A 144179-nucleotide genomic window follows, 5' to 3' on the forward strand; every position below is an offset into this window, starting at 1 on the left:
TCGCAGGCGAGCGCAGATGCGATGCTTTGCGTTGCGTCGTTTTCAGGTTGTGACGGGACCTCCGGAACAGATCCACACCGTAACCTGAGGTTCCACTGTAGTGGATTTTAGTCTGATCTAGGAAAGTGGTTCATAAGTACAAGCGCAGACTTGGGATCCCTTAATCCAGATTAGTTATGCCTGGCTTGAGTAAGTGCCCTACTTTAGATATGCAGTACACACACGTGTGTGTGTGTTTTAAGCAGACCATACAAAACTGAAAGTCAGTTCAAACCCCGGAATAAAGAAGATGAAAGAATGTTATTTGCTCCATTTCCACACAGAAATTTCCCTGCTGCACTGCCTTATAAAAGCTTCAAAAGGAGGAGGCTATAGCCCGATGTACAGAACGTTACCTTTGGAGTGGTAATGCACTTTCTGGCAGCTCAGAGTTTTGGAGGGCGGGGAACAGTCCTTCAGCAGTGGCCTTTCAACCAATCCATGAATAAATGAAGCCTCTAGATCACTGGAACACCAGAGGATGCTTCAAAATAGCCTCCTTGGTGCAGTGCATTAGTTGACTACATAGCTTCAGTGTGTGTAATGAGCAATATATTAATTTATAATTAGTGTAATACAGTAGAGCTCAGCAAATAGCTTGGTGCATCCTGGATAATTCATCAAGAAAAAGAGCAGCCCTTAATGGGTTCGAAGGTTTGCCTGTCCCCTGTAATCGGGAAGGGCAGAATTTATTGTGATTCCTTTTACGGGGCAATTTGATTGCAGCCACACATCTTCATTTCGTGCCTCTTTCCTGCTGCTGCCGCTGCATCCTGCACAGAGAAGGCTGCTCCAAAACTAAAGGACTCCACTGTACCTTCTGTGGCCTCATTTGCTAATACGCATTTGCAGAGTGTGCTGCTTCACAGAACCTTTGACCTCAAGGACTCCCTCCAGTATAAACTCTTTGCTCCAAAACGTTGTCTTGTCACTTTCATAGCAGTTTCCCAGAAGTGTGCTTTCGCTCTCTCTCTCTCTCTCTCTCCCCCCCCCCACTCTTCTATTTTATTTGCATCCGCCCTACCTATTCTGTTTTATAGGATTTTGGAGTCATATCCTGGTGGTTCTGATATTTTTATGATCTGATCATAGGGACAGTAAAATGTTGAAATTGAGACCACAGGGGAAACACTATGCAACTGTAGTTCCCGCTACTCATAGATCCACTAATGGCAATTTTCTCAGCATTCTCGCTGCAAGAAGTGAAGTTACAAGGAACCAGGCAGAGGGCCTTCTCAGTAATGGTGGAATGGCCTTCCACCAGATGTCAAGGAGATAAATGACACAACTTTCCAAAGACACCTGCAGGCAGCCGTGTATCAGGAAGTTTTTAATGTTTGATACTTCACTGTGTTTATTTTATATTATGTTGGACGCCACCCAGACAGGCTGGGGCAACACAGTTGAATGGGTGGGGTATAAGTAATAAATCATCATCATCCAAGGGAGGAGCATTAGTAGCAAAGCATTTGTTTTGGATGCAGAAGGCCTCTGGGTCAGTCCCTGCTATTTCCTGCTAAGGGACACCGGATTTAAGTTCTGAGAAATATCCCTGCCAGACAGAGTAACTGGCACTGGCAAAGATGGACCAATGGTCCAAGTTGGGGGATGATTTGCCTCTAAGACCTTGTTAGGGTTAAATCTTAAACAATCTTACAAGTGGCTGCAAACCTCCTTTGGCCCAGTCATGTCTTTACCTGTCCTGCAGTTGACATTATGCATGACATCAGGAGTACGGCAGGTGGGTGTGGCCAAAACAGTATTGCGGGCGAAATGGGGAGGCCTGGAGGGTCTAATTATGCTCCCGCCCTTTTGTCCCAAAATGGTTATGTCAATCAAGCCCTGTTCTGTCCATCAATAGGAAGCTCCCCACATAATTCTTGATTTCCGCCTCCTGCCACCTGACAAATAGCAGCTAGGAGGCAAGTTAGATCAGGAAAATGGCACTGGAGAAACGTGTTAAATAACTCCCCCTTCTGCCAGCAATGCTATACTGATGAAAAGTGTAAGGTCCTAGAGAACAAGGAAACTACTGAGACTTATAAAAAGCTGTGGGAGAGGGACACTGAGTGACATCATGGGAGGGGTGTTTCTAGGACTAAGGTAAAACTGTGAAGCCCCCTTGTTATTTTTCCAGTTGGTGGTGGTTTAAGTAATCTTCTGTAATGCTTGCTTGGAATGCATTCCCTTTTTTCTTTGTTGTAAGCTGCTTTGAGCATGATTTATTGATGGAAAAGTGGCATATGAATGAATGAATGAATGAATGAATGAATGAGCCGGCAGAAGAGGGAAGTGGGATAGCGCAAAGGGACACTTCCTTGCAACCAAATATAGTTATATAGTGACTCCCCTATGAAGAGAGGTTGCAGCATTTGGGACTTTTTAGTTTAAGAGAAAAGGCAAATAAGAGGTGGCATGATCCAGGTTTATAAAACGATTCCTGGCATGGAGAAAGTGGGTACAGAAATGTTTTTCACTGGTCCAGCACCTTGTTCTCGCGGTGGCCAACTAGATGCCCATGGGAAGCCTGAAATCAAGACCTGAGCACAACAGCACTCTCCTCTCCTGCAGTATTCAGACGTATGGAGATCAGTGAAGGTAGAAAATAGCCAGCAGGTTTAGTAGCCATTGTCGCATCTCTAGCCAAAGACTCTATGTAAACTTGAACAAGCCAGTTAATTTTTCTGGGCCTCTTATACAAAACCCATTGATATGGGCTCCTTCTGTACAGCATTAAATGTAGAAGACCATATAAGCCAAACTTAAGCACTTGACCTTTCAAAACCTTAGGAGGCAGTTCTGAAATTGACAAGATCACTTAAGTACTGGTATAAAGAGCAGTGTGGTTTTTCAATAAAATCTACATACATAAAATCAGCGGTTTTGTCCTAAAAGGCCACTTTTGGAGTTTTGGATAGAGTGAACTTCATTAGGATTTCATTTTCTTCCTTGCCTGGGGAGCTGTTAGTTGTGAAGAATAAAAACTACCTTGGCTCAGCATGCCTTTTTCTGTACCGAAAGAACTTCGTGAAATCTTGAAAGCTGCAGGCTTCTGTGGGAAGGGGATTTCATTTTCTGTGAAATGATTTGGAAGCAAACATATTTGTACTTACAGCAATGAAATTTTAATTGTGCAGGCTTCATCCGGTGAAAAATCTGGTCTAATTTAACAAGAATTTCAGTGATTAAAAAAAAGAAATTTATCTGATTTGGTTTCACTTTTCACGACAAAAACATTTTTATTTTGAGAGTAACACACTATTGGCTTGTTATCACAGGACTATTAAGGGGTTTCCCTCAATTATTTGATTAGTATTAAAGATGCATTCGATTTAGCTCCCTTGTTCAATAACCATTAAATTGTTATTGTTGTCTTTTAAGCTTTATGATCTTGGCATCCTGAATAGTAAAATGTTAGAACCACCCAGGGCCCATTTTAAGTGTGTGCATTCTTGTGATATATTGCTCGGCCAAATAATGTTTAAATGTTATCTCACGCTACACATTTGCTCTACAATTGTGATTATACCAAGCATGGGGGGGGGCATGTTACACTGTTTATCCAAATACATACTGGGAAATGGCAGGGACTAGACCACTTACCTACGTGTAGAATAAACCAGGTTTTGTGAACCGGTTTGAAGTTGCAGTCCATCCTGGCCCCAGAAGCCCATCAGCTAAAGTAGATCTTGCTGTAGATATGTCTGCATCAGGTCATAATGGACTGCCAGCCACTCTGCAGCAGCAGCAGCCTGCCTGCATCGACCACCACCCCACTCATTGCAACGGCAACGGGAATCCCCTTCCTGAGCTCCAAGCATCATGCAGCTGCATTGGTCAGAATGGCACTGAACAGCTGGGGCTGGAAGGAGACAGAACCAGTCCCTTTATATTTTCTTCAGGCAGCAGAAGGCTGTCAGGAGGAGGAGCAAGAAAGGACACAGGGAGGGAGGCTCTGTAGAAAGCAGGGAGAGTGGTCAGCCATTATATTCTTATTTTGCATTTATATCGAAATTGTGACCATAGAAAATATTTCACATGTATTCTTGGACTCTTTACAACACCCCTGCAAGGCAGGCCAGTGTGATACTCCTACCTTGTGGGTGGGAGGTGGGAAACAGAGAGTTCCTAATGCCATCTAATGTGTTCAGAAAGTGAACCAGTGACTTATTAGGCTTTGCACTATGCTAAGAAGTCCTAGCCTAGTGTCTTCTATTTTTCTGCCAGTCTGGCTCTCACTGACATACTGAGCCAATTAGTGATTCCTCTCTCCCAACGTCTTCCACTAAATTCATTTTATACTTTGAAATTCAGCGCTTTGCCTTTGTTCTCCTTTAAATTTGGCACAATATGCACGCACCCCTGATCCTGTCCCGTGCTGAACCCCAACCCCAATTAAGCTCGGATGGGAACGCAAACTTGATCGACCTCCAGCGACCCCCAAGATGCAGCTCCTCACCCAAAGGCAAGGAAGGAAATGCATCTCCTTCCTTGTAGCCTTGGAAGCGAAGGGACAACGCAGGCTCGCCACTTTTGCTCTCGAAACAGCCTCGCGTCAGGCAGACAGTCACGCTTCCCTTACCTCTGCACCAGCATGCCAGAGGAAAAGCTCCACCTGTTGAATTTCTGCCTGCCACACCGCTGATGATGAAGGTGCAACGACTCTTACCTGCCGCGGGAAGAAGCACAACGCAGCCCCTACGCCCAGACGGAAGGGAGGAATCTAGTAAGGGGACCTCCCTAGATCCCTGGAGCCTAAGACGCTCCTTCACCTCCAAAAAAGGGAAGAACGCCCCTGGCGGCCTGTAGGGGTCGCTGCGGTCCTTCCGTGCGCCCGCCTCTGCGCGCCCAGCAGCCCCCGGAGGAGGCTGAGGCTCAGGCTGGCAGCGCGCGGAGCAAAGGCAGCCGGATGCCGTGGCGAGCGGAGCCTCCTGCAAAGGCTGCGCGCGCGTGCCGAGCGGCAGCAGGGAGACGCCGGGCAGCCCCGCCGGAGAGACTGGCCGAGGCGATGCCAGGCGGCCCCGGGCGCCAGAGCCGAGGAGGCGCGGGCACGAGGCACCGTTGCTGACTCGCGGTCGCGACGGACGGATCCCAACGGCCCTCCCGGGGCGCAGCAAGCTGGGTAGAGCGAGAGGGGCGCCAGAGCCGAGGGGGCCCGCCGCCAGGACGCGCCGCCCACCGGTAAGGGAAGCACGTCGGGGATGGCTCGGCGCGGCCGCTTCGGAGGGGGGCGAGCGCGCCAAGTTTCCCCGCGGGCTCGACGGGGCAGCGAGCCGCTTCTGGGCTCCTCTCGCGCAAGTTTGGGGGCTTGGCGGTGGTCCTGCAGCCGGCTGGACAGCGAGAGCTGCGCCGCTCCGTCGCGCCTGCTTGTGCCTGGACGGCTCACCGGGGACGCGGTGGTTTCGGCCAGCAGGCTGGTCAGGGTGCCTGAGTTGCGCGCTCTCGGGGTTGGAGCGACGGGCGAGCTAGTTTGGGAACTGAACTTCAGCGTTCTCAGCGCCGAGCGCGTTGTCGAAATCGGATCTGGGATGGGGGTCCCTTCGCTCTTGCTTCAAGGGAAACAGGAGCGCCGGCAGTCAGAAGAGCGAAACGGGGTCTGCTAAGCCAGGCTCCGCTTGTAAGGGACGGGCTCTTGGCAACGGAATCGAGGGCTTCCTCGCGGAGTTCGCGGCGGCTCCGATGCCGTCTGGGCAGGTCTGACGTGCACTCCATTTTGGCTGGGCTTTGGCAGTGCGCACGTTTGAAGACAACTGGTGTTCTTGAGAGGGGTGTGTGTGTGTGTGTGTGTGTGAGAGAGAGAGAGAGAGAGAGAGAGAGAATGATTTAAAGCTTTCCGAACACGGTGGCAAGCAAAACTCCGAGTGCTGGCACCGGCCACTAACAAGAAATCCAGAAAATCTAACAACAGCAATTGCTCCTAATATTCCTCGGTCAGCCCTACTGTTAATTCAGCAGTCTTCCATGCGTAGAATAGGAAAGCACAGTACGGGCGGGGTATCTGCAAGAGGCAGTGAATCTTTGGAGGTCTTCATACCTTCCCCAACAATGCTTGCAGGGAGATTTGTTGAGTTCTGGTCCTTAGCATGCAAAATCAGCACCTTGCTCTCCGCAGAGGTCGACCTCGGGCCCGCATAGAACATAGGAAAGAACATTCCTGCCCCACTTGTGTCCTGCCAGTCCCAGATTCCGTTGCTGACTTGCATTCCCCTTGCAACCTCACCCTCGTGCGATGGAGCTCCCTAGCTGGCACACAGAAGCAATGGACAATCTCAGGAACGGTAGGATGGAGGCTGTTGACATCAACCACAGAATGGAGAGCACCTCCTGGGTCCCCTAAGGGTACAGAGGAGAAGTGTTTACCTACAAGGGGAGTTGCCCTGCCTCACCCCTGATTATTATTATTTTTTCTGGGGGGTGTGTGTGTGTTGGATCAAGGTAATTTCTTCTGCAGCGAGAGTGGCATTTTGTTGCATCACTTTAAAGATAACCCTGATGTCACAGTAGGTGTCAGAGAAGCAGGCTGCTGCTGAGGGCTGCAGCACAGCCACATGGAGGGCACCCCTAGCTGGGGCCTCCCTGTTTCCCCTGCTGCTACTTTCTCTCAGGACCACCCAACCTGCAGGTTAAGGCACCTGCTTCACTGGATGCTGTTGCAGGGCCAACCCTACTATTAGGCAGAGGGAGGCGGCTGCCTCAGGCAGCTGATTGTGGGCATTGTGAAAGGGTAGCAGATTCGTAATTAGGTGTGTTGTTGCATTTGTAGTTCCAGGGAGGGGAAGAAGCAGCACGTGCTGGATTTTCTGCCTCAGATGTCGAAACAGCTTGACTTGCGTGGAGTGTGTCACTTGTGATCTGCCCAGGTGGCAAAATGTCTTGGGCTGGCCTTGGAAGCATAAACCAAAATAATTTTGTTTCTCAAATTACACTCAAGGCATCTTGTTACTTTCTAGAAATGCTTCCCCCCTTTATCCTATTATGCACTTAAAGTCCCTGTTTACATGTAGGCCTGTTTTGGGTCTGGGGGCATCTAATCCTACAGTACAGGTGAACTTAGGAGGTGCTGGACCACCCATGCTTGAGTGCGAGACCCCCCTGAGCCTCATGGAGAGCCACTCTCAAGGAAGAGCAGGACATAAGTAAGATGATGATGATAATATAGGCCAACTCATGAAAATTCTGTGGCTTTTGTGTGGTCTAGTGGAATGATGATCTCCTCACACCACATTGCATTCCTTGGAATGTGAGTTCTGATGTGCACCATCCAAATTCAAATTCCTTTGAAAGTAATGCAGTGTTGATAGACATTCTCCACTGGGATGTATATTTGGAGATGCATACTGTTATTACTAATAATTCTAACAGTGGAGGAAAGTTGGATTCAGAGAATGTCTGCTTAAAGCTGTGTATTTTCCAAGACTTATCTCCTCCTTTAATCCTTTCTCTCTCCCTCCTTCCACCAATCATTTAAGTTGTATGGGAGCAGTCCTCCTTGCAGCTTAAAACATTGTCCATTGTCTAGCAACCTCTTCTCTTGACTAGCAGAAACTGCTGGTCAAGAGGACCTCAAGAGGGCCATACTGGCCAAGACTATGTGCCCAGTTAGCCTCAGCCAGCACAATTTCCCTGCAGCATTTCAACTGCATTCCCTCTCTTTTCCCTGCCTAATTTCGTAGATGCATGAGAACACCTGGCTTAGCAAAGCAATTGGTACAAGTGGCAGGTGCTCTAGGGCTTCTCAAAAGTTCGCTGCTGCTCAGAATTGACAGCAGCTTGTGGCTGCAGTGAGCTGGGCACAGAATGATACCCTGATCTGTGCTTAAGGGCCACAGGTCTCTCCTGTGTGATTTCAGGAATTGCGAGTCCAATTCTGTGTGCACTTGTATCTGTATAAATGCAGAACATGTTTTAATTTTTCTTTTCTTTTTAATTCATGGGCAGTAGCAGATGAGCCTATGTTGATCTCTACATTTCCTTCCCCCATAAATAAATAATGCTGACACCTTTCCTTGATAGGAGGGTGACATCATGGGGTAGAGACATTGCTACTACTTTTTCCTGGAGAAAATATGATGTTTGGAAGACTGCTGTAAATCCACCTCTTTGGCCCTGCAGGTAGCAGCTGAGCCCTGATGCCATCTTACTCAAAATCATGGCTGTCTCAAATCAGGTAGTCTTACTGAAATGAGTGGCTTATGACCATCAGAGTATCTACAAAATTCAGAAATCTTGAGTCGTCTCCTCCTTTTGGCCATGATAAATATATTCAGCTGCCAAAGACTGAACCATCACAAAATTGACTGAGGGCAACTTCATAGCCAGATTCCAAAGAAAAGTGCTTGCCCCAAAATGGCTTAGCCGGTGGTTGAACCATAACACTCTCAAGCTCTTTATCACATAGTGATGGCAGCAATGGAGCTGTAAGATGAAAGAGAGAAAATGGTGGTGGTGATTTGTTAGCATCCCCTGCTCAAGGTTTTTTTTTAAATGGGATCACCTGCAGCTTAAGGAGGATACAGTTGAGAACCAGGAGCTCACTAAATTTTGTAGTGTACAAAATTGAGAAACTGATTATTTTTCATAGCGACAATACTGTCTAAGGTGCCTGACCCTCCCACTTTTACCACAAAAGTGTGCTTCTGTAGGTGGTATCCAATTTCTTCATCTCACCAGTACACAGATTTCTGCTTGCGCAGTGGGATCCCTCCCATCTCCTCCCCCTGTGTGCCCTGTACCCTCTCTAAATCTGCTCTGGAGATTTCGGAGAACCCCCTGAACAGACGTAGGGGGCGGGTGGAGGGAGGAGGGGAGAAAGTCTTGCGACCCAAGTGAAAATCCTTGCCTTGACAGGACAGTTACTTACTGCTGCAACTGGATACTGTATAAGCCCATATTTTTCTGTGGTTGTTTTCTATATATTCCTATATACTATTGGAATGTGGGCTAGAAAGATGGAAATGGAGCGACCGTGAACATAGCAATGAGTAGGATAGTTTCCAATCCTGAGGAGTGGAAGGGCTTTGGGAACTGTGTTTGTTAAGCTGAAAACAGAACAAAATGAGTGAGCACTCTATACTGCAACATTTTGCTGCAGTCCCACTTGTCTGTAACTATTTTAAGGCATGACAGCTTACAAACACAAATTTCCCTTACATTGTTTGATTTTTATAAGGCCAGGGGAGCTGGAAACTGACACTGGGTTTCTAGTGCTGCTGTCAGTATTTCCAGTATTCCATGAGTGGGAAGTGGTCCCAGTCTGTAGGCTCAACTCTCTGGCTCTCCCCTGGCTAAGAAGAAGAAGAAGAGTTTGGATTTGATATCCCGCTTTATCACTACCCGAAGGTGATAAAGCGGCTAACAATCTCCTTTCCCTTCCTCCCCCACAACAAACACTCTGTGAGGTGAGTGGGGCTGAGAGACTTCAGAGAAGTGTGACTAGCCCAAGGTCACCCAGCAGCTGCATGTGGAGGAGCGGAGACTCGAACCTGGCTCCCTAGATTACGTGACTACCGCTCTTAACCACTACACCACACTGGCACCACACTGGGATCTAAGGATGCCATGAGGCTATTGCAGAGATGCTGATGGCAAAGGAAACTGTGGAGAGGGACGATGAAGCAAAAGCATAGCATGTGCTGGGAGATGTGATGGTCTAATTTCTGTAAGCCTGTCTGCTCTTGTTTTTATTATGGAATATTCCTTGCAGAATGGCCCTGGAGCATGTGGTGCTTTCTAGGCTGGATCTTTCCAGCAGCATTACAAAGAGACTCCCAGGTTCTCCACAGCTACCTGTATTTTGTGGAACTTGCTGCCACAGAATGGCACTGAGGTTTAGGATTCAGCTGTGGGTCCAAGTGGTCATCGGCTGGATAGCCAGTATAGGAAAGCTCATATTTTAAATATATGAGCAACCTTGCATGTAGACAGCTGTGTGGAAAATCTACTTTGTCCTGAGTGTGGACATTAAGGAAATAATGGTGTGTTTGAGGTATCCCTAGTAGTTCAGATTAGGGCTGCCAAACCCTCCCTCATGGGTTCTGTATATGGGTGTAGTTTCAGCTGCTGGAGTGGCTTGAGAGATTACTCTAAACCTCTTACTGACTAGAGCAGGCATGGGCAAACTCGGCCCTCCAGATGTTTTGGGAGTACAATTCCCATCATCCCTGACCACTGGTCCTGTTAGCTATGGATGATGGGAGTTGTAGTCCCAAAACATTTGGAGGGCCGAGTTTGCCCATGCCTGGACTAAAGGCTTTCCTCCCTCTCTTCCCCCCATGAAAACCCTGAAATTGGCTCTCGGGGCCCCACCCCCTCTCAGAGGCCCCACCAACATGTACTTTTGCTGGGCTGAAATACGTCCCTTGAACTGTATTAATACCTCTTGCTTGCCTGAAAGGAGGAAGGAGAGGTGTGTACCTCTGTCTTTTGCATGGCTGAGATGTAACCTACCGTACAAAAGCAAGGATTACATCTATTGTTGTGTCCATTTTCATGTCTGGACCCTTCCATCCCTTGTATTAGTGCCACAGAATGTTATCCACAAGGAAATGTGACCTCTACTTTTAAGGCAATTTGTTGAATGACATTGTATGGTGGTTATTGTTCCAAAACATGTTAGTTGGTGTCTTATTGCTGGCAGTTTTGAGGGCCATTGATGGGAAAGTGCACCATTAAATAGAATAAATGAAGAAAGCATAACGAGGAAAACATGATGTACCAAAGTGGAGAATGGTGCAGAACTGGCACTTTTTTACTTTTGTCCAAATAATGATATAACTAGCCTTGCCATAATTACCTTGGAGACATAGTCAGTGATTCATAATTTGTAGGTTTAATAATAATAATAATAATAATAATAATAATAATAATAATTTATTTATACCCCGCCCATCTGGCTTGGTTTCCCCAGCCACTCTGGGCGGCTTCCAACTGAATATTAAAAACAGTACAGCTTCAAACATTAAAAACTTCCCCAAAGAGGGCTGCCTTCAGATGACTTTTAAAAGTAAAATAGTTGTCCATTGCTTTGACATCTGCTGGGAGGGCGTTCCACAGGGCAGGCGCCACTACCGAGAAGGCCCTCTGCCTGGTTCCCTGTAACCTTACTTCTCGCAATGAGAGAACCACCAGAAGGCCCTCAGTGCTGGATCTCAGTGTGCGGGCTGAACGATGGGGATGGAGACGCTCCTTCAGGTATACTGGACCGAGGCGATTTAGGACTTTAAAGGTCAGCACCAACACTTTGAATTGTGCTCGGAAATGTACTGGGAGCCAATGCAGATCTCTCAGAACCGGTGTTATGTGGTCCCGGCGGCCACTCCCAGTCACCAGTCTAGCTGCTGCATTCTGGATTAATTGCAGTTTCCGGGTCACCTTCAAAGGTAGCCCCACGTAGAGCGCGTTGCAGTAGTCCAAGCAGGAGATAACTAGAGCATGCACCACTCTGGCAAGACAGTCCACGGGCAGGTAGGGTCTTAGCCTGCGTACCAGGTGGAGCTGGTAGACAGCTGCCCTGGACACAGAATTAACCTGTGCCTCCATGGACAGCTGTGAGTCCAAAATGATTCCCAGGCTGCGCACCTGTTCCTTCAGGGGCACACTTACCCCATTCAGGACCAGGGAATCCCCCACACCCACCCGCCCCCGGTCCCCCAAAAACAGTACTTCTGTCTTGTCAGGATTCAACCTCAATCTGTTAGCCGCCATCCATCCTCCAACAGCCTCCAACAATTAGAGAAGGTTTTCCCCCTAAAGGTTACTGCTAGGTTTGGTATAAATCTAATGCTGGCATCATGTTTTGTGGAGAAGTGTTAAAGCCCGTAATATGCCACTCATCCATTTATGTAGAAGTCCTTCCAGTTGTTCATCTGGAGTCCATTTCTGCAAGGTGCCAGAAATGACAGAAATCATACTTGGAGATGTAGCTTGGATTGCGTAGACCACAGAATTTCAGAGTTGTTGTTGTTGTTTAGTCATTTAGTCATGTCTGACTCTTCGTGACCCCATGGACCAGAGCATGCCAGGCACTCCTGTCTTCCACTGGCTCCCGCAGTTTGGTCAAACTCATGCTGGTAGCTTCAAGAACACTGTCCAACCATCTCGTCCTCTGTCGTCCCCTTCTCCTTGTGCCCTCCATCTTTCCCAACATCAGGGTCTTTTCCAGGGAGTCTTCTCTTCTCATGAGGTGGCCAAAGTATTGGAGCCTCAGCTTCACGATCTGTCCTTCCAGTGAGCACTCAGGGCTGATTTCCCTAAGAATGAATCATAGAATCATAGAATCATAGAGTTGGAATAGACCACAAGGGCCATCGAGTCCAACCCCCTGCCAAGCAGGAAACACCATCAGAGCACTCCTGACATATGGTTGTCAAGCCTCTGCTTAAAGACCTCCAAAGAAGGAGACTCCACCACACTCCTTGGCAGCAAATTCCACTGTCGAACAACTCTTACTGTCAGGAAGTTCTTCCTAATGTTTAGGTGGAATCTTCTTTCATGTAGTTTGGATCCATTGCTCCGTGTCCGCTTCTCTGGAAGCAGCAGAAAACAACCTTTCTCCCTCCTCTATATGACATCCTTTTATATATTTGAACATGGCTATCATATCACCCCTTAACCTCCTCTTCTCCAGGCTAAACATGCCCAGCTCCCTTAGCCGTTCCTCAGAAGGCATCGTTTCCAGGCCTTTGACCATTTTGGTTGCCCTCCTCTGGACACGTTCCATTTTGTCAGTGTCCTTCTTGAACTGTGGTGCCCAGAACTGGACACAGTACTCCAGGTGAGGTCTGACCAGAGCAGAATACAGTGGCACTATTACTTCCCTTGATCTAGATGCTATACTCCTATTGATGCAGCCCAGAATTGCATTGGCTTTTTTAGCTGCCACGTCACACTGTTGGCTCATGTCAAGTTTGTGGTCAACCAAGACTCCTAGATCCTTTTCACATGTACTGCTCTCAAGCCAGGTGTCACCCATCTTGTATTTGTGCCTCTCATTTTTTTTGCCCAAGTGCAATACTTTACATTTCTCCCTGTTAAAGTTCATCTTGTTTGTTTTGGCCCAGTTCTCTAATCTGTCAAGGTCGTTTTGAAGTGTGATCCTGTCCTCTGGGGTGTTAGCCACCCCTCCCAGTTTGGTGTCATCTGCAAAATGGATAGGTTTGATCTTCTTGCAGTCCATGGGACTCTCTAGAATATCCTCCAGCACCATAATTCAAAAGCATTGAGAGTTGTTAGATGATCCCTATTCCCTTCACAGAGCTACATTTCACAGAATTCCCTGGGAAGAATTGTAGCTCTGTGAGGGGACTAGGGGTCTCCTAACAACTCTCAGCACCCTTAACAAACTATAGTCCCTAGGATTGTTTGGTGGAAGCCATGAATGTTTAAATAGTTTTAAATGTGTAATGCAGATGGGCCTCACTTTCTCAATATTCTGTGCCACTGAGTTCTTATGAGGTTGTTTTGAGGGGCTCCCCTTTAGTATTCTCCCACTAACACATTCACAAACCTCAGGGTTACTTTGAGTCTGCTGGAACCTTTCTCTTGTGTGTGGGTGGTGCAGCTTTGGCTATATAAACACAAGCATGAGGTGACCTGAACTGAAATTAGAAGGAATTGTGATGAACAACATAAGGTGTGATACCCGATTGCAGAGACCATTTGTGTGGCCCAGCAAAGCTGTTAACATAGGCTTGTTTGCAGCACACAGAACTGCACTTCCCTGAACCCTGAGCATAATTCAGTGTGATAGGTAAAGGTAAAGGGACCCCTGACCATTAGGTCCAGTCGCAGATGACTCAGGGGTTGCGGCGCTCATCTCGCTTTATTGGCCGAGGGAGCTGGCATACAGCTTCCGGGTCATGGCCAGCATGACTAAGCCTCTTCTGGTGAACCAGAGCAGTGCACGGAAACACCGTTTACCTTCCCGCCGGAGTGGTACCTATTTATCTACTTGCACTTTGATGTGCTTTCAAACTGCTAGGTTGGTAGGAGCAGGGACGAGCAACGGAAGCTCACCTAGTCACGGGGATTCGAACCGCCAAACTTCTGATCGGCAAGCCCTAGGCTCAGTCCCTCATTTACATCACGTACAGCCCATCAAGTAGAGTCCTATGCAGTCTGGTGGTAAGTGGAGGGTGTATGTTTTACAGCAGCTTTTTTCCATCAGTGGTGGAGGGATGACTTGTTTTTAATGTTCACTCTGGACCATATAACCTTTTAGAAATGAAATCAACACTTTAGTGCTGAGATCATAATTTTCCTTGACTCTTGGTGATTAGCCCCTGCTAACTCACTGTAGCAATTTATTTCTCGCAGTTCAACGCTGTGGCTCTTTTGAAAAAAGGACTGCATTGAAAAATTAAATAAAATACTTTAATGATGGTGGCACAATAGGGGCTGAGTGGACCAAGGCTGGAAAATGGAATTTTTTATTATTATTATTTTAAAAAGTGTGCTCTATCGCTTAGTAATTATTAGCCTTTGCTGGAATGGGGGCACTAGATGTGGCTTCTCTTTTATCTTGATAATATAATCTCATCAGTGTCTGACAGCCTCGCTAGCAGCACCCCTGGGGTATTAAATGCTTGGGGGATGAACACATGAAAATCATAAAAGTAAGTTGGAAAGCTGTGAGGGATAGTGAACCCTAGAAGGCATTGTGCCTCTCTGTCTTTAATATTCCTGTCAGAGTCCCTTTTGGCAACTGAGCTGACAGGAGCCCGTAGTATCTTAACTGGCATTGTCACAAAACACATTGTCTGGCTTGCAAGTCAAGGCTCCATGCCTGGCTTGCCTCATTTGCTGATTACAATAGAGCATTTTGGCAGTGGTCATGCAGGCTTGGGGCTTTGAAGATTTAGGGGGTGGGGAGAAGAGGGGGTGGGCCTGTCACTTCTCCTTCCTGTTTTGCTTTGGGCAAGGCATCTATTCCTATCTGGTTTGTAGGGAGTGAAAGTTCCCCCAGCAGGGATCATGAGAAGCATTATGCACAGTTGTGTGTGGGAAGGAGGGAGGAGGTTTTCCCTTCCTTTTTTATATTTCTTAAAAAGGGAATCTGTAACACAGGGGCCAAAGGTATCATGTTGATATTGTCTGAAGACACAAATGGTACGCTGATAGGCCAATTTTACTATGTAGCTCAAGAAATGGGTCTCAGGCTGCAGATCCTGGCTTACCTGTGGACTCTGACAAATGGATTCTGCATAACATGAGGCATCTGTTACAGCTGGTGGTGCCATAATTCAAAAGATGACATCCCCACAGAAACAAGTAATGCAAATGGAGTGCAGCAGTATCATTAATAACAGGGCTGTATCTTCCAATGTGGGGGACGCGGGTGGCGCTGTGGGTAATACCTCAGTGCCTAGGACTTGCTGATCGCAAGGTCGGTGGTTCGAATCCCCGCGGCGGGGTGAGCTCCCGTCGTTCGGTCCCAGCTCCTGCCCACCCAGCAGTTCAAATGCACCCCTAAGTGCAAGTAGATAAATAGGTACCGCTTTATAGCGGGAAGGTAAATGGCGTTTCCGTGTGCGGCGCTGGTGCTGGCTCGCCAGATGCCGCTTAGTCACGCTGGCCACGTGACCCGGAAGTGTCTCTGGACAGTGCTGGCTCCTGGCCTCTTGAGCGAGATGAGCGCACAACCCTAGAGTCGGACACGACTGGCCCGTACGGGCAGGGGTACCTTTACCTTTACCTTTTATCTTCCAATGTACCTTGTAAAAGCTCCATCACAGGTCTTTGCATGGCTGTTTCCTATGCCCACAACTCCAAGTGGTGGGAGTTGTCTTTGAACTTGTTGTGGAACAGATCAGTGCCAGGATGGACGGATCTTGGGAGTCCTAAATATGCTTCTCCAAGCCTCCCAACAGAAAGAACAGGATCTAATCTTTTTGCCACTGTTTCATGGGCCCCACATCACATGGGAAATGTGTGCAGAAATGGGAGCCAATATTCCCTCTGTATGCCTGGGACCCAGAGGACTGTCTTTGGAAAAATATTCAGTGTAATGTATAATAATAATGGTAATGTGTATTTATATCCCGCCTTTCTCCCAGAACTGGGACAAACCGGGACTCAAGGCAGCTCACAAAAATCAAAACAAACACAAATAAAACTCAAAGCTAAAAGCCTATAAAAGATAATAGTAAAAAAATTAAAGTATATATATGTCAAATTCAGATATCCAAAACTCCCTTGCCAAACTAATTAGTGAAAACTGGCTTTTATGATGTGTTCTGCTGCTTTTCTTTTTCTACATTATCTGCTCTGTATTTATTTGGAAATTACAACCTTTGTGCTGCTCTTGTGTTTTGTAACTTAGATTATATTTTGCTTGTATATTTGGTTTTATGTTGAGGAAGAATAACAATAAAATAAAATGCTCAAAGCCAGCTGCAAGTGAAGCCAAGAGGACACAAGGCACAAAAACATGCAGTAATTGGTAGGATAAGGGAAGTTGGGAGGAGGTTATTTCCACTGAGCTTGAGATTAGCCTAGGACCACTGTGCAAGCCTCCAGGACTTCTCTTGCTCTTCTCTTGCCTCAAACAGGTGCTCTGGTTAGCAAATGTGAAAATGGAACAAAGACTGTTGCAGTCAAGTTGAAACCCCCTTCGGATCTAACAGTTGATTTCAGCTGAAGGTCTGCCTGGCCCTTCATTACAGGAAGGTGGTGATAAGGCTCCTCTTCCTCCTCCTCCTCCTTCACATTATTTTAAGCACTGCCTGTTGATTAACCCATTTTAAACACATCTTGCACAGTCTTGTGGCTGGAGCAAGAGGTCTTCCTTTAAGAAATAATCTCTTGCTCCTGCCACATGGCTGTACTAGATGAATTTAAAATCCCTGAGTCTGGTCACCATGCTAGGTAATGAGGCTCAACATTCACTCAGAATGGGGAGTGTCTTTAGCATACATTATTTTCCATGTATTTGGAAGGAAGGGGGTTGAGAGTAAGAGTGGAGGGTCAAATAGTTGTGGCTGATGATGGTAAGATGCTTTCAGGGTGCAGGACAGCATGTGGCGTAAGCTGCCTCCTTGCTCTGTTCTTGCAACCTGGCTATCCCTGTGAGAGAACTGAATTGGCTGCTCTATATGCAGATGCTGCTGCTCAAGTAATTCATTCATGTGATAAGCATTTCTCCGACTTGCTCAAGGACAGAGGCTCACATTTCAATTGCCTGGAGGATCTGCGAACATCTGGCTGTTATTGACTGACCTTCAGCAGATGGATGAGGCACCCAAGCAGGGAAAGGTTGGGAGTCCCTTATGAACTGTTGTGCCTCTTGGGGCTCAGAATAAGGAGGCAGGCTCCTTACTAGAGATGCTTTGAAAAGTGTGTAATTTTCTGGCTACATTCTGGTATGAGGGGAAGAGAAGAAATCAACACTCTGCATCTAGGCAGGTCCACTTCTCTTCTGTCTGATAGCAGAGTACTCTATTGCAACTGCCACATTGCCATGCTATAAGAACATATACAGTAGTTTCTGTGCCCCTTCTGCTGCTCAGCAACAATAAATGGCATACTCATGTATTTTTTTTTGGAACTGGAAGAAGGGGAAAGTGAGTTGGAGTGGCACTATTTCCTCCATCCTGCTATACAGGGCAAGAGAAGAGCCTTTGCCCATCCCATTTAAACCTCTGCCAGGTGTTTCTCTTCCAGATGCTCTCAGTTTCTTTTCTCTTGGGCCAACTTGGTATGTAGGCAGGACACTGCAGTGTGCAAGAGGATGTGGCTTTGTTCTGCCTTCAGCACCACTGGCTGTGGACAGCTGCCTGACTTCAAGTCCTATTGTAGAAGCAGGAGTGTCCCTAGCTCAGGCCCTCCAGCTGTTTTGGGACTACAATTCCCATCATCCCTGACCATTGGTCCTGTTAGCTAGGCATGATGGGAGTTGTAGTCCCAAAACAGCTGGAGGGCCAAGTTTGGCCATGCCTATCCCTAGCTGGTCTGATGCATTGTTACTACTTTTGCATTTACCATGTCAAATTGTGAGGGTCTTTCCAAATTATTTCCCCTTCCCAGTACTCTTACAATTATACTGGCTCTAATGCTAATTCAGGCCTGTTGTGGGTGGGATAGGTGGTTAATCCAGAGGTAGAGGAAGAGATTCAGCAAGGGCAAGCAGACTTTAAAGAACCATAATATTTGCTTTTCATGGAGGTATAGGGAACAAGATTCACTTATGAGGCTGAGCACCCTTCTTCTTCTTCTCAAAAAGAGCCAGTGACTGTTTCTATGCTTGAGTGCTAGTACCATCTTCTTGCTCTTCCTTTCAGAGAAGGGATGGGTGGACACCAGGTTTTAAGGATCTACTTTTTCTTTTTAACCAGACCCCTGAGTTTTATCAACCAGAGCCTAGTGCAAAGCAGGGGTGGGCTAAGAAATAGAGAACAGGGTGCCTCTGAGCACATGCTCAGCTCAGAAATTTTGCAGTCAGTTCCAGAACCAAGCCCAGAAGTCCCTTTCATGGAAATCCACTCCATTTCTTTTTTTAATGTTCTTTTTCAGCCACCTAATTTTGGGGATAAACTTTTTAGTTGTTGCTATTGTTAGACAATTGGCAGCTGATCTGCTGCAACTCACTCAGAGATATACTAGTAGATCTCAATCTACCTTCTGTCCATCCCAGTTTTAGAGAATGGGTCTCTTCCCCCTCCCCCCAATTCCTGAACTTGCTATCAATTTTTGATACCCATTCCTTGATACTTTCATCATCCCTCTCAAGCAGGCATGCTGTTTTTTGGTTGTGGGGAGCCCCTTTCACTCGGAGTACAGTGTCTTCTTCCTGTGGCCTGCAGGCATCCAGGAGCTCTGATGGGAAGCTGATAAATCAGCTGTAACATCCCTCTTATAATGCTGAACTGTGGACGACCTTGACAGAGACAGGCATCTGATGGCAGGTTGGTAAGTGCAGCTGACAAGATGTTTAATCCTGCAGAAATAGTGCTATGGAGAAGAGCTCTTGTGACACTTCGTTCCCCTGCCTTGGTGGATAAAATTGCTGCAGAGGTCAGGAGGTGGTGCTTCATGAAAAAGAAAACAACTGGGATGCCTGAAAGTAGTTTGGCCACTTCCTCCTTACTCTCTCTATCCTAATTGCATCTCAATAGTGCTGAACATGGAATGCACAATGACTTCTTCACCCTTTTCACAATGGTGTTTATGTGTGAAATAGATTGTTACACAGACAGGCTTTCACCCAGGGCTGTTTGTCACAGGAGAGATTGGAGATGCATATGGAGTAAATGTTTTGCGAGGGGCTCCCTAGTGAGTGGGTCAATTCCTTCCCAGCCACCCACAGGTCAAAGAAAGCGTATAATGAATTCTCTGCCTCCCCAGAACTGACTTTTCAATAAAGTCTTTTCCCTGCCGGGACATCTTTTGTTCATTACTTTTCTCTCTCAGAGAGAGCAAGAGTAGGGTGGGGAGAGAGAGAGAGATCCTTTTTCTCTTGAGTTTCTCTTGTTCTAATTCTCTTTTTCTAAATCTTTTCTATTTCTATATTTTCCATCAATGATTTGGTGATACTTGGGGGTGGGGGAGAGACTGAGCAAAGGAAATAGGACATGAGGAGAAAAAGGGAATCTTGACAGGAATCCCACTGAAGTTAGACACCAGTAAAAACTTTTTTGCTTTTTGCCTTCCATGATCATTGTCAGATTTTTGGGATTCAGACACTTCTGGAATATGCATGCATGTTTATTTTATAGACTTTTTCAAAGTTGATCCTTGTACAACCAAATCTCGTGTGTGTGTTTGGAGAGTGGGGTAAGAGTGGTAAGAGTATCTGGGGAGGCATTGGTTGAAGTTCCCATGCATCCACAAAATCCACTGTGTCTTTGAGCCAATCACTATTGGGATACCTGACAGTGTTCTTGTCAGGATAAAGTAGGTTATTATTATTATTATTTCATTTCTACACTGCCTCATTGCCAAGGTGGTTTCAAAATGGTTTGCAAGTGTAAAACCAATTACAGAAACACACATAATTAAAATGCATAATAAGGCATTTTCATCAAAACATTAAAATAAGCGCCTGCAATTAAAATGTACAATGAAACAATCCCACTCAAACAGCACAACAATCAGAAACTGTTTAAACAACCATAAAAACAGGAGTTTCAAGTCAGGAGATCAGGGGAATGCTAACAGATGTGTCTTCAAGAACTGACAGAATGTCAATATCAATGGGCTTTTTATATTTCAGTAGGGAGAGCATTCCACAACACTGGTGTCACCAGTGAAAAGTCCTGCCTCTTTGTCAGCGAAAGCCAACAATCATCAGGTCATGGCAAAATGGTGTGCTGGGTTTCATTTGTTTATCATAATACCCTTGCTGTGGGTTGAAGGGGAAGACACCCTGCCTCTTTGGAATAAAAGTGGGGGGGGGGACCTGACCCAACAGTTTCTGACCCTTCCAATGCATGCTTGGGACCAAGTGTGGGTCATGGCTTCAGCTGAGTTCTCTGAATTCAGAACTGGGGTAATGCGGCTTAGCAGTGGTTGACTGGAAAGGTGTGAGGGACCATGGCGGCTGGAGTGTCAGACTTGGATCAAGAAGACCTGGGTTCATATGTGAGCTCTGCCATAACACTGATTGGGTTAGCCAGGTTAGGCAGTGATGATAAAGTAGCAGTAACCCCCATGTATGCCATCCTCAGCTCCCCATAACGTCAGGATTGTTCTTTGATGAATAAGCAGCTGGAAGGATTATTATTTAAGGGCAGCTAACCAATGCAAATGTGTTAATATCCTATTTCACATGCACTGGGGATTATATGTGGCATTGAAAATCTATTTGGGAGCTGAGTCCTGGTGATTCAATCAAGCCTGGAGGAAAAGCTGCGTGGGGATTTCAAGTGACTGCAGCTTTCTTTGGACTTTGATGATCAGGCCCGAAGCCCCTGCAGAATTGCAAATGGTTGGTACAAAAATGCAGTTTAGTGGCTCTAGTTTGCTATTCCAGACTGTCCCCAGCCTTGGGCAGCTTTGTCCCCAGCCTGGCTCAAGTCTTGTTACTCTCCAGTGTCCCAGATGATTCTTTACAGCCAGGTAACTCCCAATTTATGTGGGGATTACGTTCTGGGGCATCGCGCATTTCCGTGAAATTGTGTATACTTGAAAACACTATTGGAAAAGCCTGCAAGCACCCTCTAAACTTCTGGAATCCCTTGAAAAACCCGCAGCGCATACTAGATGCCAAACTTTACTGCAATTGCTCCATCCCAACCTCCTTGCCCAAACTCCCAACTCTCCACAGGCATCAATAGTCAGAACAAAGGCTCCTGGGATTGCTAAGTACTGTTTTCACACATTTCCTGCCCTTTCTGGACTCTTTTAGGGCTGTTTTTGCCAGTCACTTTCAGTTTTGGTACGATGTGTGCATAAATTGGTCATTGCCTGTAGAGAAAGAAGCACAGGCTTTGCTTTGAAATGTAATGAGCCCTTCCTGAGCAGTGGTCTTTCCCTGCTGCTTCCACCCAGGAATCTCCCTGGCTCAGCTGCCTCCCCTCTACAGCTCAAACCAAGCCTCTCTTTAAAAACAAAAAATAACCCTTTCATGGTGCATGCTTGCCCCAAACCACCCCCCCACCCCATAGCTAGAACCCCACATGCACATCTATAGGTGGACCTAGCATGGGTTGCTCCCCAGTTTCAGAGATGCTCTTGAAAATGGGTTATCTGAGGGGAAGCTCTTGCGATAAGCATTCAAGCTACAGTTCTTTTTAGCTTGTCATTTGAACCTCCTGCAAAGATTGCAGTCTCTGTATATTGTAAAAAGAAGACCAGGAATCCCCAGAGGCTGGGATAATATGGAACATGCCACGCTGGAGTAAGGAATGCAGAAAAGAACATAAAGGGCTTTTTAAAAAGAAAACCAGATCCCTTTGTCATCAGTTAAATACATCAAGCAAGAGGGGTTGCTTTTCTCTTTGGCTTTTTTTGAGGGGGGTGTATGTGACTTGCTTCATTGTGTTGTTATATGCAACTAAACTTCAGAAATATAGAGCCAATAGAATTTAATATGAGGTCTTCTTAACATGAGGAAATTCTCTAAAGTACAGAATCTTTATTGCATTGGGGAAAGAGCTGTTTGAGATAAATATGGGTTTTTAATGCATATGTGGAGAAAACAAAACTTGGGGATGGGCTGTAGCTCTGTTGTAGAGCATGTTCTTTGCATGCAGGAGGTCCCAAATTCAGTGCCTGCCATCTTCCAAGTAGGGCTAGAAAGGAAAACCTGCCTGAAACCCTGGAAAGCTGATGCCAGTCAGCACAGACAATACAGTGGTACCTCGGGTTACATACGCTTCAGGTTACATACGCTTCAGGTTACAGACTCTGCTAACCCAAAAATAGTGCTTCAGGTTAAGAACTTTGCTTCAGGATAAGAACAGAAATCGTGCTCCGGTGGTACGGCAAAAGTGGGAGGCCCCCATTAGCTAAAGTGTTGCTTCAGGTTAAGAACAGTTTCAGGTTAAGAACAGACCTCTGGAACGAATTAAGTACTTAACCCAAGGTACCACTGTACTGAGGTAGATGGACTGATGGTCTGTTCTGGGTCTGGTTAGCTGTGCTTTGGATCTGAAGCTGAGTACAGTGTTACAGGGTTACATACGCTTCAGGTTACATACGCTTCAGGTTACATACACTTCCGGTTACAGACTCTGCTAACCCAGAAATAGTGCTTCAGGTTAAGAACTTTGCTTCAGGATGAGAACAGAATTCGTGCTCTGGCGGCGTGGCAGCAGCAGGAGGCCCCCATTAGCTAAAGTGATTCTTCAGGTTAAGAACAGTTTCAGGTTAAGAACAGACCTCCAGAATGAATTAAGTACTTAATCTGAGGTACCACTGTATACAGTATTGTTTACTCACTCTCTCACTGCTGGCGTTTGAAACTGAGAACACATTATCATTATTATTATTGAGTTTAATAGATAACAGAACATTCTTATATATGGTATTTCAAAAAAGGATTACAAATAAAAATCAGTTTGTTCATATACAAAACATTTCACCACACATTCTTACATGAATACGTATGACTTCCCGCCACCCCCCCAACATATTCACATTTTCTATTATCCATTTATACAAATAACTATTGCTTTATTCTAGTTATAATATCTTGTAATTTCTTACTACTTACAAAACCTTTTGCTTTGGTTTTATAGTTCATATATACAGAAATAATTCAAATGCTGTCATAGACGCCACACCACTATTGTATTTCATTAAATATTTCTTAAACATGTCCCATTTTTGAATAAAATTTTGATTTATATTGCCTCTCAGCCTGTTTGTCATTTGAGCCATTTCAGTGGACTCTACCAACTTATTTAGCCACTCTGTTTTTGTAGGAACCCTCTCCCCCTTCCAGTTCTGTGCAATTAGGATTCTTGCAGTAGCAGTTGTATATAAAAAAGATTCTTTTAAGTTTCTTGCTATCTCTCTATTTACTGTTCCAAGTATAAGAAGGTCTCAGGTTTTTGGGGAAATGTTACTTTTATAATTTTTTTCAGTTCATCATATATAACATTCCAAAACTCTTTTATTTTTGGACATGTCCACCACATGTGGAACAAGTTTCTTTCAGATACCCCACACCGCCATCATTTGTTTGAACTGTTTTTGTACATCTTAGATAACTTTGATGGCGTCAGGTACCCATCTAAACTGCATCTTCATGAGAACACATGTTAGTTGCAATCCAGATCTATCCTGTGGTTTCTTGAGAAATACTCCTGTTGGAAACTCGGTTTCCCCTTGAACCAGTTTCCATCTGATTGGAAAACTTTAGCCACATACTCACTTGGCAGTGGAAGCTGAGGTGTGTACAGTTGAGACAGCCATTACACACATGGAGAGGACAGGCCATGTGTATGGAACAGCTGTATGGGTTGGAGTCTGATGGGGTTGCAGAAGTGGAGAAACAAATCAAGTAATGTACATCACAGGAAGACATCCCTGCCCCTTCTGTGATGTGTACAGCAGCGTGGAATTGTAACCTGAAAAACCAGAAGCATTTCTATTGGGTATTGTTGGGAGTGATATAAATAGAAATGAATGTAAGCTCTTTTTATATGTAATAACAGCAGCAAGAATATTGTTAGCCCAAAAATGGAAGCAAGAAGAATTACCAACGATTGAAGAGTGGAGGATGAAGTTAATGGACTATGCAGAATTAGATAAATTAACAGGAAGAATTTGAAACCGGAGGGACCAGAAATTCACGGAAGACTGGCGTAAATTTACGGGCTATTTGAAAAGTATTTGTGAAGACCAGACGACGTTTGTAGGTTTACAAGAAGTTCTGTGAGGACTATTATTGGAAGTATTGCAAAAATAGATAAAGGAAAGGATAATCTGTTAAGAGACTTAAAGGCAATATAAAGTTGAGAAATGTATAAGAAGTGGATAAAATGGTGGATTATCAGAGGTGCTGATGGAAGTCTAAAAAGATTGTATAAGTGATAAGTTTCATGGTACATTTTATAATTTATATGTTAAAATCAATAAAAATTACACACACACACACACATACATATATGTATGTGTGTGTGAGTGCGTGTGTATGTGTATATATATATATATATATATATATATATATATATATATGAATTGTAACCTGAAAAGCAGCAGGGCGTGTGTGGAAGCAATAATACTGCATTTCAAGCCACTAATGTATACATACTCTCCCTCACTCCCTCTCTCCTCTCCCTCCCCTTTCAACCATATGCTGCAAGGCAGCTCACGATTTACTTTATGATATATTGTTTTCCAACAAAAACATTTTTGTTAAAGCCAAAACAAACCAGCAATGGCTACTGTCTTAATCTCCTGAAAGGACATCATCACATGCCTGGGCAACCCCCCCCCCCAAACCTGTATGTTTCTCTAGCCTGAAAGCCATCAAATTCTATGTCAGTCCAATAGATATGGGGAGGGAGTAATTCTACACATGTTGGACTGCAGAATGAGGCTTTCACAGTTGTGGTTGTCTTCTTCCCAGGGCTTAACTGCACTGAGAAGCATGTCCAGGTCCATCCTTGCGCTCTTTTTGCCAGCAAGTGAGTTTAAAGCTGGACTGGGGAGGAATTCAGGAAGGTTTCTCAGCATAATGCTGTTAAATAGCTTAAGTTGAGCTTGATTTTAAATGGAGATTTTATTGCTGCTGGTTCGCTAAACAGCCACTGGTTTGTTTGTTTTTTAAAGAATGCACTGTGTTAAACAGATGCATCTCCCTCCCCTTTTGCTTTGCTTCAGGTGTTTTCCAGAGAAGGAGCTAATGCCTTTTTATGAATAAAAATAAATGCCGAGAGAGTATGAATCTTAACCTTTCAGTGGAAATGGGGTACTTTGTAGCAGGGAACGGAAATTGGTTCTGGGAGTTTTGTTTGCTGCCATAATGCCTTTTGGAAGCAAGAGCTCTTGGCTGCTAAAGATGGGCAGGCCTAATCGGCCTAACAGTATAATATCTTTTATGAACACAATGGTATTGGGGTGGGTGGGAACTGGCCTTGCTACAGTAGAAAACTCTGAGGTTTACTGCATGTTTGACCATTTCAGAACCATGTTAAAAGTGTGCTTAGTCACTTGAGTGTTTAGACAGCCGCCAGAGGCCCTGTTTCTCCCCCCCCCAGTCTTCCCCCCAAAAGTGGGGCAGACCTTGTTAGTGGTTATGCCCCAGCAACTTCCTCCCTTTTTAAGGCTTTCCAGTGGAGGGGAAAGTTGCTATTTCAGAATTATCATTATCATTATTATTTCCCGCCCATTTGGCTAGGTTTTCCCCAGCCACTCTGGGCAGCTTACAGTGCTTCTGTCATCAAATTTCCCATTATTTGCTGGTCATAGTTTTTATGTTGCTATGTGGGTGAGTTATGTTCTTTGTTGTCACGTTAAATTTATGTTTGTTTGTTTATATTTTTTTAAGGAGAAAATCCTACGACCTTCACATTTTTATTTATGTTTCTCTTATTTAACAAAATTTATACACTGTTTGATGGTAAGAACCTCTTAAGTGGTTTACAAAAAATATAAAATAAAGCATTTTAAAAATAAAATAAAAATAAAAACAGTTAAAGAGGGTATCTAAAAAACTTCAAAAGATGATAAATGTCAAAAAAGCTAAAAATAAATAAGCATGTAACTTCTACATGTCTGGATAGGCGTGCCTAAACTAAAATGTTTTTAGCAGGTGGTGAAAAGAGTACAGCGAAGGCACCTGCCTGATGTCAATAGACAGGGAGTTTCAAAGTGTAAATGTTGCCACGCTAAGCAGTTTCTTACAAGTGCAGAACGAATGTTATGTGGCGCCTGTAAAAGTTCCAGTTCCACAGATTGAAGCAGTCATGTGGGCACATATGGGTAAGGGGTTCCTGCAAGTAATTGTGCTTGGAATTTTCAATTTGTTTTTGCCACTTTGAGGGGTTTCTATAGAAATATGGGCGAATTATGTTTTTGGTAAATGGAAAAGAGAGCCCACAGCCCCCAATGAGGCTGATGCTGGAGATTTATTTTTTTTTAAAAAAACACCTAAAACAACTTCATGGAATTAAGGGGTAATACTTCTTTTATCTGGGATGCGGGTGGCGCTGTGGGTTAAACCACAGAGTCTCGGACTTGCCGATTAGAAGGTCGGTGGTTCGAATCCCCGTGTCGGGGTGAGCTCCCGTTGCTCGGTTCCTACTCCTGCCAACCTAGCAGTTCGAAAGCACGTCAAAGTGCAAGTAGATAAATAGGTACCGCTCCAGCAGGAAGGTAAATGGTGTTTCCGTGCGCTGCTCTGGTTCGCCAGAAGCGGCTTAGTCATGCTGGCCACATGACCCGGAAGCTGTACGCCGGCTCCCTCGGCCAAGAAAGCGAGATGAGCGCCGCAACCCCAGAGTCGGCCACGACTGGACCTAATGGTCAGAGGTCCCTTTACCTTTACCTTTACCTTACTTCTTTTATCTATTTTATCTGTTTTATTTATTTAGGGATGTGGGTGGCGCTGTGGGTAAAACCTCAGCGCCTAGGACTTGCCGATCGCATGGTCGGCGGTTCGAATCTCCGCGGCGGGGTGCGGTCCTGTTGCTCGGTCCCAGCGCCTGCCAACCTAGCAGTTCAAAAGCACCCCCGGGTGCAAGTAGATAAATAGGGACCTCTTACTAGCGGGAAAGTAAACGGCATTTCCGTGTGCGGCTCTGGCTCGCCAGAGTAGCTTCGTCACGCTGGTCACGTGACCCGCAAGTGTCTGCGGACAGCGCTGGCTCGCGGCCTCTAGAGTGAAATGAGCGCACAACCCTAGAATCTGTCAAGACTGGCCCGCACGGGCAGGGGTACCTTTACCTTTACCTTACTTCTTTTATCTGTCAGTTTTCTCTGCTTCTGTATGTGCTTAAAAAGGCGCCTCTGGCTTAGTGCAGAACAAAGTGTTCATCCTCTGAGAAGAAATAGGAAAAGTCCATAAAGAATTCCTCATCTCAGCCTTCGCCATCATCCTTCCCTCTGATGTTTTGCATAACATGGATTGGACATCTAGCTGTTTTTCTTTTTGTAAGGATTTGAAGACTTGTCACCCTCTATCCTTAAACATGCTCTTCCTGCCTGTCATGGAATGCAGTGCATATGAAGGTTTTGATGTACTCAGGATAGGGCTAGCCATCAGGTAGATGACACTAAGGAAGTCCCAGTAGGTAGAGGCACAAGGACCTAGGGAACGTATGCAGATTATTGGTTTTCTTAGCCTGAGGGGGACACAATGGGAGATGCCAGCAGAATCAGGCACTCACCTAGTTTTCACATCATTATAGACCATAGCTAGTTGATTATTGTGACTCTGTTGATGTCACTGACTTTGCTTTTGACTGTGTGGAAGGAACACACCACAATCCCTGGTTTGGCGTTCTTGTTGTTACCTTCATTACCTGCCCTTCACCAGCATGGACTTTAGTGCGAATTTCTCCAAATAAATATTTTTTTGTATGCAGTTTCGCCTAATATACAGTTTCCCCAAGCAATTTCCCCTAATATAATGCATTTTTCTATGTTATTTTCACTAATGCACACTTTACTGTGCAGCGTTTTTGTATACCTTACTTGGCTGGAGAGCTGCACTGCAAAATTCGGAAAAGTGTGACTTTCGAAGAGTGGCTGTGTTTCAGTTTGCCTGTTGTTTCAAAAAGTGTGACTTCTGTAGGTTTGCCTTTAAATGCAGACTGAACCTCATTTCTTGCCCAGCCTTTCTTGGGAAGCCTGGGCTTGTGTTTTCTTATCTGAGGCATATGGCTTGTTGCCATCCGAGCCATTGGAGCATTCCCTTGTCCCCCTGTCTGCCCTAGAAATAACTCTCAGTGCCATTCTCCAAGCTTGACTGCTTTTTAAAAATAGCATTTGTTATCCCTCACTGGGGATCTTCTTTCCCCTGGTGAACCTCAGAGCAATCTTATTTGAGATGACCTTGAGGTAAAAACAAATATTTGGGTGATTCGGAGGGAATAAGCAGTGTGGTTGACTTTCATTGGGATCCCCCAGATTCCAGAGTCTGAGTTGCCTTTTCTTTGACACTTTCCAGAGTCACCTAGTATGCATTCCTCATTCATTAATATTTGCTGGGCATGGTGTATATTCCCATGCTTCCACAGTACTGTAATAAAATCATCATCTGGGAAGCAAGCAATGTCTGTTCAGAGTGGCTCACAGTGTACATTACATTTACCACTGCAAATTACCCACACCATCACTTAGCTCTGCTTGAATCATTTATTAAGTTAGGGTGCTCTGTAGCGATGCCTGGATGTTGGAAAGGATAATGAACCCTCCAGTGGTGAGAGTGCCTGAGGGTGCAGTGTGGGGAAACTATCCACACCTTACAGGCTAAATAGAGATCCCTTTGGGACAGGATGCACTTTTTGCTTAAGGGTCTGTGTCACCCCGATCTCATTTCATCTCTCTGCAGGCATAAAGGGGTGTAAATGACACTGACACTTGCTCTAAGCCTCTTTACACTGACAATCCAATGCAAAGCAGCCTTTGTGTAACCGAGATCTCATCGGCACTCTGTGTATGTGTTTTTTCTTTCCAGAGGATCAATTAACCTGCATTAGTTAATGCAGTTTCACCCTCCCTCCTCTTTTTCTGGCTTTTCCTTGGAGCCTTCTCCGCACATCACATATTTATGATGCACCCACAAATGTGGTAATGCAAGCGCACAGAGATTAATGATGGGTGACCTACCCACCACACAGTTCAGAATTGGCCTTGGCGAAATGAGTGATTTCCCTCGCCCCGAGAAAGTAAACAAAACCCCTTCATTATTTCTTGACCCTACTTCTGAATTCAAAACTGCATCGTGCTCCCTATGACATCGGGAGCACAACAGGACCCAGACACCTCTCCAGCCCAATCCTCCAGGTCTGAATTCAGAAGAACCCAGGGTCAATTTGTTATTGAACTGAGGCTGTTCAGACTTCAAGAGTTGGTTATTCCGAACTTCCCAAGTTTGGAATCTACTCTCATCACTTATAGAAAAACGTGCTGTAAGAATCTGACAAATGCATGTTCAAGTTGGTTGTTAGTATTCATCTGTCTTGAGAGACAATGGTGTGCCTCCGAGGGGGAAGCCAAACCACTGTGTTAGCAGCACCCAAGTTGTAGCACCACCAAAGTCTCCCCAGGACACAAGCCTAGGCAGTATGTATGGTGGTCCTGGGCTGCCGAGACAACACATTGCTGATGTGTTAGGGTGGCAAGAAAGGCTGCAGGGCCACATCTCTGTTCTAACTTATTCACTGTGTGGAGGATCCTCACATAATTTAGAACCCAGAGCACTCAAGAGTTCCAACTCCATGGGAAGCCCCCACATATGGAGAAGATACAGATATATCTAAATAATTGGTGTAGATATTGGGCTCAACACAGCAGTGGAAGAATAATAGGAGTAGAAGGAATGTGGAGTTTGGGGGCCAAACACATGGCTCCACAGCCCCATTCACTTTGCTTGCCCTCTGTGCACAAGTAAAAAGGTAAGGTAAAGGACCCCTGGACAGTTAAGTCCAGTCAAAGGCAACTATGGGATGCGGCACTCATCTCACTTTCAGGCTGAGGGAGCCGATGTTTGTCCACAGACAGCTTTCTGGGTCATGTGGCCAGCATGACTAAACTGCTTCTAGTGCAATGGGACACCATGACGAGCGCTAGAGTGCACATAAATGCTGTTTACCTTCCCGCTGCAGTGGTACCTATTTATCTACTCACACTGGTGTGCTTGCGAACTGCTAGGTTGGCAAGAGCTGGGACAAAGCAATGGGAGCTCACCCCTTTGTGGGGATTCGAACCACCAACCTACCACTCGGCAAGCCCAAGAGGCTCAGTGGTTTAGACCACAGCACCACCCATGTCCCTTAGGCTGGTTGCATGGCAAGTCCCCTCCCCCATGTGAAATGAAGACACTGGACACATTATTTAAGGTTAATGGGCATAAAAAGGCCACAACTTTATTGATTACAGAATTGAAAGGTATTGGCCTTAGGCATTGGCTCCTATCGACTACCCGGCATGGAGACCGGGAAGGATTATCCACAAGCCGTGGGAGTCCTGTTGAAGTACGCCAACTAGGATCCCACGGGTGTCACCGCTCGGGGGCGTGCTGGAGGCCCTTACCTCCGTAGGTTTCAGACAACGCAACACCCCCCCGGAGTCCTTTACCGGACTACCCTTTCCTTGGGGGAAGGTGATGGCACTTCCTTCCCCCCATTCATTTGCATAACAATAAACCTCTGCCAATGCCTAACCGCCAATACCGCGGAAGTTGTGACGTTTGCTACGAGGTAGGCGAAAAAACCAAAAGGCTGACAGTGCGCCAAATTGGAAAAATTCCTGCGAGGCCCCTTGCGGTGATCAACCGGAGTCCATAGCAAGGTCATAGCTAGCTAAGCCTAAGGGTGGGTGGGATGGGAAAACCGCTTGGCTGGAAAGGGGAAAGAGGGCGGTCCCCCGGGTGTGCCTGGCCTTAAGTAGGCTAGGCCACGTCTCCCCGGCCAGCCGATTGGCGGGCCGGGTCGAAGGCACGCCCGGGGATTCCCTGGATCTCGTGGGGGCAAAAGGCCAGCCCCCACGTGTGTGGGAGGGGGTAGCCCGCAACCCCCTCTCCTCGCAAGCTCGGAAATGGCTTTGTTAGCTATTTTGGACATCAGGCTTTTCCATGAATACAAACCCAGACAATATAGGTGCCCCAAGTGGGATGCTGGCCAAAGCCCTCCAAGGAGTGTTAATTTGATAGTAAGTAAGGTTTGCTGTCATGTAATGTACAGTGGAAGATGTCTCTCAAGTGAGTTCAAAAAGGTTTTGTTGGTTGCAGAGTCTTGGCATGAGACTGTATCCTTTGATCATCATAGCCATTTCTCCAATATGTGTTTTTTCTTCTTAAAGAAGGATGATTTGGCTCTTTTCTCAACCTTAATCCATTTAGGGCTGTCCAATCCACCACACACTGTAAGTCAGCACAGCAGGGGGAGGACTTGATGATGTTGGCTGATGTGGGCTTGCTTTCGGAAGGAAGCAAATTGATGGAGGTCCTTCCTTCTCCTTCTGTGAGCAACACATAGCATGGCAGTTTCCCCATATGGATAGGGTTCTGTATTTCTTCGGCTGCATCATATAATGATGTGTTATGTACTACAATCTACTTAGGAGATGCATATTTTGCAGTGCAAGTACCAGGTGATTTTGAGAGACTTTCAAACTAAACGGAAGTTTCACTGCAAAGAGAGAGGGACTGATCAAGTGCATGTGTTGTGTTCATTTATCTTTCCTTCATTTTGCTCTTTCACACAATGCTGGCATTTGAGCTTTAGATCTGTAGCGTTTGTAACATGAGCAGCACGCTTCTCATGATATGTTTGCAAGGGGCATTTCTGAGCAATCGGATGCAATCTTTCAGTTCATCCGAAGGTCACAGAGTGTCCATATTCAGTTGCCATTTGCTCTTGGTCTCTTTGCACTGTGTTATCAGACAGTCGTGTGATTGGCGGCCTCCATATGGCAGTCTTCTCCATTTGTGGGGGTGCTGTTGACAATGAGGGTCCTGCATATTATGACCCCACAGAACCTAGTCTTATCGTCCCCTACTGACACTCCCGTATCTGTCTGTGAGGTTTAACTGGAGATTATGGGACACACTACTCCATATTCAGAGCGCACAGGTTCTCAGAGGGTCCAGATTGTGCAGCTGTTCTTATTGTGTTGATGTGTGTAAGCTGTTGTATAATAACAGTTTTCATGCACTTTCTAAACAGCTGCTTCACCACTTTGATGCATGACCAGATTAGCCGCTCTTGTTGTTGTTTCAACGGACATATACCACACAGCAGGGTGTGAGCAGTCCAGGCATGAGAAAATAAGCCTAGCTTTTTTAAAAAAAAGTTTTAAGAGCTATAATGGAACATTCTGTATTTCTTAATTTTCTTGGCATTTTTTTTATATAAGCATTTTTTTATATAAGCATTTATATAAACTCACATACTGCTCATATAAACTAAGATATATATTTTTAAAGCATCCTATAGGAACATTTTATTATGAAGTATTGCATTATGAAATATATTGTATGTATGTTTATGTGTGTTATAAACATCTGTTGTTGTTGTTGTTTAGTCGTTTAGTCGTGTCCGACTCTTCGTGACCCCATGGACCAGAGCACGCCAGGCACTTTTGTCCTCCACTGCCTCCCGCAGTTTGATCAAACTCATGCTGGTAGCTTCAAGAACACCATCCAACCATCTCATTCTCTGTCGTCCCCTTCTCCTTGTGCCCTCCATCTTTCCCAACATCAGGGTCTTTTCCAGGGAGTCTTCTCTTCTCATGAGGTGGCCAAAGTATTGGAGCCTCAGCTTCACGATCTGTCCTTCCAGTGAGCACTCAGGGCTGATTTCCTTCAGAATGGATAGGTTTGATCTTCTTGCAGTCCATGGGACTCTCAAGACTCTCATCTAGCAGCATAATTCAAAAGCATCAATTTTTTGGCGATCAGTCTTCTTTATGGTCCAGCTCTCACTTCCATACATCACTACTGGGAAAACCATGGCTTTTACTATACGGACCTTTGTTGGCAAGGTGATGTCTCTGCTTTTTAAGATGTTGTCTAGGTTTGCCATCGCCTTTCTCCCAAGGAGCAGGCATCTTTTAATTTCGTGACTGCTGTCACCATCTGCAGTGATCATGGAGCCCAAGAAAGTAAAATCTCTCACTGCCTCCATTTCTTCCCCTTCTATTTGCCAGGAGGTGATGGGCCCAGTGGCCATGATCTTCGTTTTTTTGATGTTGAGCTTCAGACCATATTTTGTGCTCTCCTCTTTCACCCTCATTAAAAGGTTCTTTAATTCCTCTTCACTTTCTGCCATCAAGGATGTGTCATCTGCATATCTGAGGTTGTTGATATTTCTTCCGGCAATCTTAATTCCGGCTTGGGATTCATCCAGCCCAGCCTTTCGCATGATGAATTCTGCATATAAGTTAAATAAGCAGGGAGACAATATACAGCCTTGCCGTACTCCTTTCCCAATTTTGAACCAGTCAGTTGTTCCATATCCAGTTCTAACTGTAGCTTCTTGTCCCACATAGAGATTTCTCAGGAGACAGATGAGGTGATCAGGCACTCCCATTTCTTTAAGAACTTGCCATAGTTTGCTGTGGTCGACACAGTCAAAGGCTTTTGCATAGTCAATGAAGCAGAAGTACATGTCTTTCTGGAACTCTCTAGCTTTCTCCATAATCCAGCGCATGTTTGCAATTTGGTCTCTGGTTCCTCTGCCTCTTCTAAATCCAGCTTGCACTTCTGGGAGTTCTCGGTCCACACACTGCTTGAGCCTTCCTTGTAGAATTTTAAGCATAACCTTGCTAGCATGTGAAATGAGTGCAATTGTGCGGTAGTTGGAGCATTCTTTGGCACCGCCTTTCTTTGGGATTGGGATGTAGACTGATCTTCTCCAATCCTCTGGCCACTGCTGAGTTTTCCAAACTTGCTGGCATATTGAGTGTAGCACCTTAACAGCAACATCTTTTAAAATTTTAAACAGTTCAGCTGGAATACCATCACTTCCACTGGCCTTGTTATTTGCAGTGCTTTCTAGGGCCCATTTGACTTCACTCTCCAGGATGTCTGGCTCAAGGTCAGCAACCACACTACCTGGGGTGTACGAGACATCCATATCTTTCTGGTATAATTCCTCTGTGTATTCTTGCCACCTCTTCTTGATGTCTTCTGCTTCTGTTAGGTCCTTACCACTTTTGTCCTTTATTATGGTAATCTTTGTACGAAATGTTCCTTTCATATTTCCGATTTTCTTGAACAGATCTCTGGTTCTTCCCATTCTGTTGTTTTCCTCTATTTCTTTGCATTGCTCGTTTAAGAAGGCCTTCTTGTCTCTCCTTGCTATTCTTTGGAAATCTGCATTCAATTTCCTGTATCTTTCACTATCTCCCTCACATTTTGCTTGCCTTCTCTCCCCCGCTATTTGTAAGGCCTCGTTGGACAGCCACTTTGCTTTCTTGCATTTCTTTTTCATTGGGATGGTTTTAGTTGCTGCCTCCTGTATAATGTTGCGAGCCTCCACCCATAGTTCTTCAGGCACTCTGTCCAGCAAATCTAAATCCTTAAACGTGTTCCTCACTTCCACTGTGTATTCATAAGGGATTTGGTTTAGATTGTATCTTACCTGTCCAGTGGTTTTTCCTACTTTCTTCAGTTTAAGCTTGAATTTTGCTATAAGAAGCTGATGATCTGAGCCACAGTCAGCTCCAGGTCTTGTTTTTGCTGACTGTATAGAGCTTCTCCATCTTTGGCTGCAGAGAATATAATCAATCTGATTTCGATGTTGCCCATCTGGTGATGTCCATGTGTAGACTCTTGTGTTGTTGGAAAAGCGTGTTTGTGATGACCAGCTTGTTCTCTAGACACAACTCTATTAGCCTTTGCCCTGCTTCGTTTTGATCTCCAAGGCCAAACTTGCCAGTTGTTCCTTTTATCTCTTGATTCCCTACTTTAGCATTCCAATCCCCTATAATGAGAAGAACATCCTTCTTTGGTGTCACTTCTATAAGGTCTTGTAAGTCTTCATAGAAGTGGTCAATTTCAGTTTCTTCAGCAGCAGTAGTTGGTGCATAAACTTGGATTACTGTGATGTTAAAAGGTCTGCCTTGGATTCGTATCGAGATCATTCTATCATTTTTGAGACTGCATCCCAGTACAGCTTTTGCCACTCTTTTGTTGACTATGAGGGCCACTCCATTTCTTTTACGGGTTTCTTGCCCACAGTAGTAGATATGATAGTCATCCGAACTGAATTCGCCCATTCCCATCCATTTTAGCTCACTGATGCCCAGGATGTCAATATTTATTCTTGCCATTTCATTTTTGACCACATCCAACTTACCCAGGTTCATGGTTCTTACATTCCAGGTTCCTATGCAATATTTTTCTTTACAGCATTGGACTTTCCTTTCACTTCCATGCATATCCACAACTGAGCGTCCTTTCGGCTTTGGCCCAGCCGCTTCATCAGCTCTGGATCTACTTGTCCTTGTCCTCCGCTCTTCCCCAGTAGCATGTTGGACGCCTTCCGACCTGAGGGGCTCATCTTCCAGCGTCATAACTTTTATATGCCTGTTGTCTTTGTCCATGGAGTTTTCTTGGCAGGGATACTGGAGTGGCTTGCCGGTTCCTACTCCAGGTGGATCACGTTTGGTCAAAACTCTCCACTATGACCTTTCATCTTGGGTGCCCTGCTCGGCATAGTTCATAGCTTCTCTGAGTTATTCAAGCCCCTTCGCCACGGCAAGGCAGTGATCCATGAAGGGGCATAAACATCTACCATTTAGAAAAAGGGCAGCTTGCTGCATCTAGTTTCTGTAGCTCTTGTGTGGTGGGTTCCAGATGGACTACAACTCCCATCAGCTTGTATTGGTTGGGGCTGCTGTGAATTGTGGTCTGAAACATCTGGAGGCTATCACATTGGAGGATACAGTTATAACAAAATAAAGGGAGGGAAGGGGTCCTGGACCTTTAAAAACGCTTGCACAGAAGAGTACCATTCACAAGTACTGTATTTTATTATATACAATATGTTATTAAAATTGTCAGAGATTTCAAACACTCGATTAAAACGGCAATAAAAAATAATGCAACATTATAAATACAAAGGCTAAAATGGAAGCAGCAGCCGTAAAACAGAACAAGCGCTAAATACAGGAGCGCATTACAGTTACTCATTCAATGCCTGGACAAATAATAAATGAAAGTCTGCATTCCAGGTACCAAAGTGAGCCTCTGGCAAGCTACCCTGCATGGAGAGTTTTCCAAAGCTGCAATGTCACAACCATCAGGCTCTCCACTTTCTGTGGATGCCACTTTCGGAAGGACCTTGGAGACAGGGCTGCTGATTGCAAACAATTGATTTAATAAAATACCCTTCTTGTGAAGAGCTTTTTCCTGACCCACTGGTGCCAAGATGTACCCACTTGAAAGTGCAAGGACCTTAGCAATGGGCTTCCCTTGCTCCCTCACCACCGCCTTCCATCTTTTGTCTAAGGTTCTGCACTTGATCTTTGTGTGTGACTTTCAATCAGTCAGAGCCCTAATGGCCACAGCCTCGCAATCTCTCTTAATTTCAAGCATATTAGTACCGCATGCAATCAGCCAATCATGCTAGTTGCCCCCTCAGCAGTGCTAGGAATGTGAGAAGGGCATGTATAATGATAGGTACAGAGCAGAAAGCGCTCAGCTTGATTGCCCTTTGGCCAGTGTTAAATCATTTCAATGCATGCAAACTGTGCGCTGCAAAGCACCAAAGCCATGTGACAAGCCCTGTGCAGGATGATTCTGCCAGAACTTAAGAGTTGAGGGCATGTTTTTTAGTCTGGAGCTCCCAGTTGCTGTGAGCAGCACTGTTGAAAGCACAGTGAGTTAGGGCTACAAGTTTTCAAATAAAGCATTTATATAAATATCATGCCTGAGACTATAAATTTCCATCCGAACCAGGCAACATTTGGTCAGGAGGTTATAGTCTTTGCCGTGGGATTTCTAGTACATACGCCTATACTCTGTGTGGCTCCTTCTTTTCCCCAGCTGGAAACTCTTATGCACACTTCTCATTTTTGGGTCAATGGCTTCTATACTTTATGGGGCAGAGTGTGCATATATGTGTATCTACATTAAGAGTCTGATTGTGAACCTCTGCTTGGTTCAGATGTTCAGTGTTAGTGCTCAGTTAAATAGAGCTCCTCCCCTTTTCCAGCTCCAATCAGAATTAGGCAGAATAAGACTCTTCATTAAGTCAGAACTCTGGCTTAGCTCAATCAAGTTTAACACCCTCTTTAAATTGGTTAAAATTCATTCAAGCACCCCTGCACTATTTCAGGATCAAGACATACAGAATAATCAAAAATAACAAAATAATCAAAATAACAAATCCTGACCAGTAGATGAAGTAATATTAAATTAGCAAATAGCTGAGGTCAGCTGTGTCTTTGGGAGCAAGGCACATTTCTATTCCTTTGCAAAAAAAATTGCCAGAGTTTGCCAAGAAGAACAAGCAAATCAGCAGTGCAGATTTGCATCAGTGAGTTGGGGGGAAAAAAACATCCCAACAATCCTTTAAATTATTTCCAGTGGCTGTGATAGCTAATACAAACAATGGAAGAAGAAGAAGAGTTTGGATTTGATATCCCGCCTTTCACTCCCTTTAAGGAGTCTCAAAGCGGCTAACATTCTCCTTTCCCTTCCTCCCCCACAACAAACACTCTGTGAGGTGAGTGGGGCTGAGAGACTTCAAAGAAGTGTGACTGGCCCAAGGTCACATGGAGATTTGATCATGTAGGCACTGCTCTTTTCATACATTTCATGAAGAAGAGGAGCAGGTGAAGTTCAAATGCACTCTCTGGAGAATGAAAATATCTCACAGGGCAAGTCACTATTGTGATGTTTAATTTCATCCTAGGTGGGCTGGCTTAAAACTGTTTGTGGAGAGGAATGCTGCCAGGTTAAAAGCTGCTACCTGATAGCTCCCCTGGGTTGCCCTACCACCCACTCCTGCTCATCATGCTTTCTCCAATGTGGCATGCTCAGCACAGGATGCTCCAAGGAGCCGTTCACCTGGCTACCACCTCCCTTCGCCTGCTTTGCTCCTCTTGGGGTTTGCAGACACAGGGAAGTGCTCCAGCTGGGACAGAGCATTGGTGGGTGGACTAGCTAGCAGGCAACTGCCTCCTTGCTTGCTTGCTGCCTGCCTCCTTGCTTAGTGGGATTTGGCTGTGTTTTGTGCTGCTGTTGCCTGTAAGGGAGTGAGATTCCTAGCTGGCTAGGCCCACCATGAGTCCACTTCAGGGTACTGGGAGGCTAAAGACTAGCTGCCTGTTGCTTAATTGCAAAATGGAACGGAGAGGAAGTGGGAATGACAAATAGTTCAGAAAGAAACTGAATTGAGCTGGGCAGCCTATGAAGTGCCTTGGACTGAGGTAGGCTGTTTTCTGACATACCAAATCAAGGTCAGAATTTATGTAAAAAGTTGGGTCTCAGTAGGTGCTCCATTAACTTTTTTATGGTTGAGTGGGCAATGGATCTGTGTTGGTCATAGGTTTACCATTGAAAAAGTACATGAAAACCACTTGTTTTAACATGCATGGATTCACAAGAAAGCATTTAGAAGTTATCTCGTGTACACCTGGTTCTGTGATGGATTCTGCTGTTCCCTCTGTCCAGCATCCCCCCTCATGAGATTATCATTGCGTGAGAAGGGAGCGTGAGGCTCTGCTTCCTGGTTCCTTTCCTTCTGTTGCAATTCTCATAGCCCTCTATGTGTTGGGAGCTTTTTCTAATCTAGGCTCCCCTTGTGAGTTCTGAATAAGCTTGTAGCTAGAATCATATAAAATTGGGTCACTAAAAGGATCCCAAATGGCTGTGAGTCAACATTTTCCTTATTAGTTTGGAAATTCATGCAGAAACTTTTTATACTACCACTTTGCAAATGGATCTCACCATTGTCTGACTAGAAAAATAAACTTATGTGAACAAGGCTGTTGGAATGGAACATTAGTCTCTGTAATGTCTGTGTAAGTGATTCCTATGACATAACATGACTTGCATGTTATGAGACCTTACAAAAAAATTATCTGAGAATGGGGAAAAATTGGAAGGGTTTGTGATTGTGCTTGTACAACTGAGTGCCCACCTGTCAAGGCTTGACTCGGGTGTAGGTCAGCAACAAAAAAACAAACCACCCGAGGCCAGTTTTTATTCAAGAAAACAAACCACAGAGCTCCAGCCTAGTGGTCTCAGCAACTCTTCCTAGGAGGTCCTGCCTAGATGAAGCAGTTGCAAGCACCCTTCTCTATGACTCCTCCTTTTCAGAGCTTAACCCACACAGTCTCAAACTGTGTCTGTGCACAACTAACCTCTTTTCATTTCTCTCTGTGTTCTTGGAGACCAAGGGGGAAGGGGAGCTGGTCGCAGCAGGAGGGGGAGGCTTCCTGGATTCTTCAGCAAGCTCTTGACCCCCTCCTTTCCAGCCTCTGCTTCAGCCTTAGACTCTGAACTGCATTTTGTCACAGACTCTTCTTGTTCACTAAACCATGTCTCCTGTTGCTGACACCTCCTCCTCGCAGCCTTCTCCTTCTTCCTCTGACTGCTCATCATTGTTCCACCACCACTCCTCTGGTTCTGGGCCTTCCTTCCCATGGGGGTTCCCTGGCTGGTGCCTCCCACCACTTCTCTGCATCCAGCCAGTCCATGGCATCACCATAATAGCATAGCTATAAGACAGCAGGCGCTGGGGAGTAGGGATATAAGAAGGCAAGTTCCATTCCAACTTGTATTCATCATAATCCACATGGTTTCTGTTCTGCTGCAGTTCAGTTTCTGCCAAATACTGTGTTAGCCATCTCACAGTCTGCTAGTTAACATAAGTTATGCAACTTATGAAACTATTTGTGTAACTTGCATCCATTTCAATGTAAAGGAAATGTCAAAAACAATGTATTCAAAGTAATGAATTATGTATCCTTTGCATATTTAAAACAACATCAATGTGAATGACTACAGATTATATTGGCAGGATTGAGTTTCGTTCCTGACCACAGGTGAACATGCAACCTGCAGCTTTTGCACTTCCCTTTGCTGTTTTTTTTTAAAAAAAATTTTTATTAAAGTTTCAACATATTACAAAAAATAAGAGAAAAGAGAAAGAAAAGAAAAAAAGAAAAAAGAAAATGAAAATACAAGGTAAAAACAGTTAAAAACAAATCAGTCTTTCCATATCTTATCCTTCATTTACTTGTTTCCCTGACCTCCTCACACCTCCCTTTTTTGTATTCCAGTTCAATTAGTTAATTCAGCAAATCCTTTCCCTCTTTGATTTTATCTTAATCTTTTATCTTAATATATTATAACTTTAGATTATCACCTGTTAACAATCCATTTTTACATATTCCTTTATGACATTGCTGCTAAAAACCACTTAACTTCAATCCAACATCATTCTAACATTCATTAATTTTGCAGTATTTCTGTAGATAGTCTTTAATTTTCTTCCAATCTTCTTCCACCGACTCTTCTCCCTGGTCTCGGATTCTGCCGGTCATTTCCGCCAGTTCCAAATAGTCCATCACCTTCATCTGCCATTCTTCTAGAGTGGGTAAATCTTGTGTCTTCCAATACTTTGCAATAAGTATTCTTGCTGCTGTTGTAGCATACATAAAGAAAGTTCTATCCTTCTTTAACACCAATTGGCCAACCATGCCCAGGAGAAAAGCCTCTGGTTTCTTCAGAAAGGTATATTTAAATACCCTTTTCATTTCATTATAAATCATCTCCCAGAAAGCCTTAATCCTTGGACACGTCCACCAAAGGTGAAAGAATGTACCTTCAGTTTCTTTACATTTACATTTCCAACATTTATTATCGGGCAAGTGATAGATTTTTGCAAGCTTGACTGGTGTCATGTACCGCCTGTATATCATTTTCATAATATTCTCTCTTAAGGCATTACATGCCGTAAACTTCATACCTGTGGTCCATAACTGTTCCCAGTCAGCCATCATTATGTTATGTCCAACATCTTGTGCCCATTTAATCATAGCAGATTTCACCGTTTCATCCTGAGTATTCCATTTCAACAGCAAGTTATACATCTTTGACAAAATCTTGGTTTTGGGATCTAACAGTTCTGTTTCCAATTTTCATTTTTCCACCTGGAAGCCAATTTTCTTGTCCAAATTATATGCCTCCATTATCTGATAATAATGAAGCCAATCTCGCACTTTATTTTTTAGTTTTTCAAAACTCTGCAATCACTTCCCTTTGCTGTTTTTGTCAGAATCCTCCAGCATCTCTACTGAGGGGATGGTGCAGTTGGTCATCAAGTAAACAGCATCCATTGAGACTCATAGCTCTTCTCATATTCAGCAGCAAGCCCTCTTGCTAATGGGACCCTAATTTTGTCCCCATGCTACTCACAGCTGAATTGAACAAAGGCAACACTGAGTCTGTGGGGGATGAAACCAGCAGGCACTGCCATACCCTGGGCTACATCTAAGTAAGAAAGCAGGCAAGGGAGGGCTCTCTGAGGGCAGGTGGGAGTTGGTAGGGCAATGCCTCATCCACCGTAATGGATTGGGCCCCCACTACTGGCCTTGCTTAACAAATACAACTCAGTAACATGGTGCATACACAAACTATGCTCCCCCTTCTGTGAATTCGTTACAGCAATTTCAGAGTTTGGAAGGAGATTAGTTCTCATCCAAGAAGCCTTTCAGGCAGCCTCATAGCAAATACTGTACTGTGATTCCTGAAGAACAAGCAAATTAGAATAGTGGGCCACAATAAAACAAGAGTTTAAGAATTGCTGTCATAGAACGACAGATTAAAATGCTTACAGATAAATCATTAGAGATCCAGTGTTATGTTTTGACAAGGAACAGTTGTGAGCTGGCCCTGTGCCCAGGAAGGGCTCTCCATCACCACAAACAACATACACTCGCTCTCCAGCTCCCTGTTAATAAATTCTGATTGGGCACTAAAGTTTTACAGCTTCTGTGGTTGTTCACTCTGGACCCCGTTAAATCGCAGCAGGTGATATACAAGGCTGTGAATTGTCGTATCCCCCCCATCCCTAGTAAATGGAGACTGCACAGGCAAGAAGACTCTATGCTCTGCGACTGCTTGCTGTCCCTTAACATTTCTACATCCTCATTCATGGGACTGAAACTGCATTGTTCACGCTGGTCAATGATCTCCAGTGGGCTAGGGACAAAGGTGAAAGCTGTTTTCTATTTCTGCTGGATCTCTCAGTGGCCTTTGATACCATCGACCATGAAATCCTTCTGGACTGCCTAGAGGAGCTGGGGGCACTGTTATACAGTGGTTCCGCTCCTTCCTCCTGGGCCGTGTCCAGAAAATGGTGTTGGAGGATGAGTGTTCAGACCCCTGAGTGTTCAGACTTGTGGGGTGCCTCAGGGTTTTGTCCTCTCCCCCATGATTTTTAACATCTATATAAAGCTACTGGGAGAGATCATCAGGGGGTTTGGGCTGCGTGTTCATCAGTATGCGGATGATACCCAGCTCTACCTCTCTCTTAAATTTGAACCAGTGAAAGCGGTGGATGTCCCGTGTGAGTGTCTGGATGTGGTTGGAGGATGGATAGCAGCTATAGGCTTGCCGTAGGATCTGGCGCTCTGGACAGCAGGCAAAAAAAGAAAGGATACAAAATGCAAAAAGAACTTTAGGTGCTAGAAATGCACTTTACAATAAGCTCAACCTGTTTTGGGAAAAATCACTTCCGCAAGGGCCCATTTTTAACAACATTTCTCATATCCAAGGTATACAGCAGTTTGACTGTGATCCCCATATAGATGTATTCCAGCTGGAGTTACATGAATGGACGCCCCTTTCACCTATTGCCCTTTAACTGCTGCTCTCGGCCAGTCATTTTGTAGGGTACAGAAAGAACTGGAAAAAGTTCCTAGCAGCAAGCTGCCTCTTCACCCCAATCTGCCTCATAGAACGTGACACAGTGCAAATGTCCCATTTATCCTATGAGTGGGCTACCCTGGCAAAAATAGCTGCCACCACTGTCCTCAAGGGAAGAAGGGAAGAATAATACCTGACAGTCTTGCAACTAAGGAGGACAGAATGCTGGACTAGGCAGGTCTTTGGTTTCCTTCAGCAGTGATCTTGTGCTCTTTTATCACTTTCCTGCCTTCCCAGATTTCTGTTCAGGTGTTCTATTCAACCCTTCAAAGAGAGGACTGTCCTCTGTAAAATAGGCACCCATGATGTTAGCTGAAATACGAGGAGGGCAGGAGAGGGACTAATAATAATAATACTACTAATAATACTAATAATAATAATAACGCCACTGTTTCTGCAAAGAGGATTAGCCTCTGTTTACAAGCTACTGTATGTGTTATTCTAGAGTTTTGTCTTGGGCAGTACGATTCACTGGTGCTTTTAGGCAGACTGTCCACTGTAAATTTAAGTAGCTGTTTGTTTGTTTTCATTTTTTAGATGCCCTGATGTTTGCCCTTCTTTGCAAATACCGAGTCTATATGAGATTGGCCAATGCACAGACAATAGCTGTGAAGCCCCAGTAGGAGGTAAGTATCATTATTCAAATACCTATTTCTATTATTGCACAAGAAAGCCTGTTGTTAAAAGGCTGAATGAGTCTTGGCAAAATGGTGTGTTTTTTAAAGTGGCAGGAATCTATTTGGAACACACAGATCTTCCTTTATGCCACCAATTCCCTTTTCCTCGGCTGAATTTTGGACCAACTTATTTTGGCACCAAAAAGAAGCTCATTTTGCTCTGAAGTTATTTGGACTATATTTGTACAGCTACTTGTGAAAATAGTCGTTGTGTGCTATGGCTGTGTGAGGGCATGGCCATGTTCAGGCCTGGATGCAGGCCCTGCCCCACGCATCGCTGGACATACCTCTTCCTGTGTGTTTTGGCCTGACCTTCCCACTTTCAGAGGGAAAGGTCTTCCGGGACTTTAATTTACATTTGCTTGAAAGATAATCCTGGTTTATCAGGATCCCCAATTGTGCCATATGCTCCACTCGTTTAGTTTTGAAATCCTGAAATATGTTAAAATAAAGCTTGTTTGTTCCAGAAACAGCAACTTGATCTAGTCTGAGATGCTGGGATTTTTCTGACCTGATCCATGACATGTGGATCTTAATGCAATTTCTTTTTCCTTGGCAGAATGAGTGAGAGGGACATCCGAAGCTTGAGCAAAGGGGTATTGGTGCTCTCTCTCTGCCTTATAACGCTATGGGGAAGGCTGACTCTGGCCTCATCACACCACAGAAGCCATTCAGGTAGGCCAAACAATCTCTCTTGAATCTGCCCTTGTTTCTTATTGCAGTGCTTTGACTAAAAGTGTGTGCGCAGGATTAGACTTCTTGCATCTCCAGACCTTCTGAGGACTTGCAAGATGCTACCAACTGGACTTCTGAAGAAGGTTCAGTTTTTTATGTTGAGAGGTTTAGAGCAGGAGTCACCGGTGTGTCCAGCAGTACCTCCTATGGCACCTGCAAGAAGTCTCCATAAATACTCCTCAGAAATCTACAGTGCGGGAGAGATTGTTTTCTCTTCCAGTTCAGTTGCTGTTTACACTGGTTTGGCTTCTCCTATACACAGCATCCATTTTGTGACTGGTGCCCTTGGTACTTTCTCAGAATTTCAAGTCTGTTCAAAATTCCAGGTGTGAGAGGTGTACTCAGATGTACTCTAGAGTCAGAAGGCCACCATTATTTTAGAATTCCTTCTCAGAGCATGCTCTCTCAATGCTCTTAACAGCTGCATAAAGCCAGCAGGTATTTGACACTGGGCACAGAGGGAGGGGGAAGCCAGCCACTTACTGAACTCAGTAAATATGAAACTCAGACCCTCATCCCTTTCTCCTCTCTGCAAAAGGCCGTTTTAAGGATTGGAGAAGGTGGAAGAAACAACATCACATAGGTTCTTGCCTCAACACTGTCTCCTGCTGAGTGGAGTTCACATGAGCACATGAGGTTTGGCACCTGCCAATTCTCAAAGAAAAGAGCCTGGCTGCAGGGTGATTTCCTAGCTGCCCAAGCCAAGAAAGGCATTGGCAAATTGCAAGTGTGCCTTAGGGAAAAAGGTGCACAAACTTCAGAACCCTTTCAGAGTTTTTCCTCAGCATGAACCTCCTTTCTGAGACAGACTCAAGCCCTTTTCACACCTTATGATAATGTGCATTGTGGAGAATGGTGAGCAGCATTGCAGCAGTAGGCTTAGTCCCTGAATGACATACATTCATTGTAATGTTTGAAATGACTCCCACATATGTGACTGTACACATGGGCAGCTTTCCTCTGCATATTTGGTAGTCCTTTTTCAGGGTTTCCGAATGCATGGACAGAGTCATCTGTGTCTGCAGTTGTTCTCATAGTAGTGTTTTCAGAAACTACAATGAATGTGCATGGGGTGGCTGGGTAGAACTTGCTGGAATGCTGCAGGCACTCTCCCATTTGTGCTTATTGTACCTGATATAGCCTCTGAAAATGACATCAGGCAAATGCAACTCCCAAGTGGACATCTCTGCAACAGAGCCCAACGTTCCATGTGCAGAGAAGGGTCTTCTCCCTGCAAGAAGTGCAGTCGCTTTGCTGCAATCAGTATCTGGTTGACCACTGTGAAAACAGGCTGGTGGATGAGATGAGTCTTTGGCATGGTCTAGCGGGGCTCTTCTTATGCTATTATTGTGTTTTAAATGGAATGCAAAACTCAGCAAAATCTGATTCAGCTAATGATTTATCATGGATGTGAAGGTGATTCCTGCTTTGCTTCTCCCTTGCTGTCGGTGGGAGCAATAAACATGACCTCTGGCTTAGCTTTATGTTCAAACCAGGGTTGCTCCAAACAAACCATAGTGTGTAGCCAAGGTGTGTTATTCAGAGTTAAGAGTTTGAGCAAAATAAACCACTATTCCTGGTTCAGATGTCAGGATACTCCAGGTATTGTGTATTATTACTTGTGCTAGGCGAGGAGCAAAGCAGGAGTCATCTTTGCTCTTGTGGTGTACCATTCACTCAGATGTGTCAACTGGGCAATAACAAACTATGGAGAACTTATGCTCACTAAGGCATAAAACTATTGTCTGTCCCCCATCCCCCAAGCTTAGTGCTTTCAGCTTAAGCTTAGCCTTATGATATTTACATTTTGACCTGTTTATTGTGTCCAGTGGGAATACTGTAGCGACATGCCTTTTTGCCAGAACAAGTAGTAAATAAACCTCAGAAATTGACAAATGTTCCCATGATTCTTGTATTTTAGTTTTTGGATTTAAAAACTGATTCTTATGTTTTAATTCTAAGGAACTGGAAGTGTTCTTTAGTTGGGTTAATTCTTTATTTGTGTTAGTCATAGGGCTGACTCAAGTTACAAATCCCACAAATTTTCTTATCGTGGGTAGCCATTTGGTCATATCTGGTATTTTCCTCGGCTGTTGACTCAGTTTTGCAGCCTGTAATTTCTGTTGCATTTCTGGCCTGGTGCTGTATATGCAGGTGGCAGTTCTTGTCAAGAGTGCTTTCTACCCGTTCCAACTTACTTCAGCCTGCAGTCTGACTTGGAGAGATTACCACCATATGTATGTCTTTGCTGCAGCCAAGCTTGGTTATATTATGCCTTTATTCCTTGAAACTTCATCTGATGGAGAATGTGATGAGCTTTGGTATCTGGCACTTCCACAAACTGTACCTAGTTGCAAGTTTATTTTTCTGGCTATTTCAAGGTACAGTTCTAATGCTTAAAGCTGCAAACAGCTTTGAGTCAGACCCCGCTCCCAAATCACTAAACAATCTATCTCTCCTTGCCTTACTTACCTTACTATCACTAGATTTGGCCCCAAATTCTACCTTTAAATCTAAAGAATTAATTTATTTCCTGTTCAGAGCAGCTAAACTCTAGTTATTGCCCAACGATGGAAGAAAGCCTCTAATATACCGGTAACGGCTTGGATTAATAACACCTGGAACATTGCTTTATTAGAATGGCTCACATACCATGGGCAACTAATCAAAGGCATCTCCAAGAAAGATACCTTTGGCACGATTTGGTCTCCTTTTTTCTCTTTTATTGAAAAAGAACAGGATATTTCAATGCCACCATCATCACAGAGGTGTCTTTGGAGACGATATATTAATTTAAAATGTCCAGTCAACCAGATTGAGAGTATTTGGTGAGCCAGCATGACAGTGACAAGGGACTGAGGATTGGAGTGATCATTCTGTGATATTATGGTGATATTATGGCAGTGGACGAAGCTGTGTTGTAACTTTTGAATAAATGTGTTTTAATAAAGAGGGGGAGAGAGAGCTTTTCCTGGAGGCTTTAAAATGAGTGGCATTGGCAATTCGTGGGACGCAGGTGGCGCTATGGTCTAAACCACTGAGCCTCTTGGGCTTGCCGATCAGAAGGTCAGCGTTCAAATCCCCACGAAAGGGTGAGCTCCTGCTGTTCGGTCCCAGCTCCTGCCAACCTAGCAGTTCAAAAGCACGTCAAAGTGCAAGTAGATAAATAGGTACCGCTCTGGCGGGAAGGTAAATGGAGTGTGCTGCTCTGGTTTCGCCAGACGTGGCTTGGTCATGCTAGCCATGTGACCCGGAAAAACAGTCTGCGGACAAACGCTGGCTCCCTCAGCCTGTAAAGCGAGATGAGCGCCGCAGCCCTAGAGTCGTTTGTAACAGGACTTAACTGTCAGGGGTCCCTTTACCATTTTTTAATGGCAATTCCGGCATGTTTTATAGGAGCTACTATGCAATTATGCCAAATAAGGCAAAGGGGTCACTTGATGTTCTTTCAGACTGGGACCTGCATACAAAGAACAACAAGAATAAAGTCTTGAAATGTACTCAGCCTTAAAAAGCAGCGGTACAATGTGTGTGCTTTTGCTGTTAGGAATATGCATCTAGGAATAGGAATCTATACCTGACCTACTTGCTTCTGTCATTGCCAGCATGGGTCATTCCCAAGTATGCCGTTGGGTGGAGGATGAGCTTCTGCTACACACAGTCATCTAAGCATGGCAATGTAGAATTTAGATTTTTCAGAGGTGGGCAGTAGTGAACATAGTTAGCGCACAACGGCATTAATGTGTTGTGCATGCCAAAAACCTGTCCCACTGTTTTCTGCTGTATCTGAACCGAGAGCTATGGAGCTGCAGGCAGTTGGAGTTCAGGATATGAGGACTTCAAAGGATTTCTGCCTGAGACTTGCTTCCCTAATTGCTCCATGCTACAGGGAGCAATTAAAAGTGAGTAGCTGCTCTGGTGCTCTTCCTAGTCACAGGCTTGGGGGAGCCTCTTTAGTTTACCGCAGGTGCCTAAATCCCATTTCTGCTGTCTAGCATGTGTCTAGAAGTGTGGTTGGAATTTAGAGAAAGAGAGATGCATAATAAACACCTGTCTGCGGGGAATAAAGGCAAATGATGTTCCAATCTCAGAGGTATGCCTGCATTGTAGCCATCCAATTTGCAAAAACAACAACAACAAAACATTTCTGTCATTTTCATATGCAAGTTATTTTCCACATCATTTAAAAGAGAAGTTCTTTCTTTCGATGGAGAGAGCTGGTGGAATTTGGGCAAATTAATCTCCTAATTTGGATCTCAGTTCCATCCACGTCTGTGGCATACTTGCATCTCACACTGCAGTAATGTCTCTAAAGTTTGTGTTTCTGCCCTTGGTTTCTGCCCATCATGGTCTGGTATTAAGGCAATCAAGCCTGGTGACCCTTCCCTGCGTTTTGGCATAGGAACTGTGTTATAAACTTGCTTTAGTGCATAATAAAGGGGGAGGGCCATGTGCACACAGCGAGCTCTGTGAAAGGCACACAGATTATTTCCAAGATCATAGAATTGTTGAGTTGGAAGGAATCCTTAGGGTCATCTAGTCCAGCCTCCTGCAATGCAAGAATCTCAACTAAAGCATCCATGACAGATGACCATCCAACCTCTGCTTAAAAACCTCCAAGCCCACCACACCTTCCAAGGGAGTCCATTCCACTGTCAAACAGCTCATACTGTCAGAAAGTTATTTCTGATGTTGATTCGGAATCTCCTTTTTGTATCTTGAATCCATTGGTCCGGGTCCTGCCTTCTGGGGCAGGAGAAAACAAGCCTGCTCCATCTTTCATTTCCCCTAAAAGTTGCAATAGTCCTGGTTTTGCTCCACCCCGCTTAGGGCTATATTAATGAGTCCATACGTAGGAATTACTTACAAAAGTACTCCCATGTGTGGTGATTGATTATTTATTTATTTATTTATTTATTTATTTATTTATTTATTTATGTGTGTATCTATGTATTTATTTATCAAGTTCTCTGTACTACTTCTGTGGAAAATGTGGTACATAATAAACCAATAATGCACTGCATTCAGTTTTACATATGAGCACAGAAAATTGCTTTAGGCCTTTTCAGTCTGTAGATTCTGTTCAAAATCCCGTCTGCATCCACAAGCTGCTGATTTTACCATCTGTGGGACATATTTGGGCCACACATTGATGTTTTTCAATTTAATTTTAGCAATTTAAATTTGAGCATCAAGTATATGAGGGAAGATGCAGAACAGTTAAACTGCAGCTGCATTTGCTAATGTGTGACCTCACATAGACCCCTGTTCCACTTCTGCCATTCCCTGCTATAGATAAAACAATTCTAATCCTATAATCTCTAATATCACTGCTCACAACTAACCTATATCTCCCAGTGTGACTATTCCAAACAATCAATGAGCATTCAGCCCCTTTATCATCTTGCTAACCTGCAGCCATTTACATATGAAGATAAACGTAACAATGATAATATCATATTTGGAGAGAATGCAGAACTTGCCTACAATATTTGCAGTTTCTGCAAGTGATCTCATGGGCATGATCCATCAGGGGATTTCTAGGAAGGAGAACAGTTGCTGTAAATAAAGATAGCCCCAGTTTTGGGAAGATTTTGCATAGGGGGAACTGGCATTTTGTGGATAGGAAAGGCTTGCAGTGTTTAGATATTCATCATATTTGCATGTCACAGCAAGCCATAAGACATAGCTTACTGTGTGATTTGCTTCCTGACACTCCCTGCACTTGCTAGAAGGAAACAAACCATGACTGCTGACTCAGAATCATATCAGGAAAAAAGGGATTGAGGTTTGGTTTGCACTGTAGCTAAGGGTTGGTTTTTTTGGCTTATTGATTGCTGTTTGTTTGCATTTTGAGCAAAGCCATGATCCCTGATTTGGGCAAGGTGCTTAGCTTTGCTTCCGCCTTGTATCATCGTTACACTAGGTGACTTATCTTCAAAGGAAGTGCCAAATGTTGGAGGGATTAGCTCTGAAGGAGAAGTGATCCTAGTACGTAATGGATCCGATCTTTTGCTACCCTGTACAGATCTAGCCTCAAAACTCTGTGAACCACCCTGACATCTTATGATGAATGGCAGTATATAAATCTAATAAATAAAATAAAATCAGAATTAAAAATTAATTTGGCACCCAATTCAGAAGGCAAACCATTTTCATGAGTCCAATTGAGATTTCTTTGCAGGGCTTTTCTGAAGTGGGAGGAGGACTGGGATGAGAATGCAGAGCTTGGATCTAGGGGAAGGGCCCTGTGGTTTGGGAGATGCTGATCTGGATGCTAGGGAGAGGCTCGGTGAGTTGCCTGGAGACAGTCACAACTCAGTGTCATCAGATGCCCCAAATGTCATGGTATATCCTCCTGGTGTGATTGCGCTTCCTGAAGCTAAATTGAATAGTGAGCTGGCTATGCCGACTCCTTCTTGAAGGATGTTGTGATGGCTGAGACCATGCAAGTAGATCCAACCTACTTGCAGGAATGCCTGCTTGCTTGCCCAGTCCTGTGGCTTGGGACAACCACCACACGGAAACTTACTGACACATCAAATGTTGGGACCAAATCTTAGCATGCATCTAGCTTGTTCCTTAGAGCTCTGCTATGAACTTCTGAACCATGTAACCCAGGCTTCCTCAAACTCAGCCCTCCAGATGTTTTGAGACTACAGTTCCCACTATCCCTGACCACTGGTCCTGCTAGCTAGGGATTATGGGAGCTGTAGGCCAAAAACATCTGGAGGGCCGAGTTTGAGGAAGCCTGGTGTTACCTGTAGCCTGATCTATGTTTGGGCATTGTAGTGATTTTTGCAACAAAGCAACAACTGAGCTGTGAGTCCAAGACAGGCAAAAACACCCAAGCAGGCTGCAATGCAGGGCTAGGGAGGGGTGTGGCTTGGAGAAAGGGGGTGGAGCCTGGGGAGAGTCCTGAGCACCAGGTTAATAAGCTGGGAGGGCTGCATTTGGCCCTGGCCCTGAGATTCTCCGCTCCTGCTGGTAAATAGCTTGATTGCTTTGTGAATGTATCCACTAGATTTCCTGCTGCGGAACAGAGCACCTGTTAAAGATCTACCCACTCACACACTCCCCACTCCTCATCGACAGTGATGGATTTTTATTAAAGTAAGAATGGTATTATGATGAGGACTAATGATCGCAAGCCAAAGCTGCTTGACTGCATCCATTTAGGCAACTTAGGCTGGGAATTCATTGCCTTGCTGAGCCTAATGCCACCCCTATTTCATGTGGAAATACCTTAATTGCATTGTTTGATGTATGCATCCATTTAAATGCAGCTGCTTGTTGAAAGCAGCTCTTTGGTGCCTTCTCATCATGCACTGCTTGGGCCTGACTGATTGGATTCAGTTTCAGAAAACCGATTTTAGAAAAATGATTGTTCTTGAACAAGCACATGCTAAACAGGAAGGTGGCGATTAGACAAGGCGACAGATCTAAAAGCCCTAAACAGTCATCTCGTTTCCAGATTCCTAAGTAAAGAAAACTTTTGTGTTTAAATGCCATAGAATTAGTGAGGGTGTCTCCCTCTCTTAGCTCACATTGGATTGGACTGGAAAATAAGTATTTTTTATAAAAAAAAATTAAGGAGGGGGACATAATAGCTGACTTTTGGAGCCATAGTTTTGGATATCAAATTTGGAATTGCTGTGGAAATGGGAAAAATTACATGTCTGAAGTAGCCCTTTTTCCCTCGTGCACTAACAGCCTGATGGAAAGGAGAGGATAGTGAATGCTGGATATGATTGTTTGGCTGCCGCCACAGCTGGGTAAATGTTGTGGGAGGGGGAAGTGTATGGAGGCACTGGAAATGGTAGGTGAGTACACTGGAAATTCTTCTCTGGATTGGATTTTAATCTGAGACAGATAAGAATTTGGGGGGCCTCTCATAGACTCATAGAATTGCAAAATTGGAAGGGACCCCAAGGGTCATCTAATCTAACCCCTGCAATGCAGGAATCTCAACTAGTTTATACATGACAGATGGCCATCTAACCTCTCCTTTTGAAGTGACAATTATAAGCTCCTGAATCTTGTAATGCTCACCTCTCCTTTGAGCAATGAGATCAGTATCTAAGCTGGTGAACTTCACTAGCAGTTTTACTTGGAGTCAACAAAACCATTGTCCTTTTGCTGTGTAGATTTTGTACAGTGGCTCTGCATAGCCTCTAGTAGTATGTTTAAGCTGGGAACCATTGATTATGTTTATTGTAATAGGTTTTAGTGTTTCTGTTGGGTTCGTAAGTAGCTTTGAGTAATTTCTATGAATAAAGTGTCATTTCTGCCTCTGGCAGGGAACAATGCAGCTGCTCCCTTTGAGGGTCTGGATCTGGGCAAGAGTCTGTCAGTTTCAGGACCTCTACCACAGAATTTTCTAGAGGGGTATGGGTAGCTATCCTCTATGGATGATGGCAAAGAACAGAGAAATCACTCTGGTTGGAACCTGTAAGTCTAGAAAGAAACCCTTCTCCTGGAATAGAAGCTGTTGGGTTTGAAACTGTTTCAGAGAATCTTTGTACTGCGTGGCCACCCAATTCAACCAGTCCACATTTATTTATATATTTAAAATATGTTTATATTGCCCGTGGTCATACTGGATTACTGGAAAGCTGTGATTGGCAGAGAGGTTTCAGTATCTATATGTGAGATAAGATGGAATTTATGCATACAGACTTCACCCAGGATGGTTTATATGGTTTAGCTACAACTGCAGGACAACCATTTTGCCAGCCCGATGGCAGACATTCATGTGCATACTTCATATAAACTGTGGCAAAAAAGCTGAGTGCATGTATCATCCCCATGCAGATTATTTTTGCAATATGCTCTGCAGTTGATGCGACAAGATGATAAAAATATGTTTTCCCCCACTCTGTGCTCAGTTAAGGTGTTAGTAGTAATGAGCAGTAAAAACAGGTCTAGTTCTCTCTAGTAGCCATTTAATAATACATGTGTGAAAGGCAGAAGTGAGTTTAAAAACTTTAATTATTCATTGAATATTAGTAGTAGCGATGTGCTGTGCCGAGCACTGAATACAGATTTCTCACTTGGCCTCTAACTGGGATGGAAATGAGCGTGGGATCTTTCTACGGTAGAATTCATTATCTGATTTGATATTTGGCTGTCGGAGAGCTAAGGAGCAGACGTTTACCACATCTCAGGTCAGTAGCCTGAAACGCTTAGAATCATTAGCAGTGTGGTGGTAGTGTCAAAAGAAAGATGGGGGCCCCTCCAACCATGTACTGAAAAGCACTGATTCTACTCTGGAATGCATAAATCATGGCACAAATAGCACAGCCCCCATTCAGTTTGGGACCTGAATTTGGTGGTCCCAATCTGACTCAGGATGATCCAGCAATGACCCAACCTATATCCATGCCCTGAATCAAATAAAGGGGGCTTGCACAATGTTTATTTAGGGGTTTAAGCAACAATTAAGCATGTGGCTGGGAGTGGAGAGGGGAGGAAACACAGGCATCTTATGTTTCCTTCATTACCCCATTTCCTCATCACCCAACTTTTGACCATCCTGGCTTGTTCCAGGTGGATCTGATCTAACCTGGTGCAATTCAGGGCTGCCTCAACCTTCTCCGGCTTCAGGTTGACATGAATTCGACTGATTTGGTTTGGGGTCTGAGTTTTGGCTGCAACAGTTCCACAGAGCCTAAAAAGCAGCCTATTGTTTGATCTAGAGCAGGGGCCCAGGGTGGCCTGGGCCTGTTTTGCTGTGGTAGGCAGAATCCAGCCCACTTCGCTGCTTGCACTGCCGCTGGCTCCACCACCACAACTGCACCTCACCTGCAGCTGCGCCTCTTCTGCTGTCACAATGCAGTGCAAGCCATGATAGTGCCATGTTAGCAGTGACTGCAAAGGTGCTGTGGTGCCAGTGGCGGTGGCGCAACAGCAGGGAGGGGGAGGCAGTCAGATCACCCCAAGGAAGTGCCAGCCTTGGCAGGGACAGACAAAAACTTCATGCTTGTTGAATCTAATTCATATCATACTAGGATTCCAAGGGGTAACAGCTACTTTTTAAAAAAATAAATAAATGCTATAATTGCAAGTTTTAAATGTGTGTGTATTTTAACAAGAAACCCAAGATTTACCAAGCAGAGCCAGATGGAAAAGAGGCATATTTTGAAGAAGAGGGTTCCTTTGAACATATTATGAGTCAAGGGAGTTGTTTTCAGTAGCAGAACTGAACTGAGCTCATAATTCTTGGACTCAAAGTTCCACTCCTATTTATTTATTTCAGCAGCCTAATTTCAGTGGGCAAAGTAGTTTTATTGATGTTATTGTCATCATGGCAGACAATCTGCCCCCTTCTCTCAAGAAGGACCAGTGACAGAGTATCAGCTTTGCATGGAAGAAGGTCCCATGTTCAGTCTCTTACATCTCCCGTGCCTGACACCTTGGAGAGCTGCTCCCAGTCCTGCTGTAGGCAATACTGAACTAGATGGAAGAATGGTCTGACTCGGTATAAGGCTGAAGCAAGACTGAGCAAGCAGAGGGTTCTTGCTTTGGCTGCTGCTGATGTTTATGATGAATGAACATGCAATTCCTCCTGATGCTCAGCCTTGCTCCTATGGCTAGCCCTTCTCTTCTGGGACTAGGGGTGGAAACAGGCTACTGATCCTGTTTAAAGCAGCAGATAGAAGTGAATTAGTTGCTCCCACCTTGATCAGGCTTGCAATTGGGGGTGGGGGCAGGGGTTGCAGAAAGAAGGAAAGGCTGCTCCACCCCCCCTTTTTTTTTCCTTTTACCCAGAAAGGCATCAGTAAAACTGCTAGCACCGTTGCAAAGCTAGGCAGTGTCCAGTATGGTTTCAGATAGATAAATTAGATAAAATGGGGGACTGCATGTTGAAATTTCTGTATTGCAGGGGGTTGGACTAAGGTGATTCTCAGGATCCCTTCCAAATCTATGATTCTATGAGTAGTGTTCTGGAAGAGAAATTATCCCACACTGTATGTCAAAGGCAGAAGTGGTATTTCACACCCACTACAGACACCAGATATTTAGGGCCACCCCCAGCAAATGTTTCCATTCTTCATGTCTCAGATTCACCAAGCATTGAATAAGTAAAACTTTTTTCAAGTCAGAGTGAGGCTGGCTTGTGGGAAACCACATGAAAACACAGGGGGGTGGTTGTTTTCAAAGAAAAACTGCCTTTAGGTGCCTGTGGATCCTGGCTAACATCATGTGTTCAGGGCAGAAATGGGAACACACTGGATCCAGATTAACCACTAAGATTAACCACTAATGTATACAGAGCTGAAGACTATGTATCACACATGGGAGACAGAATTCCCCAGTGTGAGTTAAGTCTGGCAACACAGTAATTGTCTGTGCAGTTCTTAAAACAATTTGTGGATGCTGCTGTTTCACTGTCTGTATTTGTGTGACAAGTGATCTGAGGAGCAATTGTAGATCTCTGGAGAAAGACTTTGTCCTTCCAAGTAATGGCATAAAGAACGTGTTTGGCTGCTCAGTTAAAGGTCAGTCAGAATCGGGCATGGTTTTAATTTTATTTTGTACATTCAGGCTTCAAAAGCTCTGTGCTTTTACAATGTATATATGCTCCTGCAAGATAATGTGTTTTTTCCCCAAAGTTCTGGAGGGAAAATAACAGCTAAACTGGAGTGAAAAGCATTGCATACAGTGCAGGAAATTGTCCCAGGCTCTCAAAGGGTTTCCTGCTGCTCAGCATTAAACACTCTCTGATTTGCCTTCTCAGATAGAACTGATAGGAGGTTTCTTCCCACTCAGCAAGAAGCGGAAAGGGGGGCAGTTGCAGGAGAAGAAAAAACTATTACTCTCATTATACATGCTCTCTAGAGCAGGATCCTCTTTTTGCACAAATGCATAATATGAAATGAAAGCCGCATGCAGATCACTGAAGTTTTGTGGCAATGTTAGCTGCTACTAACAAGATAGACCCAATCCCACTGTCATCTGACCGTTACCATCTATGCCCCAATGTGTGACCATGAATATACTCCCTCTGACTAGGGATGTTTCAAGAATTTTTTTTTGCAAACATGAACCACTTGATCTGCATCTCTTCTTTATCTTATTTTTTATTAATTTTTATAATGAAATATTTTTAGATTGTGTGACTATTTGACTGTTTGATTATTTGATTGTTGTTAGCCGCCCTGAGCCTGGCTTCGGCTGGGGAGGGTGGGATATAAATAAAATTTATTATTATTATTATTGTTGTTATTATTATTTATTTATTTATTAACTTTCTATACTGCCCTTCATCCAAAAATTGCAGGGCAGTTTACAATATAAAAACACAAAAGCACATACAATTATAACAAACGAAAACACTATTCCCCACCACAGTTTAAGAGGCCATAGATTGTTTAATTAGTCAAAGGCCTGGGAGAAGAGGAATGCTTTTTCTGGGTGTCTAAAGATATGTAACAAAGGCACAGAAAAGGCCCCTTCTGTGTTGCCATTCTCTGAACTTTTCTGGGCACACAAAGAAGGCCCTTAGATTATATTTGCAGGGTCTGGGTCAGATACATCCTTGAGGAATTGTGGTCCTGAGCTCTTTAAGGCTTTATAGGTTGAAACAAGCACTTTTAATTGTGCCTGGAGATGAATTGGCAGCCAGTGCAGTTGGGCCAGGATTACAGAATTTTGAGGCTGCAAAATAATCTCTTGAGGCTGATTCAATTTAAGCACCTGGGATCCCACAACTGGATATTCTATATAATTTAAAGTCATGGCATTCCAAATCAGAGGATCAATTTGCTTGTTAATTGTACCCATTGTTATGGTATGAGGTTCCATTACACTATGCTTTTCAATTCTGGCATCATAGCCTACAGATTTAAGCTGAATATATCCTTTTTTCAAATCACAGTATGTTTCTTTCAAAGGAAACAGCCAATATAGCAGTACCTATTTTACTTGTTTTAACAAACCCCCTAAAGTTCTTCCAATTAAAAGTAGTTATTGAGTATTCTTGTCTCGTAGAAGAAGTGGTGGTTAAAGATAAACTGTCGGCAGATCTCCGCTCTCTCTTAGTTAAGACAACAATTTGGAACTGTACTGGAGAATTAGGTGCCCAGGTAACTGCAGAAACCACCATGATGTTGCAGAATGGTTCCTCAAAAATATAATATCCATGGGTGACATTAAACTGAGGATGACAGAGAAGCTTGGAATTCCAGGGATCATCCTTCTCCACAAAGCAATAGTTTACAGATAACTCTTCCTCTCCAAAAGTCTATTTAATCAGCAGGGTGTCATCACATTGGGTGCTATACACAATTGAAAGTGGATGTGGGGAGACCAGGAACTTTTGCTTTCATGGATTCTCTCATTGGGTTTGTCGGTTTGCATTTCAGCTCCACATCACTCTTCCATCCTCAAAACACTTCCAAAAATTAGCAATCTCCCACACCTCAAGCGTCACTTGTATTGGTGTAGGTATTATGCATCTGGGGGCATAATCTGTCCCTAAGGTGAAAAGTGTGTTGGTTCCTTGAGAGTGTTGATTAAGTCTCTTGGACTACTAATATGCAGATCAGGATGCAGCTTATCCTTCAGATTTCACACTTCTCTGGATTTTGCAAAGCACTTCTTGACTCAGATCCCCCCATCAAAATGTACTGTATAATTTACCGTATTTCAATATGCATATGTCACGAGATACGCATTTGAAAACCCTTTGATTAGGTTACCCCCCCTTTTCCTCCTTGCATGTGCCCCAGGTGAATGAAGAAAGGAGTGGTGATTGCCATCTTGGCATGCACCCACCCACAACATCACTGGGCAAGTGTGGCTACACGGTCTCCATTGCTGGGGGGGGGGGGTACATCTGTTTTCAAATGGACACACTGAAGGGTAGTGCAGAATCAGTCTGCAATGAACTTTTATTTTTTGGAATGAAACCAGTTTCCCGAAAAGCTCTTTTTAGGGGTAACAAATATGCAATAGATCTAGATTGTGTGCAGCTTATGTAGGAAAAAAGTACTTGGCCATCAGTGATTGCAGAATAAAACATTGTGCGTATGCAGCCCAAGTCATCTTATGATGCTGAAGCAGAGCTGGCATTTCTAAGGAGCTGATGTCAGTGGGTCTGGTCTGAGCATGACTTAGTCAAATACCACCCATTAATTATACAAGTAGCAGATAACACAAAGAGCAGATGAAAACCAGCACATGAATTTTTTTAAAAGTTAAGCTTCTACTTTTATCACATTCCACTCACCTATCTGCCAAATAATTCTTTAAATTGTCATAGTGCTGTGTAACAGCTTATCTTCCATTGTGAATTGAAACCCCTCTTCACGCTGGTTATGTGTACTTTTCGTAATGTTCCTTGCAAAACTACAGCAGACTATCTGTGCAATAAAGTTTGCACAGGGAAATAAAGTGTTCATGATTTTATGGATCCATGTTGTTATGTCTGCGGGAGCTGGAGTAAACGTGGTCTCAAGCTGCCCAAAATTAGCATGCTAGCTCTCCAGGAATAAATTTTGCTGACTGCTTAACTTTCCTTCCCTGGGAAAAGGCCTCTGCTCCACTGTCATGCCAGGTGCCTAATTTTCTTATGCCACTGCTGACCCGCTTTTTCCTTTTATTTTTATCCTGATGTGGCTTGGGGCTCTTTGGTTTTTTATGGCTCCTTGCCGGAGATCTGGAGCTCATTAGCAGGTGGGAAAATACAATTAGCCACAGAAGAATGATCTGGCAGCAGGATAAATAGCGTGCCCTGACAGCACCCACTCCAGCATAGGGAATCAGAGCAGTTTCATACCTATTCTTTATGGCCCAATCTCCTCTCTGTGTCACCTGTTTACACTGCCTATCGATTCTGTGCTCTGCACAGCCTGTTCTCCGATTGTTATTACAGCTACAGATGAAGCATGGTCTATGTATCTTTCAGAGAAGGTAGCCTGGAACAAGCCCAATTTGCTGCAAGAAGAGTTGTTGAGAAGCTTGCAGTGATGACAGATTGCTTAAATTTCAAATGCCTCTCGCTTTCTAAGAAATTCTCTTCCCTCTTTCAGTCTTAGACCAAGACATTAATTAACACAAAATAGCTGTTTATGACCACTTAGTTTAACAGAATGAGAAGGTTCCTGCAATCTTCAGAAATCCCCCACCATAAAGTACAAGTATTACTGACATGGCGATGTGCACCTATTGGCTAGTGCCTGTGTTGTCACTGATGATGGACCCTTTGCAGACTTACCAAAAGAAGTACAATATGGAAAGAGGCTTATTGTTTTCCACATTGTTACCCATATAGACCTTAAAAAAAAGTGCTGCCTTCTCTCTCTCTCAAGAGCAGCAGTAATTTCCTTTAGTTTCAAGAACCATGGTTAATTCTTTCCTTCTTTTTTCTCTCTGAAGTATGCATACTTTCCCCCACCAGTATAAATTTCCCTCAAAGTTTGTTTCTTCACATGCATGCTAAATAAGTGAAAAGAATCAGATGGGAAGATATTCATTTCATCCTGAGATTCAAATATCATCTTACCTGTCTGCTATGACACACTTAAAAATAGTAGAAATTCCAACAAAATTACGAATTGTAAATGAGAAATTCTCATCTCATTGTGTATTGAAATTTGATTTGTACCATTGTTTTTCTTTCTTTACAAGTTGTTCATTGAACTTCTTACTAATTTAATAACAGCCATGTGTTTTTGGAGCTTTTAAAATAAATCTTAATAATCAAAAAGAATGAGTTCAAATCATAACAATGATTATTGTAAAGCAAACAGCTATTTTCCCTGTGAAACTCTCTCAGCAAAATGTTACTACCGAGAAAACATGTTGGGGTTAGCAACATCCCTTCTGATGTTAGACACAGTTAGTTTCAGCTCCCAACCCTGCAAATTGTTTTCTCTTCCATGTTTCTAAAGTGCCTTGAGATAAATGGATTTAGACTAGAGTTGTCTTTTCCGCCAGACAGAGACTTTATGCATTTTTTTGTATATTTATATTTATTTTCAAGGATAATATTTAGGTACAGAATAATAAAAATGCATTCAGCAGTACAGATATTTGTCATTTTTAGTCAATAACAGTTATTGCAAAGGTTGATGAACTCAACACACCAACTAACAATAGAACAGATAACTATTAACTCTGACTTCCAAAACATTCGGAAGCCAAAGCACGGCTTCCAATTAGCTGCGTCCTGCAGCCAATTGGAAGCAGTGCCAGTTGTTTGGCTTCTGAAATTTGTTTGAAAACTGGAACACTCACTTCCGGGTTTTGATCTTTGAGGAGCCGATTTATTTTTTTAAAAAAAAGATATTTATTAAAGTTTCACAAATTATATAATCAAACAATACAAAACAAACACGAACAAAAAAAGTATAATTTCAGATCCTTATTTTCTTAAAACTTACTTCACCGACCTCCTCATACCTCCCCTTTCTGCATTCCAATTTCAAATATTTAGTTCAGCAAATCCTCACCCTTAATTTTATCTAATTGTTAGCCTTTCTTTTCTTTTAACTTAATCTTTACAGCTGTAATCCACTTACTTTCTAAAGCCACATCATTTTAACACTCATTAATTTTACAGTGTTTCTTAAGATAGTTCTTAAATTTCTTCCAATCTTCTTCCGCCGTCTCTTTTCCCTGGTCACGGATTCTGCCAGTCATTTCTGCCAAACCCATATAGTCTATCACCTTCATCTGCCATTCTTCCAAGGTGGGTAGATCTTGTGTCTTCCAATACTTTGCGATGAGTATTCTTGCTGCTGTTGTAGCATACATAAAGAAAGTTCTGTCTTTCTGAGAAGCCGATTTATTTGGCACCCAAGGCGTTCAGGATCCAAAGTACAACTGTACTCATTTATACTAAATCTACTATTCACTTGATCTCAATCCCCAGACCTGGCAACAAGTTTGAGGGGCCCTTGGGCAAGGTATCCTGCCCCTGCAGTGCTACTTAGACAGAGGTTGCACCCCCCCCATTTTAATATCTCTCCAACCAATCTTGGCAGGTGGACCCAGGTCGTGCTTTGGGGATTGGAGCAGTGCTTCCCTCCGTTTTAAGGGATGGGGAGGGAGCTGACCCTAAGATCATAGATTGAACAGCATGCATTAACATTTTAACAAGGCCTCCCCAAAAAGCAAAAATAGGGACAGTAATTTCCTTGGGTCAAGGAAAAGAAAATAAGGGCTCTTGCTGGAAGTTGAAGATAGCTTGAGGATTGAGGTATGTCGCACTGACATTTGCTAAACCACGGTTTAGTCCAATGTGAACAAGCCACAGTAATTCTTGGATACATGCACCCCCTCTCCTACAAAGCCACAAGAAGCCTTCATTATCACTTTAATTAGCCACAGTTAGTTAAACCATAGGAATGGCTTTCTATCTCATTGTTCACAGTTACTCTCCTGATGTATAATGCCTACCTGTTCACATTGACAACTGTTTGTTTGAGTAGATTTCTGGGGAAAATAATCTGTGTTATGATATCTCATAAGTTTTATCATACACCCTTTACCTTTGAGTGTCACTCTAACCTTTCATTATCGAGTCATTTCATACTCCTCTGCCTCCCTTATTAAGTGGAGGTGGGGAAGAGATAATATGTCTGCAAATGGAGCCTTTCTGTGCCATCTTCATCAAAAGTTAAGTCACTATATGCAGAAACTTTCAAGAGAAACTTCGGATTCAGTTACACTAAGCTGTTTGAGGTTAAAAGCCCTCTTCAGCTTAAGCTCTAAAAAGTGAGGAAATGCACAGTTCAGCTAATCTTAACCTTAAGTTGTTATGACTGACAGTTTATTTTTTGTTCCTGTCAGCTACTATTTTCAGACCTTCAGATTTGCAGCAGGTACTGCTAGGAAAGTTACTAATTAAGTCTTCCGTCTTAACTTATGGAAGACTTTGGCCTATCCCTCCATATTTCATTCATTGGTGAAGAATCATACAATTGTAAAATATCTCATAGAATCATAGAATCATAGAGTTGGAAGAGACCACAAGGGCCATCGAGTCCAACCCCCTGGCTGACACGTTGTGTTATTTGTGGAATGCTTTATATGCTTTAAGTGCAGAGCTGTATCAAAGCTCTTAAGAATTTAGTTCTATAATTGTGCAATGTGGGAATGGGACATGTCAAGGTTTCTAGCTCTAGCTATTTCAGCCACTGTTGGGTTCCTGCCAAATTTCCCAGCACTCACCCCTTTGGGCCTCCCTGTGTGGCTAGGAGAGTCATTGGTTCATCCTGGACTTAGTTAACAAGTTGTTTATCCAAAATCAGGAGTGTGGAACCCTTTTGACCCAATGGGCCAGGTCTTTATCTTCCCACCCCACCCCTTGCACCGACTTTGATGCAAGGGTGGGGCTATGCACCTGTCATTATATAAGAACATAAGAAGAGCCTGTAGGATCAGACCAATGGCCCATCTTCTAGTCCAGCATTGTTTTTTTCACAGGGGTCAACCAGATGTCTGTAGGAAGCTTGCAAGCAGGTCTTGAGCAGAAGAGCACTCTCCCCTTCTGTGGTTTTCTGAAACTGGTATTTAGAAGCTCTGCACTGTATTAGAATATTTTCTTTGCTGGTAACAACAACAACAACAACAACAACAACAACAACAACAACAACAACATATTATTATTATTATTATTATTATTATTATTATTATTATTATTACTACCCCGCCCATCTGGCTGGGTTTCCCCAGCCACTCTTATAGTTGGCTAGGTTATAGGTCAGTATACTTCCCCATTTAAAACAGCCATGGACATCTGCACAGATATATGTCTGTCCAATTTGATTTGTGTGTGTGTTTTGTTTTTCATTATTGATTTTGTGTGTGTGGCTGAGTTTGTTGAACTGCATGCACTATTAAGGATAAGAGAAAACCAACCTTACGTAGCTAAATTCAACTGCACTTTAAAAAACAATACAAAAACAAGCCATCCAGTTAAATTATTGGGTTGAACATGTGCAATTGTACAAAATTGAAACAATTTCTCTCTCTCTCTCTCTCTGTTCCTGCTCCCTGCAAAAGCAAAAAAATAAAAATAACTCCTGTATGTGTTCTGTGTCATTACCGCTCGGATAAAGCAACAATAACACATTTTAGTCAGATTCCTGCATGGTAGCAACCAGCGCCAGAAGTCAGTGAAGGATTAGTTTCACATAGTACATCGTTAAACTATGGAACTCACTCCTACATGAGGCAGTGATGGCCACAAACATGGATGACTTTAAAAGAGAATTAGACAAATTCATGGAGAATCAGCCTATCAGTGGCTACTTGCTCTGTCCCCCTAGTTGACCACAGTAATGATCCTAAATATTAATTGCTGGAAACCACAGGAGAGTGCTCAGGGCCTGCCTGAGGGCTTCCCACAGGCATCTGGGTGGCCATTGTGAGAACACTGGCACACTCTTCTTATGGGGATGGACTAGCAAATTTCAAATTTAATCCAAACAGACTTCTACACATTTGGACATTCAGCACGGCTGGAAGAAGACTGCTCTTCCACTGCTAGAGCAGGTTCACAGCTTGGGATATATGTGCAGCAATGCAATGACTCTTGTTAGTTTACTACGACAAAGGAAAGGATAGATTTTCATTTATTTCTCCCATTCATTTCTGTAGGTTCATTTGTTCTTCATGAATTTTCATGAACGTTCATTCATTTTAGAAATTGCGTTTGAAAAGCTTTCGAAGGGGAGGGGAAATTCTGGTGCATTTCTGCTGGGTGGAATGCAATGTTTTTATCGTGTTCACCTTACTTTCAAGGTGGGCAAGTTGTGTTTGTGTTTTTTTCCTTTCATTCCGCGATTCATCTCTCCAGTAGTCTTTACATTGCAGCTTTTCTGGGTGCTGGCATGTCCTGAAAACGCCATGATGTTCTCAGCTGGGTTTTCCTGTAAGCATACTGCATTTACTGAGCATGATAGTTATTTTGTGATTTATTTATTTTTTAAAAAGCAAAGTCTTTTTTAGCTTGTGTTTTTACATAGACTTCGAAAACAATAAGTAAAGATTAAGAGGAGAAAAATGCAAACCAAACCATGACCAAATAAGGAACACAACACAAAACACCTAAGGACTTCCCTTCTTCTCCTACTCTGGTGTCCTTTCTTTTCTCTCTCTTCCGTGTATCCTAAGTTACCAAGTTCTATCCTTCTTACTGATTATCTCCACTTCCTTTTATACTGCTAAATTTATTCAAGCCCTGCTAATCTGCCAGACATAGATTTTACCATCCCAGTGGGAACCTAAAACTGTGTGTTAACTGCATACTGACCAAAGCCTTTCTATACCCCAAACTTCTGCTGTTCAGAATTTGTCTGCCAAGGAGGCGGGAAGATCAGTTCTAAGGAGTTTTCATTAGCTTGAATTTGTGGGATTCGGAAACAAAATAGATGCATTCTTTTTTTAAAAAATGATTTCAATGGTAGAGTTATATTTCTGACATCTTTTGGAAGTTTTTGTTGTCAGGATACCTCAACATGATAAAAATCTAATTCATTCTCTACTGCCAAATTAAAAGCCTGCTAGAGCCTCTTGAAGAGCCCCTGAACAAAGGAGTTTTGTCACTTCACTAAATGTAAAAGCTCTTCAGTGCTATCTTAAAGTAAAAGAGAAAGGGAAGGATTGCCATTCTTTGCCTGGCTAAGAGTCTTGGCTAAAAAGCTCTGCTAAAATAAATAAATAAATGCTAGTAAAAAACCAAAAACAAACCCTAGTGTTTGCAGCTGCATGAGTAAGCATAGAGAAGGCCATGTAACTGTATTAACCTTGGCAAATTTGTATACATTCTTACAGCCTCTTTTAAAAGACTGTACCCTGGAGAGGATGGGAAAGAAAGAATTGAAGAGTTGTCGGGCATGTGGCTAGGAATGTGGTGTGGGGTCATTTCTGAGCATGATGTAGTTGGCTAGATGTCTCAATAATTGCATTGGAAAGAATCCTTGGTTCAGGGTTTAGGGAGGGAGGCAGGCCTGGAAATGGGAAATTGGCAGAATTGGTGTGCGTCCTCCAGTGTAATTTTTGGGAGTGAATGAGATGAGTTTCCAGCGCATTCTACTTTCCCAAGATGCTGTTTGAAATTCATGGCCCTTAGCAGCCTCCTGAATATTGTGTGGAAGTCTGATCTTTTGCTACCCAGATCGATCCTCTAAATTTCATTGTAACATTGCTGGTTACAATATACAGTGGTACCTCGGGTTACAAACACTTCGGGTTACAAACTCCGCTAACCCGGAAGTAGTACCTCGGGTTGAGAACTTTGCCCCAGGATGAGAACGGAAATCGCATGGCAGTGGCAGCGGGAGGCCCCATTAGCGAAAATGTGCCTCAGGTTAAGAACAGTTTTGGGTTAAGAACGGACCTCCAGAATGAATGAAGTTCACAACTCGAGGTACCACTGTAGTGCCAAGCGAATGCTCTGTCAGTGCAAAGATTTCCTCCAGCACTCCGAATCAGACCTGAGGAGGGTGTAGAGCATGCGGGGGGGGGGGAGGAAAGTCCAGCTGTACAAGAGGAAATCCTTGTGCAGATGGGGCATGTTAATTGCATACCTCCCAAGATCTTCCTAAGCGTTGCCTCACACACATAGTAAACCAAGGCTTGGGTTTTCTTCTCTAGTTTTTGCCAGTCACTTGCCAGTTGACAACCCCTGAAAGAGTAGCAAATATGAAAACGGGTGTGAACGGAAAAAGAAAATTGCAGGAACAGAAGTGAGATGGTATAAACTTGCTACTCTCAGTCACTTTTCCTCCTGAGAATCAGCTAATGCTCCACTGTCCTCAGGCACTGCTCCCTTCAAAAAATACTTGGTGGCTGCTCCCAGCAACCCCTGAGGCAGTCGTCCACATCCCCCAGGCTACTTACTTAGGAGCCTCAAACATGATTGAGCTGCTTGTGGAACATGAATGATAAGCACGCTCTGCCCATCTGGAGACTGTCAATTTGTAAGGGGAGAGAGGGTTGTTATTCTTGTGCAGCAGACCATCAAAGAAAAAGAGACCCACTCTTCTCCATTTTCATCGTCATGCTGAGTGGTACTTAGGGGAAAACATAAGATAAATGGACTCCATTGTGTTGCTTGTGTAAACATAATAAGAGAAAGAATGTGCTCCAAAAGAACTTTAATAACCCACAAAGGCCAGGTGAGAGATGAAGTTTCTCATCATCATAAACACATAACCCATGTTTATGAAGCTTCTCCACTGATATACTGGTTTATAATACTGGTTTGCTAATGGGTGTTAGCCTGAGTCCCCTGGTTTGAATGTAACAGGAAACCAACTCAGACTTAATACAAGCTTGGCATGAAGCTCCAAGTGGGATCATACAATGGAGGAGTGCTCAACTCTTATGCTCATGAATGGTTCATAAACCATTTCTTTCTTCATTTATATTCATTGCTTGTATCCTGCCTTCCACCAAAAGGCCACAGGGTAGGATGCAACACATTAAAACCATACAATACCAAAGCACAAAAAAGACTGAACGAAATCCTTTAGTTCATTCAATTACAGGGCCTACCATATCTGAAAACAATATTAGGGGTTTCATACTCCTCCAAACCAAAGGTCTGGGAAAGCTAAAATGCTTCAGTTTGCCGCTGGAACCCACTTAACATGGCTAAAATGTGAGAGGCGAAACAGAGATAAGCAGTTGTAGTTTGCATTGAATGTGCCTTCGAATACAGCACAGCACTTAGAGTTGTTGGGTTTTGTAAAAGCAAAATTTGTATACTGCATCTAACTCATCAGTAAATAAGAGCAGGATTAGGAACTGTTACAGAATTAATGGAAGATTACACCTAAAGAGCTGTGTCAATTTAATAAAACTGTAACAACAGCATTAGGTGTTATTCCCCCCCCCCCAAGACAAAAGTGTGAGTTGGATGGGAAAACAGAGAGGATGCTTGTTAATTTGCAGAGGATAAAGGATTGCAAGCAATAAAAATTATAGGCTCAGAATTCAGAATAATCTTTGCTAAATGGGAAATGGGAAATTTGGTCACATTTGAAAAATATGAACCATATTGTATCCATCTAGGAGAAAACCTAGGTTTTCTGAAAAGCAGTCTGGTGCTATTCTCAATGGATATGTTGTCGCTCTTTTCCCTGTGTGCCTTAGGTACCCAGCCACCTCGCTCATATAACCAGTTCTTTTTCTAAGTCTCTGACTGTCATTCTGCAGGGCAGCTGCTCTGCTGAAGCAGCTGTGTGGTTCCTGCATGGATTTCTGAAGCTCTTTCTGGCTCATTGAACACCTGAGACTCTTCAGCATTTTGCACATCTCTGAGCACCTGCTATTATCTCGAGCTCTTTTTTGCTTCCTAGCCTGGTTGCCAGATCTAAGGAACAAATTGAGCTAAGCTGGCCAGAATCCTTTACTGTACTGAGACCTGTAAGAGGCTGGCAGAACTTGACAGAAGGATGCAAAGGAGACAAGCAGCATTTAGCAGGCTCATTTGTGAATTGAGGAGAGAGAGAGAGAGAGAGAGAGAGAGAGAGAGAGAGAGAGCCACAGTCTTCTAAATGGGCTTTGTGTGGTGGCCAAGAACACTTTCCTGGCCTGTGTGGTTTGTCCTTATGGAACTATGGTATGCAAGCTCATGGATTGCCTCCCAAGGGTCAGTGTTTCAGTTGGTAGCCTATTAGACTCACCCATAAACTTATTTTGTGTGTTTGGATGGATGTTCTCTTTCTTCATATAGTTCCAGTAGCTGATTAGGGATGGGAATAGCCACTCAGAGTAGATATGAAAATAGATAAATAAGAATAATATCAATAATGCTTACAAGTTACACTAAAGGAAGCTTGCCTGGTGCCTTCATTATATATCTTTAAGCATCAGGGGAAAACATTCTTCTTAACCCAGGCCTTGGCTAATTAAATTATCTATGGCTAAATAAACTGTCTGTCATTAGGCTATGTATTTTTGTGTCTTTATACTGTAAACTGCCCTGTGATCCTTTGTTGAAGGATAATAAATAAATACTTGCAGAGGCTGTGCTCATGACACTTGCCAAACATATATATAGAGAGAGATTCTGCTGTGGGGAAACATTTTCCCAACTGCTTTCTGAAGGGAAGTGGGTAGTTTCAACTTTACATATGCTCTTAGATTAGAGATTCAGAGAAACCATATTCAGGCTTACAAAACTGCATAAAGTGAACAAGTGAGAGAGGGCTGCCATGATCAGGGCTCTGACACTGTTTTTGTCACTTTCTGCAACTTTTGGAAACAAGGAGCCTCCTCAGCTCCCCTGTGCCTTCTAAAAACCTGGCTTTCCACTTGTCTCTACACCCCCATGTGCTTGTTCTGGAGGGCTGAAGTTACAAAGGAAAGATATTCTTAAGACTTGTATAGATTGTACTGTACTTTGAAAAAACCATAGTTGGCAGATGGGAGGCTTGGTTTCTTTCTTTTTAATCTTGAATTTACTGCTCCTTTTTTAAGGGAGTATACAATCAAGGCAAGACAGGGGAAAATGAAAACAAATACATATATGTTGCGAAGAGATTCCACAGAGGCAATAGACGGGAACCAGAGTTAGATTCCGCCCCCCCCCAAAGGTGGAAGATTTATTGGGACTAAGCCAAATTGTTCTGCTAGTTTGTGTACTCAGATTGTGAGTTTTCTAAAAGAGATGGTGTAGCTTATACTAGTTTACACACAGGTAAGAACCCTTCTCTTCCCTTGGAGGCCTGTCTCTTGCCCAATGTGCCTTAACCTGGTGCCAGGTTAAGGCCTGATCAGGGCATTGGGCCAGCTGAGAGTCATTGATTGCCACTCAGTTTTTGTGATCTGCTCACTGTCTTATAGTTCATTGCTGATTATTGGTGGTTTTATTGAGCTTTCATATGTTGAATTATTGCTTTTAAGAAGTGTACCCTTCCTGGATATTGATTGATATAGGGCAGGTTAGAAACATTTATAAAATTAAATGAATACTGAAAAAAACAGTGTGTAGGATCTTCTGGCCTTCAGCACACAAGATTAAATATTATTTATATGATTGTTTTGCCTCGCTCAAGTAAGATGATCCTCCAGCTCATGATCTGCATTTGTGCACATCTTCTCTTTCAATTTGGTTGTTGTTTAGTGCTAACCATAGATTGTCATTATGTGCATATTAGCAAACCATGGTCATTAGTTGTCCTTTACACCAAAATCAGAAATCCACTCCAAATCATGGCCGGAAATGGTTATAAATTCACATGTAGAATCTTGTGGATGATGTATAGCCAAGTCATGCTCTGAGTAGACCTATTGATTTCAGTGGATCTACTCTGAGCATGACTAATGTTGGATAGCACTCTGTATATCTGGTATCAGCTAATTTCTGGGCAATCTTGCCAATGAAATATAGAGGAAGGAGCCAATGAAGTCAGCACTTTCTCATAATTGATTCCTGATCAGCATGAAAGTAAGCAGCTTGTTAAAGAAGCACTAAGCTTCCTAAATCTTGCTTAGGTTTGAACAAGTGCATTGACCCCGATCTTTGCCACTTGCCTTGAAGCCTATTTCCTTTGTCTTTACACTAAATTATCAGTCAATCAGCACATGACCTCACAATCACCGCCTTCCTTGTCACAGGATTTTTTCTTTCTTTTATACTTAGGGGAGAAAACCCTGAATATGGACACAACACCCATTCACCACTTTGCCTATCCATTCAGTTCATTTTCATTTGAGGGAAGAGGAGAGAGATTAAGTTTTAATCTTGCATACACCCCACTTACTGAACCTGCAAAGACACCGCAGTATTCTCTTCCCTCTTATCACATTGAATAAAAATGATTTGGCTTGCATATGGGAGCAACTGCACACACACTTAGCATTATTAAACATAATACATCCTTCAAGTGCGAAAGAAGAAGCAACACACATGAATACAGAGGAAAATGCACAAAGGTCCATGAATTGAGGGGCAGCTTGGAATAAACTAGTGTGGATATATATATACTATATCATTATAGAATCATAAAATCGTAGAGTTGGAAAGGACCACAAGTGTCATTGCGTCCAACCCTCTGTAATGCAGGAAATGTTTGCCCAACATGGGGCTCAAACCCACCACAGAATGAAACATAGAGCTGCCTTATACCACTGTTCCATCTAGCTCAGTATTGTCTACTCTGACTGCCAGCAGATCTCCAGGGTTTCCGGTTGGAGACAATTCCCAGCCTTACCTGGAGAAGTGGGAGGGTGTGTGTGTCAAAACTAGGACCCTTTGTGTATAAAGAAGATGCTTTACTGCTGATGCTTTAGGGCCCTTCCCAGAAACAGATAATATTAAGCATCAGTTATGCTCAGACTTTCATAGGGAACTGTTTCAAAATATTTGAGAAATACCCAAGTTCCCACCACCATCTTCAGCCTTTGCAATTGTCCTCTTCTTCCCATTCATGCTAACTGTCTTTTAATCCACTTCCTCTTTGTCTCATTCTTGATTGCTGCCAGCCAATCTAGAACCCTTCTTGATGGAAGAGTGGAATAAAATTCTTTCAAATAAACAAGCAAGCAAGCAAGCAAGCAGACAAACAAACAAACCACCTTGATATTATTGGGATATTATTATTGGGATATTATTGGGAGATTTTTGTCTTGGGGTGTTTTTTATATAAAAACACCAACACTTTTGACTATCTGAATGAATGAATGAATGAATGAATGAATTTTCATTTGCGTCAGCCATAGGTCATAGCAATAAAACAACAATACAATATACAAAGAATAGAAATAAAAAGTCAATTATGTAAAATACGTTTTAAGGTTTTGAATCAATAGTCAAATAGTGGATCTTATTCTGCCCCAGCTAAAAACCTTGCAGCCTTTGCTGTCACCTGCTCATCTTGATCTGCCAAGATAAAGGACTCTGTGGTGGTGGTTGGGCAACCTGGAATGGACAATAAAAGAGGGGTGATAATCTCATTCCTCAAGTTTTTATAAAGAGTGCAAGCCAGAAGGGCATGCGCCACCGATTCAGTACTGCCATCTCCACAGGGATATAAGCGTTCTTCGTGTGGAATCTGTTGGACTCGTCCCTCAAGTACAGCCGAGGGCAATACCTTCAATCTTGCCTCATTTCATAGAATCCTAGAGTTAGAGAATCATCTAGTCCAGCCCTGCAATGCTGAACCTGCAACCTTGGCATTATCAAAACCATCCACTAGCCAACTGAGCTATAAGACACATTAAACAGCTCTCTCTGCCAGAACAAGGCTATTCTCTACCCTGCCTCCCCCTGCCCCATCCCATCCTGCAATTATCCTATTGTCCCTGAAAAAAGTCACCTGGTGGATTATCAAGCTGTGACTAAAATGTAAGATGCCGTTTCACAGAAAGGTCTGAAACAGCACCAGAATTAACAGAATGCATCAAGGTGGTTACAACATTGTGATCTTCAGTGAACACCCCTCCATTCACGAGGCGTGCTTTCAGTTAGGGTCACATTTCAAAACTGCATTTTGAATTGTTAGTTAATGAATTAGGCTATTTGCACATGTGGTGCTTTAAATTGGATTTTTCATTTTCCTCCTATTGAAAATGGAAAACGTACATCGAGGAGTTGGTATATATGATTTTAAAATAGCTTCCTACTGCCTTGTTTATACTGTACACTACATTTAGAAGTGACATGTTCTGGGCAAAACAATGCTTTCAGTGATATTTGTGAAAATGCAAATTTTCTAGAATAGTTCCCTGGAACCATTTTTTAAAGAGGAAAGTCAAATTTCCCATTGTGGAACACCTTCTCCTTAACTTATCATCTGTTTCCACTCTTGCCATTTATATACCAGGTGAAAACTATTATTTTAATCTCTGCATTTTGTGGCATCTGTTGTTATTTATTCAGTGTACCAGCCAAGTACTAACATAAGGAATTTCTAACTGACTTACAACATTTTAAGAGAGTATAAGCATAACATAAACTATAAAATAACAGTACATTACAATAACCCCACATACCTACTGTAATCAAACAAAAGCAAAAACATCAGTAGAAAAAAATTAATAATAATCATAACGTAAATCACAAAATCAGGTTTTTATTAACTGAATTGTGCTGTTGTTCCTGCAGCTGGGTTGAAGTTATTATATTTTATGTGAGTCTTATGGCTGTGTTTTGCTAGGTTTTAATGTTGATTTTTAATGATGTTTTTGTTTTAAATGAATGCTGTAAGCTACCTCTCAGACTACAGTGTTAACTCTTAACATAGGTTAGAGATGTTTAAAATAAAGAGAATATATATATATGGAACTTTTAATATGAAGGTGCAATCAGATCTGTGATTCCACATTCTGACGTGGGGGAGTCCTGAATACCTACATCCTTGGTGACTTAAATTCATGGTGACAGCAGAAGCTACTAAGGCACCACCTCCAACATCAAATGCTCCTTGCTGCTGTATTAGTAAATAATTAGCACGCTGGAAGAGGAAAGGCATCAAATAGTCTAATCCCAGATGCTTATTTAAATTGAGCAGCTGTCAAATTGCAGATTATAGAGGCATGTAGGCTGACTGGAAGAGTTTCCACATCATCAAAACGCCTTTTCCTAGACAAGCTAATGTAATCTGCATTAAAGAGCGACTGCACAGTGCTGCAATCTCAAAAGCGGGGGATGTTTTATGAATCTTTTGTGCTCTCTCACATGACCAGGAATGGCACCCACCTCTTAGTGGTCATGCTCACCTAAACAGGGTGGCATTAAACAAGGTTTTATTCAGAGGAGGGTTGCAATCAAAGTAGCACTTTGCGAGAATAACTTCCCCCCACTATCCTACCCTGCAGGCCCCCTCAATCAATTCTGAGTTTTCCCCCAATACCCTGAAGCAGATTTTGGAATGGTACACTCAGGGTGAGGAGGGGGGAGTCCTGCTGTGCAAGTGGGAGTCATTCCTCACATACATTTAATAAGTTGGATGCCACCCACTGAAATTAGTGAGCAAGACCGTCATGGACTGGCTGGACACAGAGGAATATTAGAAGGCACCAGCTGGGGAATCTCTAAGGAAAGAAGAATGGTGGTGGGACAATGATGAGGGAGGAGAGGGAGAAGCCGGGAGGGGGAAGAGTCAGAAGCTGAAGAGGTAGCAGGGTTTAATGAGCAGGGACAGAGGGAGGCAGAGGGAAGTCTAGAATCTGAAGCTGAAGGAAGAGAGGAGGGAGGCCAAGAGGCAGAGATGAGTCTCCCAGGACCAAAAGAGGTATGAAACAGGAGGAGCAAAGGCAGACATGACGGTGGAGTCTCAGGTTGATTGGGAAAGACCTGGGAGAGGAGGAGCCTTAGGTAGGTGTGAGAAGGCAAGGACCTTCAGTCTCTAGAACTGTCTCAGAGGAGCAAGACCTATTGAAGAATAGTTTCTCATTAGATCTGGCACTCCTGAGCAGATCCAGTTTATTCTAATAAAGAGTTAACTTACTTCATGTGATTTATTGCTGACTTGCTCCTGACAAAGACTAAGTTAGATTAATTTAAATGGGTCAAACTTAGTTGAATGCCACCCTAGTAGATCTCTTATGATCTTAGTAGAAGCAGGTATTTGGAAATGATGAACAGCATCAGAACCCCCCCCCCCAAAAAAAAATGCATCTGGGGTATTTGTAGAGTAATCCTAACCATCGTATCTACCAGCTGGAGGTGGTAAGAGTGGGGTGGAGGAGCCCAATACCAGAAAGCTGCTCTGCTTCAGTGGGGGGCACACATCCATTCAGTAGCACCCACTATGCTTGCAGAAAGCTCTGTGGCCATTGATCTACCACAGCTAGATTATTCACCAGTGGTAGCCTATGAAGGCCCAGAAACAGGGTGTTCCAGCAATGGAGAAGAGGCAGATTGGATCCACTAGAACCAAAGTGCCTCTGTTTCCCTGAGAAGGTTTGTAGGGGTTCACAGGGATTTAGTGGTAGGGATTATCAGATAGTGGAGACTCAGCTGCCCTACCTTGCCAGTCAGTTGTGCAATAAAGGGTGTAAGCCTGCCCCCTTTCTTTACATGCTCCACCCTCCAAAGCAGATTTGGGATGGGGAGGAGAGGGTATCCTGTTGTGCTCGTGGGCATTATCGCACCGGCTCCTGCTAGCACTGCAAATTAATTGAATACAGCCCTATGCTCCTAATTTCTAACATGCTAAGTATTCCTAAAAGCTGCTCCTTTCATTAAATGCTTAAATAATTGACCACTTTAAAAGCAGCTTGCTAGGTTTCTTGAAATGGCATGAGTAGTTAAACCTTCTTGTAGGGCAAAACAGAACAAATGCACAACTCTTTTTTTTTTGTCTCTAATCTTTAATAAAAGATCGCACTGCACTTTAGAGCATTCACTTGATCTTGTTAATTTCAAAGCATTCTTAACGTTCATTTTTAAATGCTTGTCAAAAGTACAGCTTAATTGCTCATGAAATGCCTTTTAAGTGGGTATTATGAAAAGTTTTAAAAATGACAATTTTGCTTGAAGAATGAGCAAATTCTTAAAATAAATTGTTAGTTAATTACAAACCTGGATTTATCTGCCCCTCAAAATCATTGCTGATAAGTTCTGGACAGAACCAATAGCTTGGCAGCAATACTGAGTCATAATGGGTTGTACCCAGGGTTTGTTTGTTTTTTCTCTATTATCATCATCATTATTATTATTACACTCATGTAAGTTGGAACACCCCATTTTTGCTCCCCCCTCCCCACAGCTGTTACTTAGGATGTGGGGATCCTTCCAGAACAATGTGGAATATGATATACACAGCAGTAGAAGGCAGGAGAGATTATGACAAACTGGATTCACCATCTTGCATGGGTTTAAGTTTTTTATGCTAGCATAAAACCGTAATTGGAGAGGAAGAACCCCATGAGTCAAGGCTCTGTCTGATTAGCTATTTGCATGGATTGCATTTTTTTATTATTTCTGAATAACAGTTAACTGTATGATGGAGAAGATAGGCTGTAGTTGGAAAATAACAAGGACAGGAAAGGAAATTTTGAACCCAGGGAAAGCAAAATAGCTTCCAAGATAAACAGAGAAGCTCCATCCAGGGTAGGAACTCTTCACCATGTTTAAAGGGTGTTAGATAGACTTTGCTTTTAAGAGTGTGCATGCAGATCTTAGTAGCTGTCATAGAGCCATGATAGCTACCTAACTGGGAATATGCAGCCATCTGTGTGTTTGAGTAGCAGGAGGAAGAAAAGCATCCCAGCCAGTGAGTGAGTGAAGCATGCAGAATAGACAGCCATTCCCTGCGCACTTATTTTCTGGCTTTGCAATCCTTACCTGTGAAGTGGGTATTTGCTTAAGGCCTAGGATTCTTGGGTCCAAGCTCTCAATATCCAATGGTGCTATAAAGGCTCACTTTGAAATATCTTTATCAATCTCTTGTTATTCTTAGGATCTTCCTTCATCTCCTTTAGTTGCCTTCATCTTCCCTCAATTTACTAAATTGAGATTGCAAGCTCTTCTAGGCAAGGACTCGCCTATTGCTTATGCTACTTTGTAAAATGCCATGCACAGCGATGGAAGTGCTAAAAATAGCTTGTAAATTATATTCTAGTCAATTAATTAATGAAAGCAACAGACTGCATTGTCTCAAAAGCAGATTGGCTGGCAGCCCTCTAGCTAAAACTCATGAACTTGGGGAAGGCACATTAGACACAAGGGTTAGATAAATGTTGGACTAGGCAAATGGGCTTACTTCTTTTAACCTCAAACTAGGTTGTACCGGTAATATGACCCATTGATGTACGTCCTGAAGAATGCTGTGGAAAAGGAGAATCAAAGATGTAAAAGTTAAAATTAACTAGCAGGAAGGACATTTCCAAAAAGTACAAAGTGACTCAGAAAATAGAGGTAGTTTGAGAGAATGAACAGAACTTTTCAGCCAAACTTGTCCGTCATCTGAACAATGGCCCCAAATATTCCAAAGGAGCCTCTGAAGAGCTTTCCCCCAAAGTCTGCAGGGGAATGAGGTGGGGAAATTGGATGCATTTATCTTCTTCACTGATCAGCCAGTGGGCAGCAGAGAGTGCAGGAAGAAAAGAGGTTGGAAGGTGCACGTAATCATCGCTGATGAGAGGCTGAACAATTGTCTGGCTTTAGCTTTAATACAGAATGGGGCTACCAAGTCTATAAAAGGTATTTCCTTTGTACCTATTGCACAATGGCACAGAATCTCCTTCATTAACAACTTTGGACAAGATTGCTTTGATGGCATTTGCAATCTCCTTCTTTTAACCGCTTAGGACTGTGTTCTTGAGGAGGGGGTGTAACACTTCAGAAGTTTGAGAGTTTACTGAAAGTCCCTCCTGCAGTATTGCACCTTGCACCCCAACATGCTACTTATTAGATTATATAAGGCTGATAAGCAGTGGCATACACAGAGTGCCTTACAAGGAAGCATCCAACTGGTATAGTAAACAAACTGATTTGGAGAAGGCCCAGAACTCCTTGATTTTGAGGACAAACAGGGGCCTTCTCTGCAAACACAACTTGCAAACAGAAGGCCCCAGGTTTAATCTATGACAACTCTAGGTAGCACTGGAAATGGCCCCTGTCTCAGACTCTGGAGGCCACTGCCCACCAGTGTTGACAATACTGAGCTAGATAGACCAGTTGTCTGACTCAGTGTAATGCAGCTTCCTATGTATTTTTAAATTGTTAGATTGATAGGCTTGGTTGTAGTCTACAATACCAGTGCTTACCTAACCTCCCATCACCGGCATTGATGCAGCTTCCTAGAAGGGAAAAGGGCTAGGCAGCAGAGAGGATGGCACAGTGCACTGCATTGACCTCATTACCTTCTTTCATCCCTCAACACTGGCCATGGTGAACGGGGCTTGGAGTCCAGCAACATCTGGAGGGCCACAGGTTCTCCATCCCTAACATAAAGTGTCTCTGGTTTGTTTAAGGAGTCCTACAAGTATTTCAGGAAGCTGTCGGGCTCCATGTCAGCCCCATTAGCTTGCGAGGGTTAAAGAATATCCCATTACAAGTGTCAGCCAGTGTTTGAAATGTGCAAGCCCAGGGAAGCCCTTGGCTGAGAGCCAATGAAGGCTCTGCATTACTACCATTTCCATTTAGCTTTATTTATTATTATTTCATGGACGTTTTCTACTAATGAACCATCACTTTCATTTCTGCCCATCATAATTACACAATTACCTATCCTGGAAGTATTTAGTAATAACATTCCTGACCATAAATTTGACTCACTCTTTTAAATAGCGTCATAATTCAGTTTTAATGAAAGCTTGAGTATGCAAAAGAAAATGGGCTTTAGTGGAAGTATAGACAGCAAAGCACCATGTTACAGAGTAACCAACCCCATACTCCTTTCTCCGTGGTTAATGAGTTGTAGTGTGTAATTTGAATAAGCAATGACCCCTTGGATTTGTTTAGTTATGAACGTTGGGAAAGGCTCTAACTGAATGGGTGCTCCAGGGAATTATATGAAATTGTATGGAAGTCACTAAAAGGCATGGTTTTTCAAAATGGTATGTCTTGTCATTTGAGGGTTTTGTGGTGTGGTGTTGCGAAGAGTGGTGAAACTATGGAGGGAATTGCAACCGATCATTGCACCATGAAGCTGACTGAAAAGAATTGTCATCAATTTAGACTAGGCATGAGAAACAGTTTTGATTTTGTTTGCACTTTTAGGGGGAAATGTGGATTGAATTGTGTGTGTGTGTGCGTGCATTATTCTGTGCAAAAATGTGTATAATAGTTAAAACTGCATATAAAAAAGTGTTCATTAGAAGAAAGGAGTGCTAAAATGCAGATGAATTTTCAAGAGGGTGATTTTTTTTAAAAAAAGAATCCAAATTGCTGTGGAAATTTGGAGAACTTAATTTAAGACTGGGAAACTGGGAAATTGACATATTTCTCCATCTCTAATTCTCAAATAATAGTTGGAGGATTGGAGTTGAGCTATGGGCTGCTCTGTTCAACCTCTCCCTTAGCTAATCCTGCTTGGCAGGGGGTTCCTGCTTGGCAGGGGGTTGGACTCGATGGCCCTTGTGGTCTCTTCCAACTCTATGATTCTATGATTCTATGATTCTAATCCCCCCCTTTCTTTCTCATGTGAACAATAGTCTTTGGACAGTTAAGGAACTGATTTGAATCACTCATTCTTTGTTTGCTTAGTTCATTTACATAATGTTTGAACATTGGAAGAAAATGTCAAAGGGGATGTAATATTGAGCTCACTGATTTTGTTGTTTAATGTGGATAGTAATCTTCCTGTACATTTGTTAATTCTCTGTTGTCCATATGATGTTGTCTTCCAAAACACAGCCAACCCACACTTTCCCTTCCCTCAATCTAGATTTTCTCATACTCTCTCACTTTCAGAGTATCCCAAGTATAAGAAAGTCCAGACTGAGGGAGGGGGAAGAGTTGGGAAGGCAGTAATTTGGAGGAGAACATCATATGGACAACAGAGAATCAGTGGAGGTACAGAAAGCTTACTGTTCATGTTAAACAGCAGTATGGGTGAGCCCAATGTATCTGTTTTTAAAGATCCCACCACTGTAGGATCAAATGAGTGGTTTTATGCACAAAGGCTCATGCCCTAAGCTCTGCCTTGCACTTTGTCTCTTGGGCAAGTTACTTGTCATTTGTGACTAGCCAGGCCCCAACAGCAGCCATTTTGTGCATCGATTTTTTGAATTTCCAGATATGGCCACAAATTCCAAAAAGATAGCTGCTCCTTTTATGCAAATGACTACTCAAAGGCAGTTACATCTAAGCAATCTCTCTTTCTGAGGCAAGTGAAATACAGTTAAATCCAACGTATTTGCACCTTTACAAAATGTTGGATACCATATTGTGAGAGAAATTACTACTTAAATGGGAACAGATAGCCCTTGAATGATATCTGTATTGTGAGATAGAAAAGCAACTGCTCAAATGAAAGACTCTCTGATGGTAATAAAAGGCAAATCTTTGAGCTGAAGAAAGGGTTCCCAGTTGAATTTCCAAAGTCAGTCTCAAGACTGTTTTGTTTGGTATGTTTGTTGACAACTTTAGTGAGAAAAGGAAGAATGTGTCAATGAAATGGCAATTAGATGGAGAGAACAGTCAATTCAGCTGAGAATTGGGAAAGTATACATAATGTATTGGATGATTCATGAACTGCATAGCAAAAATTTAGTAGGGCAAAGTGCAAAATCATGAGCTTCAGAGCAGTCTTGGTACCTGCCAGAAATGACGTATTGACCTGAGCCGAGGGTCTTGGGTCAACATGCATGACATCTATGAACCACTGATGTGATGCATTATAAGGAAAATAAATACACTGCTAGATATAATACAGGATCCTGTTTTAGTCATCCATCTCAAAAAAGGATTTTTAAACAATGGAACATTTCCTGAAGCTGCTAGGTCAAACTACTTGATTTAGCTTCCATTAATCTTTTTTAAAAAACCTTGCACAATGCCTAAATTTTACCTCCAGCTCTGTTAACACAGAAATGGCCTGACGTCTCTTTCGTCTTGTTTCCTACCTACCAAAGAGCCTGTGTCTCTTGCCTAAGGTTGGAGACATGCTGGATTTTCTATTCCTGAAGATAAGGTTTCAGCCATTGCTTTCCCTTCTTACCATGAGCAGAAGTGGCTGGAAGGGCAGAGCAGCACCTTGCAACAGCCTCCTAGCAGAGGGATCAATGCCACTTACCAGGATAGAGGGGCGGAAGGACAGGGTGGCACTGAGTTCAGGGTGGCATGGACACACTAGTGCATCTGCATTGCCCAACTTGGCTGTTGTCCTGCCCTACCCTTCCTGCTAAGTGATGACACAACCCTCAGCACCACCTTGCTCTGCCAGTAGCTACTACCCAGCAGGCCTAAGTGCAACATACATGGAACCTATGGGAGACTCATTTGAATGTCTTCTACATCCTTCCACATTCCACTGGTGGGTGCACTAGCAGAGCCAATCTAGCATTCCCATTTTGCCATTGCTCCTGGTAAGAGGCAGTGATGTTGCTACTGGGAGACTGTTTCTGCAATGCTACCCTGCCCTGCCAGCTGCTTCTGCCCAGCAACTTAGGTACAACCTGATCAGCATCTCACAAAGCTTTCCTTGAATGTCTGCTGCCATAGTCCACTCTGTATCCATGGCTTCACTACCTGCCAGGTTTTTCCTTTCCTTTGCTTGCCTATTTTACCATCTAACCTAGGAGTGTTAAGTGTGGTGACTTTCCAGCTGTTGTTGGATTACAACTCCCAGCAGGCCTAGCCAGCATGACACAATAGCCAGGGAAGATGTGAACTGTAGTCCGACAGCATATGAAAGGCACAGTGTTGGCTTTCCCTGACTGAGCCTGTTGAAAGGTTTTGGAGAACCTGAAAGTGTGAACACAGTTTTCTGATACGTAGGTTGGTCTAATAAACTGTTGTCTTAAAATGGATTTTGGAATGAGAGGAACAGGAATGTATGACAAGAATGGGATAGCTTTGTTGGTGAGTGAATGGTGTGCGCTAGTTCCTCTCATCCAGCCAGGCTTCCTTAACTAGTTGGAATCCAACATCGATAAGTCATTAGAACATAAGAAGAGCCTGCTGGATGAGGCCAATGGCCCACCTAGACAAGCATCCTCTTCTCACAGTGGTCATCCGGATGCCCAAAACAGGATCCAAGTGCAACAGCACTCTTCCACAGTTGTGATTCTCTGGCATTCAGAAACATGCTGCTTGACAGTAGAGGCATAACATAGCCACTATGTCTAGTCACTGTAGGCAGCAACCATTTTAGGCACATCTGATATGTGTGCAGCTACACACGCACATCATGCTAAACATAGAAGTTGCCCTAAAATGTCACCAAAGGGCCACAAAGAAGGGCAGCGCAGGGGTGGAGGAGGGTGTTTGCATGCTTTTTCAGTGGTGTTTCAAATATACGTGGTTCCCCACTTCTAATCTACAAGATGTGACCCATCTGGAATGGATGTGTACATTTTTGTGGTTTGTAACACGTTAGATACATGCAGCTAGATACAATCTAGAAATTATGTCAAGGGCATCATACAAATGAGTTCTTTCCAATCAAAACCTTTTGCAGAGAGGTCTTTTAATGGGCATGGGTTCCACCTTTAGAATTAAAAATTTTATACACATCCTAACAAGTTATCTCCCTTGAGTACATTTTACCTTGCCTGGATTTTTTGATTATTATTATTGCAAGTGCCAGCTGTTCTTTCAGAGTCAACAGAGCTCCAGCTGTCCAGTGGCAATCTGTGAACGGTGCGATTAGATTTCTAACTTGTTGCTGAGAAATGACAACCTTTTCCTTGGATCTTGTATACAGTAGCATCTTTGAATAGACAGGACAGGTCCAGCTTGGCATTTTGTACTCTGTGGCCTGATCATTCCTCTAGAATGTATCACCATATGTTCAGCATTGTATGGCCCATTTGCTGCTGCTGTAACACAAACACACAATCCCCTTTGACTACCATATCCCTTTGTAATTTGCTGTGCCTTTCTTCCTTGCAGTGCACATAGAGCCTGGCACATGCGAAGTCATCGCTGCTCACAGGTGCTGCAATAAGAACAAGATTGAGGAACGCTCACAAACAGTGAAATGTTCCTGCTTTCCAGGTCAGGTGGCTGGGACGACGCACGCTGCTCCTTCATGTGTAGACGGTAAGTGAGCAGGTCTCTCTGTAAAGTGTGCATTTGCGTTTGGAAATTGCTGTTGAATCGATTGAGAGTTCCACCCCTAGCTCTGGAGCCTTAATTCTAGTTAGGTGTGCCTGCTGGGAGATTTACATTGGATACTTCTGGCTTCGTAGTTTAAGCAAAATCAGCTGTATATTTAGCTGCAATCAGAAATAATCTCCTGCTCTTACCAGGTTCTTTATGAAAGCACAACACACTTTTCAAATGGGTAGAATTTATTATTATCATTTGACAGCTGATGGATGTGCATTTGAGAAACCGGCCCCGACAGCTTGATTCACTTTGAATAAAGTCACATTCAAATAAATGTAAATATCTTCAGGATCAAGAAGTTAGTAATTCAGCCATCGTCACCAAGCAAGCCATGTCAATCCAGGTTTGCACAGCTTCAAATCACTTTGTACAGCAGTCAGCAGTACTGCCTAAGTGGCACTCCAATTTCTTACCCCGGTTTTGAATTTGTGCCAGCACCAAACCATCTGTATGGGGTGCAGGCACCACTTAGGGGCAGAGAGAGATAGTTAAGGCTAACACAGCAATCATGACCCACTTCAGTAGGACTTGCTTCTGAGTACACATTGTTAGGATTGCAACCTAACACATCAAAATGGTTGAGGTCTTGGGCTGAGCTGCATGTTCTTCAGTGAACATTTTTGGTGCAAAAAGGAGCACAAAAACAACTTATTGATTCTACGTTCCCTTCAAGGAGCTTCATGTGGCATGCATGGTTCTCCCCCTTTCCCTTTTGTCCTCACCACACCCCTGTGTGGTAGGCTAGGCTGAGAGACAGTGACTGGCTTAAGGTCACCTAGTGAGCTTCATGGGTGAGTTAGCATTTGAACCCTGGTCTCCCAAGTCCCAGCTTGAGACACTGACCACTACACCATCTCCAAAGGCTTTTTTCTTTCATGCTCCTTCTTTACTCTTCACATCTGGAGTTGGCTTCTCCCTATTAAAGCTGCCATTCCCCCCTCATGGTTTTGAACTAGTAACAAAAGCCACAACACCATTGCAAGAGCAGAGACTGAAGGCAGACTGGTAGAACATGGGGAACTATGTATGTTGTCCCAGGGGAACAGAATCATAGAGCCCATCATTACTGTTTGCTAGGATTTGGAATTCATTCACTCTCAGAAATGTCCCCTTGAAGTAACTTGTTAGTTGTTTCATTTTCACAGTCTGGGTACAGCAGTCAAGAGGGCACAACTTGGGTTTTGAACTCAGTTTGCCTCATCCAGATCTAAGGCTCTATCCACTGGCTACACATGGGGACCTTCTTGGAGCGATGTGTTTTCAGGCATATCTTTGCAACCATTCTTTAAACTTCTCAGGATAATTCATTGTTAGGTAACTGATTTGGGATTCAGTACTTGTGAAATTCTAGATTAGTGGACCACCTCTATTTTTGACTGCGATGGATATTGGCATTGGCCACACATGCTCGTCCTAGAAAACTGAGACTCCTGCTCTTCCTGGAAAACCGAGACCACCAACACTTTTGCTGCTAAAGGGAAGGGAGTCACATGCGGGATAGAAGTCAACAAGACTGACCTTTCCCATCATTTTTGTCAATAGTACAGTAGGCTATAGACAGCCCTCCCATGGGTCCCATAGATCCTTACTCTTATATCCAAAATGCTTTTTTAAAAAATAAAGGAAATTGGTATATAATTATAATTTCAAGTGCTCTTCTTCTTCCCTTCTCCCTCGCAAAACAGGGCCTACATTGCTGGAGAATACAGATCATGGAACTCCAGCATATATGATAGGTAGGAGATGTGGCACAGAAGGAACCACTGGGTGGTATTTCAGAATTCTGTAGCTCCAAAGGTTTTTAACATAACCGCGGCTCGGTTAATTGGTTAAATGTGGCACTGTTGTCAATTTATTTATTTTGCATTTCACCCCTCAACACGAAGGTTCCATACTTATTCAGAAAGATAAATCAGAGATTTTAGTAAGACTACTTAGAGATAAATGACTTGTGGGTTGATTTGCTCAGTTTCAGACTCCGAACCAATATTTAATGCTCTTGTATGAATGTTCCTTAGTTTAACTCTGAAAGGGGCTCACTTTACAGAGCTCTGTTTCCTTTATTTTATTTTTTAGCCATCAACCAAGTAACCAAGACTGGTTCTAAGGTCTATTGTTGATTTATTTTTATTTTTATTTTACTTAGAAAAGCCTGTTTCTGCAGTGTAAGTGCTACCAGCATGAATAAGAACATGCCATCTAATCACCTGTGCAAAGCACTAACCCACCCACCCCCATCTATATTTTATTGAGCTGTGTCATTCTGGATCTATCTGAAGTGGCTGGAAGCCTCTGCTGGTGCATTATTGATCGGCTTGGCAGCTTGGCTGGTGCAAATGGATTTGTACATGATGCCAAGAAACTACTTAAAAAACACAGGATACAATTCCCACGAAAGGCTGCATCCCCAAGCAGCCTCACAAAGGTGCTTCTTATTTTGTGAACAAAGCAGTTTCCCTGAAATTATCCACTGGAATTTCACAGAAATTATCGTGCCCGCATCGGTTGCAGCCCAGACATAAAGTTCTTATGGATGCTCTACATACCTCAGCAATTAAAAGTGCTAAGAAAGCAGAAAAAGATTTCTAATACAATATAAAATACGGTTCATATCTCCCAGTCACCTCATCCTTCAAACCATTGGTTGAGCTATTACTTCTGGGAATGATCAGAATCATTTTAACTGCTTAGGTGAAAGCTGTCAGCAATACAAGTTCTAGGTTGGAAGTTGAAGTCTAGCTTGGGTTAGCAACAAACTTCACCCTTGGCCAGCCCCAACCCCCCACCTCCAAAACAACCCTGCTCACTCAAGACTTTCCCTGGCTAAAGGTGGACTTTTCGTTATAACAGTCATCCTATCACACCATCACCCTATCTTGAAAAAACAGTCTCTAGTGTAACATGACCACAGAAGAGTCAATTATTAGTATTGTATCTTGTATTGTGGGCCACAGTTAGACTCCACCCCTTGAACTTTGCTCTGCTTTTCAGTTTCAGTTGTGTTCTCTACACAGCCAGCAAAAAAGAAGCATGTTTGTTTGCTTGCAGTAAGAAATAAGTTTGTTATTCTGTGGTTATAATGAGCAGGGGAGAATTGGTTCTCATCGATGAAAAGGTGAACTTACCATTCAAAAGCTTTCTCAAATGTTTATCAAGCATTTTTATAAGTTTACAAAAGGAAGCATATTGTGCAGTAAATACAGTACACTGTACTACAAATTTAAAGACTCAGACACATGGACTTCAACAATAAATTTAGGCATATTATTCTGAAGCACTGTTCTCCCTAACGTTGCACTGTAGTATGCTCTTGCTTGGTTCTAAACCTGGTTTTATTCTTTTCGCATTGCAGTTTTAAAACTTTTTTTAAACAATAACAAAAACATGCTCCATACTTGTTTATAGTTTCTTAGTTATAGCACAAACTTTTGCTTGCATTGCATTTTCTGGTGTTCGTTTGGCAGTCATCCTGGTGTTCTTACTAAATTTTCTGTTAACTTGGCCTTTACACAGCCCATTATGTGAATTAACACACTCTGCATAGATGAGTGTGAGAGGAGGTCATTGCCTTTCCCTTCCCCTGGCCTGGCCCTCACAACCTCCACCAGTGAATATGGGCACAGGGTTGACTGGTTCTATATGTGCCTCCATGGTCCAATAAATGCCTAGAAATGTGGGTGCCCCACCTAGCTACAGGACCACCTCTTCCTAGAGAAATCTGGAAGTTGTAGCTCTGTGAGACGAATGGGCATCTCAACAGCATCTCAGCACTCTTCACAAACTTTGGTTCCCATGATTCTTTAGGGAAAGCAATGAGTGTTTAAAGTGGCATTATACTGCTTTAAATGTGTTCTACATATTGGGCCTAAATGACATCATTACTCCCTTCCATACTGTCTACAGAATAGCAGAAGGACTATTCACTTGACATGAAATGTTCCCATTACATAGGAAGCTGTCTTATATTGAGTCAGACCAGTGGTCCATCTAGCGCAGTATAGTTGACACTTACTAGATATGGCTGTGAAACATTTCAAAGATGTGTCTTTCTAGCCCTGCCTTGAGACGCCAGATACTGAACTTGGGACCTTCTCTGTGGAAAACAGACCCTTTGTCTCACAGAGCTATGGCCGCTTTCCTCAGTTAGTTAGATCACCCTCCAAATAACCTCGGATAGTGGTTCTATCACATAATTTGTGATGCAAGTAGCTCTGTTGTAAACATTTTTTTAAAAAAAAGACAAAAACAATTATTCGGATTACAGAGAGTTCTCTGTCAGGAGAGTCTTCTTTTCACTTTGCTTCAGGGCCCTTTTCAGTTGATTTATATCAACAGCCGGTTCTTGCAGGGCGGTGTGGGTAGATGGAAGAGGAGTTACTTTCACTCACCACAGAAGAGAGGTTCTGAATTACCAATGGATTTGGCACAACAAACTCTGGCTATTGCTGGATTTGGGGGAAAAGTAATTGGCTCAGAGAATAAAAACTTCATCCCCTCAGTGAAACTGGCCTTCTCTTTTCCCAGTAGTGGAAACCTGCTGTTTGATTGGCAACCTCCAGCCTCTGAACGAGTGAGATCTCTTCTTCTATGCATCCTGAAGAATTAATGTGCAGAACTAGGAAGTTTTTTTATCTCCCAAAGTACAGCCCTACTCCTGCATGATTTTTAGATTGGCCTCAAAAGTCCTGCTCCCAATTTCTCCACCATCTGAAACAAGTCAGGGGTTTGGGTCTTTTCAGCTGAGGCACCACACCTTTACAATCCCTTACCAGGAAAGTTCCCTTGGTGCCATTTTAATATTCATTCCAGGTTTTCTTTCAGTGCCAGCTGAAAACCTGTTTGTTGTCCCAGGATTTTGCAGTTTTTTTCTGTTTTTAGTCTATTGTTATTTAACTTCATGGAAAAAATGAATTATTGTTCTATTTCTTCTTGGTAATTTTGTTTTATCTGTTTTATAAACCACTTTGAAGCTTTTTTTAACAACCAAGTTGTATATAAAGTTTATGAAAGAAAAAAATATCTCAACAATATATATAATTTAACTGCTTGCTGTGAATTCGTTTTGATTGTTATTTGCTGTGTACTTACAGTTCTGTAAGCTGCTCAGCGAGCTTTGGCTGAATGGTAGCTGACAAATAGTTTAAATAAAATTAATTAATTAATCAGTCCTGTGTACTTGGGCTGTGAACTAGAATTGTATCAATATTCACAGAAGTATTTACCCGAATTGCACCTGCTACTCACTCTGGACAAGTTCCAGGACCCAGTGCAGTCTTTCAAATGTAATGTTAACCCAAGGATGGAGAACTTAAGGCAGATGTTAGACTCCAACTCCCATCATCCCTGACCATTCATCATGCTGGCTGCAGCTGATGGGAGGTAGGGATCCAAGAATACCTGCAGGGCCACGTGTTTCCCATGCATCATTTCCATGGATATTCCTGTCCTGTTGTGAAAATGTATGGTGGCACCTGGGCATCCTAGCTGCTTTGATTTCCTCTTATCTTTTTTTTTATGGATGAAAAGTTCTTGGATCACCTTGTATAGTTGTAAGTTTACTAAGTTTACTAAGTTGTGTATCTGAAGAAGTGTGCATGCACACGAAAGCTCATACCAAGAACTAACTTAGTTGGTCTTTAAGGTGCTACTGGAAGGAATTTTTTTATTTTAAGTTTAATAAGTTTACTAAGTACACCAATCCTGAAAGTTGTTCTCCTCTTTCCTAAAGGCCTCCTGAAACCAGCAAAACATTTTGGCTGGGTGTAAATATTTGAAACAAATCTAGTCTTAACTATGGTGGGTTTAAACAAGTCAGTAGCAAACCATGGTTTATGATCCAGGTTTGTTAACAAACCAGAATTTAAACAGTGTTCTCCCAGCTGGGATGTAATGCAAGGTTTTGACTAGTTTAAAACTGGAAGCTAAAGTGACTATGCTGGGAGAAGAAAGTGGAGAATGTGAACCTGAGGTTCACAGCTGCCTGTGCATGTCTGGGCCAGTCTCTTCCTTCTTCCAAGGCTTTCCATTTCTTTTTTCTTAGCCTTTCTGTTGTCCTGAGTTGAGAATAAGATGACAGGCCATGCAAAATCAGGCTCTGCAGTTTTGATCTCCTACAATGCCACCTTTGACTTTAGCCCGATGTCTAAGGTCAGAAAGAACTTGAGAGAAGCAGACCTCACTCTGATTTTAAATTAGGGCCCTGGCACCATTAGGTACATCATCTCTGTTTCAGTTAGCCTCTCAAGGTTTCTTGCTCTTGCACATTTGTCATTAACATGTATTTTGTCTTTGAAACTGTCAGGAGCCAGGGAAGCCCTAATTCACCAAGACAACTCTTCCCACCAATTCTGTCATGGTGTGCACTTCCTGCCAAGCTCATTCAATCCCCACACCTCCCTTTTGAATGGAACACTGCTGCTCTTTCATTACATTTCTTCCTTTCTGGCCCTGAACGATTTACCTGATGATCCTTCTGACTTTGGTCATGTTTGTGGCAGAACTTGGGTTGATAATGAGATGAGCTTTTCTTATGACCTGTGCCTTCAAATTATTCCAGTGTTGCACTGCAGGTTGGCATGGTGGATGGCCCCTATAGTGGGTAGAGAAACAACTAATAAAATATGCTTTGGGGCTGCTTGGTTCGATTGTAGTACCAGCCAGCACTCCATCCTTGGGATGTGTGAAGATGCAGTGATGCTCCTGCGCCTTTTTAAAAAATATATGTTTAAGAGGATATTTTGTTTTCCCGCTAACCATGCTGCCTTAAATGTGCATCTTGCGTTTGATCCTAGTTAGTATTGTCTTGTTTTCATATTTTGCAATGTTGTGTTTGATGCTTTATGTTCGATTGTAAACTGCTTGGAATTTTTTGGATATTAAGTGGTATAGAAATTCATAATCATAACAACAGCAACAGCAACATGAATGAATGAATGAATGAATGAATTAAAGAGAATTGACTTGAGTGTTCATATTGGTCTACTCTGGAGCTGACCTGTTAAGATTTAAGATTATGGTCAACGTTTCTTTCAGTTTCTGTTTATATTGGGGCCTTTTGCTGCCACAAGGAGATGATCCACTTCACTGACTGCATACACTTTCTCCTGAGGAGTAAATAACTGTAGTGTCCAGCCTGGTGTCGTTGCTTTGCTTTGTTTTTAAAGTCCTATGCCTTTCATTTTTTCCTAGCCTCAATAGTGCTTCAGAAGTGGTGGTGCCAAATGCAACCATGTGTAGAAGGAGAAGAGTGTAAAGTGCTACCAGATTTGTCCGGATGGAGCTGCAGTACTGGAAACAAAGTAAAGACCACCAAGGTATTCCTAATCCAAGATGGGTGAGAGAAGGCCGAGTCAAATAATGCTCCCCCTCTCACACACACCCCAAGAGGGCATTGTTGTGATCCTTTTTATGAGATCCACATAGCGCATGATTTTGTGAATGACAATTGTGATGCTTTGAATCTATTTCAAATAGTTGACTCTGTTTCATAATATCTGGTAGGCCAAATAAACAACAGTATGTTCAGGGCATATAATGGTTCAAGAGCCCCACAATGCATCTTGTCCATTCCTGACCAACTGTCATAAAGATCTCAGTTCAAAGTGATTTCAGATAAGTGACAATGGCTATCTGACTTCTTTGTGTATTTGTTAGGCAGTTGCTATATACCTAAAAAAGGATCACCATGGCCAGTGCAATGGCAGGAGGTTTGGGAAGGGAAGAAGAGAAGAAGCAGCTGTATGTCAGGAAGGCAGTGGAGATCCACAGCTTACACTGCAGCACGTTTTAAGAGACCTCGATACAGTTTCATGCGACAAAAAAATCAAATTAGATTACATGGAGACAGGAACCACAAGACTCTTCATACACCTACCCAAGATCCTTGTCCATCAAGTCTGAAGCTACTCTGAGAAACTTTAGCGTGCCTTTGTTGCTTCAGTTACAGGGTTGTTTAGTTCCTTATATTTCCTTTTTTATTTTAAATGTAATCAAAGCATGTAATCGGAACTACTTTTTCTAATGCTTGGACACACATTCTGAACAAAGCCATTTTTGTTCAAAATGGGAATTTTTCTGTTTATTACTCAAAAGTGGGATGTGAACACAATGTAGTGTGGATTGCTCCAGCAGTGTGAAGTTCCAGCCAGTCAGCCCATCTTCCAGGATACTCTATTGTATTCTCCCCCACCCCTGAGTTTCTATTCTACCCCCACCCCCAACAAATGCTCAGCATTCTGTGGTTACTAAGCAGGATCGGTGGTTCTTGTGCTGTTCGGGGGGGGTGAACCTTTAAAACCCCCCCTTAGTACTGTTACACCACATCCCAATCTGAGTGGTGTGAAATTCCAGAGATGCCAGGCAAGCCCCCAAGAGGGTCTGTTGCTTCTCCCATAGGTGCAACAGTCTTGGATCCAAAATAGCAAAAAGCCATGCTCTCTGTCCCTTTTCCTGCCTGTCAGCCCATGTGGTGCTCTGACTCCACTTTCTCTGCAGCTTGCAAACTCCAAACTGATCTTCCTGCTTGCTTATGTCAGGCCAAACTGTAATCCTAAACCTTTTTCAATCCCTTTTCTCTCTGCCCACTGACACATAGCTGGAGGAGCTCCCTTCCCTTTGCAGTCTGGCACTGAATTGCCTGATGGCCCATCTTTTGTAAGGTTTAAGACTTGGTCATCATCAGCCTTGTTCCACCAATGACCCACACTCAGCCAGCTATGCCAGGCTGGACTATGCCAGCAGTGTTTGGCACAGTTTAATCAAACCTTGATTAATTCCACCTTTTACTAAATCCAGGAATTATAGGGAGGATCTGGCGCCTAGGAATTTAGGGGATCCTTGCCCCCCCAAAAAAACTTACAACGGTACTTCTTGTGCTTCTTCAAACCTTGGGGGATCCTGAATACACACTGATACCCCCCTCTTATTTCTATGTGGCCCCATTTTTGTGTGGTCCTGTTGGCAGGTTTTATTTGCTATTAGGAGTGATTTGAAAGTGCAGCTCTCATCAGAATTTACACAGCAGTAGAAAAGAAAATTTAGGAGGGAATTGGGGGAAGTGCGCTCTTTATAAATGAACCTTCTCACTTCATCTGAGTTAAATATCATTTTCCCAGAAACTCAAAACCTTTTATTTTTATCCGTTGGAGATGACTTCATTCAAACAAGTTTCTTTCCAGATTTATCTTATATATCTTGCATAGCATTCAAGAGTAGAGTGACAAAATAAGAAGTGGATGAGTAGAGTGAGTCATCAGTTGCAGAGTCAAAGCGAACGTGAGCCGGTAGATGGAAATGGGTTTTGAGGTCTCCCCTTCTAATGGGTGTTTAGCAACAGCATCTTATGCAAGAGCGGTTAAGTGTGTAGATGAAACTCCTCCCAGTATCCCAAGAAATACAATAGTGGAGGATGGTTTGCCTGTAAGACGCCTGCCAGCCTTGGCTTGTTGCAGCCACTTCCCTCTGCTTTGCATCACGTTCCAGCCAAGGACTTTCCAGCCTGTCACAGCTCCTCCAGTTGGAGCAATCATCTGTGACAGAGAGCTACATGATTATTATTTTCATGGCTTGCTGAATACCCTGAAGAACAAGGTATAATTAAAATTTTATCAAACTCATTAGTAATTACATGTATGTCATGGTTAATCAGTTGCATAATTTTGTAATCATTGTTCATACAGTGGAGCATAATTATTCTTCAGGCTTTGCTTGCTTCGTGCTTCCATCTCCTTTCCACGCAAACACCCCATAAAATTATCCTGCAAAATAGCAGCCTGTTGTTCCTTCCTTATCTTTTACTCAGCAAATAGCATGTTCACACTGAAGAGCTTTTAAAAGAAGAAGAAGAGAGGGAGAAAGTATCAGAGCAGCCTCCGTTGGCTCAGGAATCAAAATGCTGCTGAGTAATCAATCACAGCAACTTCGCATCACCAACCTTTCTTTATCTGCTTCCCCTCTGCTTGCTCCCCACTTTTCCTGGCAGTGTTACAACTTGACATCATTCACGCACCCTTTGTGCTCTCAGAATGTGGAGCACTTGGCAGTGACCCATTTGGCCCACAGCCAGGCTCTCATTCTGGCTTCCCCCCTCCAACAGGAAACAACGCACTTTCCTTCTTATAGTGCTAATGCCTTGATCCATCTTTCACATTCCAGAGACATACTGCAGAAACCTAACCCAACCCTAGTCTTTACTGCGTGGGGCAACCCATGCTCTTGCAACCAGGTGTGTGTGTAAAGGAAGGGCTTTGGTGCTTATGTGCCTGCTGCACAGAAATAGCAGGGCAGAAGGAACAAAATGTAGTCTGATGAGACTGAAGGGAGGCAGGAAAACAGCAAGTTCTGAGTAGGCTGAAGAAGAGGACAGGTGATGTATTCTCTTAGGGCTGAATGTGATTTGCAGTGACAAGGAAGAAACCAGTCGTCATGAAGGCACTGCTCAGTTGAACCAGTTGACACTTCTGCCGCCTTCAGCAGTTCCTGGAGAACGGTTTCCCATATTACTTCTTTAAAGACACAAGCAATATTTGTCTGCACTAAGCATTTGGATACCATAGAGCAGGGATGGGGAACCTGTGGTGCTCCAGATGTTGTGGGACTCCACTTCCCATCATCCCTGACCATTGGCAATGTTTCCTGGGGCTACTGGGAGCTGGAGTCCAATGACATTCAAAGGGCCCCAGGCTCTGTATCCCTGCCATAGAACATGGGTACTACCAGATTGGGGATTATTTGGGACTGGTGTTTTGTTTTGTTTTGTTTTTTGTGGGGTTTTTTTTTTTGCAACATCCACACAAAGTCTAATTTAATCTGGATTTGCCTTTTCTGGGGGATAGCTGATGAACATTTTTTTTAAAAAAATACCCTCCGATGCCAATGTCTGGTCTGCAGTATCTCAGTGACCTGCTTGCAAACTAAGCAACTGTCTGGAAGCACCCTGTGACTTTTGGGAAATGAATGAGGGTTTGCCCTTCCTTATCTCTATGTGCCTTCAAAGAGCACCGTGAGTTGCTTTTCTCAATCTGGTCATCTCAGCCTCTGCATTAAAGCGAACCGCCTCTGTTTGTTCTGTCCACTTTGAAGCCTGGGATCTAACCGCTATGGTATTACTGGATGGGCAGTTAAATAATAAGCATATCTTTCCCCCTTAGCTGTGGGTCTCTGCTGCGTACAAATTGAGCTTCTCTCTCTCTCTGATGCTCTCAGTTTGATCTCCTTGCCATTTTTGCAATGGATTTGCTAAATTGTTCCTGCTGAAATGTGTCTTTTGTTTGGCATGCACACAAGGGCAGGGATAGAATTTAAATAGCAAAATTTCAAATGCATCCACAGCTCTGATGGCTGCCTTGACAGAAATCGCTAGTCCTACTGTGAAATCCATAAGAAAGGACATTGTAATGGGTAAATAGGGCTCGGTACATCTGAAGGCTATGAAATCATCCAAAGCCATTGGAATAACCCAGCATCTCAAAGCCAAGACACAATTTTCAGGCTGCTGTTTAAGAATTTGTTTAGACTATTTACCGTGCACATAGGACACATGGCAGCAAAGAAAAGCAGGCTCTGGGCTTAATATAAATTATTGCCTGCATGCCGGGCACACCTTTCTCTTTTACCCCCTCCCCTCCGCAGAGGTTCTCTTAATGATTTCTCTTGTAAAATGCAGACACTTGCTTTAAATTATTTTGAAAGGCTTACACACTCTATGTTTTCTCCGCAGGCAGAGTCATGTAAATGTAGCTATGTTAGATGAATGCTAAAGAATGCTTAATAATAATACCTAGCACCTCTGCTGCTAAAAAGGTCACTTAAGGTAATCTTGGAACTGGAAGCCTTGAGGTACTTGGAAGAATTAACATGTTAAGTTATGCATTTTTGAACAGATTCCATTTTGGCCTGCCCCAAATAAATCTTTCCCCACTCCCCCCAAATATCCTTAGCTGTTGCTCTTCAATCTTAGGTGCACAGTAGGCATTTTAGATTTGAAAGATTTGGCTGGCTTTCACTGCCCCTCTTTGTCTATATACATGCAAGAAAAAATGCATGGCTTGAGGGTATGGAGCAGAGGCCAAGCAGACAAGCACAGGAGTAGACTATTTTGCACCCATTTGCAAACCCACTATAGGATCATGTTCATTTGGTGGATGGAGGATCCTGCCTTAAGAGACGCAATTGCATCAGGTTGGATTTGTGTGCCTTTCCAATGCTGAGAGTGATTCTGCAGGCTGCTGTTACGGGGCTGAACTTGTCACTTTCAAATGTCAATGATATTTTTCCAGGGCTGGCTTTTTATTGATCCCTACATTGATCTCTGGGATTTGGTGACTGATTCCCCTTCATAAAGATAATAAGCCACTGAGAGTCTGGGGCGCTTTAAAGGTTAACAAAGTTATTGTGGCCCAAGTTTTCATAGACTGGAACCTACCTCTCAGCAGAGAGTGGCAGAACTGGCAGGACCAGAATAAAAAGTGGGTGGACCAAGAGGTGATTCTTACATCCAGTGGGTTACATTCCAGCAATGCAGAAACCAGAGGTCCCAGCACACACACACACACACACACACACACACACACACACACACACACACACACCACATCTCTACATCCAGGCAGGCAAGAGGCATGATCACAGTCAAAGGATATATTCCAGCCAGTCAAAAGGACATGACGATGTCATAGCAGAGGGCCATCCCACAGAGGGGTCTGGCCTAAGCAAGGTATATGGCCTTGGAGAGACCTGAGGGCCAGTTAGAGATGTCTGGAGGGTAATGTTTGTTTCCCCATCCCTGATTTCATAGAATTGTAGAGTTGGAAGGGACCCCAATGGGACCTGCAATGGAGGATTTAATGCATCTAACAAAACGGGAACTTGCCTACAAAAGCTCATGTGACGATAAATACGGTTAGCTTTTCTTTTTTAAAAATCCTTTTACTCAGTTGTTTTCCTGCCCTTCCTCCAAGAAGCTGCAGGCACCCTACATGGTACTCACCTCCTTTCTTCATCACAACAACCCTGTGAGGTAAATGAGGCTGAGAGATGGTAACTGGTCCAAAGTCACCCAGTGATCTTCGTGACTGAGAGAGAGAGTTTGAACTTGGACCTTCCTGGTTCTAGTCCAGTTCTCCAACCACATAATCATGCTGCTACCACAGTACTCTGTTGGGGCAAATAATCTTAACTTCACATACGTACTTATAGGGCCTGAATTGGCTGTGATTGATCACAAAGGAAATATTAGGTTCTTGGTGAATATCTCTATGAAAATCTTGAACCTGTGTGTGGCAGCCATGAAAATAGCAAAGGGATTGAAAATAAACACTGCCAAGATGTTGTTATACACATTGTTGCGACAAACAAAATTATCCAGGGAATGGAGCAACTCCCTAAGAGAATAGGTTACAATGTCTGGGGTTTTTTTAATTTTGAGAAAAGACAAGTAAGATGGGGAAATGGAGAAAATATAGAGAGAGGCTGTCAGCGTCTCTTACTAAAACCCAGGATGATCCAGTGTTGGAAGATTCAGGACAGTGTGTAGTCAAACTTTGGAATTTGCTACCACTTTGCACCAGCTTTCAAAGCAGGCAGACAGGTTTGTGGAGGATAAGGCTGTCTGTGATTGCTAGTCATGATGGCTGCGTACTGTTGTAGGTGGTGTGCCTCTGAAAACCAGTTGCTGGGGAATGCAGCTGGAGCAAGTGCTGTTCCACTCATGCCCTGCTTGTGAGCTCCCTATGGGCATCTGCTAGGCCACTGTAAGAATAGGATGCTAACCTAGATGGGCCTATGAAGTGATCTGGCAAGATTGCTCTCTTAAATTGCAACATATTAATATGGCTATGTATTTTGTGGTTTTATCTGGTATTTTTATGCTGGTATTTTATCTGGTATTTCTATGGATGAAGGACGGTACACAAATTTAATCATCATCATCAAATAATTCTGATGTACCGCAACCTTCCCTCGTGGACTGAAATTCATGTCAGAATGCAACCATATGCTTGCTTAAATAACTTTGATATGATTTTCCTACGTAAATATTTTGGCTTGTCTCCTCCCTCCCTGCCCCTCCATTTGCTTCCAGAATTGTTGACTTCTGAAAATTACATGTTTCAGTCAGCTCACTCCTATGGAATGTTTTCTTCTCCCCACAAAATGAAAGAAAAACGTTTGGGGGATCGGTTATCTTATGAGGAACAGGTCTGCAAATTCTTGTTAGACGTTTTCTGAATGCTGAATAGGAATGGTCGACTTATCCTCTCTATTCCTGCAAACTCTCAGTGCATCTTTTTCAATGCAGGGCAACTTCACCTGCAAGGAAAGCCCATTCGTCCAAGAGCTCTATGTATGCACTGGGATGCACAGGAGGTTCTGGATCAGAGATAATTCCTTAGATTACCAAATATCTGTCTAATGCATTTTCCTTTGTTCCCAGGTGACAAGGTAGATTTGAGAAGATCTGCTCTCATCTGATATGCATCTGTGTTGACATGGCTGGCACTGCAGAAATGGCACAACGTGGCTTTTCTCCAGGTGCAAGATATTCCTTCTATGTTCTGAAGACCTGGAAACAGAAGGACCTCATTGGCACAGGATAGGATGCAACTGTGGTATAGGATGCCTATTTTTCATGGGCACTTTATTGTTCTTCCTTGTGTACACCTGCCAAGGGAGTGGTGCTGCAGTTTGCTCCCTCCTGGAAGAACAGCACCAAGGATTACAGGAAAGGGGTGACGTACCTGTCTGGGCAGAGATCTTGGGAAATTTCACTTGTTTTTGAAGATAAAATACTGCATCAACCACTGATTCAGTGCAGCCTCTAAGGTATTTAACTATCAGCTGCTACTAAGTCTACAATTATGGGTCTTGAATGCAGTTACAAGAACTGCTCCACATTCTCCTTCCATACCATGGATATACCTGCAAAAGAGAAGAACGTATTTCTTCCCCTAGTGCTCAATTAAATATTGGAGTTGCATAGAATCCGTTGATAACTACAAAGGAGGGGAAAGCAATTTTCCTTCCTTTGAATTCTCCTGTGTCTGTAGGCTGGATCTGACGATCACTAAAGAGAATCAAGGTGTCGAGTGGGTGTCAAGTTCACGATTCAAAATAAAATTCGTGTTTTTACAAAATCTTCCCAATTCATGTTTTTGTCGCTTTCATAGAAGACAGGCTTTGAGTTCTGGAAACAAGAAACCAAATTATAATCTTGTGTTGGGAAATTAGAGGAACTCCAAGAAAGACCATGCAGTTGCTCCAACATTTACCCAGTTACCAGCTTCAGATCCTGTACCTGGACGGATGGAAGAATCTACAGTACAGACAGAAGTTCATTACACTTTGTTGGAAGCACAAGAGATGAGAACAAGTATTCATAATGCTGTCTCTTTCTTTTTCATGAGTCACCCAAAATGTTATCTCTTGGTCTTTTCCTCTCCTGTTCAGTAATTAATCAGGCTTATACTCTCATCTCTTCTGTTCCTTCAAAGTCACACAAATTAGTGTTGTTGTCAGAATTCTATTGCAAATATTAGAAATTGCAAGGGGGGGAGGTGTGTTCTTCTCTTTGCTATGTTGTGTCTGCTACAGTCTTAAATTTTACTCAGAGAACTGAGAGAGCTTAGTTACATTTAGTATTAAATAAAGACTTGTACTTGGCAACTGTAATGAGTGCAGATCCCTCTCAGGGACCAATTGATTGCTCTTATACCTCCTCACAAGAAAATATTATGAGAACTAAGTTAAACTTCCCAGCTTATGATGCCATTGCTGCTTCTGCTGATATAAATGGAGGAGAGGATCCACTTTAATTCAGTGGGATTTGACAAGGAAAGGGTAGGAGAAGACAATAGACAGAGAGAAACGACATAGCTTTGGTGAAGTTCTCTCATTGTTTCTGGATGCACAGGACATCTAAGCCCCAAAGTGGAAATGCTTATTCAAAGCTTACTTAGCATTTTTCATAGCAAATTAGAACAACAGGCATATAACAGAAAGGTTAGGGTTTCTTAAAGACAAGTCATTGCTGATCTTTCCTATTGGAATGTTGAGATCTGCTCCCAGCTAATTGGCATCCATAAACATGTTCCATGTCTGTGTCTCATTATGTCTACCTTGATCATGAAGGTTCATTGGTTTGACTTGGGGGAGGGTGGTGGCTGAGGCTGAGAATGATTGCTTACCCTTGCTAAGTATAACCCAAAGTGAACACCTGACTCCAACTCAACCAAGATGGATGTCAGGAGCTCCCGGAGAGAATGGGCAAACAGCTGCACCTTCAAAACTCTGCCTTGACCTGTCCAACTTGGCACTGGCCTGGCCTCCATGCTGTGACTGTATGACCTGCTGACTTTGTTATCTAAACGTTTTTTTGTAACAGACAATGTTATACCTGCTTCGGATGCGATGTAAATACCAGGCTGTGAAATATTAAAGTTCGTTTTAATCTCTGCAGGATGGATTTGTTCATTTAAATATGAGCTTGTTTTTGAGGCCAAGTGGAGGAGGAGAAGCTGTGGGCTTTCTGAAATCATCTTCAAGTAATCGAAAAAGCAACTGAGCAGTTTACAATAGGGGGGTTGTTCTGATGGAGGAAAGAGAAGAACCTCATTATGTGTACCTGCTTAAACCATGTCAATCTATTACCTTAGCTTTTTCTTTTTGTACTCTTTTCTTGAGTACAAAAAGCCTGTCAAAATGTTGCTGGCTCCCCAGGGGTTTGTAGCGACTCGGATAAGGTTCAGTCCAATTCACTGCCAGTGACTTGTCAGTGGGCAGAAGTAACTCTGTAAAGCAGGGGTGATAAACCTGTGGCCCAACAGATGCCGTTGGACTTCCACGAGTCTTGGCTCATAACCAATAGCCAGGGTCACGCATGATGAGAGTTGTAGTCCAACAAGATCTGGAGGTTCTCTATCCCTGTTATTCAGCAAAACAGCCTTGTTTCCTAGCACAGATGCAGGCACACAATTGATCCACGCAGGGAATTGGAGGCTAGTGTGCTCCTGCCATATCACCCTCTGGCCTCTTCCCTTCCCCTGCGTAAAGGAACACATGCTCCAAGCAGAGGGGCAAGTTGCATATGAGATGTGTGCACAGGCCTCCTTACCCTGTAATGGCCTGGAATAGTGTCTGTACTCATGTCATAGAGGGGAGGCTTATGGTTCCAACTCATATATATGCTTGATCAGACAGTGGTAATTTAGTGAATGTGTTTCCTCAGGAATCTCTATTTGCATCATTTTGTATTTATTGAACCTCACCTGCTGTTCAGTTAACTCATTTATTATTTTGAAGCTCCTTCATATGTTTGGAGCTTCGCTGTCCTGAATAACTTGGTGTAGTCCAGTTCTGATTCCAGGTCACGTATGCATCTTAAATAGCATTGCCCTTTATACTGATCCATGGCAGACTCTTCCTGGCACTGTTTACTTCCTAGCATTGTCAAAACTGTCATGAGTTTTAACACACTGTGCATGTTTCCCCCAAATCAGTTACTGATCCATAAGAAGGCCCCGTGCTCATATGCTCAGACTGCAAAGTATTCTTGGGACTTTATCAAACATCTTTTGAGAATTCTAAAATATACACTATCCATGAGTTCATATCTATCCATTTGCAGATATTCTCACAAGATTCTAAGAGCCTGATGAGGCATGACTTCTCTTTGTAGAAATCTGATTCTTTTTCAGCAAGACTTGTCCTCCTTGGTGCCTGGCTTAAAAATGTTGACAACAATTTTTCTGGGATCGGTATTTGACTGACTTTCTTGGAGTCCTGGATCCTGCCCCCCCATTTTAAAAATTGGCATTACCCTGCCTACTATCTAATCCCCCAAAGAGCTTCCTCCACCTTCAGTGTGTTTTGCATCAAGATGTTACTCTGTCTCTGCTCTTTGCATTCTGCTCTTTGCATTACAGTGAAAGCCATGACTGTAGCTTCAGCATTAAAGAGTCGGTTTTCCTGGACAAAGCAGCAGGGCGAAACAAGTACAAAAAGCCCCTTGACACAGAGCTTTAAAGCACAGACCTGTGCCTAGAAAGTACAGGGCAAAAGGTGAGTGTGGCTGAGCCCTGAGTGACAGCAGTTCTCCATGATTTCAGACAAGAAGACTCACCCAACTGTACCTTGACATGCTGGAAATTGGACCTGGGACTCTCTGCATGCAAACCAGATACTCTCCCACTGAGTTGTGGCCCTTCCTCCTCCTCCTGTCTAGTTTAGCCCCAAGATAACAAGAGTTCATCTCCAACAGCTCAGAAAGGAGTAAACTGTGGTTATACTTAATCTGATCATTATAGCTGACGTGAGACAAATCAATTCACCTCTTTGCTCTTCTGGATTTCTCTCCTAGCTTCCCTCTGGATTCTAGACTCTGGCCTGTGTTCATTGTGTAGGGAAACCAAAGCAAATTTCATGTGCTGGAAATTCCAGCATCCTACTGAAACACTTGGCAAAAGATGTTGCTGCCGTTGGGAGATTTGGCAAAAGCGTTAGCCTTGTGTTAATTTCATTAATCTTTAAGGCAGCTTTTAAACTGAGTTAACAGAGCAGCGAATAATCAGGGCTTTGCCAAGCCTTGAGATGTGCAAATGCACATAGAGTGTGTGTGGATTTACAATGCATCCATTCATATAGGTGCGTTTTGTTTGAAATATTTCTAGAGAAAGCAAGAGTTTAAAGCAATTGGGCTGGGGAAGCAATAGACAGAAAGTCTTTTATTTGCCACCAGCAGCTGTATTTCCACATGTGTAAGGAGGGTAGAGGAGTTACTGGTGGCGGAATGATTAAATCGTTGCCCTGGGAATTCTGATTAGTTAGAAGGAAATGTAGTTAAGACCAGCAGACTAGAGTATTGATGACAGTACCCCGAAGGAAACAGGGGGGGAAATGGAAGGCAGAGACTAGAGAGACAGGCATCAGAGTCTCACATGAGGCTTGTTCCTATGCTACACTGAACACAGATAGAAGCTGTTTGTGTGAAAGAGCATACAGCTGTTGATTTGTACAGCTTAGCTATTGAAGGCACAGGTACACAGACTCTACATTTGCTGAACCATGTCATTTAAATAACTACAAATGTAGAACCAGCTATTGTGGACAGCTACACTGATTGTACTGTACACTTGTTTAATATAACCTGTGGATGCTCATATAGTAATGTGAAGCCTCAGCTTATGCAGATTTATTTGGAAATAAATTCTACTGTGTTCAATGCAGTTTACTGGCAAGGAAGTGTGCATAATATTGGAATATGGAGCACTGTAACTAGGCCTTTTGGAGTTCTCCAAGCTGAATGAAGCAGCAACAACAGGTGAGATTTAATGTAAATGTAGAGTGAAAAGTGATCTTAGCTTTCTTCATATATAGGCTGATGAGAATTGAGCTAGGAAATAGATTCTGGAATTGAGATGCAAAATCCACGGAAAATGTCAACTGGCACCAAACTAGATGGAATGTTAAATATGCCTTTGCATTTAACATACATTTTCCCTGATAGGCACCAGCAGAGAGGGATTGGTGCCAATGCAGGAAGTGGGATCCCTGAAAGCAAATATCAACTTCAAATGGGCAGGGGGGGGGGGTTCAGGACCACAGCAGCAGAGAAAATAGTTAAAACTCCTCCCTGCCTTCTCCAGTACCAAATATTATACCCCTCTGCTGATGCAATTTGCCTTTGGGGAGAAACAAGCACCTCACATTTAACATCATGTCTAGTTTGGCCTTCAGTGTGCTTTAGCAACGCTCTGTAGTTTTACCTGGTCACTTTATGGCTACTTCCCACTGTTTTCACTAATGCAGCTGGGGTGGGAGAACACATGGGCAGGGGATAAAATGGAGGGCTGCCACAGGTCTGGATCTTCCCAGACATTACTGGGATTTCTAAGTTGGAATTGACATCGGGGGGGGGGTATTTGAAAGGCAGTGGATCTTAGGCATGTCATATTTTTTCTGCCGTTTTTGTAAAAAAAAAAAAAAAAAGCTCCACAACTTTTTTGGGGTCCTAAATAATATGATAGGGATGTGGGTGGTGCTGTGGTCTAAACCACTGAGCCTAGGGCCTGCCGATCGGAAGGTTGGAGGTTCAAATCCCCACGATGGGGTGAGCTCCCATTGCTCGGTCCCAGCTCCTGCCAACCTAGCAGTTCGAAAGCACGTCAAAGTACAAGTAGATAAATAGGTACTGCTCTGGCGGGAAGGTAAACGGTGTTTCTGTGCGCTGCTCTGGTTTCACCAGAAATGGCTTAGTCATGCTGGCCACATGGCCCAGAAAAACTGTCTGCGGACTAACATCGGCCAGTTAAAGCGAGATGAGCGTCGCAACCCCAGAGTCGTTCGCGACTGGACTTAACTGTCAGGGGTCCTTTACCTTTACCTTTTTTAAATAATGTGATTACTACAACACAACCAGACTCGGGAACATTGCACATGCATGGGATGCAAATAGGCATAGCACTCTCAGGTGGTTTCCCTGTTATACACATTGCCTGCACCTTTTGGGAAGCAGAAGTCATGGCACATGGCACATGACACAATGCTAAGAAGTGGGATTTTCTGCTTTATTTGGTAGTTGCTGCTGCTGAGTGAAGGAAATTCTTCAGGAGAGAGCAAAGGTTTTGGAATGAACTGTAAAGTACCATGAAAGCACTGAAGTTAGGAATATAGCCAGACCACTGGCCCATCTATCTATATCACCCAGGAGCAGCTGGAAGACAAGAGGCAGTGCCATACATCTGGCCTCCCATCAATGGCATTTGTGCAGCATACTGAGAAGCAGAAGGGGAGAGGCCAATCCAGCACTCCTGCTGGTGTGCCTATACCACCCTGACCTCCCCACTGCTTCACCCTTCACCCTCCTGACAAGTAGCAGCAGCATCATTGTGAGGGAGCCAGATAAACAGTGCAGCCCCTCTTAGCTAGGCCCTCCTAGTAGCAGCTGTCCCAGGTTTTAGTCAGGAATCTTCCCAAGCCCTGAGTGCCAGGGATTGAACTGGAGTTTCCTGCATGCTAAATTATCAATGAAAAAGGTAAAGGAGCCCTGACAGTTAAGTCCAGTTGCAGATGACTCTGGGGTTGCGGCGCTCATCTTGCTCTATAGGCCAAGGAAGCCGGTGTTTGTCCGCAGACAGTTTTTCCAGGTCATGTGGCCAGTATGACTAAGCCGTTTCTGACGAAACCAGAGCAGCGCACGGAAACACCGTTTACCTTCCCACCGGAGCGGTACCTATTTATCTACTTGCACTTTGACGTGCTTTCGAACTGCTAGGTGGGCAGGAGCAGGGACCAAGTAACGGGAGCTCACCCCGTTGTGGGGATTCAAACCACCGACCTTCTGATTGGCAAGCCCAAGAGGCTCGGTGGTTTAGACCACAGTGCCACCCGCATCCCTAAATTATCAACTACTGAGCTCTAAAAAGACGTAGTTTTGAAGAAAGTCACATGAGTTCCAAGGATGTGTTTTATTAGCAGAAGTAGGAAGAATTACAGACCTGAGAAGAGCTACACTTCTGGCGAAGAACAGAGTCGCAAGGTTTCCTGAACTTTTAATTTACACTTTTGAACTATGCATTTCTCTGGTGTCTAAATCAATCTTCCCAGATGAGCAATGAAATGGAATAAGAACAGTCTTGCCAGCCTGGTTTAGAGAGAAAATTAAAAATGATGTGGGAAGAATGAATGCTTGGTTACAGACAGTGAATCTTTTCCATAAATGATGCTTATTTTATATGTAGATGAGTGATTAATGTGATTTTTTTGGTTTGGTACTTACTTTTTGAATGTGGAGCAGAATATTTATATAAAAAATGAGCTGAGCAATCTAGATTCCTGAGGGGGGGGGGCTGATGAAATACATGTTCCTTTTCACAGGGCTGTTATTGTTGCCATTAAAGCCTTCCTGCTTAGGAGATCAAGGTCACTGAGATGGATTTGTTCCATCATGCATTTTGGAGCAGATTTTTCATTACATATTTCACAACTGAGTGTAGTGTTTGCACCTTCAACTATATATTCTCATGTAGAATACCCTTCTTGTTTGCCCTATTCTGTGGCCAAAGGTAGCACTTAAAATCTGGGCTTCTCTTTGTCTCTGTAGTTGATTGGTGCATTCACTGGGTTTGATAATCCCACAAACACCTGGTTAAGTGCATGATTTTGTATGTGACCAGTTTTTGAACAAATCCCCAGCACTGCAGCCTTGACATCGAAGAGTGCCTACTTCTGACTGTTCATTTTGCTTTGCAAGTAGTGGTCAAAATGTAATTCAGGTTTTGTTGCTGAGAGCTTCATGCTGGCTTTAGAAGAGGGAAGTATTTTTCAACTACGACAAAATCCATTGGACGAAAAGGTGGATTTTGAGGGAAGAAGAAAGCACATGGGTGTAGCTGGGGGACCCAGAGGGGCAACTCCCCCCCCCATCAAGTAAAACAATAGAAATACTTAACTGACCGGTTACATTGGTCCTGCCCCCAAACAAAGTCTTGCTCCCCGCAACAAAAATCTGAGCTACACCCATGAGCAGGCAGATTTTTATTTATTCAAATACATAGCTTGCCTTGCTTCTAGGTTTGGAAGTGCGGGACACTGTATTGAACGGTAATTGTAGTACAATATTATTATTTAATTCATTTCCATACTGCTTTATATTCTAAAGGGAAAAAATCTCAAAGCAGTTTACAACACATTTAAACATCAAATAAAACAATCAAGAGAGGGACGCGGGTGGTGCTGTGGGTTAAACCACTGAGCCTAGGACTTGCTGATCAGAAGGTCGGCGGTTCGAATCCCCGTGACGGGGTGAGCTCCCGTTGCTCGGTCGCTGTTCCTGCCAACCTAGCAGTTTGAAAGCACATCAAAGTGCAAGTAGATAAATAGGTACTGCTCTGGCAGGAGGGTAAACGGTGTTTCCGTGTGCTGCTCTGGTTCGCCAGAAGCGGCTTAGTCATGCTGGCCACATGACCCGGAAGCTGTACGCCAGCTCCCTCGGCCAATAAAGCGAAATGAGCGCCGCAACCCCAGAGTCGGTCACGACTGGACCTAATGGTCAGGGGTCCCTTTACCTTTACCTTTAAAACAATCAAGAATAAAACATTACTGAAGAAAGACAAATATACATTCAAAGCAACGTAATTAGCAAGAAATAAAAATATTATCTTAAAACATTTCAAAAGAAAACATTACTAAAGGAAGTTAAACATAAAGAGCATATTTAAAGCAGTATAATTAGCAAGAGAGTAAGATAGCATCATAAGCATAGAACATTGCTGCTGTTGTCGCTGCCAGTCCTGCCACTGGTGGTTCATGGCAGGCTGTGGCTGTAGGAGCTCAGGCTCGATGACCTGGGTCTGCAGTAAGAGACAGCCAAGATGTTGTTAAATCAATCAAAATGATGGGCTGTCAGTTCAAGTCCAATTTAAAGAACTTCAACTTGATGTAGAGATTGTTTAAAAATAGTTCAAATAATGAATTACAAAACTACAGCTCCAAGGTTCCTTCGGGTAAAGGGAACGATAGGGAATTAAATATTCTGATTACAAATTTTGGAGCCTTTCGTAACTCAAGCGATAGGTTCTTCTTTCTAACTCATGCCCTGTGCTTGTCACTTCCCTGTTTCCTCAGGGTGGCTAGACAGAAAACTTGATGGGGCTTCTAACACCTTTAATAGATTTGTAGATGGAAGAATTTCAGCAGTTGTAGCTTACATGACAAATTGCACTTGCTGAAATGCCTTCTCCTACACAACTATTAAGGGTGGAAACTTCCTCTTATTTTCGCATCTGGTCACTCTCAACACTACCCTTTGTGGTTATAGCACTCTTTGGAAATAGTAGGACATGTTTTAAAACAATGGAAGAAAAAAAGGGAAACATGAAATGTTTTAACTTTAAGCAATGAGATTTGATTTTTGATTTATTTATTTTTTACAATAGTTCCCTAGTGTAACATATCCCACTGTTACAATTATGGAACATTAATGTCACCTTTGTTTCAATAAGAGGTTAAGTAGTTAAAAAACGAACCCATAGTTTTTAAATCTGTGGATACCGATTCTGTAGCTGCGATTGTGCAGCTTCATCATTTTTTTTGTATAGAACAGGCATGGAGCTGCTTCAGAATAATTCCTACACTAAATTATACTCTTTACCTGCTGCTTCCAGCTGCACTGGAATTGCACAGAGGGACAAATACAAGGTGGAACATCAGGAAGAACTTGCGAACCATGCAATCTGGACAAGGCAGAGGTGCTGCAAGTGCACTTGGCCCACGAATCACTAGACGATGTTGCCTTCCCCCTGAAAGAGCAATGTGGGGTTGTATTTAGTTCCAGTCTTGCAGATGGACAACCAAATTAGGGTGTGTGTGGCTTCTCGGACCTGCAGCCAATGTGTTGATGTGTCACCAGCTTCCTAGTGAAGCACATTTCAGCCACAGTTATCCATGCCCTGTTAATATCCAGACTTGACTAGTATAATGAATTATTTGTGTGACTGTCAATGAAGACTTTTCAGTAACCAACTGGAAAAAAAATAAAACAGCTGGGCTGTTAACTGCAACACTGAACCGCATATATTTCACCATTGATTACAGTTCCACACTGGCTATCAGTTTGCTTGTAGGTACAGTCCCACACAGTAGTTAAGGCTACTTTGCCATATAAAGCATTATATGGCCTGGGACCTGACTAGCTGATGTCCCACCTGCTTGCTTATGATTTGTTGAGGGAAACACTGGCTTCATTGCCTTCAGGTTGGGTGGGTGGTCAACAGAGATAGCAATAGTTTCTTGGTAATGGCCTAAGTATTGGCCCTTAAGGTAACAAAGTAGCCTCAACTGTCTGTTAGAAATACAAAATCCAGAGTTCAGGATTGTGTGCATGAGCTAGAAGCCAGAAGTATATTGCAGGCTGGGCAGCTGGGAGACAGAGCCATCCCTGATTTTCTGCAGGAATCCAAGGCTGTGGTTATGGAAGTAGCAAGACCTTATTAGGGTGTTAATGTTGTGAGCCCCTCCACTGTAGGCTCAGGTTGGATATATGTGTAAATAAACCATATATCATAAGGACACCACAGTCTCCGCTGTCCCTCATTCTGAGGAAACCAAACCCTGGGTACACAACTGGATCCCCTGGAATCTCACACTGCTTTGAAATTGGGGTGCCATGCAGCAATATCATAATTGCTCATTTGGGAACAGAGAGCGAGCGAGCAAGTGAATGTGCAGATCAGCATTTGAAACTTGTTGGGTTGACCCCCTGCTATGTTCATAATAGTTTTTTGTTGTTAAGGTATTTTCTCCATTAACAAAGCTTAAAAATACAACAGTTAGCATGTGGGGGGTCAGGAAAAAAACAACAACCCTGTGGTAAAACAGGGGTCCATGTATTCATAAAGGTTGGTAACTGATGTATAGAGCTTCTGAGCTAGAGTCCTCAGAGTCCAACAAGGGCAATGAAACCACCTTGGGAGGGGAAGTAGAATCATTTTGGTGATTCTAGTTTGTATGTACAGTGGGGGCTGACCATTAGAAAAACCATCCCTCCAAATCTACAGCCTTTTCCCCGAAGTAAGAGAGTCTGGCCCCAGGGTCAGAACCCCCCCCCCCCATGAAATAGGCATAAGGTTATCCATTGAGCTTCATAGGTAAGGAGAGATTTGAACCTGTGTTTTTTTCCCATATGTAAACTAAACATTCTATTCATCATAAATAGGACTGGTCATACTGGTTTTGGAGCCTCTAACTTTGGACAAGCAACTGCATCAATAAGACCTGTATGTGAACAAATAATTTGACTGCAGAATTGCATCTGATTGCAGAATTTCCCCAAGGAAAGAAGAAGCCAAAAACGAAATTCACTGGCACAAGAGATGGGGAATTGTGAAATTCAATCTTCATCTCAGCAATTCAAGAAGCAAGAGCATATGCCTGCTGTCTATTCCTAGGGCTAGGATGGAGAACCTGTGGCCCTCTAGATCCGGCATAGGCAAACTCAGCCCTCCAGATGTTTTGAGACTACAATTCCCATTATCCCTGACCACTGGTCCTGTTAGCTAGGGATGATGGGAGTTGTAGTCCCAAAACATCTGGAGGGCCAAGTCTGGCCATGCCTGCTCTAGATGTTGAACTCTAGCTTTCATCAGATGGTCAGGGATGATGGGAATTAGATAACACCTTGAGGGCCCCAGGTTCCCTGTTGCTGCTTTAGGGAGAACCTTAAATTCCATTACAGCTCTAAAATGTGAAGAGCGGGCAGTCAACAGGAAATACGTTTTTTCATACGGGGTACCTTCTTTTCCCAGCAAAAGCTCTCTGTTCATTGTTGTGGCTTGTTAGACGGAAAGCAAGTCGGTACAACCTTTTCCTAGCGTGATAAGATCTCTGCTGCTGAACTGGCATTACTGTTAAAAGAATCCCCTGCCTTGCAAAACAGGTGGCAGTGCTAGCTCCAAAGTTACTTATTTGATGTTAATGGTCACAGGAAACTGCCTTATTGTAAGTCAGAGCACTGGCTCATCTAGTGTTGTCTACATTGACTAGCAATGGCTCTCTGGGGTTTCAGACAGGAGACTTTCAGAGCCCTACCTGGAGCTGCTAAGGATTCAACCTGAGACCTTTTGCATGCAAAGTATATATTCTGCCACTGAGCTATAGTCCCGGAGCCCCTAAGTGCCTTGCTGGATTATGGCCATGGGCAGAGAAATGGGAGGTTGTTGGTTTTTTGTATGAGGCTGGCAGTTTGAAAAGATGTAGCCTTGCCCAGGGAGTGACCTCTGTCTGGCTTTTGCATTGATCAGTTGTTTGTAAGTGTAAATAATTTATTTAACTGCTTTTCAGACTATTTGATGCGGTAGAGAAAAGGAATTAGCAGGTATAGTAAACAAGGCATATATATATATATATATATATATATATATATATATATATATATGGATTGTGTACTTCTGAAAGTCTTTTCTCTCTAGGCATTGGAACTTACAGTTTAACTCTTCCACCTGTTGTTCCCTTAAAGCCAGCAACTTAACCAAAGAATTAAGCTGCCCTGATTGGATGTTAATATTAGGACTAGCTCGTCTTTGTCTTTTTGCATCTTTGTAGCATTTAGTTTGAGGTTTACTTTTAACTCTGTGCATTAACGAAGGCTTGTGCCAGTGAATTTGTTTTTGGCTTATTCTTTGTGCATAATCCCTTCATAAAATAAACAAGCCTTGAACTAAAAAGTAAAAAACAACATCAACGAGAGAACAAACATTAGCTCAAGTACTAACTTTTTAATGATGTTTTTAAAAAGTCTCCGTGAATGGGGATGGGCTCTGAGTGAACATCACCACAGGGACTGCAGACATGTGGGTGCTTTGATAGACACGAACATATTACTAGCTACTGCTCGCAAGAACAAATTCAAGGACAAAGAAAGCCCCATTGTTGATTCAGAGTCCTGAAACCAAATGGTGGGAAAGTGTGTGGAAATATGGCCATTAGAATGAGCTAAAGCTGGTTGTATGAGCAGGTTTCAGGTCACCTTCTATCCCCACTGTCCTTTGGCCGACTCCAGACTGACAGTATTTTATGGGAGGGGTTCAAGTGCATACTGGAAAGTTAGGCGCACACCATTAAAGTGTATTAAAGCCAGAAGTGGCTTGCCAAATGGGGCAGAGCTGCTATGTTCCCATCAGGGGAGTTGCTGTTGCTTAACAGGAGGGAGAAGGGGAGAGGGGAAGCAGTAGAGAAAAACGTGCAGGGCAAACACACCAGCAGTGGTGCTGGTTTGGGTCTGCCAGTGCATTTGTACCATATGAACCTCCCTTCTGCATTGCTCCTTTTCCTTCTCTCCATAAGCAGCAGTGATGCACCAGTTGGGAAGCAGTTGCAAGTAAGCCTTTTCTGATTAAAGTCCTCTGTTGCAACAGACCCACATCTTAAAACAAAAACAAAAACAAGCCTGTTTTGTTTTTTTGAGGTTTAGAAAGTGACGTGGAAATGCACTGAAAAGTGTGGGATAAGCAAGTGATTAACCACTCAAATAAATTAGGACAAATGCTAGTATTTATTTGATTTTATCTATAACAATATTTACGTACCACCCACTCATATTAAAACATCAAGGCAGTGTACAGCAATACATGCAAATACAATAACCTCCCTGCAAAGAAATCAGAATGAGTGCACAATAAAGACTCAAGACATGACCGCCCCAGATGCCCTTTTTATTGTGTTTTCATGCTTATTTGTGCTCATGATGGTATCAGAGCAGTTATATGGGACCCCACTTTCAATTATGTTTGTGCCTGCAAACATTCAGGGCAAACAAGCTGCTTTGTTTCCAAGCAGTGCATGTCCTATAGTTTCCTGCTGAAATTCTGTAACTTTTGATATCATAAGTGTCTGGGGGCAGGAGGAGCTCCTCCAGAGTGCAGTGATGTGGTAACACCGGGGAAACACTGCAGGATAATGAATAAAGCAGAATGACGTTCCTTTTTAACCAGGCCTTTGGTTCATTTGATTGATATTGTATGCCCTTTTTAAATGTGGGGGGGGGGTTGGGGGAGGGATTATTGGGTTGTCATTTTTATTTTGATTATATATTTCGTGGTTTTATATTTTGATTTTGTTCTGTGAACTGCCCTGAGACCTCCAGGTATAGGGTGGTGTGTGTGTATATATATATATGCTTTCGTAGATTTTCACGGGTATAGGAATGCAGGTTTTGGTGTCTTCGGGTGTCTTCCCGTGTAAGAGTCGGGGTGTCTGGGCGACGTTTCGACGAGGTCTCACTCGTCGCCCAGACACCCCGACTCTTACACGGGAAGACACCCGAAGACACCAAAACCTGCATATATATATATATATATATATATATATATATATATATATATATATATAAAAAATAGGTGGGACATTCTGGGATCAAGTCAGAAACTGGGTTGGCTTCTCTAAATCATGGACATCCCTGGAAAATAGGGACACTTGGAGGGTCTGAGCTTTCATAGAATCATAGAATCATAGAGTTGGAAGAGACCACAAGGGCCATCGAGTCCAACCCCCTGCCAAGCAGGAAACACCATCAGAGCACTCCTGACATATGGTTGTCAAGCCTCTGCTTAAAGACCTCCAAAGTAGGAGACTCCACCACACTCCTTGGCAGCAAATTCCACTGTCGAACAGCTCTTACTGTCAGGAAGTTCTTCCTAATGTTTAGGTGGAATCTTCTTTCTTGTAGTTTGGATCCATTGCTCCGTGTCCGCTTCTCCGGAGCAGCAGAAAACAACCTTTCTCCCTCCTCTATGTGACATCCTTTTATATATTTGAACATGGCTATCATATCAAGCTTTGTGCAAGTGCATTGAGATGTATGCTCAATAAGCAGGTTGTCTGGAGGAGTCTTTTCTTCCTAGCTTCTACTTCCTTCCCTCTCTCCACTCGTTATCTCTGTCCCTTCTTCCCCAAATCCTGCATCGTAACACAGCCAGCAGTACCTATAGACTGGTCAAGTCACACTACACTATTTCCACAATCACTGCCCCATTGCTACCAGCCCACTGACTCTTGCCAAAGCAGAAAGGAATAGCATGCCTCCTGAGAGTCAACAGATAAATCAGTAATAAATCATAGCCTAATACTGAAAATGTGTAGCTTCACCAAAGAAAAGAGTACAAACTCAAATAAGTGTGTGCCAGTATATGCAGGATTTTTAAAATATAGGCTATATATAAAATCTTTTACTTTTTGCACCCTTGGATGATGGTTTACCACACACATTTTATTCTATTGTCCAGGAACAGTTTCTTGTCACGACTTATTCTTCCCTGACAAAGATCCAGCTACTTAAGTATTGTGTCTGTGCCTCAATCCAGAAACGTCCCTTATATTGTGGAAGTAGAAAATTAGGGATCAAGAAGGCCTTTCCCCCGCTCCCCCAATATATTTGACTCCGATTTTGGGTCTAAAAACAACTGAACCAATCGCAGCTCCTCATTTTAAAGAATAGCAGCCAAGTGCTTTAGACAGCTGATTTGTAACCAGAAATGTAGATAGGAAAATGGGGCGTGTGTACAAAGACAAATGGTTGGTATGATGGCTGAAAAAGAACTGGCTGGTTTTCAAGGAATGTTTAATAAATTTAACCCACCATTAGACTTTTTAATTTTTATTTTCAGAGCTCTTGCATTTTTCCAAAGGAAACCAACTTTTTACAGCGAGCCAGCCAGAAAGGCTTTTCCTACATCTAACGAAACGAATCAGTAATAACATCACAGCCTTGGTAGCTATGAAGCAGAAGGCATTGAAAGTAGACCGTAAACCCCTCTGGTACCAGTAGGGCCTGGATGTGCTGCTGTAGCTCAGTGTTTGTTCTCTGGGGCTGGCTATGGAGCAGCCAAGAGTGGGTGTAGAATTTCGAAGTGTGCTCAGCGATGAAAACAAGAGCAGATGGGGGTTAATCTTTATTCAACGAATGACTGCTTCAACGGTACTCAAATGGGAACAGCAGCACGCTTCTTAACCACAAACAGCCTTGACAGACTACTATCATGGCAATCAATAGGGCTGGTTGACTGGATTTCTGAATTTTCCATGCCACGACAAATATTTCTTTTCCTCACCTGCACCCCCAATTTTGTTTCTTTGTTTTCAATATATATAAACTGGAGGAAGAAAAAATGGCCAGACAGAAAAGTAGGAAAAAATATTGTCAGTGTGGGAGGCAAAGTGATGAATAAATTGAATAAAACTGAAAGAAATGACAGATAAATGATCACAGGCTCAGTTAGGTTTAGGAGTAGGAATGAACTGAATCCTAAACTTCATTATTCCTAGAATGAATAAAAAAGTTTCCATTTCTCTATAAATTGATTATTTTCTATATCCCCCTCTAACACTAATTATGTTTGTAGGCTTGATCATATCTTATAATCTTTAAAGCCATTTATCGATAGATGTTAGGTCAATCTCCCATTTATAACTATAATTATATGTATCACTACTACTCTGCCATCTGGGAATATTGTACCTTTTTCATAACCCAACAGAATAACCAGTGGGCCCATTGGTATAATACTTCAGTTTTCATTTCTGTTATTATAGAGGCCAAAGACATTGTGACTCTGAAGCAAGTCCCAAAAATAGCTATAAACAAGCATGACATATCACTAATGTAGCCATCAGTAGGATTGGCTGGCTGAGGTTTGGATTTTTCCATGAAACATATTTGGTTTTTTATTATTATTTAAAGCCTGAGGGTTGTATTCAAAGGAATGCTAAGTAACATCTCCCATGAGCACAACGTCTTGTGCAACGAGACGTCTCAACCCCCGCCCCATGCCTCAATAAATCAGTTCTGGTGGTTCCCCCAACCTGGGGGAACAGATTTGGAGGACACATGCTAGGAGAGGGGATGTGAGAAATTCCTGTTGCATAAGCAGAAATTCTTGCGCAGATAGAAGGATTTAGTTGGTGCCTGTGGTCTTTTGGCCCCCCAAAAATGGGCAAACCTCTCTCATCTGAACCTGAATAACTTGGGCAAATCGGAGCCGCCATTATTATTATTATTATTATTATTATTATTATTATTATTATTACCCCACAGCTCAGAAAAAAATATTTAACATAAGACAAAATATCAAATATTAAAAAAAATCCCTAAACAGAGCTGCCTTCAGATGTCTTCTAAAAGTCAGACAGTTGTTTATTTCCTTGACATCTGATGGGAGGGTGTTCCACAGGGTGGGTGCCACTCCCGAGAAGGCCCTCTGTCTAGTTCCCTCACAGCGAGGGAACCGCCAGAAGGCCCTCGCTGCTGCACCTCGGTGTCTGGGCTGAACGATGGGGTTGGAGACCCTCCTTCAGGTATACTGGACCGAGGCCAAGGCTGTCTAGGGTGATGATAGTGTGGGAAATGTTAGCAAATGTTATAAGCAGCCTTCTGTAGCGTTAGGCTCCTGGTCGCCCCAAGTTCTCGGCACTTTTACTGCATCATCAAAGGAGGCAGGTGAGAATGGTGAGCAAAGACACAGAGCTTTTTGTTTTCTTTTGTGGATTTTTCATGCCCCTAAAGCAGAGCCATTTATTTGAAGATTAGGCAGTGAAGCAGCTCAGAATGCCTTTTCGGCAATCAAAGGGTTCCTCCACAGGCGGCTTCTGCCTGCCATGTGTTCCACTCTGCTACCGTCTTCCACAGTTTCTGCTTTTGTTCCTTTATCTTCAAATGCAAACAAACAGCTCCTTTTTTTCTACTGGGAAAACAATTGATTAGTCACTTCTAAAACTGAGCACATACCTCTGCAGATGTGCCCAAAGTGGTGCTAAGACAGTTGTGACAAAAGAGGCTGGTATTAAAGTTTGTAGACTTTTTCTCCCCCTTGGGTTAATTGTCACTTTTCTGAATTGTCTGGGGTGGCATCCCAAAACAACTATAGTACAAATAAAAAAGAGTTGTGCTAAAGGCATAGGCTTGGATCCTATGTTGCTCTTCCATTTGCGCAAGGAAGGTGGGGGAGATATCTAGTGACTTTTGCCATCTCTTCCAGATACCAGTTGCTAGGCACCCACTACAGATGGTGTCCTGCTTATCAGCTTCCAGGGGCATCTGGCTTTTGCTTCTCAAAGACAAATCCCAACCAGCTGTTTTTCCCCTGAAACCCAATCCCTATTTTCCTCAGTTTAGAATCAGAAAGAGTAAATTCTGAGTAGCATGGAGCATGTGCTTTGCATGCAGAATGTTCCATCCTCAGCATCTCCCAGGGAGGGCTGGGAGTGATTCCTGCTTGAGATCCCAGGGATCTACTCCCTGTCAATGTACACAGTACTGAGCTTGATGGACTAATGGTATGATTCTGTGTTGCTGCAGCTTCCTATGGCAGCACACTCTGAAAGTTTATGTTCTCCTGGCACTGCCTCTAGGCAAATCTGTAGCCATCCACTAATGCCTTGATAGCCAGCATGAGACCACTAGGTCCTTGCAGATTTTACAAGGATATATGTCCCCTATGCATGCCCTCCAAAATCTAAGACACTTCGCAGTCGCCATTGCCACTTGGTAGGCTCGACGTTGAGCTCTAAACCATCTAGGTGCTCTGTTGTGATGGGAACATGGCAGGCCTACAATGAAGTTCCCTGTGAGACAGAACACTGTGTCCCATATTATACTGCACGTTCAATGTTAACGTTGAAGTTTCTTTCATGCTTTCACATGAAGGAGAAAAGACTGTCATTTAGTCAGTCCTCTTTTCTGATAAGATTAAATATATATATCTTGCTGTGTCCTGAAACAGTTGGCATTTTATGTCTATCTGATTCTGTGCTACATTTCCACCTCAGTGCCTGAAAAATCAACCTATGCAATCCTTTTAAACTCCCCGTACATGCCCCCACTTTTGAACTTCTTAACTTGCTCCCTGTTCTGCCCTTTGAGGATGTGCTAATGGATTTGGGAGTTCTAATTAATTCTTCTCAGTAGGTCAGTGCTGACATTTTCTGTTCAAGTGACAACTGACAAGGCGCCTGTCATTATTTCTTAGCCAGGCCTTCCACTGCCACATTGCTTGGAGTTAACCTGAGTGTCAGAGATTCCCCAGAAAGGTACTTTAAGAAGAGTCATGATAAAACCTGAGGAACACAGAAATATGTGGTACAGCCCAAACAACAAACCCTCTGCAAACATCAGCCTATCCATCAACTTGTGGAGGGGATTGCTTCTTAGAATTAGCCATCTCTTCTCTGTCTGCTGCTTTCTGCCTTCAGGGGCTCGGAAAACTACATTTTTAATTTTATTTTTTTAGGCTGATTAGGGAAAGTTTATGGTCTTTTCCTTCCCATTTTCTAATTCTGGCCAAGAGGGAGCACTCACTTACATAAGGTTCCTATATGTGTAAAAAATTATTCCTACTGAATTTCTGCCTTGGTTGGAAACCCAAATAACTGGGGGGAAATACATTAGCTCTATGTGTTTCATGTGATCATTAATTGGGAAGATAGGACAGGACCTGCTAGCCTCACTGCTGGAAAAGAGTCCTCCTTGCCCTGAAAAGTTGCTGTCAGTTTGTGTAGAGAATATTGAACTAGATGAACCGATGGTCTAGCTCAGAGCAAGGCAGCCTCCTATGTTTCCCTTGTTTAACCAATGTTTGCAAATAGCTTTGTCACCATTTTCCTTAAGACAGGGATTTCTTCCTGATGCACTCCCAGCTCATCAGCAATCAAGATGATGCCAGACTGCCATGCAGTTAGTCAAGTTGGACTATATGATGATAGTACAATGCCAAACCTAAGTGTGACACACAATCATTGCCCTCACACTGAATAGGTATCCTGACAGTGGTTTGGAAGTTTCATGTACAGTGAGGGGGGAAAGTATTTGATCCCCTGCTAAATTTGCCCATTTGCCCTCTGATGAAGAAATGACCAGTCCATAATTTTAATGGTAGGTTTATTGTAGCTGTGAGAGACAGAATAACAGGAAAACACACACACACACACACACACAGAGAGAGAGAGAGAGAGAGAGAGAGAGAGAGACTGGCTTTTTGTCATTTAAAAATGTGCATATAGCAGGAATGCCTATTTTTGTGACATTGATTTGCTTTTAAACTTCTAATGTTACAAAATTTTGACACTCATAATATGATCTACACACACACACACACACACACACACACACACACATATATTTTCAAGAGATTAAATTATTATTTTTATACTTTTCTGAAGTGATATGCACCTCAATTCTATTAATATCTACTCAGAGGTAATCACCATTAAGCTTAATGGTACTTACTCCCAGGTAAATGGCTTGCAACTGTAAGCAATTAGTTTACAGCCATGCTTTTGACATTAGAGACCCTTTTGCAGGAGGCATTTGTTTTAAAAATCCACACTTTGGAATAAAATCTACACTTTGAAATGATGCTTATTACATTAACTGAGGACTGCTTCTGTTATCTTTTGCTTGTTCTCGATGCCAGCTTAACCAGGGCAAGATCCTTGCCTTTACAGGTGAATTTGCACTGTGTGTAATTTGACGGAGCCGTGATTCTGACTAGTGGTTCTGATCGCTCTAGGATTATGAATATTTATTGATATCAGTCGCAGCTCATGTGTAGTATTGCCTTCCTTTAGTGGCCCAAACCGCTGCCTGATTATGCACTGTGGTTAACCTGTTTATAATTCCAAGGATCTTTTCTTCAGGAGATCTGACTTTGGTGTTATAAAACCATTTTATTGTTCACATTACAGCCACCTCTGATGCTCATTTTTCACTTCCTGTAGTTCTTTAGCAACGCAACAGCCCCTTGGTGTCAGCAGTAACTGCTGACCTTGCATCTTCCACTCTGCCACCAAGGTAATACATATAAATACAGAAAATCGCCAACTCTTGTGCTAATTTCAAAACTTTCAGGAAGCAGAAGCTGCTGCCTCAAGACCAGAGGAAGCCAACGGCTTATCCCATTGCCATGCCCTTTCCTATTCTTTCTCATAAAGAAAAGAATATCTCATAAAAATGCATGATAATACTATTTTCCCCAAATTAAAAACAGATTAGTTTCTGAATAGTTCACTCATTTTTATATATATAATATAGCTCAAGGGTCAGCAACCTTTTTCAGCCGTGGGCCGGTCCACCGTCCCTTAGACCATGTGGTGGGGTGGACTATATTTTGTGGGGGAAATGAACAAATTCCTATGCCCCACAAATAACCCAGAAATGCATTTTAAATAAAAGCACACATTCTACTCATGTAAAAACATGCTGATTCCCGGACCGTCCGTGGACCGGATTGAGAAGGCGATTGGGCCACATCCGGCCCACGGGCCTTAGGTTGCATACCCCTGATATAGCCCCTGATATAAGACTGCTCTCCGTGTGTTGGAAGGAAAAGGTCTGCAGTGGAAAGCTTGGTTTACTTCATATATAGGCTATCCATGAAATTTGGAAACTGGCACAATCTAACTCACACAAAGAGACTGTAGATCTGAACACTCCAAGACACAAAGGCTTGTGGTGTCAGAAACTGGGCCTGCAAGTGTAGCCCTGTCCCCTACCCAACTCTAAGCATGCGACAGGCGAATGCCCACATAGGGCTAATAATAGTTTACCCATCAACACCCACATAGTGATTTTAAGACTTCCCAGATCCAGAACCTACTTTTAATGCCAACCTCTATCATGGGACCCACTTGACCCTTATGTGCTTGTGTGTCTCCTACATCACTCTTTCTCCTTCTCATACATGCATGTGCTTTCTGTCAGCTGTTCTCTTTCTCTGAGTGGCACAGAGTCCTTACAAGACTGTGGATCAGAACAGCCACGCCCAACTTGGTGCCCTCCAAATGTTTATGATGGCAAGCCCCATCATCTCTGATCACTGGCCATTTTTGCTGTGGCTGATGGGAGGCTGCCAGATCAGACGGGGAAGGCTCAGTTGGAGTGACTAGCAGGCACATTATCTTTGGAAACAAACACCCCATGGTATCTTCTCTATGATGCAGCAATTTACCTTATGGCTCACCACCATCACATTGTGCTGGTCCCGAGGGTTAACCATGCGGCGAGGTCCGAGTCCAGTCCGAGGTCGAGGGTGCGGTATGGAGGCTGTCTGTCAAAGCTGAAGCTGGGTCCAATGCAGGGAGTCGGGTGAGGTCAAGAACTCTGGCAGAAGAAAAGGACAGGGTTCAGGCAGGAACAGGCTACCAACAATGTTGCTCCCGTAACACGGGACTGGGGCTGGCTGGCTTTTATCTGCCCCGAGGCATAGGGCGGGCCCAAACCTCAGGTGACTCGCCTCTCCTGGCCTGGAGGCGAGTCCTCCTGCAGGAACTTAGTTCCCTCCGCCTCTCTGCCCTGAGCCTCTGCTGGAGGGTTACCGGACCCAGAGGCAACCTCAGCTGCCCCTGACGGGGCTGAGAGTGGAGCACCTGCAGGCAATGGGTCCTCCATCACCTCAGGAGCCAGAGCAGACTCAGCTGGTTCCTGCACCTGAGGATCCAGCATAGGTGAGGACCCTTCAGGCTCAAGCCCCGGCCCCAGCTCAGCTAGTTCTGGAGGCGGGGACTCCTGTGCAGGCTGGGATTCCTCAGGTTCAGCCTCTGAGTCCGAATCCCAGGCAATCACACACATTAAGTCATCTATCCACTGGTCTTCAGGGACATGGTGATGATGATGATGATGACGACGACGACCGTGTTCCACATTGGAAGCTTCTCTGGCATCTTGAGCATTTAGAATTAACTACAGAAAAGTTGCTTTTGGAAGTAGCTACTTGGTAATTGCAAAATATGTACCGACCCCATGCATCCCTCATTCCACAACACTGACATTTCAGTGACTAAACCTCAGGAAGAACTTTCTGGCAGTAAGAGCTGTTTGACATTAGAACAGGCTCCTTCTCCCTCATTGAGAGTTTTTAAGCTTCTCCCTCATTGAGAGTTTTTAATGGATGGCCACCTGTCATGGGTGCTTTACTTGAGGTTCCTGCATTGCAGAGGGGTGGACTAAATGACACTTGGGATCCTTTCCAACTCTACAAATCTATGATTCTATTATTCTTTGACAGGGACATAACTGTGGGGGCAGGCTCAACAAGCACATCTCTGCCTCCCCTTTCATTCATGAAGGTTAGAAAGCCAGAATAGGGCTTTCTGAATTGTCGGAAGTTATATCCTCTCAAAAAAAATTGATCACATAGCAAGCAAGTGGCAGTGGACACAAATCTGAATTTGAACACCTCCTGTGTTATCTGATGTAGACACATATAGACACTTTTAGGCAGTGCTTTTTTCTAAAAAAATGTTTAGGGGTACAGGGGTACCTTGGTTCTCAAACGCCTTGGTTCTCAAATGCCTTGGTTCCTAAACACCGAAAACCCAGAAGTAACTGTTCCTGTTTTCGAACATTTTTCGGAAGCACTGATTTTAGGCACAGGAAGTTTAAGGGCCTTTTAGGTGCAGGACTGTCACTATTAAAGTACATTATCATCTCCTGGGGTGCTATAATTATACATAGCTCAATTAGTTTCTGGAGAAGGGTGGTTAGATTTTTTTTTTGTATTAAAAATCCTTGATATAGAATTATTAGTAAGTGAATTAAAAGGCAAGGATTTCATTTTATTTCATAATAATAAAGGCATCATGTATAAAATATGCCCAAATTGCCAGCCAACTAAATTTAGAGCTGTGTTAGGAGGTGAAATGAAAGGTAAAATGGGGGGGGGGACCCCGTCAAGCAGCTAAGAAACAATGAACAAGAGGAACATTATCTAAGAAATAAGATGGAAACGTAATTAACCACCGAGCATTATGCTGAAAGGTGTAAAATTGAAACGGGAGGAAAAATTAGGTGAAATGGTGTAGCCAGTTTCAGTTCTTTTCCTGCTTTATGAATCACTATTATCTATCACAGATACTACAGATTTAGCTAAGGACAGGATATTGCTTTGTATTGTGGTGGGGGTGGTGAACAATTTAATGGTACTTACCATTGTTTCTGAAATACTCAGACAAAATGCTTCTCCTACTACTATGAATTGTGGACTGGAGACTGTAAAAAGGCTTTAAATATGTTGTTGGAGCATTAGTGTAAGCTATTCCCAGCGACTTGCCTTTGTTAGGAAGAAACTTGGGACCACCCTGCTGAGAGTCTGATGGCCCTATTCCTGCCTCTCTCCACCTGGCCTAGGGAAGAGCCTGACAGGTTTTGTAACAGGCATCCCCAACCTGTGGCCCTCCAGTTGTTTTGGCCTACAACTCCCATGATCCTTAGGTAACAGGACCAGTGGTCAGGGATGATGGGAATTGTAGTCCAAAACATCTGGAAGGCTGAAGGTTGGGGATGCCTGTTTTATAAGGACTGCTGCTGCTGCTCAGCAAAGAGGGCCTTTTCTTTTAAATTGGTTTTTTATATCCTTTTAATATATATTTTTAGTGTTTTAACTGTTTTTCACTGGGTTGTAAGGGCACTTGGTGGGATGTGCCCAGGAGGAGAGCTGGGGGAGGCCCAATTACAGTGGTTCTGGGTGTGATGGCCTGGGACTTGGGCTCGGACTTGGAACTAGAGGAGTCTCAGTCTGCACCAGATCCTTTGCCTCAGGCATCATCTGAACCAAGTCTGGGGCCTGATCCTGAAGAGTCCCAGTCTGCACAGGTTCCCCTGCAACAAACACCAGCTGGGCTGAGTCAGGGGCCTGAGCCTGCCCTGGCTCCAGATGCGGGGATTACCTCGTTGCCTTCAGCTGGGCCATCACTTACAGCTGCTCCACTACTGGTTTGGTCAGGGGAGATTGAGGCGGCCCCTGGGTCTAGTAACCCACCAACATCTCCCGAGCTACAGAGACTAAGGTCTGAGAGAAGGAGAGACCTGAGTACTCGCAGGAGGAGTGCTTGCCTTAGGGCGAAACAGGGAGGTGAGTCGCCAGGGGATCAGGACCGGCCGCTACCCCGACAAAGATAAAAGGCTGTCGGACCCTGCCCCAGGTTGTGGGAGCAACATTGCTGTATGCCAGATCCTGCCTGAGACCTTGTACCTGTCCTTGCCTGGTTTCCTGCCTCGTGTCCTGCCTTGACCCTGTCGGACTGACTCCTAGCGGAACCTTCGGATTCTGGACCGGACCTGGACCACGGTTCTCGGGTTACCCCCCAGGCCCAGCACACTGGGTAAGGGGAGGTATGGCATGGGAGGAGGGGCAGGCCGGGTAAGGGGCACACGGCACAGGCAGTTAGTGACTGTACCATGTGCCAGCCTCTTCTCCAATCTGGGGAATTGTGGTTGTTATATTAGCCAACCCTCGGGTCTGTGACTGCTGCCGTTGAATGCCAGGTCGGCCCAAAATAAAATCTCCCTCATCCATGATCTGATTATGAGGAGGCTGATCTGGCATGTATCACTGAAACCTGGGTGGATGAACTGGGTGGGTTGGTCTCACCCAGCTGTGCCCACCTGGGTACTCAGTGCAGCATCAGGCCAGACTCGAGGGTCAGGGAGGAGGAGTTGCTGTGATCTATAGAGATTCTCTTTCTATGTCCAGGTTCTCTGTACAGTTGGGCGGGGGGAATCTAGAGTGTGTGTTCCTGGCGTTTGGGACAGATCAGGGATTCTGCTGGTTTGCCGCCTGCCTCGCTGCCCAGCAGTCTTCCTGCCTGAACTGACAGAGCTGGTCTCGGAGGTGGTGTTGAAGACTCCCAGATTGCTGGTTCTGGGAGACTTCAACATCCATGCTGAGGCAGCTGGCTCTGAAGCGGCTCAGGACTTCATGGCCGCCATGACAACCATGGGGCTGTCCCAACATGTCACTGGCCCAACACACATGGCAGGCCACATTCATTTCTTGTAATTTGAAGCCATTGCCTCGAGTCCTACCCTCAAGAGCATGCTCTCTCTTCCATGTGACAGCCCTTAAGATATTTGAAGACAATTATGACATATCAACAAAAATTTGTTTGAATACATTCAAGTATGCAGTGACCTGAAAATGTTGCAAAATGAGTGAGTGATTTGTATGCTTAAAATGCTGCTGTCTGGGATCCTCTAACTATAGATCAAAAACTTGCTGTTTTAGTCTAGCAACTACAGTCTAGCAACTTTGCATATTGCTGGTCATATTAGCAATAACTTATAACCTAACATTAGCCTTTGGCTAATTAAATAGTCTGGTGTTTTAAACTGTGGGGGACTGTTACTGGTTTTTTTTGTTTTTGTTGTTGTTTTTTTGTTATTATGGTATGTATGTTTGTGTTTTTATATTTTTAACCTCCCTGTGATATTTGGATGAAGGGTGGTATATAAATTTAATAATAATAATAAATAATAATAATAATATAAAAATAATAATGGTATATTAATGCATCATTATCCTGTGGTTTTTCAAATGCTTGCTTCCCCCACTTCAGTCTGTTTTTGACCATTACTGTGGGAAGGAGACAATTTTCCAATGGTCCCAAGAGAGTCAGGAATAGACACCTCATCTCCTCACTTCTGGGGGTATGTGCTTTGAGTCTTTATCGATGACTATACTCGTTTTACTATTCCAGAAACCCAAAAGCTCCTAGGAACACATCTTGCTGCTAAAGTACATGCTATGTGACTCCATTAGAACAATGCTATAAGGATCTGAACCCTGAGTGTTTGTTCTGCTTAATGAAACTGTGATGGGGCCTATTCAGGGGACAGCCAAGGAGGTGCCAAAAACATGGTCTCATGTTTTATTAACATGCACATCAGTGAAGATGTTCTCATGGAACAGAGTGAATGAAATATTCATGCTCACACTTAATGTGCAATAAAAGACATTGCAAGGGGTGGTAACTTGCTGCAGGTCCCATTCCACTGTACAATCTTCTGGTATCCTCCATATGCCAATTACCACCCCTACGCTCCCTCCTGTCTTTTCTCACATGTTCCAGCCAAGCTGCATACTGTGGACAAACAATGTCTCGGTCATGCTGATTTCTTCCCTGTTTCTGGGGTAAAGTACCATATATTTAAATAACTTTATATCCTTCAGAGAATCCTGGGAACTGTAGTTTAAGTGTACTGGGAATTGTAGTTAGCTGAGAGGTAAACTACAGTTCCTAGGATTCTTCAGGGTAAGTGATGTGCTTCTTTCTTTCTTTCTTTCTTTCTTTCTTTCTTTCTTTCTTTCTTTCTTTCTTTCTTTCGCGATCACTCGTAGCCAAGTAAGATTGTCTTCCATGAACATGGTCTTAACAATGAGTCTGTAAGTGACTGGAGGCCGATTCTGAATCCACATGTACTTCCACGGTGGGGAAATAGGCTTCCGGGCAGGAGTTGATCATGGTGAGGGTTTGCTGAAAGTGTCTTCCTCTTAGCACATGTCTCCCTTTCATTCTGAGTTTGAGCGTCTTCAAAGTCCATGACACCTTTGGTGAAGGCTGTTCTCCAATTGGAGCGCTTGCAGGCCAGTGTTTCCCAGTTGTCTGTGTTTATACTACATTTTTTTAAGATTTGCCTTGAGAGAGTTTTTAAACCTCTTTTGTTGACCACCAGCATTACGCTTTCCATTTTTAAGTTCGGAGTAGAGTAATTGCTTTGGAGGATGCTAATCAGGCATCTGAATAACATGACCAGTCCAAAGAAGTTGATGTTGAGGAATCATTGCTTCAACATTGGTGATCTTTGCTTCTTCCAGTACACTGGCATTAGTTTGCCTGTCTTCCAAAGTGATGTGTAATTTTTTTCGGAGACACCGTTGATGGAATCTTTCAAGGAGTTGGAGATGCTGTTTATAAGTGGTCCATGTTTCACAAGCATACAGTAAGGTTGGTAGTACAAAAGCTTTGTAAAAAAGCATTTTGGTTTCCCTGTGGATGTCCTGGTTTTCAAACACTCTGCACTTCAATTGGGAGAAAGCTGCAGTCTCAGAGCTCAGGCGATGTTGGATTTCGACATCAATGTCTGCCCTTGTGGAAAGATAACTGCCCAGGTAGGAGAAGTGATCAACACTTTCCAACGTTACACCATTGAGTTGGATTTGTGGCACTGAAGAGGGGTTTTTTGTGCTTGTTGGTGCAGCACTTTGGGTTTTTTTGGATGTTGAGAGATAGGCTATGCTTTTTGTAAGCTTCTGCAAAGATATTTAGGATGGCTTTGGAAAGCTACTGATAGAGCTGGCAAGAAAGGTATGGATTGTTTTAAATAAAGCAGAATGGGAGATATATTTCTTTATTAGTGGCTTGGAAAATCAGATGTCTTGTGAAAGTGGTTTTTATTTATAAAATAAAATGGGGGCAAAAATCAATCACCTGTTCTCTGAACAATTAATGCCAGTCAATTTGAAGTCCTGACTCCTATGTAAGTCATATTGCTGACTTGGACTTTGAACTATACTATGTGTGAAAGTACATTTATCCTTGCACCTAATAAGTAGGTTTTAAATATATATATACATAAAGAGGAGTTCTTATAGATGGTTGGGTAGGGTGGGAGGATGCAGGGGGCTTCCTCAGCAGGAAGCACAAGGTCAAAAGTAGAATTAGTTGGCTCTGCCTCCTATTGCTTTGGCTAAGGTAAAACACTCCTTGTGCATTTGTATACAAAAACACACACACCTCACACCAGTCCAAATATAACATGAGAATAAGAATAAGGTTACCAGATGTCCCTGTTTCCTGGGGACAGTCCCCGGATTTATAAATTAGTCCTCTGACAAAATCCATCTATTTAATAGGAAGTTGAAAAGTGTCCCTGGATTCATTGAACAAATCTGGTAACCTCATCTTGGAAGAAGAAAATGAATTGGGGGTGGGGGTGGGGGAATCCTAGCAATTTTGCCTCAGGAGAAATCCAAACAGCTCCCTATTCTTTTGTCTTTTAATGCCCTTGCATCTTATTAAGCAAAGGTTTCCCCACCGATATTTGCCTGCCACCCTCTCTCTAAATGAAATCCAAATTGGATACTGATGATTTCAGCATCCTGTGAAATATTCTGGTGGTTGAAAGTAATCTGCGAGGACTCCAGCACTTTTGCTAATGGGCTGCATGTGCGATACTCTTGCACGGGAGAGCAAAGGCACTCCAGCTGTTAGAGAGTGCTCAAAATAGTTTGCATCTTGTATGGATTGCCTTTCATCGCACACCTCTTCGCTCCCTTATCTCCCCCTCAGGCAGTTCTGCACCTCCAGCATCGTTAGCCAGAAGGCATACCCACTACGAAGAGGAGAGACTACACCTATCATCGCCCTCACCATGCTGATCAATATCCTGCAAAATAGTCTGGTATGGTTCACTTATGGAGGGCTCCCACTGCACTCTGCACATTGTCAGCTGCTGCAAAGGCAAAAAGCATAAGGCAAACTTAATGAGCCTTTACTAGGGAAAAGGAAAGTATATAGCAAGCTAACCCCACTTCTATGATTTATATTTATTTTATGCAGTGCTTATTCTCTCTGCGGGTACTTAAGGGTACACAGTACAGGTACCTTCCCCCCAAAAAAAGTTTCAAAGTGTGACTTACTGTAACAACTTCATGGGGAGGACTGGCGACTTTTTTCTTAAGAAAGAAGAAAAAGCACTGATTTTATATACATCTAAGTTGACCTTCAGCATTCTTATCAGGGTAGTGTAGAAATAAGACTATTATACACACACACATACATCTGTGCCTTATGGAAAGCAGTTCATGGATGAAGCAAACAATAATGTTATTGGTATTATTATTTAGAAGGTTTCTCTAAATATGAGAGTGCCCTAGTCAGTCTGTGCCTGTGCCACTCAGCTGGGAAATGTATTCTAAAGCATTTCAGAAGAAGCTTGGGCACCAATACCAGAGTGGAAGTGCCTTTTAACATTTCAGATTGGTAATGACAAAACAAAACAAAAACCTGGTAATCTTGGCATAGTATTGTCACCATTATGAAACCTCCAGTTGCTAGTTGTGTCTCTGTCACCCGGGGATTGGAAAATCCAAATTACTCTGGATGCATGTGTCATTGGCTGAGTTGATGGAAGAATATTATTGGGCTCAGGCCTGCCATTCCACAGTATCTCATCTCAGAATGTTTAATGCATCCTATCTCAGATTCCACTTGAGTAGCTATTCCCATTATGTCCTTGGGGTACAGAAATTGAAGCGTAGAGATGAAGTGCAGTGCTCAAGGCCAGAAAAGGAATCTGTAGCCATTAGACCAGGGAACTCTCTCATTTCTGCCCTAAATGCCCTTTTTTTGCTGCTTCTCTCTTAGCTCTGGTCTTTTTCCCAGACCCAAGAAGACAATGACTCCCAAGTCTTCAGCTTTATTTATATGACCCATTAATTAAGTACAAAATGGGGAAGTAATCCACAGCAGATGAGCACTGGATGAGTGACTTCTGGCTCTTGATAATGCCTTTATTACGAAACAATGCTGCAGAAATCAAATGGCTGCAATAAATCAGGAGATTAATAATGGGCTGAAAATGTACAAATTAAATTGTGTGCCTTACACAAACCTATGGCTTTTTCCCTTGCCCCATCCAAAGCAGCAGGAAAACAAGGTTAGAAATCACTTTATAAAAATGAACATCTACTTTAATCCTTGATCCAATCAGTAAATAGAATTGGCTCAGAAAGCAGCCAGCCCTTGTTCTGCCCTTTGCGCACACTCTCTCTTTTTGCTTTTTTTTGCCAAAGACATTAGCTAGGAAATGGGACCACAGTGTCTTTTTTCAAGGGAAATGGACTTGAACTCAAAGCTAAAAATCTCAGTGCCCAGCTTGAGCTGTAAGAATAGTTCAAGAAATATTTTTGTAGAACTCCAGGATAATACATGCCTCACGATGTATTAGGGCTGCTTCTGGTGGTCTCAAATCTTAAACAGGTGTGTATGGTACTGGGCAAAATATGGCTGAAGTCATGTAACTTTTCTAATCTCAAAGAGGTCACATCAGACTACAAGAAGCTCAAATACTGGGGAAGTCACAAAGCATTAGGAGATTTGGGTCTCATGTTCCCATCTAACACTTCCAAGTTAATGAAAATGATACAACAGTTTCTAAAATGTATTTTTTTTAAAAAAAAAACCCTATAGAAAATGTACCAGTTACATGGCAGTTTCTGACTGTCCTGGTTGGACAACATAGCACACAGTGACAAACATGAGAAGTGATTTATCAAATATGGATCCCATTTCTCCAACACTTTACCTGGCAAGCTCCATTGAATTTCAGGAGGCAGAATAGGAGGTGGTTGAGCAATATAGCAGAAGCAGTGACAGGAAGTTGTAGGAATGCCTCTTACACCCATTGATTTGTGTGGCTCTGTTAAGGTATTGGAATGTTCAAATAATAATAATAAAATACCAGGAATCCTAATTTAGAACGTTGTCTACCAAAATGAACCCAGGGTAGATAGAGCCTCTTTCCAAATTCAGGCTGTAGTGACATTTGGGTACTATCACAAGGGGGTGAGATCAATGTTGGAAGCCATATTTGTATGAAGCTGATATTCAAATAGTAATCAGATAATGGATACTTTTCATTTTTGAATGGAGGGAAATGTTTCCTGACCTAAAATCACGTAATGCAAGTGGGTGTAATTTTACATAAGCAGTTTCCTATGTGCAATGCCCCTATGGTTTCTCATTTCGGTGATAGCTTATCCACTCCAGTAATGTCTGAAGCAGACCTAGGCAAAACTAGGATCACTAATGCCACTTACAAGCCAGCCCCTCCACAGTATTTTCCCAACCAGAAGTTCATTGCTGCTTTGTATGCTCAACATCCTTTTCTTTTTCATTATATTTTGACCTCTCTTGCAATCTAACAGCCCTCCACGGTTATTCAAGTGGGACCAGTTTCTTCTGAATTACTTAATTTGATTATAGCATCCAACCTTAGCCTCGTTCATTACATGTGACTCTCATCCTACATAATTAATAGAGGCTGCACCCAGGTGTAGATCCATATTCTTTGCACTAGGCAGTTATACTGCTTAGTGGAGTCTGCCCGATGGGGGTGGGGGGTGGGCTGGCAAATAACCCACCCAAAGCCATGTTAACAGTACAGCATATGGCAATGGAATTGGCTTCATGATTTTAGCACATAAAGATGTGCATACCAATGAAACCCAGAGGTCAATGACTGCAGTATTTGAAATGTTCCTTCAGGTCAGAATAGCCAGAAACCTTGGAATGTTCATCAGTATGCAGATGATACCCAGCTCTACCTCTCTTAAATCAGAACCAGTGAAGGCGGTGACTGTCCTGTGTGAGCGTCTGGAGGCAGTTGGGGGATGGATGGCAGCTAACAGATTGAGACTGAATCCTGACAAGACAGAAGTACTGTTTGGGGGGGGGGTCGGGGGAGGGCAGGTATGGAGAAATCCCTGGTCCTGAATGGGGTAACTGTTCCCCTGAAGGACCAGGTGAGCAGCCTGGGAGTCCTTTTGGACACACAGCTGTCCATTATTATTTGAACATTCCAACACCTTAACAGAGCCACACAAGACGCAGATCAATTCTGTGTCCAGGGCAGCTGTCTACCAGCTCCATCTGGTATGCAGGCTGAGACCCTACCTGCCCATGGACTATCTCACCAGAGTGGTGCATGAGCTAGTTATCTCCTGCTTGGACTACAGTAATGCACTCTACGTGACCCAGAAGGTGACCTGGAAATTACAACTAATCCAGAATGCGGCATCTAGACTGGGAGTGGCTGCTGAGACAATATAACGCCGGTCCTGAAAGACCTATATTGGCTCCCAGTACGTTTCTGAGCACAATTCAAGGTGTTGGTGCTGACCTTTAAAGCCCTAAATGGACTTGGCCCAGTATACTTGAAGGAGCATCTCCACCTCCATCTTTCCACCTGGACACAGAGGTCCAGCTCCAAGGCCTTTGGCAGTTCCCTCACTATGAGAAGTGAGGTTACAGGGAACCAGGCAGAGGGCCTTCTCAGTGATGGCACCCACCCTGTGGAACGCCCTCCCATCAGATGTCAAGGAAATAAACAACTGACTTTTAGAAGACACCTGAAGGCAGTTCTGTTTAGGGAAGTTTTTAATGTTTGATGTTTTATCATGTTTTTAACATTCTGTTGTGAGCCACCCAGAGTGGCTGGGGAAACCCAGCCAGATGGGCAGGGTATGTATGTATGTATGTATGTATGTATAAATAAATAATTTTGTCATGCATTTTTTTTTGGCAAGAGTTACCACTGAAAAGGTAATCTTGTCCATGGGTTGCCATTGGGGTGTCTGCGGGCCCTCGTGTGTCCATTGAGGACTTATGTGGCATCCAGAGAGCCCCCCCCCCCAAGGCTCTCCAGTCCAACTTCTTTGGTTTGCAAAGAACCAGAGAGCCTTAATAGACCAGCCTTCTACGCAGACATAGTTTTAAAGCCATAAATAGATGGGAACAGGAGGGGGGAGACAGGAGGGGGGAAACCAACCCAAATGTTGTCTCTATAATTATAACCTGCCCAGCTACGCTTTCTTTAAACTAGCAAAAAATAACTCCAAACTCCAGGATCTGCAATTGATTGCTTTCCCACAACTCCTGCCCTACTTCTCTGTGTGTACAATTTCCTTAGTCTGTCTAGACACAGTGATAGCAGTATTTATGTGAGAAGACAGGCATGGCTGTGATGGGCTGCCATTACGGAGAGAGCCCCAGCACCTCCCATGCTGCTGGAGACTGCAGATTTGTTGTTTCACTCTTAAGAGAGGAATCTGGATCAAAGGTACATTCAGACTATGTAAGACAGTGTTCCTTCTTTTAAAATGGAGCATAAATTAGGTAAGAGGGAGCAGGCTTCACCAACCTGGGGATCTCCAGATGTTGTTTGGTTCCAGTTCCCAGCAGCTCCAGCCAGCATTGTTGATTGTCAGGGATAATGGGAGTTGTATTCCAAGAACATCTGCAGGGCATCAGCTTGGGGAAGGCTGACACGGAGACAGGATTGGAAACTGGTGACCCTCTAGATCAGTGGTTCTCAACCTGTGGGTCCCCAGATGTTGTTGGACTACAACTCCCATCATCCCTGAGCTCTGGCCTTGCTAGCTAGGGGTGATGGGAGTTGTAGTTCAGCAACATCTGGGGACCCACAGGTTGAGAAAGGCTGCTCTAGATGTTGCTGGACCACAACTCCCAGAATCCCTCATTATTTGTCATACTCACTGGGGTTGACAGGAATTGCAGCCCAACAACATCTTGGAAGCAGGGCACAGGCTCCCCCACTTGTCATAGAACTGCCACATCCCCATTTAATAAAAAGGTAAATCTCATTGGGTTGGCTGTCCAGAGAACAGATCAAGAGATTTATTTCATGCTCTGTAAAATGTAATAAAACTTTTATAGTTTCCATAGGTGTCATCTGAAACGAAGGGTTCATCCACACCATGCTTTTGCACCATGCTTTTTAGCCATGCATTAAAGTTCCAGGTCCAAGCACTTTATTTTTGACCCACTGCCTTCCCTAGGAAAATCCACTCTTTAATGCTGAATTGGAACAAACAGCAATTTGGTTTTTCTGTGGATTGTTGTTGGCTCCAAATTAGCAGTAAAGAGTGAGGTTTTTGTGAGGAAAGCACCGGGACAAAAAAAAAAAAAACACTTCTAGGCATTGAGCTGTAAAGAACAGAGTTGTACCTAAAAAGCAGCATGAAAGGAAGTCTGGATGAGCACTAAAATAATATTAAGTTGGCTTGAATATGAATAAAGTTAAATAACTTTAATAAATGCTTGCTAACTGGAAACAGGACTGTGGGTCTGCTGCTTTCTTCCACCCCTAAACATTTGTAGAATTTCTGCTGCCCTGACAAAATAAATTAAAATACCATACTTTTCTGTGTATAAGACGAGGTTTTTTTAGTTGATAATAATATAAAAAATGGGAGGGGGAGGCCTTATACATGGATAGTGCATAGGGGGAATGTGTGATTGGTTTCCACTGTGAGCAGGAGCTTGTGAGCGGCAATTGGCTGGGCGAATGGTGTGTGTGGCAAGGGCTGCTTCAGACTGGCTGTCGCCATGGCAAGTTGGCTTCTGCTACACGTGCGATTATTAGTGTGAGTGATTTTTTGGTGAGTGATTTTCAGCATCCCCCCCAAAAAAAAATTGCTCAACAATCCTGGTTAACACCCCCCCCCCCCGAAAAAAAGCTCAACAACTCTGGAAAATCCTCCCCAAAAAAGCTTAACAAATCTTGGCAATCTTCCCCCCATTTTCTTAATTTGGAGTCCCCCCAAATAGGGGGTGTCTTATACACGGTGGCGTGTTATACACTGAAAAAATATGGCAATCATCATCACCACCACCCCTATGTGGATCTTGGCCTAATTTCATGTGGGTGACAAGGAGGGAAAAAGTTGGGAGGATGATTGGAAGAGAGTAAAAGGGGGTCCCACCCACCATTGCAAGTGACACCCAAAATATTACCCCCAAGGTAGGTAATGCAGCCCTTGTGAGAAAACATGTTTGCCAACTCCCATAATAAGCATTGTTGACAAAAGAAAAGCAATTTGCTTTTATTTGTTTTTATATTGCTGTTTTACTGATTTTAGGTTGTGTTTTAATGATATATTCTCTGTTTTTCAGATGATACATTGCTAAGATTTTTTGAAATATTAAGTGGTCTATAAATGCTTTTAAATGAACAAAATTAGATTAATTTTTAAGTCTGAGTAGAAATACATAGAATAGCACAATTAATATTTAAGCATTGAGAATCTATTATTATTATTATAAATCTGGCTAGGTTGAGCTTCAGTGCACGTTAGGCTCAATGAGGTAAATGTGTATAGGATTAAGTAGCCTTGAATAAATTAACATATACAAATTAGCACTGTTATACAAAAGGAAGCAGTCACACAACATAACATGAATACTTTGCATAAGTAGCTGCCAGGATATTTTCTTAGAAATATAAAATATACATAATAAAATGTGAAATTGATTTACAAGGAACATGATGCATAGCACAGTGCTGGGATCAAGCAGTGATCCAATTAAATACTTGTTGATGCATTTGTATTAGTGTGAAATGTCTAAGACAATCAATTATTTAAATATCCTGGGAATCTCATCCTACGGTTAATAAACGGGCTGAAATTGTCTTCCATTCATAAAGCGTGTTCACATCAAAAGAGAGCACGTGTTGCGGTTGGGGCCGAACAAAACCCCCCCATGTTAGTGACCAGGCCATAGATGGACAGAGGCCTGGGAACAGATTGGAGGATGTTGTTACTGGGGCAATTGGATGTTGCCAATTTAAGGGGTGGGATCAATGGCTTTATAAGCAGGGTCCACAGCTTTCTCTTTCTCTTTTGCTGTGGACACCGGATCTATCTCCAGCACCGGAGTGAATCAGCAAGAGACTTGGTCGTATAAACCATTTTCCCCTCTTTCTCTTTCCTTCCCCTCTTTGATTTATCATTTAGCTACCCCAGGGTAATTAATTCTATTCTTCCTCTTCTTTATACTTTCTTACCTTCTCCTTGTGGCCCTGGGGACGTCGGTGGGGGGGGGGTGCAGGACCTCCCGGTCCCGGCTGGCTTACGGCCCGCTCTCGGCCGAGCCGTTGGTTGGGACGTGGGGGCGATTTGCCCTAGGTTTCCCCGCCGGGTCCAGCCCAGTTGGGGCCCGTTAATTGCGGCGGCCTCCCCTACCCTAGGGAGGCTCCCGGCCCTGATCCGCGGCCTGCGGGGGGTCGGTTGAGGTGACTGCTGCTCCGCGTGGCCTGCGGCTGGCGGCGGAGCTACGGAGCCCCCTGTTCCGGGCGAGATTCGGCTCGGCTAAGGCTCCGGGCCGGCCCCTCGCTGCTCCGCGTCTGCCCGTGGGCCTCTGCGGGCCTACCGCGCCGCATCGCTACCGCTTTTGGCGGCGCGGGGCCTCCTGCGGCCCGCTGCGGCCTGGTCGGGGCCTGTGGGCCTCGGCCGCCTTCCGTCCTTGGGGCCTGCGGGCGCCGGCTGGTGCGGCCCCGATCCGCGGGCTGCCGCTTCGGTGGGCCTCCGCGGGCCTACCGCGCCGCATCGCTACCGCCTTTGGCGGCGCGGGGCCTCCTGCGGCCCGCTGCGGCCTGGTCGGGGCCTGTGGGCCTCGGCCGCCTGCCGGCCTCGGGGCCTGCGGGCGCCGGCTGGTCGCGGCCCCGGTCCGCGGGCTGCCGCTTCCCGGCGCCCGCTCCGGCTGCGGCCCTGCGCAGGCCGCGTTTGGCGGCGGCTCCGGGGAGCTGCGTTCCGCGGCCGGGATCGGTTGGGCCTGCGTGGCCTCCGCTGCTTTCCCGGCTTTGGGCTGCTGCTTCGGCCCGGGGAGCCGGTGCGCCCCCCCCCATTCTGCATAAGCGGTTGGGGGGCGTTTGGGGGGATAGCGGAGGCCCAGAGAGCTCGGAGCGGTCTGAGCCCCGGTTGCCCACCCGGGTTTCACCGGTGGGCAGGAGGTCCTCCTTTTCGGGGCGAAAATTGGCGCGAACGCCATCTTCCCCCCATCCTTCTGTTTCTTCTTTGTGCTCTCTAGCCAAGCAGTGGCCTCTGGTGGCCAGACTGTGCAATTACAGGGTCTGCCTGTAATTTTGAATTCGCTCTGCAGTGGCCTCTAGTGGCTGTTGAGGTATTGCAGGGTGCTGTTTTATTTGCTGTAAAGTTCCTTTTAATCCCGGTGCCTATATTGTTGGCATAGGCCTTCCGTTGCGCCGGCGGTGTTGGGGTTATTCCCGTACTTGCTGATTCTCTTTAATTTTGTTGACTATTCGTTAATTTAATTATCGTTAATTTTATTAATTTTATTATTATTTTATTATTTTACATTTGTTTGATTTTAATTAATTTTAATTAATTTAACTATTTTGGTACGGAATTTAACCTCTTCCTTATTGATTTCTGTTTAAGCTTATAGCAGGAATGGCGCCAAAGAAGGCAGCAAGGAAGTCTGGTCCTGCGTTTACTGCAAAGCGGCCCATAAAGGGCCCATCGCAGGCCCTGCGTTCCCCGCAACCTGCCCAGTCTCTACGGCGCATTCAGTCTATGGTCAACATCCTGGCGGGTGACCCAGCGGCCTTGGCAAGGGTGGAGTCTGAGATGGATGGTCTGCTCCGCCGCTCCTCTACCCCGTCGTCATCCTCTGCAATATTGAGTCCTACCTTAGGCGCCTCCTCCCCGGTGGCGTCATCTAGCGAAGACGAGGGTGGAACATCGTTAGCCGGGGGGTTGCCGCCTGATGGTCAAACACCACGCACCCCGATTTTACCTGCGTCGCAGGTTACTGTGGCAAGGGGTCGTGGCCGTTCCAGGCGGGGGGCCAGCAGGAGGGCACCAGCACGGGACCGCACGAGGGGTTCGCCTTCGCGGTCGTCGGTGGCAGGGATTCAGGCGCCGGGTCTTTCACACTCAATTTCTTGTCAGTCGATCCCAGGTTCGGTGCAGCAGGCTGATTTATCGGAATCTTCAGTGGAGGATAGCCTTCCCCTACCTCCAAGGCCATCCTCTGGAGGGCTCCGTCGCCGCAAGAGAAGCTCCAAGAAGCGCGCCAAGAGGAGACGTAGAGGCACCTCGTCTTCTTCTTCAGGTACTTCCTCACAGAGTTCGAGTAGTGACGAGGAAGCGTCGCTTAAGCTCTATTGGGGTTTTGGGGAGACCTCTGGGCTCCCAAAATGGGTTTGGGAGCGGAGGGCCAACTCCCATAGGGCCAAGTATGGGGCGATTCAGGATTGTCTTGACGGAGCATTGGTGCCTGATGTAAAGGTCTCCACCAATTCGGCCAGGGACATTATCCCCGGGGCCCACCTGTCTGCCAAATTGCGGTCCAGGATCCTGGATGGCCGCTATGTCGATATTTTCTCCCTTGCCCCCCCGCTCGAAGGTCAGGAGCCCTTAGACAAGGGTCTGCCGGTATCTAGGAAGCGGACGGTCGTGTCAAAAGCAGATAGGACTTTCGAAAGGTGGTTAGATAGCTTCCAGGTTTTTGCTGGAGTTGTGTCCGCAGCTTATCCTAGGAGATCCCTGCATCTGTGGGTCTATCTCTCCATTGTCCGCTCGGCCTTTACGATGGCCGGTGAGACTGCTGCGCTGGCCTACGATCAGAACTTCAGACGGAGGGCAGCCAAGATCCCCACAGCCCGCTGGGATCGGAAAGATTTGGATGTCTGGACCACTTATGTGGCCCCCCGTATTGATAAAAAGCTGCCCGATCCGCAGAAGTTCAGGCCCGCCCTGGCGAGGTCGGGCCGCAAGCAGTGCTGCTGGGATTTTAATAAGGGTGCTTGCTCAAGGCAGCCTTGTAAATACACACACGTGTGCGACAGGTGCTTTGGGAACCATCCTGCATCCACGTGTGCAGGGGGCCGCCGGCCCTTTCGGAAAGGGGGGGCCCTCAGCAGCCTCCAAAAGCAGCCGCCCAGGCCCCTGCTGCCGGAGCAGGAAAGTAGTGTTTTATCCTCCTTAGCTTATACCCCAATAAGGTTGCAACCGTTGTTATCATTGTTAGAATCCTACCCTGACTCCAAAGCGGCGTCCTATTTGCGCGAGGGCTTTTCCGCAGGTTTCAGAATCCCGATAGTCTCCACCCCAGTAGCCAGGAACCCAGCAAATCAGAAATCGATCAGGGACATGCCAGAGGTGGCACGCAAGAAAATTGAAAAAGAATTGACTTTACGTCGCATGGCCGGTCCTTTTGCCGCCCCTCCTTTTCCCAATTTCCACATTTCACCTTTGGGTATAGTTCCCAAAAAAAGCTCCGGGGGAATTCCGCCTAATTCATAACCTCTCTCATCCTACAGGCACGTCAGTAAATGACGTGATTCCCCCGGAGCTTTGTTCTGTGAGATATGCTTCTCTTGATCACGCGATCAGGATGATTCGGAAATTTGGGACGGGCGCTTTGCTGGCAAAATGCGACATTGAATCGGCTTTTCGGCTGCTTCCAATTCATCCTGACGATTTTTGGTTGCTGGGATTTCAGTTCGAAGGTGGATTCTATTTTGATAAAGCTATGCCCATGGGCTGCTCGGTTGCATGTGCGGCTTTTGAGTGTTTCAGTTCATTTTTAGAGTGGGCCTTGCGTGAAAGGACCGGACTGGGCGGAGTCACGCATTATCTTGATGATTTTTTGGTCGCCTCGGCTGGAAATACGGGGGACTGTGTGGTGTTATTGCGGGCCTTTGCTTCCTTAACGGAAGATTTGGGCGTCCCTTTAGCGGCCGGTAAGACCGAGGGTCCTTCTACAAAGTTGACTTATTTGGGTATCTTGTTAGATACTGTAGCACAAACTTCTAGCTTACCTCCGGAGAAGATAATCAATTTGAAAAGGGTTATTAAGGATCTTCTGCCCTCAAAAAAGGTCACCCTACGTCAGCTCCAGTCGTTGTTGGGCCACCTAAATTTTGCATGTAGGGTGGTCTCCCCCGGACGACCATTTTGCTCCCGATTGGCAAAACTTACCTCAGGGTTGCGAGCCCCGCATCACAGGGTTCGACTTCCTAGCCAGGTACGGGCTGACCTCGATATTTGGTTGGAGTTTCTGGAGGACTTCAACGGAGTGTCCTTGTGGCAGGACACCTTGAACCTCCACAACGACTTCCAGGTACATTCTGACGCTGCGGGGTCTTTGGGGTTTGGCTTGTATTGGGACGGTAGGTGGTGCGCTGAGCGCTGGCCGCCCGCTTGGCAGGGGCAGGCAATTACTAGGGACCTAACGTTTCTTGAGTTTTTTCCCATTGTGGTGGCAGTGCACTTGTGGGTAGAGCACTTTAAGGATCATCGGGTTTGTTTCTGGACTGATAACCAGGCGGTGGTGAATGTACTGGCCAAGCAGTCTTCACGCTCACCTAGGGTATCGGCCCTCCTGCGGGCCTTTGTGCTGCACTGCTTGCGTTTTAATATCGTGTTTTCTGCTCGTTTTGTTCCGGGAATTTCTAACGAAATTGCTGATGCTCTGTCCCGTTTTCAGATGCGGCGATTCAGGTCCCTGGTGCCAGTGGCTCGAGACCGTCCGGAAATTTTCCCGGATCATCTCTGGAACCTTGGCAGAACTTAGTTTTACAGGGAGTAGCTGCATCTGTGGCACCCTCTACTTTGAGGTCCTATGAGAAGGCCTGGGCTGATTTCTTGTTATTTAATGGGCAATCTATTGGGGAAATTACCACCTCCCATTCCACCTCTCAGGTGCTCCGTTATCTGGCGCATTTATTCCAGATCCGTCGGGCGGCTAGGACCCTTCGTCTGCACTCAGCAGCAATTTCCTTTTTTAACAAGGCGTATTTTAACAAGGACCCATGTCAGAAGTTTGTAGTCCGTAGGGCATTGGAGGGTTGGGGGCGTCTCACTCCTTCCAGATCCATTCCCAGACGCCCCATTACGTTTGAACTCCCAGTGAAAATACGCTCCAAACTCCGGAGCATCTGTTGGTCCAAATTCGAGGCTCGGCTATTTTCAGCAGCCTTTTCATTAGCCTTCTTTGGGGCTTTAAGAGTCGGTGAGGTGGTTCTTGAGCCTAAGCAGGACGGAGGCTCAAGGGGTTTGCTGATACAGGACGTTAGTGTGTCGGCGCGTGACTTGCAGGTTAATGTCAGGAATTCAAAGACAGACCAATTAGGCAGGGGCGCCATTATTACACTCCCTGCAACTGGTGAAAGTGGCCCTTGCCCAGTAAAAGACCTGACCAAGTACCTAGCCTTGCGCCCCGGCGGCGAAGGGCCCCTTTTCGTTCACGAAAATGGCCGCCCGCTGGTGAGACACCAGTTTACCAGTGTGTTGCGAAAAGCTGTTGCAGCTTGCGGCCTGCCGGCTCAGGAGTTTGCCCCTCACTCCTTTAGGATCGGAGCTGCCACAACCGCTGCCCACTGGGGTTTGTCGGTAAAAAGGATTAAGGACATGGGCCGATGGAGATCGGACGCATTCAAGGGCTATGTGCGGAAATAATTGTTGTTGTACTTACATGTGTGTGTTTTAACCCTAGGTCAGGCCGCTATCCATATCTGGGTAGTAGGGCACAGTATTGTGCACTGGGCTGCGGACAGAGCTCGCCAGTCCGGACTGGGTGAAGGCCTGGGATTCCCGCAGCACGTACATGTGTCCTGGATCTCCAGAAGGGGGATGCTGTGGGGAGAATTTTTACCTCTCATGCGAAGGCGTGTCCTCCAGCTTGGCCCCCCTTCAGCGATTGTGGTGCAGCTCGGGGAGAATGACGTGGCTTCCTCTTCCTGCTACGGGCTGCGTGCGGCCATTTTACAGGACTTGGGGGAGCTGGCGGCACTGGTGCCGACCTCCAAGTTAATTTGGTCACAGCTTCTTCAACGCCGCATTTGGCGAGGTAGCCCTTGCCCTGCTGCCACCGAACGTGCAAGGAAGCGGATTAATTCTGCAGCGAGTAAGCTGGTGGTGAATCTGGGTGGGTTTGTTATACCGCACCCTCTGATCTCATTCAAGGCGATTGAATTTTATAGGGATGACGGGGTTCATCTCTCGCCAGTGGGGAATGATGCGTGGTTGGATGCTTTGGCGTCCAGGTTGAGGGTGTGGCTTGAATTATGAGTGGTTGGCGGCGAGCGTAAGGGCTCGATGGCGGTTAGGCATTGGTTTAAATTGATTGGTGGAGGGGTATGGATAGGCTGGGCCTGCCCCTCCAATGCTGCTGCTGACGGGTATTCCGTTAAAGGAATTCTGAAGCTTACCATCCCCTTCGTCCAAACCCTGACGGCAGGGTGCGGGCCGCGTAAGCTTCAAGGAGCAAGCGCGGAGTAGCTGAGGGCCTGTGACGCAGCTCCGGCTGGCTCTGTCCCTTGTTCCTCCGGGACTGGCTAGGGAGTCAGTACTGTCCCCCATGGCGGGGGGAGACAGATAGTCATAAACCAATGCCTAAGCAACCACTCTCAATTTGTATTTAAATAAAGTTGTGGCCAAAAAATTATGCCAAAAACCTTAAACAAAAATATATGTGTGATGTGTGAGTTATTGGGAAAGGGGGGTTTTGGTGGACCTCAACACGCAAAGCGTGTTCACATCAAAAGAGAGCACGTGTTGCGGTTGGGGCCGAACAAAACCCCCCCATGTTAGTGACCAGGCCATAGATGGACAGAGGCCTGGGAACAGATTGGAGGATGTTGTTACTGGGGCAATTGGATGTTGCCAATTTAAGGGGTGGGATCAATGGCTTTATAAGCAGGGTCCACAGCTTTCTCTTTCTCTTTTGCTGTGGACACCGGATCTCCCGCCCGCCCTCCCTTGCTTGGGCTTGCGCCTTGACCTTGCTCTGCCTGTCATGGGGTCGTCCGCCTTGGTGCGGGGGCCCAGTAGGAATTTACCATTTGGCTGATTAGTGCGTGCCTTTTGGGTTTTGCCTACTGCTTAGCAAATCGTCACAACTTGTAAGGTTGGCGGTTAGGCATTGGTTTAAATTGATTGGTGGAGGGGTATGGATAGGCTGGGCCTGCCCCTCCAATGCTGCTGCTGACGGGTATTCCGTTAAAGGAATTCTGAAGCTTACCATCCCCTTCGTCCAAACCCTGACGGCAGGGTGCGGGCCGCGTAAGCTTCAAGGAGCAAGCGCGGAGTAGCTGAGGGCCTGTGACGCAGCTCCGGCTGGCTCTGTCCCTTGTTCCTCCGGGACTGGCTAGGGAGTCAGTACTGTCCCCCATGGCGGGGGGAGACAGATAGTCATAAACCAATGCCTAAGCAACCACTCTCAATTTGTATTTAAATAAAGTTGTGGCCAAAAAATTATGCCAAAAACCTTAAACAAAAATATATGTGTGATGTGTGAGTTATTGGGAAAGGGGGGTTTTGGTGGACCTCAACACGCAACAATAATAAATGTTATAGATGCACACTTCTAAGCAACGTTCTGTGACTTTAGAAATAGTTGCCTGAGTTGCAAGGCTGAGTGGGTATGCATATGGATCAGTAAAATTATTATACATTTCAGTACCATGGGACAAAGTTAGATGGCATTTCAGTATTCTGTAAAAAAACAAGAATGAAATGTAGGATATGAAAATGCTGGCAATAACTAACTACAAAAAAAGCCTGAATGCTCAGAAATTTCTGCTGTATACATAAATCTTTTGATGGCCCAGAGGCAACGGTATGGGTTGCACATTTTGTAATGAGTGCAAATATTTTAATTTATTTATTTAAAGGGATACAGAAATGTCCCTTTGTTAAGCTGAGCAATAAAAGAAAAGAGTTCTGCCATTATAAGCCCCAACATGCTATATAGCATCAAAAAATGGTTTTAAAGGGGTTAAAATGTCAATTTGCTGTACTTTTAACTTGCTGTACCTGAGGTAATTTGTATTGGATCAGTTTGAAATTTGGAATTTTTATATACTCCATTACTATAATAATAATTTATTATTTATACCCCGCCCATCTGGGGTCTGTCTGTCTGTCTGTCTTCCAAGTTGTTAGCTCAACAGTTGCCATTTTTTCTTTCCAATTTTGGGCTTACTGAGGAAAGCAAGCCTTTTATTGGCTGGGTGTAGTTCTGCACAGTCCTTCAGAAGTTATTTCCCTGCCCTATTAATGTTTGTGGTAAGCAGATACTGGGGAAATCTGGTAGGGTGTGCCCAGATCGATTTTTTAAGTGAACATTTTGCAGATATTGCAATGTTTCCAGAGGGAACGTGTTTGAATGCAATGTGCCCTGTCATTTCCTTTCTTTATGAAATAAGACACATCAACTTTTTGGGGCTCATAGATATATTTGGAAACTGTGGTCATAAGGGACCACATCCCACAGTACCCTTGTATGATGGGCTACATGCAAACAACTGGCAACTTTTCTTACATTCTTGCCCTGCGTCCTACATCTCCTCCCCCAGTTCCGACTATTCAGACTCTTCCCCTTTCTCCATCCCTGGCTCTTGTCTTGCAGGAGGCACAAAATCACATAAATCGCTGCTCACTTCCCCTGGATAAGCCTCTGGCCCTGCAGCCTCTGCCACACACTCTTTGGAGCCCTGCCAGTCTCTGGCATTTTGGCATCTGGTAGAATGGAGGTATGAAATGGACACTATAACACAAGCTCCCTTGGTGGCCTCTGGGTTAAACCACAGAGCCTAGAACTTGCCGATCAGAAGGTTGGTGGTTCAAATCTCCGCAACGGGGTGAGCTCCTGTTGCTCGGTCCCTGCTCCTGCCAACCTAGCAGTTCGAAAGCATGTCAAAGTGCAAGTAGATAAATAGGTACCGCTCTGGCGGGAAGGTAAACGGTGTTTCCGTGCGCTGCTCTGGTTCGCCAGAAGCGGCTTAGTCATGCTGGTCACCTGACCCGGAATCTGTACGCCGGCTTCCTCAGCCAATAAAGTGAGATGAGTGCCGCAACCCCAGAGTCGGTCACGACTGGACCTAATGGTCAGGGGTCCCTTTACCTTTAGTAGCCCTACACCTTTGTGCATATAGCATGAATATCTGCAGAGGTGGAGTTGCAGGAGACCCCAGGAGGGGGAGAGTGCGCTTGTGCTCAAATCCTGCTTGTAGGCTTCCCATAGACATCTGGTTGTCCACTGTGAGAACAGGATTCTGGACTAGATAGGCCATTGGTCTGATCCACTGGACTCCTTACCCTCTTCTTATGTTCTTAAGATGCCTAAGGCATCTTAGTAGCATAAAGTAACAAATCCCGCTTCTATCAGTGGTCCCAGAACAAGCTGGATCAGTCTGAACCTTTATTCAGAGACAAATGGAAAACAAACGCTTCTCAGAAACGGAAATCTGCCAAGAAACCTGGGAGCCCAATTAGCATAAATGAATGATGGATTTTTGTTTTACTGTTGCAAAATTCCTGGGGAAGAAGGAAATGGCTGCTCTTGATGCTGCAATTCACACGACGGATCTTGGATCTTCGTATGCAGCTACTTGCCTATTCCCTCTCATCCTCTTTAAGAGATTAATCTCTTTGTACAAAATCACTCTGCTTCAGAAGCAGCAGAAGGAACCAAGCCAAGCAGCATGTGGAAGGCCCTGCTAGGGACATGCATCTTCATAAAAACCAACCCAAAAGGACATTATGGGGTTGTGGATCAGATGTTTCTCTGAGTGACGAAGGAAAGGATGCAAGGATGAGCTCACTGGAGGATGCTGTCTTGACTAAGTACTTCTCTTCACCAAATCCAGATGGCTAGATGTTCTTGCACAAAGCTTTAGTTTCACCTTCATGAATCATTGGCGGAGGGTGTGTTTCACCCAATGTACACTGTCAAACAGAAATAGGCATGGATGTTTTCTGCTTGTCTATAAAGAATTTGATCGATCCAGAGACCTAGAGAAGTTATAGAAAGTTGAGTTTGGTAATAAATCATCAATCCCTACTTCCATTGAGACTTTATTCAGGTACTAATTTTCCATCCGATTAAGGCAACATATTAGGGTAAACATTACTAGGGAGTAAAGATTAATGGAGATATGGAATGCCAATATCTTTCAAACTCTTCTCCAAGCAGGGCACTATCAGTAAGGATTTGATCTTAGAATTACAGGACTCCATTTCAGCACTCTTTTATATACCATAAGCATGCCTGAGGAAAGACATTAGCATTTGGAAGTTATCCTATTTAGACTTTAACCCTGTGCAATTTTCTCACAAGATTCCATCAGTGTTTGTTCACTGAAGGTGCCTGAACAATTATTTCCATTGGGTAGCAATTCATGCTAGTTTTTTCTTCTGGGCAAAGGAAGCAGGGTTTGCCAGTGTCGCTAACCAACTGATCATTGGTGCCTGCAAATCCCCAAGCCTTTGTCCACTGGCAAAGGAAAATTCCGTAACTTATGCTATGGTGACATGGTGTGATTCAGTTTCCCCTTGCATATACATTCACTGAACATCTAAAAGGGGATAGTGTCTAGTAAGAAGCTGGCTCTTTAGGACAGGTGTTTTATTCCAGTTGTATTCTGCAATTTGCTCTTAACACAAGAATAGTTCATTAGTGGTTTAGTTTCTTCTGGAATGCTTCCCCAGTGCTCCCCACATTATTAATGTCTGGAACAGCTCTAGCGCAACTAAAGTGGAACAAAAATTAACCAGACCACTTGTTGTATGTATATAAAAAAAGAGGGAGGCTTAGAAATATACTGATGAAGCAATGATTTAGCCTCATAGTTCTCCCAGTTATCTACACAATTCTTTAGTGACTAGGCTGGCAATTTCAATTCAATCATTTTCTTTTCTAATGTCTCCAGAGTAGAATAACCCACTAGGGTAATAAATACTATTTTGCCTTTGAGACTGCGAGGAGTTTTATTTCAAATGCCCTAAAGGTGATAATTCGATTAATAAAATAGTGAGATTTGCAGTTCAGAAGGGCTTTTAAACTCAAAATCAATTGTGATACATTCATTCCTCACTGCTAGATTCACTACATGCATTGTTGAACTCACTGAAGAGTGTGTTAGTAAAATTAAGTAATTAGTAAGATTAATGCCTTAGTAGAGCTATAACCTGGGCAGAATCGAGATTCATTAGATTTAATTATCTTTTGCTGGTTTAAATAATTAGTATTCAGCTGTCCACAGAGAACAAGCAAAAAGCTTTCCATTAGTACTGGATCTTGACACATCAAAGAAGCGTTTCAGTTTAGAGCGTTGTAAATTTAAACAGGGAAAACAGGTAGAGAAAAATGAGACTCCACATCACCATCTGGTGGCACAATG

At 43.7% G+C, this 144179-nt stretch overlaps 1 protein-coding gene across 2 annotated transcripts; it reads left to right on the forward strand.

Annotated features, from left to right (window-relative positions):
- The first annotated feature begins 4955 nt into the window (after window positions 1-4955).
- On the forward strand, window positions 4956-98587 carry TAFA3 (TAFA chemokine like family member 3). 2 transcript variants are annotated; one of them, XM_082227682.1, is made up of 6 exons: window positions 4956-5220; window positions 43574-43662; window positions 44273-44388; window positions 81920-82069; window positions 89327-89451; window positions 96567-98587. In XM_082227682.1, the coding sequence occupies exons 3-6, from the start codon at window positions 44274-44276 to the stop codon at window positions 96576-96578; spliced, it is 402 nt and encodes a 133-aa protein (XP_082083808.1). In that variant the 5' UTR covers window positions 4956-5220; window positions 43574-43662; window position 44273; the 3' UTR covers window positions 96579-98587. The 2 variants fall into 2 exon arrangements, with proteins under 2 accessions (XP_082083808.1, XP_082083809.1); XM_082227683.1 differs by lacking the exon at window positions 4956-5220 and adding an exon at window positions 5715-5733.
- The last annotated feature ends 45592 nt before the right edge of the window (window positions 98588-144179 follow it).

Source organism: Podarcis vaucheri (assembly GCF_965113315.1).
Source record: "Podarcis vaucheri genome assembly, chromosome: 6".
NCBI lineage: Eukaryota > Metazoa > Chordata > Lepidosauria > Squamata > Lacertidae > Podarcis > Podarcis vaucheri.

Coding starts and splice junctions, on each gene's coding strand:
- TAFA3 (XM_082227682.1), top strand. CDS start 44,274: ATGAGTGAGAGGGACATCCGAAGCTTGAGCAAAGGGGTATTGGTGCTC. Junction 44,389..81,919: donor ACACCACAGAAGCCATTCAG/GTAGGCCAAACA, acceptor TCTTCCTTGCAG/TGCACATAGAGCCTGGCACA. Junction 82,070..89,326: donor TGCTCCTTCATGTGTAGACG/GTAAGTGAGCAG, acceptor ATTTTTTCCTAG/CCTCAATAGTGCTTCAGAAG.